The sequence below is a fragment of the Phaeoacremonium minimum genome (genome assembly GCF_000392275.1).
Source record: "Phaeoacremonium minimum UCRPA7 unplaced genomic scaffold PA7_03_scaffold_113, whole genome shotgun sequence".
NCBI classification, from domain to species: Eukaryota; Fungi; Ascomycota; class Sordariomycetes; order Togniniales; family Togniniaceae; genus Phaeoacremonium; species Phaeoacremonium minimum.
The window spans coordinates 1-102,872 of NW_006921020.1; the positions used below are offsets into that span (position 1 = coordinate 1).

Consider the following 102,872-nt stretch of genomic DNA (forward strand, 5'->3'; position numbering starts at 1 on the left):
CCGCCGCGCCGAGCAGGCCGCGCGCGACGCGGGGCCCCTCGCCCTCGAGCAGCACGACGCGGCGGCGGCGAAGCGCAAGCGCGCCGACCAGGTCAAGAAGACGATGAGCGCGCTCGGCGAGGGCGTCGACTTTGTCATCGGCGGCGAGGGCGAGACCAGGCCCAAGCCCGGCAAGGCCAGGGAGCGCCGCTGGCAGAGGGACCTGCGCCAGGGCCGCTACGGCGCCGCCCTCGACGGCGTGCTCGACCCGGCCGCCAAGGACCGCTCGCCGCTCAACGTGCTGACGCTGCTCGTCGCGCTGCGGCACCGCGGCGCCCTGCGCGACGCCCTCGAGGGCCGCGACGAGGCCACCGTCCAGCCTGTGCTGCGCTGGGTGTGCGCCCACGTCATCGACCCGCGCTACGTCTCTGTCTGCGTCGACGTTGGCCTGCACCTGCTCGACCTGTACGCCGAGTTCGTAGGCGGCTCGGCCGAGTTGGCGGATGGGTTTCGGCTGCTACGGAGGCGCGTCAGCCGGGAGGTTGAGCGCTCTCAGATTGCCTGCCAAACGGGTGGCATGGTGCAGAGTCTCATAATGAGCGGCGCTGCATAGTGGATGCTGAGGGAAGGACATTTTAGGAGACTCTGAGCATGGCTAGGGGGAAGACTACATATCAATTGCTTGCATTGCGTTGGCGTTTGGACAGGAAAAAGGGAAGGACTTGAACATACAGTATAGACGATCAATATACCACAACGGTAATTGCTTTTAGCAAGCCGTAAAAGAAAGTAGTCAGGCAGATCTAGAATTGTATCACCGTGGTGAATATCAGGGTTTGAAGTGTTACACATCTATTATTTTGGGTATCATGATACATCCATCAAGTCAGCCAAGTCGGGAGGAGTTCTACGCCTCTCTCAACGACGGCGATGTAGATGCAATACGAAAATCCAGAGACCCTGACCGAACCGCCTGTAACCGTACATGACCATGTAGAGACCTTCCCAACCAATATTATAAGTACCAGCTCCTCCATATCAAACCCTATATATAAGTACATCGAATAAGAATAGGTATCCTGAGCAAGGCCCTCATGCAGAGCAAATACATGCCTACGACGCACTTAGTAGCCTCTGTGGCCATGTCTGCGAGCCCGACCAGTGCCGATGTCGATCCTACTCATTTCCTCCATGAGCGCCCAGTCACCATCGCCCCCAGGTCCCCGACCGCCGGAGGATGGCAGCATAGGCAAGCCACCGCTCTTGGAGATGGGAATCTTCGCGGGCACTGGCGGGGCGCTGATGCTGCTATGGCTTCGCGCCCCGGGGCTGCTACCGTACATTGGCGCATGGTTCTCATTCGGATAGTCGAAGGTGCTTGCACGAGGAAGCTGCCTCGGCGGAGTGAAGTTATCTTGGTGCTGTGGTAGCGGAGCGAGTGGGCTCGAGCCACCGTTAGCCCCAGACATGACAGGCACAGAAGCGCGGTTCGCCTTTTTCTGCAGACGGTTACGCCCGGTGGGAGGTGGTGGAGACGGCTCCGGTATCTCGGCAGATATGTACTGTGCTGGCGGAGGAAGCACTGCACTTGATTGCGGCCTGTTCGCAATTCTGAGTGGTCTACGGCCGGCAGGGGGCATTGGTTGAGCTCCCGAAGGTGACGGCCGAGATGATGTGGTGGGTGCAGGTTTCTTCCCCTTAGGCTCGGGCTCCGGGGCCCATGTTTCCATTGGCAAATGATCAGAGGGATCAACCTCCTTCCCGTCATGGGTGATGATCTTGCCATTTGTCTCATTGTAGTCCGGTCGCGATACTTCCTTTGGTGCAGACGATGCCAATGTCGGATTGAGGGCATCGTATGAGTCCGGGCCAAACGGGATACCGGACAGACGCCGCCCATCGGTGGGAGGCGCAGGGCTAATAGACTTTCGGCGAATAGTGTGTTGAGCCGTCGGACTGGGACTGGGAGAGATGGCTCGTGGCTTGATGATTTGTGGTGACGGCCCCCCTGAGTATGATATGGGGCTTCGGTCGTAAGACTGCTGAGGTGTAGAAAACTGTTGCGGAGAGCCTCCGTGTCCTGGATAGTTCGGAGACATATCGCTCATCTGACGGCCTCTGGTTGGCGTGACGAGGGGCTGAGGATAACGGCGGTCCTGCCTCCTGTCCTCATTGATCCGATGTGCCACTTCCATTGACAAGGCCGGATCGACGCCTGGAACTAGCGAGGGAGGGACTGGCGGAAGAGCTGGTAGATTGTACTTAGCTGGGCCGGTGACCTGAGTATCGTCTAGTTCGCTCCGATATGACGGGTAGTTTTGAGCTGGTGGCGCACTGTGAGAGTGGTATGACACCTGAGAAGAGCTGGGGTTGGTGTTCCTCGACACCACCGATTGTTCCGACGGCTCATAGTCGTGTGAACCATGGTGTCTGTGGGAGACCATTGCCCCAGCGCCATAGCTACCAGCCGAGGCACTGTGACGTCCACTCAGATTCAAAGGTGCCGGACTAGGAACCTGGTTGTAGTCAGGTTCGTCATATTGGGGCATGCGAGATCCGCTTCTTCTGAATTGGTCCTGCACAGAGGGACTGGGCGACTCAGGTGCGTCCTCGACTGTTGGCTGCATAGCTCTGTAGTGAGAGTCATAACTTGAATCATACGAATGATGCCGTGGAGGAGATGGCTGATGCGGGTCTGAGTTCCCATAAGGAGAGTTTGATGGGGGTGAGGGTGCTGTGTCATATGCCCTATACACCGGTCTCCCGGGGTAAGCGGCTGGAACCGAGTTTCGGTGTGCCTCATTGCGCAAAACATCCTTCCTCATAGTAGGTGGCGTTGCGTGTTGCGGGGGTGCTTCGTAACCGCCCCGATATGCCATGTCTTGAGTGTTGCCGCTGTTGTTCCTACTCCTGTGTGCAGGAGGCGGTGGAGGGCGATCCTCGTCTGGCGGTGCCCAGTGAGGGTCGTCTCTCGGAGAACGGTCAAATTGGTCGGGCGGCTGACCATATTGAGCCCTTGGGTCAGGGCGCTCAGGCAGGCCACGATAATCAGGGCTATATCTCATATCATCAGGATGGAGAGGATAAGTATCATGTCCCTCGACCGACCTGTGGTGTTGAGGAGCAGAATTGCTCATGCGTAGTGGCGGTGTTGCATATGTATCGTTCTGAGGGCCTGGGGAGTAGTGATCTTGCTGTTGAGGCTGGAAATGGCGAGCCTGGGGCGGCGGCGTACCATATTCGACAGCTTGAAGAGGCGATTGCTTTGGTATGAAAGCCGTGGGAGGGTTTGGTTGGGGCCTAGGCGGTGTCTGCATATGATCCGGTGTCGCCGGTGCAGAAGCTGGGCCCCGAAAAGGATCTGAAGGAAGCGGTCGGCGCTTCACGGGCCTCTGAGAACCTGGGGCGTCCATTTCTGAGGCGACCGGCTTGGGCTTCGCGGCGGGCTTGTCAGGCTTGGGCCTTGTGTCATAGTAGGTAAGCTCAATCCTGATCTCTCCGGCATATTTGCCCTTGCAGCTCAGGTTCTGCCACAAATCGTTCTGCCCTCCGCCTGAGACGACAATATCTCTCAGATCAACCCAGGCCTCGCCGATGAGATCTGTCTTCTTATCGTCATTGAACACCGAGACCTTGAGCTGGTAATAGTCTGGAGAGTCGTGGACGGTGAAGCGGAGTTCTTGGTCCCTGTGAGACAAGTGTCAGTCGCATGTGCTACCTACTTCGTGGCCAGGTACGGTGTCCAACTTACCATCTGGGAGTCTGTCCTCCTCGGATGTCGGTGGTGGTCTTCTTTGCCTCCTTTCCGAGCCGGGCCGCACAATACGGGTCTTGCTTCCCAATTGTCTTCCTGTTAGGAAGGTTCTTTGCTCTGTCGACAATGATGACAAGGGTGCCGATCTCGGGGCCGTCGATGCTCATGTCGGAGAAGATGCCGGCTGTATGCGCGCCATTGAGCGGATGAGACTTGACTTTGGTGGCCATCATGATGGATGGCTTTTCTGTTGTCGCTGAACAGTCTGCACCATGGGCCTCTGCTGGGAGTCGAGAATAGCGGTGGTGTTGGCTGGTCGAGAGGTGGTGGTGGCTGACTGTTTACCTTGGTGCAGCCTCGCCTTTTGCTTTTGTTGACTTTCCTGGGCAACGGGCAACGAGGGGATATCCAGAGGGGCTGACTCGTCACAGATTGCCCGCCGCACACTGCACCATCGAGGCGGATAAAAGGAAAATCTAATGTATGAAGATGGTGATGATCAAGGAGACAAAAGATTGAATCTACCTACGTACGTGCGACTCGAGAAACGAGAGAGAGGAGCAGCGTTGTGTTTGTTTGTGTAAGCGAGGAGAAGGGAAGAGAAAGTGCATTGTGCTGCGGCCTTGTTTGTGTTTTCGGGTGCCCAGCTGCAGTGCAGTGCAGTGGGTGGTGCTATACCCTGCTATAGCGGCACCTGCAGCCCCAGCGCAGGACAATGGATCAATCAGCGGGCAGGTGCAGGTGGCCTGCGCTAGCTCTGCCGGCGTGGCTGGGGATCCAATTGGTCCGAGCACTGGGATGACGGTGGCTGGAGTCGCATCTCTGCCCACTGAAAACTGAAAACTGGGAGGCTGGCGGGCTCCGGTGCAGGGGTTCGAGGGCTCGAGTGCGCCGGATCAGGGATCGCTACAGGGGAGAGCTCCGCTGCTATGGTGCCCTGGCCCGCCTAGCCATTCGATTCCACTGCGGGACCCCCCACCAGCGCCTCAAACAAGACGAATAACACTGCAGCACATTGGCCAGCCTTCTTCTTTTGCATCGAATCGAATTGAGTTGCATCTACCAGTACTCTACAACTCTGCACTTCAGAAGTCGGCATCTGGCATGCCAGAGTCGCGCAGGCAATCTGAAACTGAGAATGAAGGGGTCTCTTTGTCTCTCCACCTCCGCAATGCAATGCAGTCTTTCTCTCTCAAAACCCGCATCGTCAAGTCCCGTTTGCAGCCCGATCGTCGGCTGCCAAGCAGAGCCGCTGTCGACAACGTTGACGTTTGAACCCCGCCAAAAGATCCAGAAAAACCTAAAGCGCCCTTGTCTCGGGGAGTTACACTTACATAGTACAGTACACACCAAGTCGTTGCTAAGAAAAGCTCAACTGCCCCGCAACGCCAACTTGGCTGCACCACCATGATGAGCACTTCTTCCAATGAGCATGCATGCAACGCACAGATGGAAGGAGCTGGCACGCGTAATCAGGCGTGTAAGACTCTTGATAATCCTCCCGCAGTCGTCTCAGAACTTGCCATCGTGATCGCAATCGGTAATGCGAGGAATTTACCAGCATGCAGTGCAGAGCTGCAACAATTGGCATCACCCACAGCAATGAAACAACACCCGCTTTGGTAAACTAGGGCCAGGAAATTTCCATCTCAGAAATACAATTGATGAACCTTGCCAGACATATTGCCAGTGACGGAAATCTCGAGTGTACAAAGCATTCGGATTTATTATAGGCCAATGAATTTCCAAAGCGTTGAATGACAACCACCTGCATGACAATGACTGATTTTCTTAGCCGTCTTGTGAAGTGGATCACAAATGTTCAAGTGTTCCAGGCAACCATATAAGCAGAATAGCAAATTCGTATTGGTTTCTAGTGCAACTCCTTAGTCGGAGTTAAGAGCTAAGCATCTAAACTATTCTACTCAAAATTGCAGTCCCAGTATCCATCACCCATTCGCGAATTGTGTGCATGTTTCGTTCAACACCACTAGCGAGCGGTCGATCCGAGACGCATTAAGCTTGAAACAAGCTTACTCCATCTGGTCGAGGCGTTCCTGGGCCGCCTGCTTGGCCTCATCAGACACCTTCGGGTTCTTCAACGTGCTGCGCCTCCTCGTTAGCAAGCAGTCGTCGTCAGCCCACCCGCCCATCTCCAGAAAACAGGAGGCAGACAGAAGTAGAGCCTGAGGATATCAGAAGGAACTTACGCCTTGAGTCCACCGGCAACGTTGCCGGGGTTCTTGTCACCGGAATCGGTGGAACGGGGAACTAGGTAGGTTGTTAAGCTGTAATGTGTAGAAATAGTGGTAGGCAAGATTTACCATCTCCGCCGTTGTAGTCGCTCTCGAGGACCTTCTTGGAGTGCTCCTTGGACTCGTCGGAGGTGTGAGGATTGTTGAGGTTGGCCTTGTGGCCGCCGGCAATCTGAGCATCAGTCATTTTGAAGTCTGGGACGTTGCAAAGATGGCTTTAAAAAGTGTGGATGTGTTGATAGGATATATGGTAATGTTGTTGTTGATAATGAAGAGAACTGATTGAACATCGGGCTTCAGCAGCCTTCTTATAGACATCTCTAGGCCCAATTTCACAATGTTCCGGTATCAGGCTCGAGCACATGTTGACGTCGTGGACGAAGCTGCCGAGCCTACGACTCAAGTGCATCGGCGATGAATGATGTACGATGTTGATCGTATCTAGCCCATTAAAATGATATATCATCTCCTTTCGACGATCTGCCTTGTGAGCTTCCTAGATCATTGTGCTATCGATCACTGGAATCGGCATCGTAGAGTATCAGAGTCGTGACGTCTACTATAATGGTGGTGAGAACACAATGTCAGGATCATGAGCTAGACAGCCAGTGGTGATATGTTTGGGGTTCAAGGCTTGCTCTAGCTTCGTAACATATCGTGGTGAACATGATTGCTTCTTGTTCTCAAAAACCATGGATCATGGTGATACGATGATCCACAGCAGGCGTGATAGAAGGCTCCTATCATGCGCCATTGACCAAGCCAAGTCTAAGGCATTCTAGACAACAGCAGATCTCGAAGAATGAGGCGTCTTGTCGTTCGTTTTTGTGGAGAGAAAGGCCTAACTCTGCGAAGTCGAAGGAGGAGTCGTTCCGGGGAAGGTCGAAGAGTCTGAGACACCATGCTGTCCGGGTGCTGTAGTCGAAATCGCCAGCATCATTGACTCCGAGCGCTTGGCGTTGGCTGCCTTTTCAACCATGCAATTAGCATCAACTCACTGTTGATTACTAGCACTTGCTAGAGCAACTGACCATAGATAGGCGGTTTGATAGCAGAAGAACCCTCCGCTTGGGTCTCGCTAGAGAACCGAGAAATCATTACCATGGAGAAGCAATAATGGGTCCAAACACGCCTGTGAGGCAAGACTAAGATTTCCCCACAGGTACCAACGAAACTTTGATCGTGAATCATCACAGAATGGTGATCCGATTGGGCAACCCCGGCTCAGATTGCTCGGGCCGTGAGAGGGAACTGGAGCCGCTGACGAAGAGACACGCACTAGATCCTTCACCCCTGAATTGATTAGACATTCTTGACCGTTGGTAACACTCGTTAACGGCGTCTACAACTTTCCAACGTGCGGAATTGTTCATCGAAGTTACATGCGTCGGACAGCCTGATGAATCATTCCATAAGTAGTGATGTCAACGAGCACAGACGCCAGGAGCAAAAACGATAAGGCTCCTAAGTTGGGGAGAACTTGAACCAGTCCTGTGCAACAGATGAACAGATAATGCAAAAAAGCAGAATGATCAGGCAAAGGAGAAGAATAGAGCACAACCAGTACATAGAGATACTAACTCGAGTTGGCTTCTGGCAGAGCCCCTCTCTAGATAGTCCCTGTGACTATCTGAACGGCTGCCCAGACCAGCGGGCACACAATGCCGGACAAGTCTTCTGGCCCAATGCAGTCGAACAGTCTCTTGCGGGATAGTATTGCCAACCAGGGAGATTTGACACAGCTAGTGGTCGTCGATAGTGCCTCGACCTTACCATCCATCTCGTCGTATCATGATTTCAAGCATGTCATCAGGCTTCCATGAAGCGATCAAAGCTCATAAAACGAGGCTGCAAATAAAGCTCGTGCTCCTTAAACCATGATGCCTCATCGAACCTCATTGGAACGGATACGAGATATATCATCATAGTCGAGGACTTCATATCTAAGTATCTGCTAAGGCTGGCCGGGCGAACGACATGCTGAGCAAGACTGCGCCAACGTGTCATGAGGTGTGGTGGTCTGAGGTAGCAATGGGCGATATTCGATCCAAGTCTGGCATACAGGTTGTTCCCAATGAGGCAATCCGCCAGCCATGTGGTAGCAGGCTAGTCGAACTGGTCGTTAGATGACGTGCGGCTGAAGAGTGCTAACCAGGCCAGACATCGCGGCCAGGCAGACGCTTTTCTCTCTCTTGATGTTTGAGGCTCAAGTGCATCAAAGTGCATATTGTAGCACCGACTTTTTATTGGTAGGCAGATGTATTTCATCACGTTGAAGGCATCTCTGGCGTATTATGGGCTGGTTGGCAGGGGCTAAGTGATACGCTGTCACCTCGTGGAACAGGAGACTCGCATCCGAGTGCATCATCTACATGGATGCATCATCGCGCGGGATGTCCGAGCGTAGCTGCATCAAGTGAGGCTTTGCTGCAGACAATATCGACGAGGATTGAAGAGGTTGATGTCGTCAAGAGGGCGAAGTGACGTCTCTTGAGTGACACAGGGTAAAGTAATAGTTGAGATGTATTAAGAACGACGGACCCGGCTGAAGGGTACCGGTACCTTAGTCTTAGGGACGGGAGTCATTAGGGCACTGTCGCACCAAGCTCTGCACAGACCAGCAGCATACCAGGCAGGTAAGCTCTAAGGTAAGCTGCCTTAATTAGCACCCAATCTGAAGAGCTCCCCAGGCCAGCAGATCCACATAAATCTCATAGAGCCTTAAGACAGCTTCAGGCGCTCGAGCCACATTGCTCTCAGTGCCGTGGCGGACATTACGGAGGACAGCGTACAGTACAGCACAGTCAGTGCAGCATCGCGGCTGTGTTGTCCTTTCCTCGCACCCTGAAGAGAGCCACCGAGCCACCGTATCGGGATCCGCCCCCATCGCATCGCATCGCATCGCACCATCCCGCCGTCAGATTTAGACGCCTACCGACATAGACATACATGAGAAAACGCCTCTCAACGGAGTGCCTCCACCACAAACAACCAACCTAACTTGCATCATAAGGCTGAAGGCTGCTGCAGATAAGCAGCCCTCGCACACGTTGTCCGATCTCCTGCAGCAACAACCTCGTAGCCTCTTTGCCTCGTCTACTCACTTCGCTGCGCTGTTAGGTACTCTACTGTACGCAGTACTGTACCTCTCGTGCTAGGTGGTTTAGTGTCGTGCAGCAGTCTGGTGTGGTATGGTATGTTCGCCTCGCCTGATCGATCTATTGCTCAATAGTCCAGCCAACCCAGCGCGGCTTTGACTTGGCTGGCTACCTCGCAATAGCTACCAATCCACCTGCCTACTGCATAGTACCTACTTGGCGAGAGTCAGTCACGAGAGCACGCACTTCCCTCTCGCACACACAAGCAAGGCACAGAAGATGGCCTCCGCCTCCTCAGCCGCAGAGCAGCAGCCCGGGCCGCTCAACTACATCGCAGGGTTCCTCATGGTCGGCATGGCCTGGGGCCTCACCACGCCCTTCATCCGCCGCGCCGCAAAGGACCACCGGCCCCCGCCGCACCCGCTGCTCGACTCGCCGGCCGTCCGGGCCAGCTGGCTCAGGGCCAGGGCCTACGGCGCCTTCTTCGCCGTCGTCGACCTGCTGCGGAACCCGCGCTATGCCGTCCCGCTGCTGCTGAACCTGACCGGCAGCGTGTGGTTCTTCCTGCTGATCGGCAAGGCTGGTGAGTGGTGGTTTCCTTTGCTTCTGTCCTGCTGTGTTCTGCCATGCCATGCCACGCCATGCCATGCTATGTGCGGCTCGCTCGTCATGTCGCAGCCTGCTTCACCGTCCACCAAACATGACAATGTGTCTGCCTTGGCTGGTGCTGGTGGTGTGCCGGTGCATCAAACGCCGGCGACGCACTCCGAATGGAGCCGCATACTGACACCCAAACCAAAGAGGAGATAGGGGCACATTGCTAACGAGACCGGGTCGCAGAGCTGAGCTTGACCGTGCCCATCGTGAACACGCTGGCGTTCCTGTTCACGGTCGTGGGCGAGTGGTGGGTTGAGAAGAAGGTCATTAGTCGCAGTACGCCATCCCCCTCGCCTTCCCGGCCCCATTCCTGGTGGCCCACCGGCTTGGCCGAACTGACCTCCTGATACTAGACACACTTATGGGCATGATCCTTTCGATAAGTGGCATTGCCTTGTGCGTACAGAGCAAGTCGACATGAAGAATGGCTTGTGTTACTGGAATGGGAGTTCCCACCAAGGCAGTGCGTCGTAGGGCTGTCTTGTTGTGCTATCAAGACAACTCCCATTGGCACGATTACGCTTCATAGACCATAGATGTATCAATATGTTGTATATTTTAGTATTAGTAGTATAGGAAGTATACCATACCACCGTTCATCCATCATTTCCCAGCGCTATGCAGTTCAATCCGCTCTGCTCCAGGCAGCTCGATCTATGAGTGCTTGACTCTCTCTTTCTGCTTTGGTGGTTAGATCTCGTTCTTGTTAGCATCCCAACTCCCACCCGTTTCTGCCTTGTCCCTCGCAAGGCCAAGGCGACTTGCGCATGCGCGAAGAGATTCCGCAGAAGAAAAAAACAGCGCGCATCCTGGCGCGGCACAGTAGCAATATATACAGTGAAAGGGAGGGGTGTGATATGTATAAGTGAAGTGAAGTGGAACCTCCCAAGGAGAAGGGGGCAGTGACGTAGAAGAAAAGAAAGTCCACGCTTTTATTTCCGTCCCAGTACGCCGCCGGTGTGTCTCTTGTCTGTTTCGTGTGTTTCGTGCCTATGTCTTCTTGATTTTCGATCTCTCTGTCTTTCCGTTTGGGTGGCAGTAGTAGTAGTAGTGGTGGTGTAGTGGTATCTTTAGATTCGCTCGGGAACGACGTCCCTCATTCCAATTCCATTTCCATTCCAGTTGCTCCGTAGCAAGTAGGGGGTATCCATGCGTCCGTCCTATCCAACCATCCCATCCAAAAATGTCTCCCACGCGGTGTCTCACTTCTCCCACGAGACGAAGGAGAAGAAGAAGAAGAAGACGACGAGCCAATATCTCTGTCCCGTCAATTAGTCTCCCCAGAGCAAGGAGACGGCTCGTATGCTAGTGCGAGGTTCCAGCCCTGACGTCGGTGTCTACGAGTCTCTAGCGCCTTGCGCGGACCCAGCGCTGCACGCTACGCATGCTCGGGTCCTCGGCCGTCCAGCGGCCCATTGCTCTGTCGGACGACTGCAGTTCGGAGTAGATGGCTTCATCGGTAATAGTCTGGAGCTCCTAATGCGGTTCTGTCAGTTTCGAAAGCTCTCGGAGCCGCCGTGGCGGGACCCTCCGTCGCGCGGGTTAGCGGCACTCATCATCGGAGTCTGACGAGCACTTTTTTTGGTGGTTTTGTTTTAGGGCCGGGTGAACAACAGGGAAGACGAGATGAGAAAACGAAGAGGGAGAGAGAGACAAAGAGACGAATACGCACTGCTCGTAATTGCTGGTCTATCTGCCGCAGCTGCGACTGGTTGCCAGAGTGTGGTCGGCCCCCGTTGAGGACTTGCTCCCGATAGTCAACCCATCTCTGCGCTGCCGCTTGTCGGAGGTAGATCTTTTGGGCTTCGTGCCGTCGAGCAAAGGCATCAAGCAGGACTCTTTTTGGGCGATTGTCAGTTCCACAGAAGCACTGTCGAGTTGTCAGGGGGCTTATCACGAACTGCTGCAGTTCTGCTTTTGTCTGTTCCTCCGGGCCGCCTCGTGCCTGCGGTACGCTTGTGTCCGCACCGCAGTTCAGAATGTGCTGGCCGTCAAGATTACATTGTCGTAGGGCTGCCCATCCTTCTGTGTAATAGTCGTCCATGTTTAATGGGTCTACAGGAGCGGCGGCGATGTAGTATTGTATGTTCTGGAAATCGGAGAGGACTTCTGCAACCCGTGCTGTTCTGTACTCGTTGACTGGGTTGGTGTTAGTGATGTCCAAAGGCGGTGACCACTTCGCTATTGTATATCAAACAAAGTGCATCGGGTAATACGTACGTCCATCCATGGTTTGGAAAAGTGTAAGTGAAACTAGGAAGTCGAATTCGAAATTGGAGAAGACTTATCGCAACAGACACCACCGGGAATTAGATAGGGAGTTGCGAAACGGAAAGGTCTACTGCACAAAAAGGAAAGGCCTAATTCGGCAACTGCATGACAAGGCTGGAAAGGAAAGATTGGCGGTTCTGTTGCCTCCTCGACGGGCTCATGATGGCTTCGGAACAGCGAGCCTACAACCCTTTTGTACAAGGTCGTCGCAGCCCGCGGCCGGTGGAGGATGATTAGGAGTAGGAGTAGTTGTAAGGAGGAGGGAGGAGGTTGGCCGCAAAGGAGGAAACCAGCACGAGCCTTTTTGGCATAGACAAAAGAGTCAAGTTGTCAAAGGAATGGAAGTCGTCACGGTAGAACTACCTCCAAGGTAAAGGTTCAAGTAGAGCTACGCGAATACTCGGCCGGTTGTACCCTGCCACGGCCCTAGCAGCCACCAGGACTGCAGTGGTAAGGTTGACTACATCGTCAGCTGCCACCAAGGCATGCACGCTGATGGCATGTTCTATCAAATCGGAGATATTAGCCGCGCCCTGGGCCTTTGTGGATGTTGCGAGCGGAAAGCTAGCATAACCTGGACAAGCTGGGAACCATCGATCATGATCCCATCAGTCGGCAGGGGGCCTGGCAGTGTGCATGGAGCGATGCGACAGTCCTATGGGTACGGCGACGACATGTAGGTACTGTACAAACATGAAGCTCCATATCCATCGAGGGCACTTGACTTACATACGTAGTACTATAGTACTATACCTGCCTACCTACTGCGTACGTACCCAGGTAGAACTTAGTTGCAGTGCAGCTCGCTGCAGGCACGGGGCATCTCCACCCTTGGCATTTCCTGCCCTGGGCACGTCTGTCTAGTTTGGTGGTTAGTGAGTTAGCAGACACGGCAAATGATAGCTCACGATCGGGTCATGAGAGCTCGGCTGGATGAGAGAGGGCAGAGAGGGAGAAGAGCCTCTTTGGTGGCTTGCGACGGCGCTGGGGGAAGGGGGGTGGTGGACTTGACAGGGGCACGCAATGCGGTATGGTAGCCCTGGGTAGCCCTGGGTAGCCCTGGATAGCCCTCGGTAGGCGACTTTTCAGCGGCCTCGCAGACACACTAGCTGCCCAATCCAGTAAGCAGAGGGTGCGCCGGACAAGGGTTTCCGCCAGTGGGTGGTGGAGGCAGCTTGTGTGGCTCAGCCAATAATCGCAGCCGCCTGGACGTTGCCCACGTTTTCGGCTGAGCTGAATCGATATTTTAGAACCCTCACCCGCATTAGGTTCTTCAACTTGCCTTGCGCCCTACTACGGGCCTGCCTTAGTTAGCAACGACCAGCATATTCTGTACTCCACCACCACTGGACTGGAGAAGGAAAAAAATTGAGGGCACCAACGGACGGAGGACGCAGGAGCACAGGAGCACCAGCACCAGCACCAGCAGTACCACAGCACGGGCATGGAGTAGGTAGGCTCGGTGGAGAGGCGGGAGAAAAGTCCCATGAGTCAACTGACGAACAGCATTGCGTAGAATGAGTGAGTGAGTGCCCAGGGCATCAAAGTCCCTCCAGGTCTCTCTCTCCCTCCCTCCCTCCCTCCTAGCTCCCAGGCTTACCGCAGGCTGAGCTCCTGCAGAAGCCTTACCCACTTTCATCTCATGTGCCTCAACCAGTCCCCTGGGAGCAAACAGACGTGCAGGCAGGCCCGAAAAGAGGGCCTGCATGACGCAAGGAGATTGGCATCGATCATTGCCCTGCCGGTTTCAGAGCGTACGCCATGTATTGGACCTCGTCCACCACGTCCACCTCGCCATCCCGTCGGCTTGTCTCAAATGGCTTCCTTGTCGCAATCCCAGTGGTCGCCCTATAGGAACTGGCTGTCACCTTGCCGTAGTCTCTTGTGTATCGCGACCGTTGTGGCACTCCGAGCAAGGCCATCCACTTGGATGCCGTGAAAGCTTCATTGGGCGAGCTTGGCTCATGATGATCAGCCAACGATCTGCCCTCCCCGCTGTCTCCAAATCTGTCAGGACACATAACAGTGATCACACCGTGCTTGCTTGACGGTCCGAAGCCACACCCATGGTTTCCGATGGGGTTCAGACCGTCTTCAGCCGTCAGCTAAAGCCACGGATGGCTTAGATGAATCTTCGCTTGATTGTTTCATTGGCTCCGGGTCTGGCCGGTGTTAACCCGTTCCTCTTTTGATTTCTAAAGACGATTGGTAGGATGGCTAATAACACACAAGGAGCACGAGTTGTTGGGATATTGAACCTCACCTCCCTTGTCTCTGAATACCCCAAATCATCCCCCTCGTGCCCCTTAAGATTGAGCCCCCAAGGCGCCACCAGCGAATGATGCCTCTTGGAAGCCGGTCTCTCGGACGCACCGACCACTGGCCAGCGCGACCTCTCAACATCTTCCCCCACACTAGTCCTTCTCGGCGATGGCTTGTAATCGCTCGTCGATCTCCTCCTCTGTCAACGTCCTGAAGCTAGGATCTGTACCTTCTCTGCCGTCCGCGCGCGGGCCACCCACGATACCGATTTCGATCTCGGTCTTCTTGAAGTCCATGCTGAGCACGGTGCTCAGAGTCGTGATTGCTAGCTCGACAACTTCTTCCCAAGAACCCTCTGCGTGATCCTTATTCTTGAGCTTCTTCTCGAGGTGGTTGAGCGCCTCCTGCTGCTTCGGCCCGGCAGCAGTACCCTTGTAGCCAATGTAGTAGCCCGCCGGGTCGCACTTGAAGAGTTGGGGTCCAAACTCAGAGTCGACCGATATTAAGGTTGTTGCCACGCCGTAAGGCCGCATGTACGCCTGAGCAGCACGGTCAGCATAACGGCAGCACATGCATGATCGTGGCTGTGTCATCATCTTACCTTTTGGGTGTAGACCTGGCTGATGTTGGCGAGCCGCTTGGCCAAGGCGTCACACGGCATCTCGTAACCATACTTGTACTTGAACTCAGCCGCCTCTCCCTGTGCGCGCTGGGCGAATGCGCGCGCATCTGCAATAGAGCCGGTCATGACGCAGCCAACGGACGGTGACAGCTGGAAGATGTGTGATACGGATGACGGATCGATAAGTTTATCCTGATTGTCGGGTCAGCTCTGGCCAGGGGTGCGACCCAGAGGAAGGGGTTTGCATACAGGGACCTTCTTTTGGGATAGGACGACGGCACAATCCTTGCCTCGCACACCTATTGACATGATATTGGCAGCTGTGATGGCCTTGAATGCATATTCTGTCATAAATCCCAGCTGTCAGCATGCTCAATATTGTCCCGTATCATCACAAAACCATCGTTGCCAAAGCCGACATATCGAGATGCTAGTCGGTCCGAAGCTCGAACGGAGTCCTATCTAGGGTTAGGAGAGTCCATACCGACTTGGTACAATCTTCCCTGCTCGGAGAAGATTGTGATGTGTCTGTCGAATCCTGCGCTGCCTGTTTGAGATGGATTGTTAGCTGTTGCTGCTGCATGCGCACCGGCAGCGCCGTGAGAGCTGAGCTCTGGGCGGAATGCAACGTACCCGACATCTTGGTAAGCGGCTCTGGGCGAAAATAAGCTTGTCAGTCGTCAATGAAGAAGATGGACTTATGTCCTTGGTTGATAATGCTCGGGAATGGAGTATGGTGTTGTTCGTGGAGAGGTCGTCACAAGGCAGAGGCCAGCTTCGTCGTTTGGTGATGAAGCTCCCTCAGATCGACGCGTTGCAGGAGCTTGCCTGGAGGAAGGCTGGACCTAGCTGAAGCCTGAGGCGTCAATGGCATGGTCAGTGCTTCCATTTCAAAGGCAATGCCTTATGTCAGCAGCCAGATTGCACCTACAGAGTACCACATCGCCCTTGCTGCTTATCAGTGACCATACCCCCGGCCCCGCGCTACGATAAGACCCTTTTCCTACTGTAGCAAACAAGAAAAAAAACTGAGGCGATCTCAGAATTCATTGATCGGGCTTCAATATTGCTGCATGTAAAGAGGGACTCTCCCTGTGCTCCGCCTGCCCAGCCTATTAGCACCGCCAATTGTGCCGCTCTTTTCCCACTACGTCTGAGATTCGAGAAACCAAGTTTCAGTCCCTCTTTTTCCATAAGACTTGCCTAGGATCATATAGCAAAATTGTTTGACTTCTTTTCCGCCCTCTCGAGACTTGTCTATCTGGTGGTCCGGTCTGGTCATGTCTGCCACCACCCAGGGCGCGCCAGCGCAGCGAGTCCCGGCCTGGAAACGATTGGGCCTCAAGCTCAAGGGAGCTGCATCTGATGGAAGCCCTGCGGCGCCGCAACATCCCGCTCATGCAAATCAGGTTGCGTCTCCCCAGCGGCCCAATTCCTATGCTGCACCTCCATCTAGCCTCAACAAAAGGAAACAAATCCCCTCGGCCTCCTACCCTACCCCCGACCGAGGTGCCAGCAAGAGACTCCGCAAGGACGAACCCCAGGTGACATCGTCGCCGTCATTGAGGAAGCAGAAGTCGGTCACCTTCACCGACGACACCAAACCGTCTGAGGAGCCTGCGAAGGCCAGTACAAACGTCGCAAGCGCCGAGAAGAAGAAAAAGAAGAAGGCGAAAAGGCCAAAGACAGGCAACGCCCGTACTACCCCTGTGGAAGGATTCAGTCTTGAGCCAGCATTGGCGTATCTAAGACAGTGGAGGACTTCCCGAGAGACGTGGAAGTTCAACAAGAACCACCAGACCTTGCTAATCAAATACGCCTTCGACCCCAGTTCAGTCCCCTCGGCCGACATCAGGTCGTTCTACGCATACATCCGTGACCTCAAAGGCTTCGTGAGGACGAGATTGCGCGAAACGGCCGAGGAGATCAAGAAAAAGGACATGGAGGAAGGGCCGGGGGGGTTTCCAGGCAGTGCGGAGGACAAGGCGGGCAAGCAACAGCAATACGACGAGATCCTCGGCAGACTATTGCAACAGCAGAGAGACAATGGCAGTTCGGCGAGCTTTGACGAGGTCGACTTTGTTATGCGCACGGCAGACGACGACGTGAAGCGTAGAGTGTTGAAGCGCATGCGCGCAGAAATGGTGGTCGACGAGCTGTCAGACGCTGGAGAGAGCTCAACATCAACAGGTGCAAGCACGACTGCCACTGAGTCGTCCAGTCAGGAGACCGGCGACAACGCCACTGAGAAGAGAGTTAAGCTGAACGACGGATCACAGCGAAGCATCCGTCGGAAGCGAAAGCTGCGGACTGCTGATGATGACAGCAGCTCATCAGACTCTGATTCGGAATCTGACTCTGATGAGAGCAGTAGCAGCAGTAGCAGTTCTTCTGGGGACTCGGATGATGAGATGGATATGGCGCCCGTTCAGGGCGAAGTCGAAACATCCTCTAGTAGCTCCTCATCGTCTTCCTCGGGGTCTGATGCCGAATCTGGGTCAGAGGTCGACACCGACGAGGAGGATTCCGACGCTGAAGAAAGTGAAAGCGAAAGCGACTGAATAGCCCAGGGCGCTACATGTTTACGACCAGATGTACCATTTTCATATTCACATGGGTACTATTTCATGCCACTCCAGGAGGTACTTCCATAGGATTTTGTTGGGAAAAGCATGGGATCTTAGGCTCATAGACACGAAGATTCGGATACAGTCTCGTATAGATACCATTTCACCACATCAATAATTAATGTCCAATAAATCTATGAATCTATCCAAGCAGAGCTTCATGGCTCGCACAGTTCTGTACCCAAAATGGTCCCCTTTCGCGCCTTTGAACGCCAATGCGATGTTGAATAATTCGAAAATGAGAAAAAAAAAAAAGGCCTTCCATTTTAGAGCTTCCGGTCAGAAGCCATAATGCAAATGTCCTGCTCGTCATCATCATACTGTCTGGTCTGTCATTGCCCTTTCCCCTCCCCCGTGCTCATGCCAGATTCGCCTCCAGCAGCTGCGCAACCTCCAGCACGCCGACGATCTCGCCCTTCTCCAGCACCGCAATGATCGAGTCCGCATCGCACGCGTCCTCGCCGTCCTCGCCGGACAGCTGGATGCTCTGGATCCAGTCGAGCGCGCGCTGGGGCCGCGTGCTCGAGCAGAGCGAGATGAAGTTGCGCCGCCCGACCGCCAGCCACGGCAGCTCGTCGAGGGGCCGCGCGAGCTCCGACGCGCTCAGCCGCTGCATGCGCCGCGGCGACACGACCTCCTCGTCGTGCACGCGCACCCAGCCCGTCTCCGAGGCGTACCCGGCCTTGAGCACGTCGCCCGCCGTGACCGGCCCCGGCCGCTTGCCCTTGGCCTTGGCCTTGGCGCCGCCGCCGCCGACGCAGGGGATGTCGTGCCACGACACGGCGAGCTCCTTGACTGTCTGCGGCTTCTTGAAGGCCGCGCCGATGGCGCCGCCCGGGTGGTTCTTGGCGAACACGGAGCACACGCTGGGGTGGATCTCGCGCGACGCGACGATGGCCAGGGCGTCGCCGACGGCAAGCGCCATGGTCGTCGAGGTGGTGGGCGCCGAGACGCCGAACGAGACAGTCTCGGGCTCGTGGATCGGCGCCGGCAGGAGAATGATGTCCGGGCGCTGTCTCACCAGCTCGCATGCTTCGGGCCGGGTGTGGGACGTGAGGACGATCAAGGGCAGCGACCTATCAATGTGCGGTAGGAGCGTGAGCAGCTCCGGCGTCTTGCCGGAGAAGGTGATGAACATGATCGTGTCGTGCCGGCCGATCTGGCCCAGGTCGCCGTGCAGAGCCTCGGTCGGATGAAGAAAGTTGGCGTGGATAGCCAAGCTGTTGAATGTCGCGACCAGCTTCTTCGCTATGTGGCCGGACTTGCCCACGCCGACGACAACAAGCTTCCCCCTGTCCCCCTGGTGCCGAGTGATGGCCTCTACCGCTTTGTTGAAGCCATCTCTAACAGTCCGGTCGGTTGCATAGAGGCTTGTCAGGGACTGCAGCGCCGTGGCTTCGGTACTGAGTACGTGGATAGCACCTGCCAACCTCTCATCATACTCGGGGATCTCTCCTTCTTCTTCTTCTTCTTCCAAGTCCTCGGCGGGACCTGCTTGGTCCAGATCCAAAGCCTCTATGGGTGTGCATAGCTCCGACGCCTCGGGGGTGACCGGGGATGGCGGTGATGGTGGCGGGATGGCAGGGAACTGCGCCGCTCCGAGTATATACACGGCGCTGGTCTGGACAGGACGATGATGCTCAACCATCCTGCTGGCTGGTGACCGCAGCCTCGGCGGTCTATGCTAGGTACCAAACGTGAAAGGCGCCGGAGATTTGTGGCGATCCGGAGCTTTCTGATAAGGGGGTATGTGCCGCTCGCCGCTCTTCCTAGCTGACGATGTTGCCCGGGGTGAACGACACGGGCGCGTGTAGAATGGCAAGCACTAGGAAGTGTCCTCTTCAGGTTCCCATATTGCGGGACGTCTAGAGATGGTTCAGGAGAAGAGATACTACCCGGTGGTCGGGGTGAGCCGCGTAACGATTATCGGCACCGAAGCTGGCCTAGAGGTACCTTGGGCAGATAATGATTCATAATCCAGTCTAGCACGGGAGCGGCACAGGATAAGGGACCGTAACGGGGGAAGATCCGATAGCCAATTCCAATGCTAATTCAAATCGCTCATACTTGTGAGCGACGAGATGGATGCTAATGAGGGACCAGGAGCGAGCAAGAATGGCGGCGCTGCCAAGGATGGGACTGAGGTGAAAAGCAGGGCACAGGGGCAGTTCCGAGCCTGTCTCCCTAGGTATACAGTATACTGCATAGTAGAGCAGAAGGCCGCTCGGAGGCAAGGGGAGACAGCGCCGAGGAGGACCCTGATCTGCCCAGCAGAGAAGATCCTGCCCTAAGATATCCTCTACCCGTTCATTCTCAGTAGCTGCCCTTAGTACGGGCCTTTGGGGAGATCTAAATTGATTAGATACCCGATACCCACCGCGACGGGCTAATGAGAGGGCAGCGCCCAGATAGCGTCGTCTGCACTATGTCTGGCATCATTGCGAGCTACTGCATACTGAGTAGTAGTAGGGGTCGCTTTGCGTCTTGCGTGCTGGGAACTGGGCACCCGGGTTGTTCGGCAAGAGGCACATGCTGCGCATAGTAGACTCGTCCCGTGCACATTGCCCGGGGCATCCCTCTCATTGGCGATTCAGGGTCGCAATCTGGCCAGCATGGGGATCGTGAAGTGGGTGTCATCGAATGCGGCATGTTGAATGAATCATGACTACGGATACACAGCGTAGTACGCCGTATCTCCAGTACCTAAAGGCCCGAGGGCCGGCTTACTCGCACCAAGCTACCTCAATTCCCGGAGCACCTATCATCCCGCTCCAGGGTCTTCGGATCAACCATTGAATGACTGCAGGGTCGATAGGGGAGTTGTCTATGAACCGTACTTGGGCTTTGTACAGTACCTACCTCCTACCCTCCTACCTACTACAGATTGGCAGCCTTGCATCATGTAATACTATGCAGTAAGTTCCTCATGGCCCGGAGGACCGCCGGCTCGCCCTATTGTTTCAACTCACATTATCGACTTACCAAGCATATGCCTTCTTCCCCGCCGCGACTTGGGACGATCTCATCGATCATCTGGGGGTTTGCGCTGGACATGGGTATTGTCGGAATCCTGCTGAAGAAGAGCTGAAAAGCCGTGTGTTGGCTGAGAGAGAGACACACAAGAGAGAATCCCCACTACTCCACACCTCCGAGCCGAAGGTTTCGAAACTCCGCTGCCGATTGCTATCCAGGGGCAGCAAGTAAAGAACGGTGTACTGTACATGTACTGCATCTATAGCAGTGTGGATAGTCTCAATAGACAAGGCAGATTGGGTGGAGATCCCGAACCCCCCTCCTCCATGAGCCCTAGACACAACATCATCATCATTGCTTCTTTCACAACATTTTGGCCGTGTACCGGTCCCTCTCTCCCATGTGACTGATCAATATCCCCTCCTCTGCTCCACGCGCGACAGTGGCTATTTGCGGCTTGCAGGCGGTAGTTGGCGTGGCTGAGCCTCCAAACCTGTCAGTGCTCCGGCCACTAGGAGCAGTTCGCAGTTCGCAGTCGAGGGTCTAGAACCCACAGTTCATGGCTGCCGGCGCCACCAGATTTGGGCTCTTTCTACATCCAGCACTGCCCATGCGCACAGGCCGTGTCGTGTGTATCGATCTCCCAGATGATGGTCCAAGACATAGCTGGTCCGGGACTATTTGACTGATCATCGATAGATATCCTGGGCCAGCTGAAGCATCGTCAGTCGACTGTGACGTACCTAGGGCCATGCCTTCCATCTGCGGTGGTGCCGAGCCGAGTTGAGTTGCGCGCCCTCTAATTATTGACCAGTCAACTCCCGAGATGGGTGAGCCAACTGTCAATGACATGTCGATCTCCCGAGACACATCAAGATATTCAATGATCTGAGAAGAGGTACACACGTTCGAGGTCACTTTTCAAGATTCACCAACAAGTAGCAATGTCCCAAGGACGCAGTGTCATGCATGACCAGCAATTATATTTGAGCGCGTGATACGCTACCACCACCACAAGCATTGCTTTGACCCATTTCGGCATAGGAAAAATATAGTCGTAAGTCGTAATCGTAACGTGTAAGCCGTGATCGTGATGTAGATTTCTGATATCAAAAATGCCTTTCCCACTGCTGAAGTGAAGCACTTGCTTTTCTAGTGAAGAGAAGTACAAGTCTGGAAGGACGCCTTCCGAAACCCAACCCTGATCAGAGAGCCACCAGCAGTAGAGAGAATTGTAATGAAATAACCCTCCTATCGAGCCCGTAACATTCATCAGTCCATCCAATGAGATAATCAGACAACATGAATCATCTAAACATGAGTAGACGTAAAACTAAGAAGAAATGCTGAGATGGGAAGACATGGGCCAGTCATAAAGTCATGAAGCTCAATCCGGAAACGTGTCCCTCCTTTTCCTTCTCCGTCTCCTCCGCTGGCCGTCGTCGTAGTCGTCCTCACCGTCATCATAGGCATCACGCTCGATCCGTCGCCTCCCTTCACCACCACCGCCACCATTGCCTTCCGAAGCACCGCCTTGTTGGAGAAGCCCACCGCCTAAGATATCCCTTGCCAGCCCCAGCCAGCTGCTACGCCTACCCGCCAAAACACCCTGGAGATCTTCAACAATCTTCTCGACTGCCTCGCCATCCGTGCCGGCCACGGCCCATTGGCCCCTCGCGTTCCACCCCTGTTGACCCTTGGGGCTACGGTACTCAAAGTCCCCCTGGCGCGACGTCCACTGCGGAATGCGCCTGCCACGCGCGTCAAGGGGCTTGCCCTGGGAGTCAAAACGGTCAGGAAGAACCTCAATCACTTCCTCCTCATCTTCGTCGTCGTCCGAGACGGCCGTCCGCCGACGGCGGGATACGAGTGGTCGGTCCGAAGATGGATCTGAGTTTCGTCGCCGGCGAGACCTTGTAGAGACAACTTGCCTGTCATTGGCGTCGTCATCGTCTACATCTCGGGGGGACTCTTCAGACTCTTTCGCTTGCTGCTCCCTATGAAGCTGGCGCAGCGTCCTTGACGATTGCGGCGAAAGAGGAATGAATTGGACATGAGACTCAGTGGGCTTCTCAATAACCGTATCGGAATCAGACGGAGATGGAGAGCGTGGACGGGGGACAGCCCGGCTCGAAGAAGGGTTTACACCATCTATATGAACCATGTCAGCAAAGAGTCGATAGGAGACGGGCTGGGCTAGACCGAGCGTGCTTCCTCTGCCCGAGGCGGCTATGGAGGCAAAGGAGGGGCAGCACCGAGATCAGACGCACCCTCGTCACGACGGTCGGAGCGACCGTTTAAGTTTCTCGTGGTGGCACTGGGAGGAACTTGACTCACATTATCGCCCGCAGCATGCCCACCGGTTGGCGGCGGGGGAAATCCCGTAGGCGTCTGCGGGTGACTCGGTGGAGGTCCGGGCGGCGGCGGTGGGTAGCCGGTGTAGTCGGCAGGGTGATATGGTTGATATCCTTCGTTCAGATTGGTAGTTGCAATGTTAGGATGTTGTGTAAATCCGGCACCATAAGGGGCAGCGGCAGCAGGGGGCGCCGCAGGTGCAGCAGGGGGAGGGGGATAGTAGGCACCGCCAGACGCATGAGGAGGAGAAGGCGGTCGCTGAGCATCGTAGGCATCGTCATAATCGGCGGCTGTCTCTTCCTCATAGCCTGATCCGAAACGTCAGTAAATACAGCTCATGATAGCAGGAGTGATAATTACACAGGAATGGGTTACTCACGTCTACGTTCACGGTCCCTATCTCTGCGTTCGCGGTCCCGCTCTCGATCTCGATCACGTTCACGATCACGGTCGCGCTCACGATCTCTATCGTCCCTCTCCCTAGACTCCCGCTCCCGCTCCCGCCCCTTTTTCTCCTTACTCTCGCCATACTTCTTGAGCCCAATGGCTGCAGCTCCAGCTGCCGCGGCGCCTGTTGCCAGGTCTCTGAGGCGACTTCGACTTCTCTTCTTCTTAGCTTCCTGTCTATCATTATCACTCGACACAGAAACCCTATCTCGCGAGCTCGACCGATGCCTATGCCTCCGGTGTCTCCGACCCTCCTCGGCTGCGGACTCGTACCCGTCCCTAGCCCCCGCCGCTCCGTACGCGTACTCTGGGTACGGCGGCTCTGTGTACAGGGGCTGAGCGCCGTACTCAACCAAGCCTAGCTCAGGATCAGCGGTGCCGGGATTTGGGTAAGGGGCTCGCGCGACGGACCTGCTGCGCGACCGCGACCGCCGGCGCTCTCTGTCGTAGTACTCATCTTCCTCGAGCTCGCGCTCGCGCTGGTCCTCCTTCTTGTCCTTGTGCCGGTCGTACAGCTTCTTACCCGCGGCGCCAGCCAGTCCGGCGGCCACAATCTCCGCGCCGGTTCGCAGCCGGCTGCGTGACCGCGACTTGCTGCCTCCACGAGACTTGGAGCGGAAGTGCTGCACCAGTCCGGCCACCGCAGCTGTGGCCGCTCCGGCCTTGGCGATGCTTCCGGCGCGTGATCGGCTGCGCTTTCGGCTTCGCGAACGACTTACACTGTACTCCTCGGAAGAGTACCCTCCACGGTGCCGGCTACGTCCACGGTACATCTCCTCCTTCTCGACCTTGTTCGACTGGTAGTACTTAGCAGCACCAGCCACGGCGAGAGCAGCAGCTGCAATGCCCAGGCCGGTCTTGAGTTTGGAGTGGCGCTCGGGGGAAACATGGTCTTCGTCCTCCCCAAAGCGGTCCTGGTAGGCGCTACGGGCACGCTTGACGACCTCTGTGCCCAGAGCACCAAGGGCGGCGCCAGCCAGCACCTTGCGACCCCGATGCTCCTGGAAATCACCTTCGCCGTTGCGGCGAGAGGCGGCAAGAGCGGCAATACCGGCTCCTGCCAGGGCACCTTCAGCAAGATGTAGTTTGCGATGCTCATCGGGGCTGCGGCTACGGTCCTTGCGGATGACAGTACGCTTCAGATAGTAGTCATCATCAGACATCTCGCCGTCGCTGTGACGTCGTTCACGGCGGCGGTCGCGGCGATCATAGCGCTCGACAGCGTACTCCTCCTCGACTCTCTCCCCCCTATAGGGGCCGACTTCGCGACGCTTGTAATAGTACTCATCCTCGCGGGGGTCGCGGCGGACTACTTCACGATTTTCTTCGCGAACAACAATTGGTGGTGGTGCAGGGGCCTCCTGCACGATAATTCTCTGTTCAGGGGCTCGCTGCCGGATCACAATAGGCTGCGGAGGTGGCGCAGGCTCGTAGTATTCGGTCTCCTTGCGATAGTGCTCGACTTCGCCATACGGGTCCTCGCGACGATCATCGCGGCGGTCGTCCACACGCCGCTCGACTCGGACATCCTTTTCGTACCTCACCTCCTCATCCCGATCCCAGGGGGCGTTGGACCGGCGGTCCCAGTCTCGGGCCGACAGTGGCTCACGGTCACGGTCGCGCTCGACTTCCTTGGTCCTCTCGTAAAGGACGGTCCGCGAGCGATCTCTGTCGTCTCGGGGGTCTCGGTACCGGTCTTCGTCGCCGCGGTTGCGCTCGATGACCTCCCGCGACACAAGGGTGCGAGACCGATCGCCGTCGTAGGGGTCGGACGAGTCCCGCTTGATGACCTCCCGCTCGACCACGGTGCCGCCTCTGCGGTCGCGGTCGCGGTCGTCATAGTAATAGTCGCGGTCTCGGTCGCGGTCCCGCTCACGGTCGCGCTCAATGACTTCTCGCTTGACGACGGTGGTGCTGTTGCGGGGAGGGCCAGGCTCGAAGGCTGAGCGGGGTCGCTCAGGCAGGTATTGCCGCTCCCGCTCGACCCGCCGCTCGACCTCGAGGAGATCGCCTTGGGAGCCTCGCGGGCCGCCGCTGGGACGGGCGGCCGAGTATCGCGAGCGAGTGTCGTCGTCGTAGTCGTCGTAGCGCTCGCGCTCGATGCGCTCGACTTTCTCCACCTTGTTGGGGCCTACTTTGTAGCGGCGGACGGTGCTGTACCGCTCGTCGTCAGAGGAGGGGTCGTCCCGCTCCCGCACATAGCGGGACTCTCTATAGACTTCGGGCATCGCAGGAGATGCGCACGAATACGTACGTTTAGGATGTATAGGTTGCGTACGCTCAAGAGAAAGTTTGGAAAGTGCTAACAGGAATTATAGGGTAGAAATGTCGGGAGAAATGAGTCTGAAACGTCAGGTTTGCACAAGACAGGAGAGGTTACGCAGCTTGGGAGGGAGAAGAAGCGGCTGAGCCGTAGTATATTACGGGAGAGATTATTGGGATGGCTGGGCTGGTGACAGGTCTACGGGTCCAATCTTGGGTTAGGTAGGATGGGCAGGTCAAGGACAAGGAGGAGAAGGAGGGTGAGGGAAGGCAAGGCCACCCACCGTTTTGGGTGGCAGGGCAATGACGGTATCCTACCGTGCCTACCTACCACCTAGGGACACTTACACTGCAGTGTACTATGCAGTATGATGCCTAACAACGTTAACGGGCGCCAACCGGGCACCAACTGATGGGACAACGGAAACTTGAGGAGGGGCCGTTGGGAAAGTCTCCCCAGGGTTGGGACCGTTCCTAGCGGCGGCACAAACGGCACCCAGTCAAGACGGCTTCGCTTTAGTCTGGGACTGACTTGTCAGCCCGTGAGATTACGCTCGCCGTATGTGTGTGTGACTAAGGTGAAGAGAAACGATGGAATCTGCAAGAAAGAAAAGACCCTTCACAGGTGGGGTCCGTTTTTCTGGCCTCTCTTTGGGCCTACTGTTCCTCTTCCTGATCAAGAAAGAGGCACGAATCCTGCTTCGACTACTGCTGCGATCTGATGCCAGAGTGCATGAGACATCACGACTTCCAAGGAAGTGAAGTGTTTCTTGTCACTTCGTTTAGAGTATCTGGCAGTGTGGCAGTGGAAAACGCAGCCGGCGGTGCAGTCGTATAGTGACCTGCAGTTGCGCTCTCTCGGTCTTGTGTCAGGTGTACCCTTATCACCAGATGCAGCATCTGACCCAAAAAAACTGCTGTCGACTTTGCCTCAGAGCTCAGAGCCTGCCTCCTTACGACGATCAAGTATAGGGCAGAAGAGTTGGAAGTGGAGAACCTAGCAGGCCCTACCCTTAGCAGCATGCAAGCAATATCATATGCCGAATCTCTCATCAATCCGAGAGCGACGGAAAGGCACGGGAGTGACAGTGTAGTTTGCGCCCAATCACCCTGTCATAGCAGAGACAAACAGGTAGCCCTGTGATCAGTCATCTCCCCACTTCTCGCCAGTGGAACGGCCTCGAAGGCTCTTTCAAGGCTGGGAGAGGGTGGCCTGGCGCTGACGACGAGAGGTGATGTTTCTGCTTCCAAAGGTTGCTCTACCTACTCTAGCCTCCTGTAGCTAACGGAATCAAATACGGAGGGAGAGAGAGAGACCAAAACTGCCCCTCCATTCAGCTGTGCAACCCCTCCGTCAAGAAGCTCCCTCCTCCCCTCCCCCTCAGTAAGCATCAGCCACCCCAACTGTCAGGAACAGACCGCTAGTTGGCTATTTTGTGTGGCACGGTATCGCTGTGTCTGTGTCTGTGTCTGTGACTGTGACTGTGTCTGCTTGTGCTCTCGATCGGTATCTCGAGGTTTGTCAAAGCAGGATCTCGGAGGTCTTGGCTGAAGCGCTCTTCACTCGAGATTTACACCCTGGCCAAGGTGCTGCCAGATATTTCGTCATAGCTGCTGCAACCACTGCACTGATGCCGCGAGTGGAGCCCCGTCTTAGCGCATCCAGCAACGTGAATATTGGTGGGGATGAACCCGTAGTTCTATTGCCAAGTTTTCCGCGTCTCGGTAACCTCAAACGGCCCGTAACTCAAACATCGATTTGATGGCTTGAGAACTCCGGTTCACTTCTCCAAACTCAAAACTCACATGGACGGTAAGGTTATTGCATGGCAAGCCTAGCTAAGCAGCCGGCCATGTATATTCATTGTTCAATGGGCTTCACGACTACAATGCTTTATGCCATCTGGGAGGGCTTAGAGTGCGCCAGCCACACATTTTTCGGTTTGTTGACTCTCCAGTTTGCGGATTTCAAGACAGATCAGGCCCTCCAACTCCTGCTTGAACTAGCCAACAATCTAGTATCTCAAAGGCGATCAGTCCAATAGATACTCCTTCTTTTCACTTGTCATATTGTGGTCTACTCTCATGTTGAAGGTAAAGTCGGCAGCAGTCTCGTTTCCACAATCTCCTGCCGTCCTCGCTTCTTCTTGAGCTTTCGCAGAAGAACACCATCTTAGCTCATGTTACTACGACCAGTGCACCGGTCTAGCATTTCAACATAATAATAGTCATACGGAGTAGAGATTATGCTTTTGATACATTTGCTACGATGTCAAGCTGCAACCTGGTGGTCTCGGCCACTCAATCTGTGGAGACTGTGCTGACTCGTTAAGCGGCTCACACCCTCAATGGTGAAAGCCAAGAAGAACTCTTCTACAGTACTCATCATATTATGTCCGACAAGATTACAGACCATATTACGTGATTATCGTCTCTTCATCTCGGAGTTGCTTTTCTCCTTTCCGGTGGTGGTATCGGTGTTTCCCTTCTTGATAAACTCGGGTGTGGTACCCCGAACAGCACTTAATTTGTCACAAGCCGTGACGTGTGCAAGCTACGGAGCCCCTCACCCTTACCTTCCTCAACTTAATACAGTCGCAATACCATCGCATCACTGAATCACTAAATTTATCTATGGGCAAAAAGCAGAAGGGAGACTCCACGTATTTTCTAACGGACGCACTGCTAAGGTTTTGCAGCGAACGCCTTGATGGGAATCAAACACTGGACCGTTCAAACTTCCCATTATATCTTCTCTGGCCCAGACGCCCTCTAACATCTCGACTTACACATTGCGAGAAACGGGCTTCAGATTCCATGTGACATTGATTGTTCCCAGTGAGCAGAAATTATGCTCAAAATTCTTCCACCTCTGAACTGTGTGAATTCCAGTCTAATGCAACAATTCTTCACCTCCGTGAAAACGACGAGGTTGCAAAACTGCTTCTAACGGCTCATTCTGTACAATTACCGGGGAGTAATCACGGTATTAAGGCGACATCAGCCCTCATGTCCCAAGATGACTGGCTTTGCCCTTCCCCACATTCCGCGACCTTGGTAGATCAGAGCACACAAGCATTGATCTGGCAGAAATCCTGGTAGCATTGACTGGACCTGCATTTAGCCTGCCGACCTTCAACCTCAGACTCCGGGGTCCTGACCTGTAAGTTTTGTCCGTGCAACGTTTTCATATAGACCCAAGGAGCGAGCGCCATTGAGACTGGTGGAGAGAGACATCTCCATGTATATTGGATGTTTCCTATATGTCGATCTCGGCCATCATTGGTAAATGTCTTCAGCCTCCGCTCCGCAGAGTCCTTACAGAACGACATTGAATACCCCTGAGCTAAATCACGCCTTTCTGCGAGATATTTTTCATCGTTTCGTTTCGTTGGAACATTGCATACAAGCATTATTCCCCTCTGATAGATACGCCTTAAATTTCTTCACAAGCTGATCCATCACTTGTGCATATCCACAAAAATGGGGACAAGTGCTATTCTTGTTACTGACGCTGTGGGTTCTTCCCCTGATGACGAATACAGTGACACAGCTCTTTGGTGTCAGGATTGGAGTATTGGATAAGCCTCAATTCCGTGACTTTGCCCCTTTCTCCTACGTGGATCAAATCGGTACCGCATTCATGGACATTGTTCCAGTTTGAATTACTCGTACCCATCGATTACTCACGATTTAGTGTAGGACGTGGATGCTCACGAAGCGTAAGGTTGAAACTTACTAGACCTGTCTCCTAAAGCTCCATTCTAGCGCCGGCAGTTTGATATTGTCTCGGTCACTATCCCCACATTCCGTTTCAGTGTAACTGTAGCTTGACAGTCCTTGGCAATGTAAGAGGGTCTCATCGCCGTGAGCGTAGTCCTCGGGCTTTTTCGCCATCGACAGTAGGGATCACAACAGGGAGCCACTGCTACATTCATCAATCGTTGATCCATCCGGAGAAATCCACAAACTGTGACTTCCTTGCCAATGAAAAAATCTCATGGAACGTCTACGGTTGGCGAGTAAGGGATAATGACTGGAGTCAGTTCCTCCGGACGGTGAAGGCCCGACTTTGTGACTTCATCGCCCCAGAAGATTGCGCGGTCAATATAAGTTAATATCTCTGAAGCCTTACGCAAGATTTCACTCTGCTTGCGTTGATGAAGTGACAAAGTCTATGTCTAAATCGAGAGCTATTCTATCTATAAATCTGGCCGTCCTTCAGTGAAGAGTCGTTTCTTCTTACATCTCATCACCAGTTTCTTCCGCCAAGTAAAAGCTCAACTCACAATCTTTTCCGAATTCAACATCTCGTCTCACCGACAAAATGAAGTTCTCCCTCGTTGCCCTCGCTCTTGTTGGCGCTGCCGTTGCTCTGCCCAATGGCATGGCCAAGAAGCAGGAGTCTGGCGGTACGTTATCAGATCATGATGAACATCACCTCACGCCAAGTTGAGATATTGACAAGACACAGCCCCCAGCTTCCCAGTCCCGACTCTTAGCATCCCTCATCCTACCGGCACCGCATCTCGTCCTCCTCGCCCAACTGGAGGCTTCCCAACTGGAATCCCAACTGGCACCTTTTCGATCCCCATCCCGACCGGAACCGGCAAGGGGAAGGGACGCCCAACCGGAAGCTTCTCGATCCCCTCAGGCGTCCCGACTGGCAAGGGCAAGGGCAAGGGAACCTCTAGCCCAGCCCCTGAGCCTACCTCGGACTAAGGCGGCCAATATCAATGCAGAGGCTCTAGCAGTCCCGACATTGCCTGTCTCTACTGTGGGATGATGAGTTCGATTCTTGATGTTCGCTGTTTGGTTACTTTCATTTGGCCGGGCAAAGGCACGTATCCCGCTCAGTTGCATTGGGAGAGGCTCGGAAGAGAAAATATGTAGCATGTCACGGCCTAGTTGCTTGACAGTCAGCTTCATCTTGTACATACGAAAATTTACATATACATATGGTGCTAATTGGTGTATTGATCCCGCCTATCGTGAGGCACAGCTGACGTGAAAGTGAACATTTTTAGGGCAGGGGCTTCAGTGATACAGGTCAGTACTGATGTTGATGCTCTTGGAGCTGTTGGAACTTGGTCTATTCTTCCTTTTGATATCATGCTACATCATTATAACTCCTCATGAGTATGCCCATGGTCAGCTGCTGTATCTGGCCGCCCGCTGTCCTTATGTAAATCAACGCCTACCTTGCCCCGCCACTTCTGGAAAACAGACCAGAACTCCTTCTCCATGCCCTTCTCCATCTGATCCGGTATGATCACCACGTATTCCACATATAAATCTCCGTATTCAGTCGTATGGTACACGCTGTCGCCATCCTCGTGGTACTTGGGCATGCCTTGGCCCTGAACTCTTTCGACATGACCAGGCTGCACCACTTCACCGCGCTCGCGACCCAGGCGAACGAGATGTCCGTCGAGGTGCGTCAAATTTCGGGACCAGTCACCCATCCAAGCCTCCCGCAGTGATATAACTTCCTTCCAGAACAGGTCGTTGTCTCTCCTGCGGAAGAATGCGCCGTCCACATGGTCGGGATTGTCATTCTCCATATCGGGGTCCTTCTCCACTAGCATCACGACAAGATCGCCAGCTTCATAGTCCGGACTGGCGTCGGCCTCGTTCTCATACACCAGGCGGGCACCATTTGGTGCGCCCTTGGGGATGGTAACTTGGACGGTTGTAGGCTTTCTCACGACCCTCTGCCCGCCGCAGACAGGACACTTGTGCTTGATCGTCTTGCCACGTCCGCCGCAAGCGTCGCACTGCGTCTGGATCTGCTGGAACATGCCGGGCGCGAGCTGGTGCTTCACGATACGTATGCCGTGGCCGCCGCACACGCCGCACGTCTCGACAACGCCGTCCTGCGAGCCCGTGCCCTCGCACTCCTCGCAGATCTGCTGCTTCTCCCACTGGAACTCGGTATCGCGCCCGCTGTAGAAGTCGCGAAGCGAGATGCCGATCTTGACCTCTGCATTGTGGCCCTTGCGCACCCCGTGCCCGCCGAAGTGCCCGCCACCGCCGAAGAAGCGGCTGAAGAGATCGAAGGGGTCGTGATGGCCGCCGCCACCGCCGCCCTGCTGTCGCTGCTTCAGGCCCTCGTACCCATATTGGTCGTAGATGCGGCGCGACTCGGGGTCGATCAGTGCTTCGTAAGCTTCAGACACTTCGACGAACTTGTCTTTGGCCGTTTCGTCACCCCTGAACCATTGTTAGCCCCTACTGTACATGGAACGCTCGAAAAGGGGGGTTAGATGTGAGTACGTACGGGTTCTTGTCAGGATGGTACTTCTTGCTGAGCTGTCTGTATGCAGACTTGATTTGCTTATCCGTCGCGTCCTTTTTTATGCCCAAGACCTGAATGTGTTAGGATATCATGCTTGGACTACCATATTGCTTGTACCAACCTTGTAAAAGTCTTCGGCACAGAGCACGAGCTGCAGCAGGCACAATAGGAGCAGCAGTGCTGCCCCTCGAGCGAACATCTCGACTCCCGGATCGATATCGCTTAGACAGGAGGTATTGTTCAATTTGCAATGGGGATTGGCCCCATGAGAGTCAAGAGAAGAACCAAGGGACAGGCTAGGGTAATGAACGACTCCGAGGTGGAAAACAGAGAAACAAACGTGCCTTTGTACGAGTGCTGTCAATGTGGCCACTTGCGCAGGTGGATGTGGCTTATAGAAGCTTCCTTACACTGCGAAAATACCAGCGTGTTAACTGGCCAGGGTGCGTCGCGTATCTCTTATCGCTGCTCTTTGAACCGACTTTTTTGTGGGTCACCTCCAGACCCCTTGCTCGCTGCTAGCGAGAGACTTTCAAGCGCTGCAGATGTCTTCGCCAGACGGCGTACTTATCTACTGCCCCGGCAAGCATCACAGTTCTAGCCCCCATTGGCCCGATAATTTGTCTGGTCGCACGACAGCTTCGACGTTCTGTAGCTAAGGGTAGACTCTAGACACGCAAGGCGGCGGGATCGAGACGCTGTTCGTCCGTCTACCACGTTCCCCACCGCCAAGATGAGCTCGAAGAAATATGCCTTCGTCCCCATGGACGACCCCGAGCCGGCGGTCTCGAAGAAAAAGGAGCGCAAGCACCGTTCGGAGCACCGCGAACGACGACGGGACAGGCACCGGCGCAAAGAGGACGACTTTGACGATCGCTGGGGCGACGAGGAAGCAGACCCCGAGGAGGAGGCTCGAGAAGCTGAGGAGCCAGAGTTCCGCGAGTCGGCTTCGAAACGAGTCAAGCTGTCTCATGACGATGGCGACCGTTCAGACACGCCGTTGGACGACTCGGAGAAGGAGGCTCGCCGGGACCGCGAGGAGCGTGATGCTTTCGCCAGGAGGCTGCGCGACAAGGACGACGGCAAGAGCAGCAAGAAGGTCGTCGAGGATGCCTTGGATCGGCGCCGGAAGCTGGCGGACGACTCAAAGGCGCGCGACGAAGCTTTGCCTGATCTCCGAGAACGTTCCCGACAGGACTACCTGAAGAAGCGTGAGGCAGAGCGTCTGGCTCTGCTACGGAAACAAGTTGCCGAAGAAACAGCAGAGTTGCGCAGTGGCGCTAGGCTGTCTGAGAAGGAAAAGGCCGAGTTCGCGAAGAACAGGGAGGTCCTTCGGCTCGCAGAAGAGCGGTTGAAAATTGATGATCACCGCGATGGATATTACATGCCGGAGGACTACATCACACAAAAAGGAAAGATTGATAGGAAGAAGAAGGAGGACGCACTATACAAGAGATATGTCGAAAAAGACGAGTATGGCCAGGAGAAGTTTGTCACGGAGCATGAGGAGTGGGAGCGGGAGCAGGCTTCTAAGGCGAAAGCCCAGATACAGCGAGCAGAACGCGAAGATGACGGCCAGTATGACTATGTACTAGATGAAGACCAGTATGTGAAGTGGAAGCTGGACTTCACGATGGCTGGGGAGCAGATGACCAAGGAGCAGAGATTTCTTCAGGCACAGATCGATGCTGCAGAAAAGAAGCAGCTTTCGATCCAAGAGACTAGGAAAAGCCTCCCGATTTACGCATATCGAGACGAGTTTATAGCAGCACTGGAGGAGTACCAGATTCTTGTTATCGTTGGAGAAACTGGTAGTGGAAAGACAACTCAGCTACCGCAGTATCTTCACGAAGCAGGCTACACCAAGGATGGCATGAAAGTTGGATGTACACAACCTCGAAGAGTTGCAGCAATGAGTGTTGCAGCTCGGGTGGCCGACGAAATGGACGTCAAGGTTGGCAACGAGGTTGGGTACTCGATTCGTTTCGAGGACAACACATCCGACAAAACCATTGTCGAGTACATGACTGATGGTATGCTGTTACGGAAAATGATGGTTGAACCTCATCTTTCAAGCTTCTCGGCTATCATGGTTGACGAGGCTCACGAGAGAACTGTTCATACCGACATCTTGTTGGCCCTCCTGAAGGATTTGGCACGGGAAAGATCTGATCTGAAGCTACTCATTTCATCTGCGACTATGAATGCGGCCAAATTTGCATCGTATTTCGATGACGCCCCTATCTTCAACATTCCTGGTCGTCGGTACCCTGTCGATATCTACTACACTCCTGCTCCCGAAGCCAACTACCTGGCTGCTGCTATTACAACAATTTTCCAAATCCACACTACCCAGGGCGCAGGCGATATCCTGGTCTTCCTAACTGGTCAGGATGAGATCGAGGCTGCAGAACAACAAATTACGGACACCGCACGCAAATTGGGTGGTCGGATCAAGGAGTTGATCATCTGTCCTATTTACGCCAATTTACCATCAGATCTCCAGGCTAAGATCTTCGAGCCGACACCGCCTAACGCCAGGAAGGTTGTCTTAGCCACCAATATCGCCGAAACTAGTTTGACTATTGATGGCATCGTGTATGTCATTGACCCTGGCTACGTCAAGGAGAATATTTATAATCCAGCGACAAGAATGTCAAACTTGGTTGCCGTCCCTTGTTCAAGAGCGTCTGCCAACCAACGAAGCGGCCGTGCTGGTCGTGTTGGACCCGGTAAATGTTTCCGGCTTTACACCAAGTATTCGTATATGAATGAAATGGACGAGTCCCCGACTCCAGAAATTCAACGGACTAATCTGAACAGCATTGTCCTTCAGCTCAAGTCTCTTGGTATTGACAAGCTCTTGGACTTTGACTTCATGGATCCACCCCCGACAGAAGCTCTCATTGGGGCGTTGGACCAGCTATATGCTCTCCAAGCACTCAATCACAAGGGCGAGCTCACAAAGATGGGAAGGCAAATGGCAGAGTTCCCAACCGATCCTATGCTTGCAAAAGCCGTGCTTGCCGCGGACAAGGAAGGTTGCGTAGAGGAGGTTCTGTCTATCGTTTCGATGCTGAGTGAGGCATCTGCGCTGTTCTTCCGACCGAAAGACAAGAAAATCCATGCCGACAGTGCACGGCGGCGTTTCACTGTCAAGGAAGGCGGAGACCATGTCACTCTTCTCAATGTCTGGAATCAGTGGGTGGATAGCGACTTCTCTCAGATCTGGTCCAAGGAAAATTTCCTCCAGCAGCGCTCGCTGACCCGTGCCCGCGATGTGCGTGACCAACTCGTCAAGCTCTGCGATCGGGTCGAGGTGACGATATCCACCTGCGGAGCAAGCAATTTACGTCCCATACAGCGGGCCATCACGGCTGGCTTCTTTCCCAACGCCGTGAGGATTGATAGGAGAGGTGATGGGTACCGGACAATGAAAAACAACAGCAGTGTATGGGTTCACCCGTCAAGCGTTCTAAAGGAAGTAGACCCGCCACCGAAGACCATCATCTACCACGAGCTTGTGCAAACAAGCAAAGAGTACATGAGATCATGCCTTCCTATTGAATTGAAGTGGCTGCAGGAATTAGCGCCACACTTTTACAAGAAGAAGGAAATTGAAGCTATGGAGGAGAAGAAGATGCCGAAGGCAAGATGAGCTATGATAGGCTCTGGTGTAGGTAGATGAATATCTTGGTTAATGAAAACTGTGGCAGCGCTTCGACTCTCGTATCTTCATTGTGTGCGAGCAGTGTGAGAAATTTACTACAGCTGTGGGTCTAGCACGTCCAATAACTCATAGTATTTCTGACATGACTGTGTTCGTGGATGACCTTCATTTTGTTGTCATCCCAGTCATAGATGGAGAGAGCCTCATAGGAGCTTGGATCAGCTTCAAGAATTACGGCCGGCAGAAAGCTAGGCGGTCGGGGAGCTCGCAGGCGGTGAAGGAAAGTTTGCACGCTCGCACGGACCAACCACAGATCTAGGTATATAATCCCGCCAGCTCACCCGCCTTTTGGAATTTTTCTCTTCTTTTTTCTTTAGCTCTCTTTGCCTTTTGGCTTAGATCAAGTGTAGTATCTGTTCTTTTCAGTTTAATCTCTGAAACTACTCTACGGAGTAGAATCGTGATTATCCTAATTTTTGTCTTTGGGAGGATGGTCCTCTGGGCTTGCCCACGGCCGACCTCCACTGTGTCCTCGGTATCACACTGCCTCCGAGTGACGCGAACTCTCCTTTTTCATTGCACTTCTTGGGCTTGCCCGGGATGCGAAGAAGAAGCCATAAGCTAGTGGTCAAATGCAAATGAATCTAGGTAGCTGTAAATAGTGCTTCGCTGGTGTTGTGAGGATCTCAAATGTGTGGTGCTCTCCCAGCATGATGTCCCAAAATCCCACATGTCGACATCGAGTATTCTGCGTAGACGAAGATCACAGTTGGCCCGCCTTGCTAATCCAATTGTACCTGCCAAACGTAAATGCCGGTGACTAAGTTCAGCATATCTGTATATGAGGACGCAATTGCCATAAGCTTCACCCAGCGAAAATTTCTGGCCAAAACAACTACTGCAAACGGCTGTCGTGACGAACACCTCCAATCAGCATGGCCGGGATGATCGACCCTCAGCTCTTCGAGCAGCTAAAGGCGAAGATCGATGAGGACACCAAGGCACGCGATGATCTAAGTCATATCATTCAGAAGCTCGAGCGAGATGTATCCTATGCGCAGGGACTGCTCTCCCGGGTTCATTCGACCCCACGAGCTCGTTGTGGGTAGCCTAAGTGCGACTGTGAAGGTTTGAGCTGACATGATGTAGACGGCGATTTGATCTCTCAAGTTGAGGCTGCCATCAAGGCAGAGATTGACGATGTGGTCAGCCTTCGCGATCTTGCCTCAAATTATCCTTACTACAAGTGAGTTCTCCTTATAACGGTACACTCCACGACGCAGCTGCTCAATTTTGCAGGTACAACTTCAAGTGGACAAGGGCGGTTCAAGATGCTATACTCACTGTCTTGCTTGATAGCTGGATCGGAGGCAGCCTTGACACCGGAAAGCATGGCGAGGTCGGCCGTCTGTTGACCCTGGAGGAGGTTGGAGATATTTTCAAAGGTACGGTTTGATATGATAGACCTGGGCACGACCGTGGCAATGAAGCTGACATTTCTGTGACATAGTGCCGGTGAATCTCAAGGACCGTGACGCTTTCCACATCACAATCGAGGAGTATCTGATGGCCATCACCAGTCTTACTGATGAACTCAGCCGTCTGGCTGTCAACTCCGTCACCCTTGGAGACAATGAGCTTGCTGTCAAGATCAGCAACTTCGTCAAGGACATGCATGCCGGGTTCCAGCTGCTGAACCTCAAGAACGACATCCTACGGAAGAAGGTGGACGGTGTCAAGTATGCAGTGAAGAAGGTTGAGGACGTAGTCTATGATCTATCTCTACGCAACCTCATACCACAGCCGGCATCTACATCGTGAACCCATATCAAGCCACACGCTTAGGTCTAACAAAAAGGCAAGGATCAAGTGTTATACGAGGCTTTGAGCTACTATGAGATGCCCACTGTTGTCCTGCATCGCTTTGCTGCCCACATTGTGGTATTGGCTACATTTGGGAGTCTTCGGGGAATCTAACGCATCTCCGGTGACCTCGATCTGTTTGGGCATTGGAGTGCAATGTCACATTGTATCAACTTCAGCTGCTCCAGAAGCCATTTGGTCACGAGCTTCAAGCTTGGTGATCATTGTTGGAGCTGAGTTATGGAGGCATTGCGAGTCTTACATAGATCAGTTAGCTATCTATAGAGAATCGCCTCTCCTACATGACATCTAGAATTAAATTTGTGCAGTTTGACTTCTAGAAGTCACCTCTCAAGCTACCCCGCGGTGACAGGAATGCAGCTTGTGGTCCACTAAAGGATCGCTAATTATTAAATGCAACCGGAGCTCAGGGCATGCTTTTCCCTAATTCCAGTAAGCTGCCCCACTGTAAGACGAGCTTCTGACTTCATCTTGTGGCCGACCTCGCAACTCCTGCGATGGTCTTTTTCTAACCCATTACAACTGCGGATAGAATGAAGTGCCAGGTGACTGCTACTGTGATCTGATTCATCTTCTGAAGTCAGATGTAGCATGTCCATGGCGGCGGCGGAAGTGAAGGAAAAGCCGCCGGCTGAGGCCGTCAAGAACTACAAAGGCTTCGTCGCCGGGGTCTTCTCCGGCATCGCGAAGCTCTCCGGTAAGCTCACTAGATCTCAAGCTCTCGGGTCAATTGAGTTTGCGAATACTATCTGGGACCGTAACGCTAATGTGGTGTTCCAGTCGGTCATCCCTTTGACACAATCAAGGTCCGTCTGCAGACGACCGACTCATCGCGCTTCTCCGGGCCACTGCAATGCGTCCTCCAGACAATTCGCAATGAGGGCGTGTTTGGGCTCTACAAGGGCGCCACGCCTCCGCTGGTTGGCTGGATGTTCATGGACAGCGTCATGCTTGGCAGTCTGACGGTGTATCGCCGTCTCCTGAAGGACAATCTGTTCAACCCGCCCTGGCACCCGCTCCACGACCCCAACGTGCCCCTGCCCGCCCATGGCCACGGTCTGGCGGGCATCATGGCCGGCAGCACCGTGAGCTTCATCGCCGCGCCGGTCGAGCACGTCAAGGCGCGGCTGCAGATCCAGTACGCGGCCAAGAAGAGCCAGCGGCTGTACAGCGGGCCCATCGACTGCCTGCGCAAGATCTATAGGTACCACGGCGTGAGCGGCGTCTATCACGGGCTGACGGCCACGTTGCTGTTTCGGTCTTTCTTCTTCTTCTGGTGGGGCAGCTACGACATCTTCACCCGCTGGATGAAGGAGGGCACGTCGCTCAGCGCGCCCGCCATCAACTTCTGGGCCGGGGGGCTGAGCGCCCAGGTCTTCTGGCTGACGAGCTACCCGAGCGACGTGGTCAAGCAGCGGATCATGACGGATCCGCTGGGCGGTGGTCTTAATGACGGGACACGGAAGTTCATGAGATGGAAGGACGCTGCTGTTGCTGTGTACAGGGAGTCGGGTTGGAGAGGCTATTGGAGAGGTTTCCTGCCGTGCTTCTTGCGCGCTTTCCCAGCAAACGCAGCGGCTCTGGTCGCCTTTGAAAGTGTTATGCGGTCTCTGCCCTAAGGGCTATTGTACGGGGCGCATGGTGGTGTGTAGTATAGTCATCAACATATCACATAGAAAGAGATATCCAATGTATTCACAGCATTCTCGAATCGATGGTATCAGGAAGCAGATAGCTCTATTCGGCGCCATTCTATGCTAATCCCGATCTGGTCTGACCGTTTCATGTCGCCATGCGGTCTGCCATAACATCCATCCACCTTTTTGATTATCAATGGCTTACTCGTCGTCCTCATCGGCCTCGTCGTTAACGACGTTGAAGAACTTGAGCTCGTAGACACCCTTGGAGGTGGAGACGACGCGGAGCCAATCACGGAGCTGCATCTTCTTGAGGAACTTCTTGGTCCTGCGCCCACACTGTCAGTATTTCTGTTTGGCGCAACGTCCCGTTTCGAGTGCGAATCTTACAGGTACTTGAGGTAGCGGCCAGAGAGCTCATTGTGGGCAATGATCTCGATCTTGCCGTCACCCTGCTGGGAGATGGCAATGGTGTCGCCCAGGTTACCGACACGGCCGTCGACCTTGATGCGCTCGTTCAGGAACTTCTCGAAGGCAGAGACATCGAAGATCTTGTCGCTGGCCGGCTGCGAGGCGTTGATGATGAACTGTCCGTCTGTTAGAACCCGGGCATTGCAGCAGAGGACCTGCAGCATGTTTGCTTACCTTCTTGGTCACCTTGGGGGACTTGCCCTTGGCGCCGACTTTCTTCTGTGAGGAGAATGACCTTAGCCTACTGTTTCACGCCATGATCTCTCTGGTTTCCAGCCGGCAATCTGCACGGAGAGAGAGACTGGGCCAACAGCAAAGCGGTGTCATGTACATACTATTTGAGGAGCCATTGCTTCTTGGTATTTTTGGTTGGATGAGCGCAAAGAAGTCGAATCCTGCGCGTTTGGTGGTGGTGGGTAGTATTAGAGGAGTGTCGTGAGAAGTCGAAAAAGTTTCCGCGAATTCCATGTGGGATTTGCAAAATCCACGAAAATTAGCCCTAGCCTGGTGTGGTTTGTGGTGGGGCTGACTGGCAGCTGTCAGCCAGCTGTAGGACAGCTGGTGCTGCTCGGCTGGTGCTCACTCTCAGTGCTTTCACCTATGCAAACCTCACCGAGCCTCAGAGTCCACGTAGAAAACCTGAATAATATTCAGGTGGACTAATAAGTGATGAATAAAGTCTTGCAATGAATATTTTTGTACATGTAATTTATTTGATCAGATTCAGCTCAGATCACTCTGTGCAATACACTACAAGATACACAATGAGACATAATACCATTGTAAATTCACAGTAACCAGTAAACAATTTAACACAGTAAAATGTTCTCAATCAATAGTCCTCTTTCTGATGCCTAGTAATCACCTGTAGGCATTGTACATGTGATTTCTTTCATTTTCGTAATCTCATAAGCAGGTTCTTCCTGTTGTTGTCTATGGCTCTAATGCCCTTCGTAGCTCTCTCCTAGGAGGGCCCACCTTGAAGAACATCATTGTGTTCAATATGGCGAGAATAACTTGTATGACAACCCACTTGAACCATCGACGTACTAGACCTCCTTTCCTCCTTCTGGATGTTCTCCTGCTCACAACGGCCGCCTCTGGCTCGTCCACCGGCTCCTTGTATCGCTCACACACATCAAGGAACAGCTTCGGGTCGTCCGTGATGACACCGTCTACGCCCTGCTCTATACTCCACTCCATCTGCTCTTCTTCGTTCACAGTCCACACGTAGATGGGCCTGCCCGCGGCCTTGGCGTCCTGGATGAAGCGCGTTCCGCAGCCGCCTACTAAAGCCTTCTGCAGCATGTTGAAGGAGACGTTAGGGACCTTCAGGTATTGCCTGGCGTATACGATGGAGAAGCCGATGTAGGTGATTGGGAAGCCTGGTAGGAACTTCCTGCATACTTTCATGTATTTCGCCTAGAACTCTTGTCAGCTTACGTGGGCGTATCCAAATACTCTGGCTTCTGCTTACTGTCCAACACCCTAATATCAACCTCTGACTCCATGGTCTGGAGGCTGGAACAGAAGCAATTGTTTCCGCCGTCCTTCTTAGCAGTTCAGCAGCGTCGTCGTCTCTCTGAAATACGTGTTAGTTGCCATCACCGGAGACTTTGAGGGCCCAGAACAAACCTTTATATCGAGGAGCACCCATACGTCCTCGAGTCCCGGTTGTGCGAGGTATTCTAGTAGATCGGAGAGCCGTGGCATTGGTGAATGAGGCTGCCGTACTGTCCTGACTGTGCTGAGATAGCTCCAGTCGCATTCGCTGAGCTTTGTCTTCTCGCCGAAGCAGCGTTGAAGAGTCGCATCCTGTTGGTTTCAGTTTGTCAGCCTTTGCATGCCTTCCTCCAAACATGTCTTTCTTGCAAGCTCGCAGTGTGTGAATAGCTTCGAGAAAATGCTTCTGATAACATGAAGAGGAAGCCGTATAGCATCTCATTTCGAAGCAAGGATTTTGAAGAAGGGGGGGCCGGGGGGGGAGGGGGAGGTCAGAATTCAAACACGTACGTGGGACAATACAACGACCCCGTCCCGCGACAAGTGCAGGTCCGTCTCGAGCGCAAGCGCTCCGACCGCTACAGCGCCGCGAAAGGCGCCCATCGTGTTTTCTGGATACGCAGCCTTGTAGCCGCGATGCGCGATGGCCTGCGGAAGCCTTCGCCGGTCGCTGCCCCGGCCGGCGCTGTAAGCGCTAGTAAAGGAAGCTGTGCGTCGGCGCAAAAGTGAAGTGTCAGCATTCGGATCCTCCGTGTAATTTCGCGGACTCGGGGCGGCTGTCCACCAACCGCCCTCCCGCCCGGGAATCCTTCCGGCGCATTGGGGGCTGCAAGTAGATTACATGCGTCCACTCCCCGGGCTCCGGCTCGATTTACCCTCGGGCACTAAGAAAGACGTCTGCCGGACCGCAGGCAGACTGGAGATTGACATACCTGGCGGGATGGCCATCTTGGCCTCCAGGAGCGGGAGCTTTTCGGCGGCGGACGTCATGAGAATATGGCCCTGTCGATCAGGTCGATGGTCTTCGGGACACCGCAACGATGGATTTAAGGTTAAGCAGTTGCAGTCTTGGCGCTGGGGATGGCCTCCAGAAGGACTGAGAGTGAAGTCGTTCGAGCTGCCAGAGAGGCGATTATATCACGCAGCAAATGCAAAAAGATCGACGGCACGTTTCCAAGTGTCTCCAACGTTATTCCAAAAATGGCACGATGTTTCGAAACATTGCCCGCAACTGCAAACTGCCAGGCGTGTGTTATAAGTCTGAGGCAGGCGTTAAGCAACGAGAGGGCGCCCCCGGATTTTACGGCAAGCCGCAACAGCCCTATCTCCCTCCTCCGCCGAGGTATTCAAGCTAAACTAATGGAGTTTCCTACCTACTCATGCAAAGCTGCTGCTGCTGCTTCTTCTGTCGTCACTCAGTCAGTCGGTGGGCAACTGTTTGCGCCACCGTCCGTCGGTGCTGGGTCTCCCAAACCCCCGGGGTTCAGCACCATATCCAATCGATCCGTCACGTCACGCCGTTCGTCGTGCACCCTTCCCGCGTCGACCGTTCTAGGTAAACGACTATTAGTCGTGCCTCATGCCGGCATCCGCCAGTCCCGGCGAATGATCATATATCTATCTGGGCCAGCGAGCCAGCCCAGGAAAGATCGGACACCTCGAATGTCTGACACGCGATGTCGTTTGCTATTCCGACAGTCTCGAGCCGAGAACTGGGCGCTGGGCAAAGCGGCGTCTGTGAGACATGCAGCGGAAGGCGTTTCTGCCCGTTCGAGAAGAAAGATCCAGGCCCGTTTTGCAAAACGTTGACTATGTCGTTTAGGCGCGAGCTGGCTGAGTCGGAGAGGCGCTCGGTGGCGGGGAGAGCGGTGCATCGAAGCCCCCGACACCGATGTCTTCCGGGCGAGCTCACTAATACTGATCAACCAACACAGCAGACGCTCCTCTGTTCCTCAGCCACATTACTCCTTGCGTATTCTCATGCTGCCTGACTACACTGACACACACACACATACATACATACATACTGCACACCATTCAAATGCAGACTTGACAACCTAATCGAGAAATCGGGTCCGGGGTGGCTGCTCCCCCGCGCTCCTGACCTGACTTGCGCGTGCCTCTGCAGTCTAGGCCCCGGGAGGCTGCTTTTCCGTCCCCGGAGCTGAGAGCAGTGAGGTGAGAACGCCTCTCAGCTCCTCCACCCCTCCTCTGTGCTATAGCATCTACTTGTCTGCTATTACTTTAAGCCTGTGTAACATCCATATTGGAGACAGACGATCGTGATGGACTGAATTGGAGAGGAGACACTTCAGGCTAAACTGAGAGGATGCCAGCCATCCCATCCCATCCCCGTCCTCCCCCATCGCGCAGGAGGAGCCCTGATTGATTGCGCCCTCTCAAAGTGGCAGGTAGGGCAGTGGCAGCTCGGCATACTAGATTAAAGCTATATATTCAAGCAGGTCGGCGGGATCTCGAGATTTGCTGCATATTGCCATGGCATGGAACAAGTCTCGAAGCAAGCAGCAGTAAAAGAAGAACAAATAGCAATCTAGAGAAGACTTTCTTCTCATACAGTCCGATGACACCGCTGGCGTCTAACGTTAACGGCAGTGTTGCATTGCCCTGTTTGGACAGCAGGGTCAATCACCGAAGCCACCACCACTCCACTCCGTCTGAGGAGCCGTGTACCGTAATTGCTCTCTTTCAACGGGGGGGTCTGATCGAGATCATCGCTTCAATGCATGTCTCTACCTGTCGTAAGTCATCACCGCCCGCCCAGACCCAGGCTGCGACAGACGAGGTCTCTCACGAGATCACCAGATCCGCTTTCGAATAAGGGCGGCGCCCGTAGTCGAGCTAGTCCAGGTATCTACACTACGGCACGCACGCCGCACTTCAGTAACCTGCTCGAGTGCCGCCCGCTGCTGCCGGGGAACCATCTGACCAGCGCTGCTCCTCCCGGCACACTACAGAGGTCTAGGCCTTGGGTCTGTGTTGGGGTTCAGAGGAGGACCCTGGCGCAACGTCATTTGGGGGGAGAGCATCATTCGAAGGTAATCGTAGCATTGTGCTTCATCGTTAGTCCGATCTACGATCTATCCGATGTCACTTGCACAAGAATGTATTCACTGTGAAGAGTGGGAAGAAACAGCACACACGTTGTTTTGCATCAACTTTTCAGATTCGTCGCCTATCAAAACACTCCAGCTAATTGTAGCTGATTAGACGTATTGATCTCGCGCATTTCCTCTCCTGTCCGTCCAAGGAGACTATCTAGCTAGACCAGCAGGACGCGCACGCGTAGTTAAAAGTTGAACAAAGGGAAAAAGACCGTGGTTATTAAGCAATGTTTCACTTGTCCGAACGAAGAAGCAATACAAGACAACAAAAAGCGTCAGGCCGCCCCCATCCCCGTTTTGAGAAAGAAGACCCAGTGCCGCAGCACAAATCTGAGCGACTCAGCGACACCGTAAGAATAGACGGACCCCCCTTTAACCCAATCTCCAGATATTCCGTGAACCCTGAAACCATATATACCCGCTTGATCCGTGTGGCAAGTTATACTCATTAAATAGACACCGTAAATCGTTAAAAAAATGTTCAGTCAGTCAGTCCCTGGAAGGACGATGAAATATGGACAGATTTATAGCCCGAAGTTGCCATCAAGACCGTCTAGAATGAAGCCTTCGGTAGTCGTACACGACGTCGGGAGCAGCCCGTTCCGGTAGTCCAGGCTGCTGACGCTGAGACCCAGCTCACTCGGCGCGATCTCCTCTCCTGAGCTCAGGCTCTCATCACTGAAGCTGAGAACGCTCTGTGCGGGTGCGGGATTTGAGCCGAAGTCACCAAGATTGAAGCTGGACAGGTCTATTGAGTCGGGAGACCACCCACCATAATTTGATGACGCAGACGCTGGGGTCTCGGTTATGGTGAGAGCAGGCCCGCCATAGATAGCGTCATAGACGTTGAGCTGGCCGCCGTCCATTTGACCTAGCAGTGCCTCCCAATCGGAAGCCGATACGCCGGAAACTTTCTGGTTCAATTGTGAGTATAGATGGTTGTTGGCGGCACTCGTTGCCTGCTGTAGACGAGCCTGAACTGGGGAAGATGGCTGTGAGCCTGTGGGCGTATTGCTCAAAGAGAGGTAATCTAGGTTCTGGTTTGACTTTTGTGTGGGTGCTACACGTGCTAGCATGGCAGCTTGCGACATTGAGAGTCGATGATCACGACGCTGAAGCAATGAAGCATCCGGTCGGGTGTTGTCGAAAGAGGCACGAGATCCAGAGCGACGTAGCTCCGACCTTCCAGGGTGGATGTTGGGCATTGTCATTCTTCGAATCTTCTCTTGTTGTAGAAGCAGGTCGGTTTCGCTCATGCTTGCACTTGCATGCCTTCCAAGAGGATACTGTTGACCCTTCTTGGAGAGCTGAGCAGGTGGTGAAGCTCTTTGCAGAGGCGGTGCAGCCATGCAAGTCTCGGGGCTATGTCTGGGAGGAGTAGGCAGTGATGGTTGCGCTGGTTCATCAACAGCGATGAGCATAGCAGCCACTCTCTTGAAGTCATATGTTCCAGGTGCCTTGGTCTTCTCGATGACCTTGATGACAGAGTTGGTAAGCTTCTCACTGTCCTTCATCAGCTTGCTGTCCTGCTTCAGGTCAAGGCTCTGGTAGAGCAATGACATGCCGCAAAGGATCAGTAGGTCAGACTTGTTGAGGCAGAAAGAGAATGACATGCTCCTCTCCTCAAGCAGCTCAACAATCTGGATGATATGCTTGCTCGAGTCTCCGACTGAGATGACTGCAGGAGCGGCCTTGGAACCGAGACTGGAACCAACTGCTGGACGGTAAATGAGTGTCCTAATGTAATTGTATGCAAGGGCTAGTAGTGGAGAGCGGCTGCCAGTGACATCTGTCGATGGCTTGTCTTGCTTGAAGGTGAGCTTCAAATGTTGGGGGAGGTTCTCAGACCACGCATCAAGCTCAGTTTCCAAAGCAGACATCTGCTGCAGTGAGAGCTCATGAGAGGTAGCCGCAGGATAATTCTTCTCCAGAACCTTCGCGAGAATGCGGGAGGCTCGGAAGAGGGCCAGTGCGCTTGAGAGTCGTGTATACTCGCCAGGCAGGGTTGGCTGGAATCCCTTCTCAGTCACGTACTCGTCATCCGTGTCAGAGGGGTATTCAGCATGGATGTCATCCTCCTTCAACAGTTTCGGGAGGCCAAGCATTGCAGCAGAGAAGCTAAGCGACAGGTCAGCGAGGCATATCAAAAAGATAAAGGTGACGAGCAACCTACCAGTCGAGAGTGTACAGTGTCCAGAAGACCTTCTTGCGAGTCTCAATTGTGAGAGCGCCGAAAGAAAAGCGCTTCTGGCTCTGGTGTAGACCGAGTCTATGTGACAAGCCAACAGCAATGCCCTTGTAATGTTGCAGGCGCTTGTAGTCGGCTCTGACGGTGCAGTACATGAGAGCAAGAACCAAGCATTGCAGGGTGTTCATGGTGTTGTCCATGAGGATGGTCTCAAGAGATCGTTGCCATTGTTGTTCGCAGGCAGCAATCTGATCAAGATCTGGCTTATCGCTTGAGAGAGCAGCAATACCGAACACAAGATACAGCTGCGCCAGTTTGTGATTGTTCTTTACCTTGTCAGGGTCGGCAACAAACTCCTCGTAGATCCGGAGGAAGGTCGGTTTGTGAATGACCGGGAAGAGCGGAGCCCATTCCTGGAAGTAGACATTGACACATCTGTCAGAGAAGAGTCGAGGAGGCACCCTCATAGTTTGACCAGGCGGTTTAGTCACGAGAGGATAGCAACCCTGAATGTGTAGGAAGGCTTCCGTGTTGAATTCGGAGCATGACTTTCCGCTTTCCTGCATCTTGCGCTTGAAGGCTTCTGTAGAAGTTTGTTAGTTGTCATCGCACCGAGTATACGCGTATTGTAAAAGGATACTGACCGATGAAGCCTCGACCACTTGAGGCACCCATGAAATATGAATCTGAGTTCTCGACTCCAAGCAGCAATGGTGAAGCTTGGATGCGGAATGTGTCCTCCTTCGGCTGCGAAGCAGCGTCTTTCCTGAGATCCGGCGGCGAGCCCGCAGACGATGAGCCGATGGACGGCCGGCGGTTGCCATGCATCTTGGACAGCATATCAATCTTCTCATCCTTCTCATCCAGCAGGTCCTTCAGGTCCCGGACCTCCGCTTCGAGCACGCGCACGCGCTCCTCCAGCGACTCGGTGTAGCCGCGGGGGAAGGCGCGCCTGCTGAGCTTGTCGCTGGTGCGGCACTCGAAGCCGACGTTGGCGCATTGTGAGCAGCACGGCCGGATGCCGTCGCAGCGGATCTTCTTGCTGCGGCAGCGGTCACAGGCCTGGGCGATCCGGCTCTGGGAGCTGGTGCCCACCTTGATGACCTTCATAGGCAGAATTCCAGGCATGTTGAGTGGAGATTTGTCGACTCGCGGTCGAGGGGGTTTCTTTTCCGGTGTATAAGTTCTAGAGTTGTCTTTAAAAGTCGTCTATCGGGGTTGATATGTCGACAGGAATTGACTCATGTGGCACGATGGCTCTTCAGATGGTGGGGATCGCAGCAAGACGGCCTCACCGGCTCATTTCTTGTAGATGTGGAAACCGAGACTCCTATCATAAGACGACGACGATGACGACGAAGAAGAGGAAGAAGAAGAACGGCGAGATCGAAAGGAGAAGGCGGCGAAAGTCTTTCGAAGGGGAGGGAAGTGCGGGATCGATCGGAGAGGTGGGACGAGCGGATGTTTTAAAGGACAGGCCAGGACAACCCCAGGCAAGAGGATCAACAGGGAATGTACCGTGCTGTGTAGCGTCGGTAGAGAGGGGGGTGCGGCGGTGGTGGTGGTGGTCGTTAGTTGAGTCTAGTCTAGTGTAGAATATGGAATAGATAGAGTGAAGAGAGGGAATGAATGGAGGAGGAGGATGGATGGGCGGAGGGTAAAAGGAAAGGCCGAGTGCGTGTGCGTGTGTGCGTGCGCAGTAATTGTGAATACTCTACTCAGAAAGGGAAGGAAGGATGGGGCAGGGGGGGGGGGAACCTGGAGGGTCCCCTTTGCGGAGTCGAAGAAGAAACGGCCGGTCAGCGATTGGATCAGCAGACATGGGGGCGGGTACAGCGACAAGGATACCTAGAGTATGCTGCAGCCAGTGACTTGTTAGCGAGTTGGTGAGGGCTGATTGCGAACCACGAGGGGGAATCTGGGGAGTACTGGGGAGTACTGGGGAGATCTGGTCTCGAGGTCATCCATGGATGCTGGTGTTTCTGGCACAGCCCAATCACCTCAGACTCAGTCTGCCCACATCATCCCTCTACGTACCTACACTCGAGCTACAGCGTACGTAGCCCAAACCTTCAAACACCAAAAAGGCGACACTTACTATGCAGTAGACATTATCTCACACAATACGTACCGGTACTCTCTTCACCCAAGGCCCTGCGTGCGTGCTAAGTGCCAGATGGCCCCATCGTCCCTCCATCCCCATCCCTATCTACTATGTACTATGCAGGATGTACCTCGTCCTGCCTACCGCATCTAGCCTACTGTAGAAAGTCTACTCGAGCCCTCTTGCCCTCTTGCACGCTCCTACACACCCCCGAGGGCCATCCCGGAGCGCATCTCGAGATATCCCGGGGACGCTAGCTGGCAGCCAACTGGCCCAAATCGGCGAGGGCTGCTTCAGAATGGCACCACCGGGCGAGGGCATCTTGATTCTTGAAGAATCACCATCTCCAGCAAGCCAATGGCCGCAGAGTTCCACGCCACCGGTGCTCTAGAACTCTCCAGCTTTTCTCCAGGATGGGAACCCCAGACTCTGACTCTGTCGAGACAGGCAGGACAGGCAAGACAGGCAAGGCAGACCATCACGATCATACCTTGGGTTGCGCCAGGGACCCTGGGATTCCTGGATCCCCCGCAATCGACCACGGTGAAATGGCATGATCGTGTGTCGGATGCGGCCTACCAGCATCCCCAGCATCCCCCATCAAGCCCACTCCAATTCACTCCATTGTCTGACCCGTACCCCAGACCCTGACCCTTTTTTTTTCTGTCACTTTTCCCACAGCCATGGTATTCTATCGCTGGCACGCCTGGCTGCTGTGTATCGTCAAACTGCATGCCTGTCTTACTCTGTCCTGCACACATCAATCATACATAGTAGATAGATGCAGCGTGTGGTTAAAACTACCTGTTGTAGACCAGAGACTAACTAACTGACTAACTAACAGCGCCAACAAGTGCCGGAATGCTCGGGCTAGCGCTGGTGCTGGGCCCTACTATGTCATGCTATGCCCATTCATACCTCGACCACTGACTGATCTTGATCATGTGCCATCTACATCGGTGGCTTTGCACGCTGGGCATTTCGCCTCCCTCCATATAGCGAGATGGTTCGCATGGCATCACGATGATTGGCAAGCCCGAGTTGTGGGCGAACATGCACTTGTTGCCTGCTGTTGGCCTGAGATGATGGACAAATGACATCTCGAACAGCCCGATTTGACGTCTGCCAACGCTGTCATCGCACAACCCCCCCCCTCCATGACGCTAACTATTTGGAGAAGGGCTTTGCCCATCATCTCGAAACAGTGACCCGACGAATCAAACAAGCACTGCGAAACACACACCGGTGGCTTCTTTCGGATGGAATTGATTCATGGGAATGTCTTTTTTATTGACCGTTAGCCAGGCACATATCAATAGCACGGAATGGCCGTGAATAGCAGAGACAGGTCCCCCATCTGTGGTACTATACAGCGTAGGTGACACAGACATAAATGCCCATATGTCCATCCATGCTTCGTCTCGACTCGTCTCGTCTCGGAACTCGTAGAATATCCTTCCCGCTCCCGGATCGTCACAAACCCTGCTGGGAACCCCCCTTCTTATCACCCATCCCAAATCCAAGCCTTTTTATTTCCTTCTGCCATGAATTGCGGTCTGGAAAAGCTTGAATTCGCGGTGAAGCATTTCTGTTGCTGCATGTTTGCATGCCCTCCAAACAACACACACGCACACACACACACACAGGGTCTTGTCGTCAGCCTGCTTGAAACAGCCTGTTCCTGATTTGCCTCGATCACAACGGGCCCAGCCACAGAGCTCACGATCATAGCCGGAAAGCGCGACTAATTCTGCCTCCTCTTGTTTGTCGATCGCCCACTTCCCGTTGGGGGACGAATGGAGGCGCTAGGTCTTGCTGGCTCTTTCTTTGCATGGTATAGTGTCCATTTAGCTATCTATCTATCTATCACCGAGCATGCTCCATGCACACAAGCTGGGTTAAGGGGACCATCCAGATCCTTCCCGATGAGATTAAGAGTCAGAACGAAGATCGTCATGCAAGTACGGACTCGAGGTGTCTTCGCCTCCGGACCTCTCAACAACAGACTAGAGGCGAGAAGAGCAACGACGCATGCGGGCAACTCGCTTCCTGCATGTCTGTCGAGATAATGGCCGGCCAGCAAGCAAGCAATCCCAACATTGCCCATCTCAAGCCCATCCTGAGCGCGCACGGGGGCCCGCCATCTAGTCCTGCAAAGATCCCCGCACCTTGCTGAGATGGACTTCCGGCAAAATGTCGTCGCCCCTAGGATGGGCGGAAGTCGCGGGGCCTGCGAGGTACCCCTTACCAGACAACCAGCCTAGTGCGTGCGGACCGGACACCTTTGCTGCAGAGGGGTGTGAGATAGATGATGGACTTACACGAGCTTGCTTATTTTGGTATATGCGGACAGAAATAAGCACGACGCTTTTTGGGTCCTCGAGATTGCCTTGACACGTTTCCAAGGATAGCCGGTCCGTTCTCTAGACTCCAGCAGGTTTTGAAGTAGAGCTCGAAGGCAGGCACGGCGGCAGCTCCAGATAAGAGTAAACTAGACTTGTCACTGTAAAAAAAATCCTCCGAGCTTGTGTGTGGTTTGAAGCCGCATCATGCACTGTGGCCGTCCATCTCACTTCACAGGGTACCGGCAATGAAGACAAGCACGAGGATTTTCGGCTTCTCAGCCTTGGCTGGAATTACTCGGAGACGAGAATGCAACGGGACGACGACAAGCTTGGCCTGCAGTCATCGCTGCTCAGATGAGGCACATTTGGTTTGCAAAGATCCTGGGGGGCCTCGCTCGGTGAGGCGGACCAACACTTGTCTCCACGTCCTTCCCCAAGTCTTGCGCTCCACCGCCTCGTAATGTGACTATGGAGTCCCCAGGAATTTCAAAATCTTGGGTACATTTCCCGCGATCGTCAAAAAGCTTGGGACCATTGCAGGCGAGCGTTGCGAGCCAACAAAGGGATGAACTGATTTTGCTTTCTGTTGAGCTGGGAGCTTCAGCTGAAGTCGTCCTCGGATTGGGCGCCCTCATCCCCGACTAGGTCGTTTTGGGAAATCTCCATCGATCCGAGATATGCCACCACGGTCTCATCCGCCAAAAGCTCGGATTTCTGAGTGATACACCAGTCAGCATGTTTGCCTAGCACAGTAGTCCACTGCAACGTCATCCACAATGGCTGGGCTGGTGCGCCTAGCCCATGCCCAATAAGACGCCATCTAATGCAGGAGGGACGCACAATCACGACTCGCGTTCATGACATGGATCATCCTTACCTGTTGGTCAAGTGCCTTCAGCGCATTCTCGAGGATCATGGTCTCGATTTCTCGTAGCAACAATGCGGATTCTAGACAACCTGGTCGAGGAGCCACGATAGCCGCACTTGACGATGAGTCAAGAGCTTGAGAAGAGCACAGCTGCTCCAGCTGATCCGCTAGGCGCTCCGCAAGCACGGTAGCTACCCTAAGCTTGAAGATTGCGCAGTGTGGATGCTTCTCGATGAGTGTCTCGAAGCCCTTGGCCGAATCCGTCACGTCCTCTTCCTGCCAAAACACCTTCAGTTGCCGCGATCCGTCTGTCCCCTGGAGGACCCGAAATTCCAGTCCATCTTCCTCATTGACGCACATTAGATAAGCGAATGGACTTTCCCATTGCATCCGCTCATCAGTCCCTCTCAGCTTCACGGTCGGTTGCTCGCCGAATATGTGCAATTTTGCCTGTGCAAGAGGATCATCATCCATAGGATCCAGGGGTAGCGTGAGGCCCTCTGCCGTCGATTGCGGATCAATGAATCCGTAGCTAAACAGCATCTCTGCCGCGGTCTTCGATTCGCCATAGCTGATCGTGATTTCGTCCCCCGTGGAAATCTGGTGTCCCGGCCGAAGGAGGAGGGTGGCTTCCTGTTTGGCATTCTCATCGTAGTAAGAATTGGCTTGGCTGGAGTGGTTGACCATATCCACACAGGGCACCATCGACTCTCCTGACATTGGCAGTTCTAGCACTCGAGATCGATACCAGGCATCGACGAGATACCAATCTGTAAGGTGCACTGCACCACTATCCCATAAGAGTACATCCCAGCACTCGATAGCCGACGACTTCTCTCTCATTGCATCGAACTCGTGAGTCAATGCTAGCAACTTAGCCGTCACTGCAGACTGTTGAACATCAGCCCTAAGACTAGAGACGGCATGTGCCTGATGCAAGTGAAAGACCCCCACATTGTTATTCAAAATGTAAACGTGGCATGGCTCATACCTCAAGTGATGTTCCAGTAAGCAAACTTCGTTCCTCGTCCGTCCATAACGTCGGGACAGGAACGAAGTTCGGCAGGAACTTGACATATTCCGTCCATGGATTCGACACACCAACGGGGCTCTTCACAGTTCTCGAAGACAGGACCAGCTGTACTAGTAAGAACAACAGTATGTCCCCACGTGACGACTATCTTGACATTAGCTTCATGTATAATATGGACATGATGGCGAAGGTAATACTTGATGGCCAACTGCATCCAAAAGTAACCTGAAATTCCTGTCCTCTTTGGCGTACTCTTCCACAGCTTCTGCATTCAGGACAAGCTCATGCGGCACGCTGAGAAGCGAAGGAACATCATAGGTGTCCTCCGCGGTGGTCAGGGACCGTTCAGCAAGGAGACCATAGCCTTTGCCATCGGTCTGCGTAATCTTGACATCGAAGAAGGAGACATCATTGAGGGCCAACCATGCTGGAAGCACATCGATGGGCAGCTCTGTTCGAACCATAATTTTCAGGAATTGGCCAAGGAGGAGGGAAGGGGCACTATCTTGTATGTGCCTGACAGAGGGGTTCGGCTATTTTCCTCGATGTCTCGAGAATCACCGCAATCCCGCGGTGACCGTTTTCCGAGGCGTTAGGGGCGCTGCGACCCTTAGTAAAGCGCCGGCCTACAGCGACGTGATAGCGCCGATGTGCCCCGCCAATCTAAGCTACCTTTTCGCCGTAGTGGGGTTCCCGCCACGCGGAAGGGTTGGTTCAGCATCGTGCGACAGACAAAATCTTATCGTGGATTTCGCCGGCTGCGAGCACCGGACCCCTCAGTCCAGAACACCGGTCTCCGTTGGGATATAGACAACTTGATATCCTGAGCTGGTCTTCGTTATGCCAAGAGACCCCCTGATCGGCCTTGTAGGCAAGCCCAGTGCAGGGAAGTCTAGCACCTTGAACTCCCTCACTGATGCTTCGTCAAAAGTTGGTGGGTAGACTGGCACATGCCACTTCCGTCGAGATGAACATGCCCGCTGATGCTGCGCCCTAGGAAACTTTCCGTACGTTCTCCCGGTAGCGAATGGACCATGCCAGTTACTGACAGCAATACTTCACCAGCTTCACGACCATTGACCCTCAACGAGCGATCGGCTACCTACAAATCGACTGCGCATGCGCAAGACACGGCGTCTCCGACCGATGTAAACCCAACTATGGATCGTGTGTGGGCGGACGCCGGTCCGTACCCATAGAACTTTTAGATGTGGCTGGACTCGTACCCGGCGCACATGAGGGCAAGGGGTTGGGCAACAAGTTCCTTGACGACCTGCGCCATGCGGATGCGCTCATTCATGTCGTCGACGCATCGGGAACCACAGATGCGGAAGGGAAAGTAACACGGGGGTACGACCCTTCAGTTGACATCGCCTGGCTGAGGTCCGAGATAGTGGCTTGGATCAAGGGCAACCTGTGGGAGCGCTGGGGATCCATCAAGCGGCGGCATGTGGCCGTCAAGGCGACGGCGGTCGAGACGCTGCAGGCGCAATTCTCCGGATACGGATCGACAAGCAGACTGGTGGCGCGCACACTGGACAAACTGGCCCTCAAGGAGCCACTAGAGCATTGGAGCGAGGAGACGGTCGACCGCGTGGTCAACGCCTTTACAGATGAGAAGTTCCCGACGGTGATTGCGCTCAACAAGATCGACCACCCAGACGCCGACAAGAACATCGCCAAGATCGCCAAGATGCAAGACCCGAATAGCATCGTCCTGTGCTCCGCCATCTCAGAGATCTTCCTGCGAAAACTCGCAAAACAAGGGTATATACGGTATACAGAGGGCAGCGAGTTTGTGGACACGAGGGAAGACCTAATAGCAGATGGTGATCCTGACGGCGGCGGGCTGAAAGAGCTGGATGATAAGAACAAGACAAGGATAGAGAACCTCAAGGATATGGTGCTGTACCGGTTTGGCTCTACAGGTGTCGTGCAAGTCTTGTCAAAGGCTGCCGACATCCTCGGTCTGGTCCCTGTGTTTCCTGTGAGGAACACGTCAACGTTTACTTCAGGCCAAGCAGACTCCAAGGTTGTATTCAGGGATTGCGTGCTTGTCAAGAAGAATAGCACAGTTGCAGACGTTGCGAAGAAGGTTATGGGAGATGCGCCAATAGCATATATAGAAGGAGTTGGCGGTATGAGAGTCGCAGAGGATGACCCGGTCGGAGTGGGCAAGAACGATGTAGGTATATTCTTCCCAATTTGCTTGATACCTCTACTAACAACACACAGATTTTGTCCTTTAAGGTTGGAAGAGCCTGATCATACCTATATCAACGAACTTAAAGCCGGGCTATTTCAAGCTGCGGAGCCTTTAAGTCGGCCTGACCAGACATAGACTGGCACAGCGAGTAGACTTCACCTCTCAGAATATATCGCCTTTGAGCACTTCGTGGGCGATCCAAGGATCATACCATGGGAACAGCATATTGAGATGAAAGGGAGGGGATACCTACATATAGAAGAGATGGAACTCACCAATCGCCATAAGCTTCTGCAGATGTCAACATGCCTGGCCCATCTTAGGGCATTAGTGGGCATTAGAAGAAGCACCAAATAGCCTCTGCTTGTGCTCAGCAACAATTGCTGGCGTCGAAATATCTATGGCAGCTGGTTCTTGTCAAGCAATGTTTCATGCTGCGCAGTCAATGGGCAGCGCTTCAGAAATGCGCTGGAGTCGCAAGATGTGACATCATTTTCCAGGATTAAGAGCTTTGGCAGCAGCTTGTGTCCGCCAAGAAAAACAGGGCTGATGGCGCCGATCAGTCAAACAAAGAAAATTATCACCGTTGACAATCAATTGATCACAGTAGAATCATAGATATTAGAAGACAATTGAGATGGAGAAACCTCCGGCAAGATAGTATTGGTTTTGTCGTGAAGGTAACAAGGGTATCGAATCATTAATTAGCGAGCTACCTCATCATGTTCTGACACCTGCCAAAAGCCCCTCGGAATCCAGACATGCCCTGCCACGGTACCACCAAGAGAGAAATCAATGCTGCTTAGGAAAACTTCGTGAGAAAAATAGATGCCAGGAAGCCTTCGGTCGCAGAAGTAAGAATCGGAAGAAACCGTCTAGACACAAGCATTTCGAAAACCCCAATGAGCCGTAGGAAAGTGTTCGGCCGTGAAGAAGGAAGGAGGACAGGCTGTTGTGCGGTCCACGCAGAACCGCCTTAGCTTAGCTCGAAACCGCCGACTGCCGAGAACGTCATTTCCGGCCACCGATTTCTGGTGGGCAGTACCACCTTGTCGATTGTCGCAAACAACGGTCCCAATTCAGACGTGGATTCAAGCGCCGCACGGATGGGTATCATTGGAGCTCTAATATTTGAGAATAATGTACCTGTGGTGTTTTGTTAGCAAGGGTCCGCGCAATCCGGAAGATCCGAGGCTCGGTTGCGGCCTGAGCCTGGGCCTGGGGAGAACATACAGAGCGTGGATGATACCAGGTAGGTAACCCAGAATCGTCAACAGAATGTTGATGAAGAAGTCGGCGTTGCATCCGCGCTCAAGGAAGACACCAAGAGGGGGGAGGATGACGGCAAGAATGATCTTGCAGATGTCGCTGGAACAGCAGTGTCAGTAATCATTTCTGCACTCGGGGGGATGGGCTAGCGATGTGTAAGCACCAGGCCTGCGACCGGAGAGCTTACCTGGCTGTGAAAGGCATGGTGATGGATTGTTGATGCTGTGATCTGTTGGTGTGGGTGGCGATTGGTGATGGGGTGTCTCGAGAACAAACGGAGAGGTCTTTGTTCTTTGTGATTATTGTTTAGGTGGAGATGTTTTGGGAAAGGCAAGCGGGAGAGCAGGAGGGGGATGGTTATATACGGTAGAAGAACGGGGAGAGTGAGCTGTGAGGTAAGGCAGCGCAATCCGTCCGCCAGTAAGTCAGTCAGGTCCTAGGTAGCTAGTGGGCTGTCTAGTCCAAAATGTCGACTGGGCAGTGGATCGCATGAGAGAATGAGTGGCTGAGGCGCTTCCCAGGCAGTTCTCCGTTCTGCAGGTCAACTTGTCACAAGATGGAATGGAAACCATGGCAAAGCGCACGACCCAGCTCCCAACTGCGTCATACACCTTGCCAGGATCGCATTGGCCCCTACTATGTATGTACTGTGCTGCCAGGTTTTCATTGCACAAACACAATCTCGCTCGCTTCTTCAGACCTACCTCCTGCATTCAGCCACCGTCCGCCAGCTAAATTGCTGCTAGAAGCGCCACCTCTCATGGCTCTGGCAGGGCATGGCCACGACCCTGTACCCGAGTCCTGACCGCGGTGTGCCGGGGAGGAGGGGTCAGGGATCAATTGCGATCATCACAGACAGGGGCGAGCAGCGCCGTTGGGAATTACAGGTTTGAGCAGTCTTATTCCAGCATACCTAGGTACAATCATGCATCAGTCCTTGATACAGCATCTGGGCATTGCAATTGCCCCTTGTACAGTTGTCCTCGTGCCGGATTATGATCCCACCCGGGCCACCACAGTGGTGTTTGTTACCAATACCGGAACCAGCACCGGAACCGTCAACGCACGCTGTTTTCTCAGCTGCCTGCAGACGTCACAGAGTGACGGCATTGACTGTGGCTGATGATCGCGCTAATCAGAGATTTTCTAGACTTTATTGGACAACAGCTCAAATGGGGTGTGGCGTTGTGGCGGTGTCACTTCCCCACATCGCGTTTACTCGATCCTGACGTTTATCAGCGTTGGTGCTATGTAAAGCTGCAGATGCATCTATTTTTGCCGTAACGTCCATGGTAGTCTAGATCTCAGATCAACTCGATCGGCTTAGATGCTGAAGAGAACCTCTCGCCTCCAAGTTCAAGAATGCGTTCTTAACTGTGGCTAATTCTCTGATATCACCGCAACATATCGTCATTACCCACAGCAAAAAACACGTGTATCTGATCTGAATTGTCCAGAGTACTGTGCCGACACTTCCGACTTGCCCCTGTTACGTTACCCCTGCTGCTTGGCAAACAACTCCCATGCTTGGCACCCGGGATTGCGGCAAGGCTGAAGACGTCGTAGCCGCGCTCTATCTCCCCAATCCCTAGACAAGTTAAGCCGCATGCTAGATTCTCGATGATGTAGTTAAACCTGTATCGCCAATTGATTCCCTCTGCTGAAGAGAGAAGAGGTTGGTATGGGTGGTTTATGAATATTCTTCTGTCTACCACCTATTATTGTAGATGTAATTGCTGGCTTTATTTTGATACTATTTCCATGCCAGCCACTCGTTCAAATGGAGGAGCAATATACAGCTAGCAATAGGGCATGAATTGGCAACCCATTGATGCTCAGTTCTTCTAACAGAGCCAGCGGTCCCTATTACCTTGCTCCCGAACTCGCTAGGCGGTAAACCCAGCCACTTTGAGAAAGCTACCGATGTCACTTCCTCTCAACCAGAAAGTCCAGATCAGATGATTATCAAGTCGCCCCGGACAGTCTGACTCCATGTGGCAGTCCCGGTGCTCCAGATAGTGCCTGTATGCTCTGAGCTTGCCAGGGTATATGGACCGGAGCACCCCTGGCTCTACGCCATGATACGTCGATCTGCAAAATAACCTGGATACTTCGTGAATCTCCATGATACGTCGTCCCCAATATCTATCGACTTAGAACTTCTTTCCAAATGCGAGTGTGCCTCCAATAATCCTACCAACAATGTAGCCTCCGTAAATGCCGCAGAGAATTGTCACAGGCCATTTTTGCCATTCTCGGTCCCAGTCCAAAGGGATGGGCACGGCACCCAGCCATGCACCAAGGAAACCTCCTACAAGACCGCCAAGAGTCTCATCGATCGGTGCCTTCAGACCTGCAACGGCCAGCCATGCTGATGAATCCACCCCATGAACATAAAAGAGCGGGAATAGGGTCAGAATCGCGAGATGGGCGGCACAGAGGAGGGTGTGGGGCGTATGGGTGAGGACTGGCGCGCCGAAGAGGATCATCGCGATGTATAGGAGAGGCGTAGCGAGAGTGGTGAGGATAAAGGAGAGCAGCGACGCCTATCACGTTTCACGTCAATTGAGCCCACGTCTCTCTATGAATCAAGACAGGGTAGAACAAACCACAATGATGTTCGGACCAGCCGCATCTGAACTGGCTTTCTTCTTCTCCCCTGGCCGGTGTTTCTTGACCTTCACGGACTGCACACCAGCTACAGGCAAGCAGATGAACGCGTACAGAACTTGTAGCGCACCAATGACCGGCAGGTACTTCGACATGGCCGAGACGGGGTCGGCTACGAGGCTGCTGAAAGCCGCGGTGAACATCGTGACGAGGAGCCCGGGGCTTGCAAACCGAACAGCCTGTGCAATAGGGGCTGAATTGACACGGATCGGCTGCAGCGGCGAGCTGTCGTCTGCCGGCTTCGCGGACTTGCTCGCTTTCGCGATTGAGGAGGACATTGTCACCGGATCAACCAACGGCATTGTGGACAGCTTGAACTCCTCATCTACAGCTTCGGCAGGATCAGGAGGGAAAAGGTAAAGTGCTAAGTTCGTATGTGTCGTATCATGAAGCTTCAATTTTTTGGACCCCAACTGCACGTGGCGATAAGATAAGCGCCCATTTCGGCATCTACTTGGTGAGGAGGGGAGGAGGCACGTTGCAGGCTACAGCCCAATCCAGGATGATTCCCCCGCGAATGCGCCTTTGACTTTTTCATCCCAGTGTCCAGAAATCCTCATGAGGCACTGACAAGAGTCATCGGTGTTGGCTGCTGACAGCTGTTGTAGCCAAGACCGCCGAGTGCAGCTCACGGAGGGCTGTCACTTACACGACTGTTGACTCCACCCAGCTGGAGCCGCTTACAAGGTCCAGAAGCCGTTGCATATAAGCTTGTTCACGCTCTCAGGAGCTATTCCTTGGATTTCTTTACCCAACTTACCAAGTAAACGGATGTTTGGCAGTCTTGAATAGATTCAAGAGCAGTCAGTTCACGCATCGCCTGATGTCGGCCTCGGCGTCCCGGGCGTCGTCTCGTGCTTCGTCTCCCGCTGCCTCCGTTACCAGATCTCACGTTTCCACTCGCAATCCCTCGGAAGCTTCCTCCAGGCAAGCCTCAAGAGCGCCATCGGCAACCCCGTCCAGGGCTTCCTCAAGAGCTCCTTCGGCTGCATCCTCCCGAGCATCAGGCGGTAGTCATGCCTCAGATACTCGAAACCGGAGTCGAAGCCGGAGTCGGAGTAGGAGCAGAAGTAGGAGTCGAAGTGGAAGTCGCAGCCGTAGTAACTCACCAGGGCCTGTCCCAGGACGGCGTGGCATTCCTGGACCGCCACCACCTCTCCCAATATGCCTTGCTGAAAGACGTTGTCGTCTTTGCCAGTTTGATTTAGAAGTGAATGAACTTATACGTCCAGGTATGTCGGATACTTTCCACATTTTCTCAAGGTGATGGCTAAGTACTTGTTTTAGTGATGGCTGCCGGGAAACCAACCGACGGTCTGCCTTTCAGACCTGGTTCATACTTTCTAGGCGATCGTGACACCAAGGGCCTAACAAAAAGGGCTCCAGTATGCATGTGTATGAAGAGCACCTGCTTCCGTAATGGCTTCAAGACGCCTTCTATACATGTAGACTGTCATAAAATCAATCCTTATGGCCTATCGCCTAACCTGTTATCATCTCGGGAGTATAGCTACGAGCCAACAAGTGACGAGAAACAACGTCGCAAAGACTGGCTACAACACCAGCTAACAATGAAGTTGAAAGGAGGGTCTTGGCCAAAAGATCTTCCCTATGAAATATGGGAGAGCATTGCGACTTACCTCTTGCGGGAGTTTGCAACAATCCACACCCAGGAGCAACTCTTCAAAGGAAAATGGTATGAGTCTTTTATCGACCAGGGCCAAGCACGCGAGGCATTTCTTGATTTTGAGCATGATGTGTACGGGCGTTACATCCAAGTGGATGGCATCCAGTATATACAACAACTCCGTAACTGCACACGGTCAGATTTTGACTTCGAGGACATCCACCGCATTCTCCAAATGCGCAATGGTACTGAAGAAGATAAGATTCCCATTGATGGTAAGCCACACGATCGCAATGAGGCCCAGCCAGGTGAAGTTATGATTTATGATGCTGCGCAACATTGGACCAAGCTGCAAAAGATCTATGTTGAAGAGGATCATCTCGGAATCAGACAGATATGCTTCACCACCGTAAATGGAGATTCACTTGGAGAGCCAATTGTGACTAGTCCCGGTGGTTGGTGGAGGGAGCTGCGCTTACGTGGTTTCTGCTGGTATAGGACGAGAACAGATGTAAGTTGACTGACTGATTGATGCATATTAAACTCACCCGATTTCAGGGCCTGAAACTGCGAGACATTGCCGATGTGCTTGAGGAGGGACCGCAGAGACGCTGGAAACTCAGCTGGCCTAGTCCCGGAATCACAGACCCTGTGATCGACCTCAGGACTCGCATGATAGCTCGACAAGGCCCACAAGCACTTCGAATGACCTTTTTCAGATGCAATGAAGACAACATTATTGGATACTCTGTATGCTCTGCGGGAATGGGCGTTTTATATATCCACACGCACTTCAAGGGCGAAACTGATCTCGAATTCTACAACGCGTTTGAAAATAGGCCGAATAGCGGGACCCTTGTATGGCTGTATATGCCTATTGCAAAGGGGGAACTACTCACTGAAATTGGAACTCGGAGCTTTGGAATTCCTGGGCCTCCTCATTCACTTGGGGGTCTTACAGTAGGTTCATCCTGGCAGCTAACCATCACGAGCTACTTGTTGATCTATCTTAGTTCGCCACAAGTCGCGGACGAGACATGCTCTTCGCCAAACATGAAACCCCTGATCAGCAATTAGCACTCAGAACTTATGGAAGAGTTATTACATTGCCGCCCGGGCCTACACGCGTGTATTTCAATGTCGTGGAGTCAAATCCGTGGCTGGAGCAGATCAACTTTGTAAGTGACCTCCCGCCAACTTTCCCCTTTTGCTTCAAATTATAGCCCCCCTACGGTAAAAATAAACATGGTAACTATGTCGAGTTTGCTAAGGAGTCATTAATGGACAATGTCGCAGTATCTGCATTCCTTAAGGTTATACATTGACGCTGACTGTCTTAGATGGCTGCTGGACGGATGAACATACCACGAGCGCTAGCATATCCAACTTCCCAGCTTGCACAAACTCAGCGACCAACTGACACAGGTATCCGCCTGCCATACTACTATTCGTCTTGCAGCCTTGACACCGTATTTGAAATCACCCTTTGTGAGGATCCCGATTGCCTTCAGAAGACAGTCGTGGGCATGCTCCTGGAGTACGCCGACGGGCATCACGAACGTGTTGGAATCTTCCGCTTCGACTGGGCCACTGAGACGCTGCGCGTCGAACATGCTGCGACACTGAATATCGGTGTCAAAAAGAGGGCCTGGTTTTATGTCGCGGAAGTGAAATTGGACATGACAGACCAAGACAAGGCATTGAGCCAACCGAAGAAGCCAGAACGGAAGGAAAAGGAAGATGGAGATGAAGAAGTCAAAGAAGTGACAGAAGCGGAGGAAGGAGCCGAAGGTGGAGAGGATAAAGCGAAGGATGACTTGGAGAGTACTGCGGATGTCGTAGATGTCGCACCAGACTGGCTCGACGTCCCACTTAAGGGCTTCCTCGAGTGGTGGTTCTCGTGTAGCAGCTGTAAGATCTATCACAATGGTGTGGTGGATCCGAATTTCTTCGGCGGAGAAGAGTCCAGTAGTTCTGGAAGCAGTGTTAGTTCCCAAGAGATAGTTGATTGAGCGTTTGCGTTTGCGGTTTGTAAGAATGGGCTACGATATTCACGCATATATGAATAGCGGTCGAAGGCGTACAGTGGATGTCTCTGCATTGGTTTTACTCATTTCACTTCACACTTTCACGATTCACGTATCATTCTTTCGGGAATACCTTTTGTCATGTATGAATCATTCAATAGGAATAAACGAAATGGTGCGTTTTAAATTGAAGCTAGTATACCAACTTGCCTGTGAAGAGCATGAGAATTACAGGGAGAGAGTTTAGGAAAGTTTCAAACCATGTCCATGGGAATGCGTGAGTATAATTAATGAGATCATCGATAACTGTTATAGTAGAAAGTTCTTGCTCTTAAGTTAGTCTGCTTGAGAATTAGACGAAGAGCTCGTAATTGATTCTCTATTTGCAGATTCACATAGCTTTTTTGGGGGTGGGGGAAGGTTGATGTCGGCGGCCTAGTCAATTTGGAATCATTACATGATTCTCGAGTGCTAATCTTGAAATCGGTCTCAACATATTTTTCACATCCATTTGGACTCCTTTCCATAATTAACTCCACCTATGCGATGCGATGTGCTGCGTTTTGCAATTTCCTTAAAAAAACAGTAACTATGCTCTTGATCTCCCAAAGTCATTCTCAAAAACCGTCATCAGGTAGCCCCTGTGTCCTCTCACTCAGCTTCCTCTCCTTGTTGACGTCAGCCCACCACCGGTGCGTCTCATCTTTACTCGTGCTGTTACCCTCCGCATCCAGCTCGTCCCACGGATTCGGAGTCAGAATGTAATGGATATTCTTGACCTCAGAATCTCTCCAGATGGGCGCATGAACATTCTCCCAGCGCAGTGTCTTGAGAGCATTGTACACGTACGGCAGCGGGACCCAGCGCCCGCGGAACAGCGTCGACAGCAGGCTCTGGTCGGCAAAGTCCATGCTCGCCGCGTTGCCGTCCATGTAGTCGACAATCTGCTGGAAGACCTCGGCGCTGGGGTTGACGACCTGCAGGCCGCCGTTCATAAAGCCCAGCGGGCCGACGGCCGGGTCGGCGCCCTCGGTCTGCGCGCGGTCCGGGTCCGGGTGCTGGTGCGTGAAGGCGCAGTGCGCCGGGATCCAGTCCTTGGGGTAGTGCGGCTTCTTGAGCGGGTTGCAGACGCAGGCGTGGCCGGCGGCGAAGACGCGCTTGCTGTCGGGGCCTCCCTGCGCCGCGGCGGCCGGGGCGTCGAGCTCCAGCTCCATCAGCTCGTCCATGTTGCGCAGGGCCAGCATGTCTGAGTCCAGCTGCACCACGCGGTCATACTGGGTCAGGCTGAAGGGCGTCAGCTTGCTCCAGCAGTCATAGAAGCGCGGATCGCTGCTGTAGTCCTTGTGCGACTTGGTCGGCAGCAAATACCGGATGTGCTGCGCGGGTATGCCCCGGGATGCGAGCGCCGCGAGACCTTCTGCCGGGAAGGTGTCCGTGTACAGCGCCACAAGGGGATAGGCGGATTTGACCTTTTTAAGCGAGTAGTCCAGCGTCAGAAGGCCGGACAGATACGCTGTGTTGGTGATGAGCGTGGTCCAGACTACATGCCGTTGTTAGTCATCGAGTTCACTTCACGTCGTGCCATATATGACTTGCCTTTGCTGGAGTCCACGGCCCGCTTACCATCTGCCATGGCGGTAGAAGCTTGTAATAGTTTTCACTGCCGGTGACAAAGAAGCTTGGGACTATGAATTGCGCAGCGGTGGTTTGAGGGAAGCTGTAGCTGGATCAGCAGAATCGTACTACGACATCTATGATCCCATGATCCACTGGAGGCTTAATATACGAAAAGAGCGCAGCGTAGCCGAAAGACGTTGCAAACCAGCCCCTGGGTCCGGCTAGTTGCAGGGTCTGGAACTAGGCAATCTAGCTTCCGCGATCGCCGCTGTTCCACGACTCGAGCAATCATCGCCGAATGGATGAGCACCCGAGGGATTGGCAGCGCCAATGTGCCGCATGGCGTGCGCGCTAAATCATGCAGCCTATAGATAACCAATGGCGGCTGAATTAGCCTGTGGCTATCGGGCTACACGTCGTTCCAAGATGTAGTTCAGTGTGAATAGCATCTTGGGAATAGTGTCATGATTCACATTCGATAAATCATGACCAAGTCTGCCGACAGCAATCTCTTATAAGACATAGAGATGTGAGATTTTATCAAAGCTATTTCCCACTTATCTGTCCTATTATTCAAACCGAATAATATCAGACGTACAGATTTATCAGGGCATAACACAAGGACGGAATGAATCACGGCAAGGAGTCTAAACATATGTATCCATTCAATTTCATTCTGCCATCTGTGTGGGAGGTATGCGATGCATGCTGCTATATTCAAACTCCTTGGAAATTCCTCCATCCCAAAAAATGATGTGACAATCTCGATGCCATGTCTATCGCTGTGCCCCATAGACGCCTATAGATGCAGCCTTTCAGGGGAATCAGTCATGGCCAGGTCAACAAATGAAATGCTTCGTTAAAAAAAAATCTGCCTCCTGTCCGGAGCGCTAGTAGTATATGCTGTACTGGGTAATAATGATTGCGCCTGAGACCGTGGAACTCTTACTCATTCGGTTCAGCAACCTATGTGTTTCAGGGGTTTGGCCTTCTTTGTTCATTGAGTCTAACTCCTCTTCAAAATAACTCTAGTATGAGTCGGTTCCTTCCAAGACTCATCGTCCTGGACCTGACTTGTATTTCTGTAAAGCGATTAGCCTTGACTCATCAAACATAGGAGATTGTAGTAAGCACTTACGTCTTCCATTCGTCGAATATTCTGCGGATCCAGTGCGTTCGTCGCACCCATAAGGGTCTGCCCGATAGCCTTTGTAGCTCCAATTGCAGGTCGGAAGATGATCGTCGGCGCTCTCTTCAGCACCGCCTTTGCTGCCCCCTGAGCACTCTGGCTCTCCATGACTTCTGCGGGCACCGCAATGATAGCATCTCTCGCCACGTTCAGATCTCTAGCTAGACTCGAGTACGCATGACGCAGTCCCTGCACCACGCCCGTTGGCTGGTCTGCATAGAGACTGATCTGCTTTCTCTCCTCAGGCTCCATGTCCTCCTCCTCCCAGCCTGAAGTGATAGAGGTCGGCTCGCCCTGTGGATTCTTGACAAGCAAGCCTTCGGCACCTTGCAGCACGTATTGCGTTCCCACAGCAACTTTAGCTCCAAGCTTGACAATTTCCGTGCCGGTGGTCTTAGCAAAAGCGGCGGCACCCCGTCCAATACTACGGACGATGCGACCATCGCGCTTGTACTCCCGGATAGGGATTTCGACAAGGTCTCGGAAGCCACTGCCAACATTGACAAGAGACCGGACAGGTGCCAGGCCAGCAAGAACTCCTGGAAGTTGCGTGCGTTTCACATCGGGCATCCAGATGTCATTGAGTGTCTTCCCCAGCCTGTCGAAGCCGGAAACGCCATAGATGATGGTGTGACGGAGTACCATCCGTGAGCCGTCCAAAATCAAGAAATTCATGAACTCCGTTGTATGGCCTGAACGGAGACCCGCGTAATCTACCCGCTTGGGCTTGAAGTCAAGTTGAACAGGAATTGAGTTGACTTCCGCTCTTTGAATAAACGGCACGTCGCTTGGGGAGGTATGCGCCGGAGTGCTGTCATCCTTGAACTCGAAAAATCGCGTAATGAAATCAAGTGCGTCTTGATCAACATGCAAGCGTAGAGGCAGGACAGTGACTCTTAGCACGATATCAGAAGCTGCAAGTTCTCGCACTGGTCGTGTGTTTAGGATCTCTAAATGTAGCATGCTAGTGCCCATTTCTCTCTCGCCGGCATCTTGATCGTACGTCGCGAATTTCCTCCAGGTCGAGGTTGGCACATTGTCCAAGATTTCGAAATTCCGAACACGGACATCAATAGATGCCTCTGTCTCCCCAGATTCCGGAGGGAAAGTAACAAGATCAACATTGACACCTTGGAGCTCGAAAGTGATCTTGTGTTGTCGACTTCTATTGAGTCTCAATTTCTTTGCCCTTGATCGGAAACCGCCTCCAGCACGGCTTGGCGTAGCCGTGACAGCTGTTGTGGCAATGGATTCGGTATCCGACCGCCTATCTAGCTGCTGGTTGATGGCCTGAGTGAGCTCCCTTGGATCATGATTGGCTGGGATGCCGATGTAAATCGAATTGAAAAGGAAGTCCCCAATGACTGTCTCCTCTTCCTCGAATTCTTGCTCGAAGGATTGCCTTCTATCACCACGGACACGTCTCTCATGTGCCTTAATCTCAACTTCTTGGACAGTCTTCGTAATGACATCTCTGGTTTGCTGCCAATCATAACCATCGAAAAGATGCCAGATGATGTGCATATCACGAACGCAGACTTTCAACGGGCTCTTGCGTATCTTTTTATCGTTGGAGCTGTCATACGCATTCTTGGCCGAGTTCCATCGATGAGCTGTTCCCTCAAGCACCGAGCCGGTTCCGAAGTAGTTCTCCTGGATATCTAGGTCGGATCCATCATCTTCTATTCCAGCACTACTATTGAAATTTGTCAACAAGACACCGTCATTGGTGTCTTGCGTGGTAGTCTGCTGAGATATTATGGACGAGGAAGTGGCGTCGAACAGATTCTCCGCCACTGCAGGCTCCTCTTGGTAGAACTGTGAGTCAACAGACAGGTTCGCTGGACTGTCGTCCTCAATCTCGAAGGAGTCTTCGTCACCGCCTAACTCTTGCGCAATAGCGAAGTCATTATCGAAATCATAGTCGCCTTCAGCTTTCCCAAATGCATCAGCGGTTATCGAGGCGAGTAGATCTTGGACAGGCATGACCTCGGTCTTATACTTGACTTCCTTACTAGGGGGAGTAGGCGGCTTTAGAGCATTGGCTAATGATATCAGTGTTTGAGTTGAATCGGCGCAAGTCTCCAGCACCAAGAGATCATCACGGAGTTCCACGTCAATATGCTTGTCACCGTGATCATTGCTGACAACTTGCACCACGGCCCTTGCGGAAGATATCTGGCAGATATTGACGTAGCCCTTAGAAGTAAGACTAGAGATCAGATCTGCTGGTCTCTGAGCATCAGAAGTTCTATGCCTTGGCAGATCTGATTCTTGTTTCGACTCGGCAAGGGATACGTCATCGATCAACAGAATTGAAGCCTTTTTGAGATGACCCACAGCGTTGACATTCTCATCCTTTGGCAGTGTGACATCCAGCCGGGCATCTGTTAGAACCAGCAGAAGCTTGGATGTCTGGCCGAGGGGATTAAGTCCAATGAGGCAATCTCGGAAGCCTAAATCAACGCTCGTAGGTTTACCTGAAGAGGTCTTGGCTTTCGATAGCTCTTTAGTCACTTGAGATTGCTTCCCTGTCAAAGCAGTATGTGCCTGTTCGCCCAAATTCGCGACCGAGGCTGCCAGACTAGCCTCGAAGTCCTGAGGTGTAGCATCTTCAGCGAGTCCTAATATGTCCATGACTGTAGGTACTCGGTATTCGACGTTCAAGTTGCTCATTTTCACCTTGATGACAGGCTCGATTTCGTCTCCAATCATCCGTACCATGAGTACAGGAGTCTGATTTAAAAGCCCCGTGCTGGAATAATTCGACGTACTAACCAACTCTTCAATCTTATTGCGGTTGACTGAAATTGATTGTACTCCAAATGCAATCAGCGAAGGAACCGTAATCTGCGCAAGCTCAAATTCACTTGAAAACGCATTAACCACTCCAAATCTACCGCCAATATCCACGGATAGATTGAATGTCCGAACAAGCCCGAGAGTAAGAAGGCCGGGTCGGTCATCCTCCGGGAGATACTTCGCAACAGTTCCAAGGCGCGCAACCTCTTCTGCGAGCCCTGGCAGACAATCGAGCTGTTGGAGTTTGATGAGTCGTCCGCTTACATTGTCGAATTTGATTCGCAATACGGCCCCTTTTCTCCTTTGCCGTAGAAGGGTGTCGACCATGATCTCATCGTCATTTTCATCAAACTTTCCTTTCGATGGAGTGATGAGAGCTAGAAGTCTGTCAAGATCCTTGTCTTTGGGTGTCATGAGGTACTCGAGACGGGTGTCTGTGACTTCGACGTTGATTGGTGCATCTCCTCGGTAATTTCTGCGGTACGGGCCAGATAGATTGATCTTACTGATACCTATCCCAACGCCTTCTTCTCGACTGACTAACTTGACGGCGCTGGTGTGCAAAGACACGCCACAGTCCCTCCCAGCTAGTTCGAGCTGGAAGCCACCGACTCTTAAATCAATTTTGTTTTCTGATGTAGCTGAACGGTCTTCCGGATTTATTGGTGCATCGAAACGCACACCTCGCGGTTTTGCAGGTTGTACAGGTGACTTGGGTTTTTGTGGTGCATTGGAGGTTATAGAGGAGCCCATTTGTAGGAAACTGCTTAAGCCGCCAAACCAGCTAAAGGTCTCGTCGAGTCGTTGCAAGTCCACATGTACGCGTAGTGGCAAAGTGGTCACGTTGCACCTGGTCGTTGCTTCGGACTGCGATACTTTGAATGACAGATCCGCACCGGCAGTAGGGAAAGCGTCTCTGACAGAAGCGCGCATCTGGATACGGCGATCGAAAGACAGGATGTCGCTATCAGCATACCCAAACCGAAACTTCTCGATGTCCACAGATGTGTCTTTCACACCTCCTGACTGAGTTACTGATGCACTTAGATTGTCAATTACTGTTCTCAGGAGAACGTCGGGCCCAAAATTGATATTTCCGGAACTAAATATTCGCTCAGGCGTATCGGCGACACCAGCCAATTTTTCCAAGAATAAGATTGAGATTTGCTTAGCCGAGACTTTGAGTTCGGGCATGGTCGAGGTGGATATATTGGAAGTCGCGGTCTCCTTCTCCTTTTCGCCAGTAGTGCTCTGGGGTTTCAGGCTCTCTAAAAGTTTTGAGACAACAATGCTTAAAAGAAACCCAATCGATGCTTCGAATCGAATCTCCAACGGTTCGAGGGAGACTTCGATAGACTTGTCAAGATGTTCATCTTTTATCATAGGAATACTGGGTTTCTGACCGGGACTCGTCGAGGAAGGAGCATATACAGAGAACGCCCCAGGAACATTAGGCCCAATAGACTTCCCGAGCACAGAGGCATCAGAAGTACCAGAGACCCCAGTATCAGGTTGGAAAACCTGAAGATGCTTATGAAGAGATGGGATATAAATAGATATAGACTTGAGTGAAAACACCTCTTTGACCAGTCGCGTTGGCCCCTTTGGCGTAGGTACTTCATCTTGAGGCGCTGCAGCGGCAGGCTCAGTGGACTCGACCATCGGCTCGCTCTTTTCGGGAGAGATGGGTTCGATATTCTCCTCCGGATGTTCTTCTTCGGTAGCTGTGGCGTTGATATCTGAGGGAGACTCGGGAAGTCGATCTTGACTTAGTTCCGGGAGATCAATATGAGGATCTGCTTGTGCTAACATCGGTGATGTGGCTGCACGTTTTGCCTTCGGAGAAGCATCCGGACTAGGATCCCAGCTCCCGGGCATACTGCCAGTGCGGCTTTGATCCGATGCCGCATGTGAAAACGCGCTCATATACATACTCTCAGCCTCTTCGTGACTATAGACGTGCGACAGAGTTAGGTCTTCGGCAGGAGCTGGCCCCGACCCACCACTGGAGGACGTTGACGAGCGAGAGCTTTGAAGTTGATCAGGCCGTAAAGGTGAGTCCTGCGGTTCACGGTCGCGGTACGGTAATGCCGGTTCGGATTGAGCTTCTCGTTCCATCGACTGCCATAGGGGCTCCTCGTCTCCGATCACGGCAGACTGTGCATGTGGTCCCTCGTAATGGCCCGCGAAATCTTGATATACAGATGCTCTGGGGGTAGAGAACGAAGATAGGGGTTGCTCATCTTCGTTCTCCAGGTTGGTTTCATCCATTTCGTACGGAATATTGAAAGCGTCCTCGCTATCTTGCAGTGGGTATGAGCTCTGGGATAGATCGTCCGAGTCTGCCATGGATCCACCATACATGCTCTGCGCCATGAAAGAAGGTTCTCTTGATGGCGGTTGCCTCTCAGATAAGACAGGGGAGTGAGAAGTAGAGGATGATGGTACAGAGGGCGACCTAGCCAAGGATGTGAACACATTGGCCTCAGAAATTAAAAAGGCCCGAATCTTGTTGAGGGAGACATTCCGCTTGCCCTCCTTGGGAATGATTCTAGGTGTGCCGTCCTCGGCTTGCTCCTGCAAAGTAACGCCCTCGACATCAATACTCTCGACAGCTAGCTGGAAAGTAACGAGGTCGCCGTTTGTGCTATTGGGTTCTACCGGCACCTCGATATCCAACTGAAAAGTGACGTCCCTTATCCTGAGTTGAAAGCGATCCGCGATGCCATATAGGAAGTCGGTGAGGAATGCAGGGAGCGACAGCTCCTGGCCTGTTCCATACGCCAGGCCGTCATCGCTCCCATCTTCGCTCATAGCAATCGATGCACCCAGGTCTTGCGTCTCTGCTGCAAGGGCATCCTCGAGCTCCTTCCTGTCCCTTGACGGTTGTGTCTGTAGGAAAGACTGGGCGAGATCGCCGGCATTCGGTATGATTTCGGTATCCTCAGACGAATGCTGTTTCCCCTTCTTTGCCTCGGACTTGGGCCCTTCTTGGGATGAGACTTTAAGTCTGACCTCAACGCCATCCACTTCTGCTGTGATGGCGCTGGTGTAGAAGTCCACAGGTATTGTCACTCGAAGTATAAGCACTTTGGCTTTCTCGATGGTAAAGGAGGCTGGAAGGTTCAAGACTTTCGCGAGTTTCTGCGGGCACCATGTTAGCCAACTACGTCCTTGCAATACCCAAGACGGTGACTTGACACATACCTGGACCTTCATCCCAACATCCTTGAACTCGATGACAGTGTTCCGACCCCAAGCAAGTTCGAAGTTCTCGAGGTCGAGAGCATGCTCCTCGAACAGATCCAACTTGGATAGGCCATACAGCACCAGCCGCCTGACCATGGCCGAGTTCCGGAATGACTTGAAGAACATCGCCATGGTGGGTAACCTTGTAGTGTTCGGCTCGAGTAAGGCACTTCACTCTCGGTCGGGCAACCCCGCGAGGGGGCAGGCAACCGACGATGTTCGCACGCTCGGTTCAGCGGCGATCGGAGGTTGTCGAAACGCGCGCCGTCGTGTAATGGTGCAAGCCGGAGAGGTATGCGGGGAAGCTCATGGTTAGAGAAACAGCCGATGAGGACGGAGATGGCACGGCAGGGCAGGGCACGGGTTGCCTCTTGGATCGCAGGTGGATAAGCCCAGTTGAGGGTAAAGTTAAGGTAAGGTAAGGTAAGTAAGGTAGCTATCAAGAAAGCGTATATCGCGGCTCTATCAGTGGCTGCACGCAGCCCAGAACCAATGGTGAACCGCACCTAGAAGGAGGAAGGGCGAATGCAGGAGATGGGACTGAGGAGAGAGAGGTTATTGGGTGTTCGTGTGTATTGGTAGGTAGTTGACGTGGATGGAGGCCGGCCCTGGGCCACGGGGAGGAAGACCAAGTCAAGGGTGCTTGTGACCTGAAGCAGAGCTTCGGTAGGCGGATGCAGTGGCACTGTAACTCAGTGCTACCGGTATGTTACTGGGTGGCTATGGCGGCATCGGTAAGAGTTGGTGTTATCGATAGGAGGAGAGAGGGGGGGGTTGCTGAGCTCCACTGTTCCAGCCTACCAAGGTGAGCTGCCCGCATGCGGGCAGGCATTCGGTCATTGTGCACACTGCCCAGGTGCCAACCCTCTCGCGTGACAGCCGGACAACATAACGTACGCAGTAAGGAAGGGTCTTCTTGCCTCCCTGCTGAGAATCCGATCAACTGACCAGGATGGCCTGCATCGCCTAGGGCATTCTGCATTCTGCACGGGCATGTATGGGACTATTCTACAAACACACACATCCTTAAGGCATGAACATGCACGGCCTAAGGTAAACTACCGGTAGGTCGACACAGTCATGTCGCTGTATTTACAGGGCGGTCAGGCCTGAGGCGTGCCAGAGATGCTTAACGTTATCGTTATCGCAGTCGCTACCCCTCCATGCCAGCCCTGGAGCCCTGGAGGTGGATGGATTCGGTCCAGGGCGACTTCGGGTGGTTGAAGGGTACAATTCTGGGGGGGGGGAGCCTCCACTTAGGGAGGTGTTATTACACAGTAGTCTGAGTGCTAGGCGACGTGCCTTGTTCAATGCTGGCCACTAACAATCACACTACACCTAGCTACTGCGGACCGGCACTTTATCATAGTAGTTCGATGATTTCGAGACAATCGAGGTTGCTGTGGCTTATAAGGATCCTGCCTCCGGTGAGATTCTGGATGATTTCCCGGCGAGTGCGGACGAGCTTGAGAAGGTCGAGGTGGTCTACAAGCAACTGCCAGGCTGGAAGACCTCAACTACCGGAACCAAGAACTTCGACGACTTGCCTAAGGCCGCCCAGGATTACGTCAAGTTCATCGAAGACTTCACTGGTGTTCCCGTCAGCGTGATCGGCATCGGCCCCAACCGAGAGGACACCATCTGGAGGGACGCGAAGCAGCCCTGGGACACGTAAAAAAAAAAAAAATACACGTAAGTAGATATCAGCTGCATGGCACCTACTAACCCTAGGTGTCGATGTCTGGCTAGAAAAGTCTTGCTTTGCATTGCAAATAGAACAAGACGGCTAAGCCGTTAGACAAAATCCACAAAATAGAGTTACTCTATTCGCGAATTTCAATCATCATTGTCAAGTGGTGTTTTCCAAACCTATGGTGTCTACTTTGCCTTATCATCCGAGTCGGGTCTGGAGACAGTGATGATTATCTACTCGTCCATCCAAGACCTGTTATATCCAACACACATCATAACCCCAACACAAGCCCCTGCAAGCACAATTGCACCAAATGTAGCCGCACTCAACACCAGGAAGCCAGATCCTATATGAGCATGCATGTCGGGAACACCCACATGATCCAGATGTTGCAGAATAGCCAGCCCCCGCAAGCCCAAGGACACCGGCGCAGCAGAATACACAAAAGCCACGATCCCGTACATCCACAGCCGTATCCGATCACACACCGCGGCCGAGACCTCCTCGCCCTCCTTCAAGCACGGACACCAGCCCCCCATGAACCGCGGACACCGGCACCGCAGCGCGTCCGGCCACCACCGGAACATGGCCTCCTGCACGAGCACGGCCAGCAGCGCCGACACGGCAAAGTAGTACGCCCACAGCGGCAGCTCGGTGCCGAACCTGGCGCTCGTCATCGGCGCGACCCGCTGCAACGGGGAGGCGGCCCACGCGGCGAAGAAGGCGTTGTCGCACCAGCCCGTCATCGTCTGGCGGTCGGTCGGGAGGCAGGCGTAGTCGGTGGCCGGCAGCTTGAGGCGCTGCGCGACGGCCACGAGGTCGCGCGGCAGGGTGATGGCGCCGCCGGGGGTCAGGCCGTTCATGTTGTAAATGATGCCGCTTGACTGGTCCCATGAGGCGGTGGGATATTCCCACCCGAAGGCGTTGAGGAACCAGTGTAGCGTGACGAGGTAGTTGCCGGGTGTGGACTTGTCTGCTGGGATGATGCCTTTGAACTGTGATCCTTGTTAGTTGTGTGCATGCGGTCAGTCGTTGTGAGGAGACTTACTCGAACGACCGAAATGGCAGATAGAAGAAGACCACCTGGGCCACCTGTCGCATACTCCCCATCTACCTGCATCGTGCCCGCCGCTAATGTGAAGACGACGGAGACGATGGCGAAGGCCGTGCAAAGGTATGTAATTGCCAGCAAGCAACGTCTCACGACGTTTCGCGAACGGGACGAGAGCGCCATCTTGGCAAGAGTTCCTGATTGACGAAATTTTGTTTTCGCGATGTCGTTGAAAGTGTTTCAAGTGTCTGGTTATTTCACGGGCAGTGAGACGCTTTTGAAAGGGGCATGGTCAGTAAGCGCCTCGCCCACATAGCCACAATTGTGCACCTGCTCGTGTCAGGGGGCGGAATTGCGGCTTGTGGCAATCTCGTATTCAGCTTCTGGTGACAACTCTTGATTAGAAGATGTCACCGATCAAACCTGATGAATGAAAATGTGATTTCCGTTTTCCGAAATGTCAATGCTGGCTTACTCGTGATGCTAAAAATATCAGGATCAGTGTGTTGGCGATTTATCTTGCTTGTCCTGCAATCTAAGTTGCATATCACGACCACTGCCCAATTTGGTGGGAACGATCTTCAATGTTTTATATTCGTCAATGGCGAAAGATTCCCGGCCGGTATTTTGCAAGTCCTCGACAGATATTGTTGTCTTTCCACCTAAACTCATGAGCAAGTCAAAGAGCCCATAATCTGGTCTAGGGGCCTCGAATAATCTCCAGATACTTTTATTATCTTCCACTACACAGACGAGAATGATGGTGCTCGAGCCGGGTTTCGCGAAAGTCCAGAAACCTGCTGCTGGCGTTTCAAAGTTGATTATGTTCGCAGAATATAGATTCCAGTTGAATTTCTTCAAAGGATGTCTTTCATGAAGTTCATATCCTTCGTCCTTCAACACTTGCCAGTACAGCAAAGTAACATTTTGAGGTTTAATGAAGCGAAAAGGTCCGGTTCTAGAGATAAAAACCGCCATCTTCTTCAGGGAAACTGCCCTTAGATAGGCTGTTGGAACTTCCAGGAGTGTAGGACACCATGTCCTGAAGTACATATTGTCTTCCTTGCGTAGAGGGAGCACTGCCATTCGGTGTGACTCAGAACAACACACAAACAGAACAAAGTATGCAATATCCCGGAACTGGGGGAGTGGTATACAAGGAAGCTCTACACGCAGGCCCCGACTTGTCATCGACCACGGAGCAAAAAGCTGATTTGTACGGGCTACCTGTTGCATGCGTTGCCAGACCTGAGGAGTACAAGCCGCGTAGTCCGCGAAATCTGCCGGTTGGCTTGCCAGGTCTTCCCAATCCCTACGTTGAGGGCCAAGATGATGATAGCGCCAAGTCAATAAAGTGTGATCTTCCGATTCTTTAAGAATTTCTTCTTGGAGACGGCGAAATGCACGCCGGCCCTCGCCGTATAACAAAGGCATATTGACTCCAAATAGCCCGAGGAGGCAGTATGCTTCATCTTCGATTCGACTTGTTTGTCGCTTTGCAGCCCAGCTCATCTTGAAGGAAACGCTTTGTCTCATCGCAATATTGATGTCTTTGATGCAATCCGCCGGTATCCCCGTTATATGTGCAAGATGATCAACAAGATTTGTGCTCTCAAAGCCGTCAATCCATCCAAATATATTCCAGTTTGAATCGCAGAAGATCACTTTCGAGGGAGCGAGGAGTTCCTGAAGTGTCCAGCCGCGGGTAAACCACCGACACCGTTGTAGTTTCTCTAATGCCTTATCTTCGTGTGCCATGTTTACATCTTGAACATCGTCAAGATAGACATAGCAATGTGCTGCGCCCCTATACCAACGATACATGGAGTTGATAGCCTCGCTTAGCTCAGCACTGCTAGACTTGTCGATACAACAAGTGTCCACCCATATATACTTGTAGCGATCATTGCGTGCTTTCCTCGCGAAGCCTACTATTTTCGACCAGCCAGTCTTCTGTTTGTAGTCTCTCTGTAGTTCGATGTCTTGGAAAGTGACCTCCTCATTACCCCATGTATGCGAGAGGATGGCATATGGCGGTATTTCGCTGTCAGGGAAAGTTATGAAGCGTAGTGATTTTGTTTTGAGTAGCCTCATCCTTCAGTTCAGCTGTGTCCGCGAAATGCTGCCGATTTACTCAAAGACGAAGACCAAAATGAAACAGTTGATCATTGAAATATGATCAGCCTGAGGGAAAGTTATGGAAGCAGGACTCTTCCGAAGAGGCTGAGCATAGCCAGCCCAGAGGTAGGTAAGATGCATCGCGGGGGTTATAGCCAATCACCAACAGCTGGCCATGGGAACAAGGCCCATCACTTGAGAGCACCAACCACCAAAGAAACTGGTTTATCAAGGCCCCCTCTGCCAGTTGTAGAGTGAAATGGTAATAATAATATGTGGGTATGGTAACTAGATTTCATAGTTTAAAGAGATATGAGGTGGTCGATAGAAAATAGGTTGAATTATCCTATGGTGACCATCCTGCCGTAAAGAGAGAGAAACTCCGTGGTACCTAGCTAGGTACTTGCTCAAAGCCGAACGACTGTCATAATTGAACAGTTATACCGCTCCTATCTGGGCGAAAGATATACGAACAGTAATAACTCGGAGACATTTACAATATTCTCAATGGTTTCATTCTGAGAGATTTCGATAATGACAACTTCAGTTCTGAATGAAATGTTTTGGCTGGCTTGGACAAGGAACCTTGAAATAACCCCCGCTCGATTCTCAGTCAGTCGGAACCAGCACGTGAAGCAACGAAGCCGCTATGACAGCAGCAGATTTCCCCTTTGAGAGCGCCCTTGTCTCGAAGCAGAAGCATCAGCAATAAAATGCTGCAGGGCATTGCAGCATTGCCCATTGCCTGCGTGTTAGTGTCAGTACTAGCGGCTGATTAGTGTGGCACTGCTCCGAGGCCTATTCGGGCGAGAGTTGGGGGATCGAGTCCTCCAGGGCTGTCGGATGAGCTCCAACAAATTCTCAGGCCACTCAACTCTCTCTGATCTGTTGCTCGTCCATACAGACTGCACCGTCCATACATGCACCTATCTCCCGCCCTTCATAGACGAAGGATGCTGCAGACTCCTCATTGATCACCTCCATTGTCTGCGGCCGATTGCTGATATCAAAACCCCGCGCATTTCCCTTCCCGGCTTCTGTCTGCAGTGCCAATTTGCCAGCCGAGGGAAGACGGGCGCCGTTGCATTTTACCCATTAGTTACGTCAACCTCCCAACGAACTACCGACTGTCGCTCGCTTTCCCGAAGACACCACCATCATCATCCACAATCGCCGCCTTCCGGTGCGCTTAGACCGGCCCCTTGGACGACTGCGATATCAGATTGCCTATGCCTGATGGTCTTGTTGGCATAATCCAGTCGGGCTGGCGAATCATCGAAACCGCATAACAACACGTAATTAGGGATTCTCTGTGCTGGCGCGACGATTCTTCATGGCTCTCTCGACGCCGACGAAACGATGAACTCCCTCAACATCATATCCTCCCGAGTCTCTCCCACATCTAGCCCTGCGCCATCGCGATCAAATTCAATAGGGTCGATGAGCTTCACAGTCACGTCCGAGGAGGAACGCGAACACGAGCGCGCATCCGCCTTTGCCGCCGGCGAGAAGAACGCTTACTCGGCCGAGCCGGACGACTACCACGGTGATAGTCAGGACGGCAACGTACACGGGAGGACTCTTGACGAGAGAACGCCTTTACTCCCCAGTGGCGAATCGAAGGAAATGGGTGCCCGGTCGCCAACCTGGCAACTTATCCCTAAGCGCATAGCCAACGCCTTCATCAACTCTATCCGTTGGGTACTGTCCACCTTAGCCGCCCCTGGTGTATATTTGATAGCCTGCCTGTATGACGATAATGGGCATTTCGCCCCGTTTCTACAGCTGAAGAAGCTCTTTGGCGTGTATCACGGGAACACGCGGAAGATGGCTGAAGACTACCAGGAAAATGCCGCCCTCAATGAGAAGAACGTCAACTCTTCTACCACTGGATTCCATAGTTCTGGCAACCATACCCTATCCACACGTCCATTTATATCATCGGGTTCCTCCTCATCCGGACTGTCCTCTGAGTCCGAGTCGGACATCGGCGACAAAGGGAAGGGTATTGGCCGGAGTTCAGGCCAGCGACACTCACGGACGAAGTCTCTACAAGACTCGGAAGAAATTGCTCCTGCGCGACGATCTATCAGAATAAAACTACATAATGATGAAGGACTACGGCAGCGGAAACATAGAAAGGCACAGTCTGCCAGTGCTCGGTCTGGAGGTGGCGAAGGCGCCGCAACTGGTGACATATCAGCACAACTGAAATCTCCTACGTCCCCGGTGGGAGCTTTGACAAAATATCCCAAGACACCGGCTCCGCCGAGGCCACTCATCCCTCGCCGGCAACCTTCATATATCAATCTCGAACTGAACCCAGAAACACCCCAAAAAACCCTGATCCTGGATCTGGACGAAACCCTGATTCACAGCATGTCTAAAGGTGGAAGGATGAGTACTGGACACATGGTAGAAGTGCGGCTTAGCACGACTTATGTTGCTGTTGGAGGACAGGCGTCGATTGGACCGCAACATCCCATTCTGTACTATGTACACAAGAGGCCACACTGCGATGACTTCTTGCGCAGGGTGAGTGCTTAGACAATGGAAACCTGCGACTAGTGTAAAAGCAAAGACTGACTTTTTTGAAAGGTGTCCAAATGGTACAATCTTGTTGTCTTCACAGCTTCGGTGCAGGAGTATGCCGACCCGGTCATAGACTTTCTGGAATCGGAAAGGAAATACTTCTCAGGGAGATACTACCGACAGCATTGTACTTTCCGCCATGGAGCCTTCATCAAGGACCTAAGCTCTATCGAGCCAGACTTGAGCAAAGTCATGATCCTGGATAACAGCCCGCTCAGCTACATGTTCCACCAAGGTAAGCACCTATTGCTGCAGAAATAAATCTCTATTCCCGGTGCTAACATGGACAATTAGACAATGCGATTCCGATACAGGGTTGGATCAATGATCCTACAGACAATGATCTGATGCACCTGATTCCTCTATTGGAAGGTCTACAATACGTGTCTGATGTTCGAGCTCTTCTCGCCTTACGGGGCGGCGAGGACGGCCAGCACATGGCTTGAATTGGGTGATAGAGTACAAAAGCAGATTCAACACCTTTAGCAGTAATGGATTCAGGGCGTTGAGGCGAGCCAGGGGACCGGCTTCGTGTGGTGTTCGAGCGAGCATCCAAGACTCCAGGAGTTCGAGTGTACGGCATTACTGTACGTATGTAGACTAGGATAGGGATTCGACGGGTAGAGACCGCCAGGGGGCATCTTATTGCATTTTTTCAGTCACCAAGACGTCCTCACCACGTGCCATTAGAGTCAGCTTAACGATCGCTGTCTCAGCCTAGTATTCAGTAGCAGCAAAGCGTGATGGGCCACTGCTTTCGTCGGTCCAGGGCATGATCCATGATTTGTTCAGGGCCAGATTTCATCATGGGAGAGCCGTCGAATTCCGCTGTCAGTGGGGGCTGTTGGGACGATCGATCTCTGGAGAAGCTGCTCCGATGTAGCCTGGCAGCCAGCTGCCAGGCAGCTTGATCCCCGCCGCCAAGGGCCGCTAACGCTTACTTTAACAGCTGCATTTGGGTACGTACCCACACCTGCACCTGCCCCAGCAGAATATCCCCTGCTCCTTCCCGCACGTTAGAGCAGAATAGTCCATGATGTCATGCAAGTGACGAAAGGTTGGTTTCTGGGGAAAGCTCGTCTCGTCTACTGCTCGCCCCCTCCAGCCATCTGCCCTTTCTGCCCTGCTGTCCTGCTGGCTCGGCTGGTCCAGAGAAGCCACAGCACCCATTATGTGCGTAACTGGGCCTGAAGTGGCTTAGCCCATTGCCTCATGGGTCCCTTACGTAGGTACGAGCAGGTAGCTTTCCACTGCCATTGCACCTTACGATGCAAGCACGTAACACTCGAGACATTCCGTGCTAGCATGAACTGAACCCCAACGTGCGTGACATAAAAGCCTGCCATCCCGCTTCTCCTCAAACCTTCTTCTCTTTTATTACCAACGAATCGCATCTGTGATCAATTGAAAATCAACGTCCCTCGTCTTCACCAATCTTTAAGAAGCTCTCTCATCATCACAAACAAGCACTCCCATCATTACCATGTCTCTGCACTGTGAGTTTGCGCCTCCCCATCATGACCTCATTTTCAGGTCGCGGCCCTTGTTCGCCAGCCAGCTTTTTTTTTAAAAAAAAGAAAAATTGCCTAGGCGACAGGAACGGGCAACAGAGCTGGATTCTGTCACGAAGCTTGAGAACGGAGCTGATTCACATTCATCCTGAGATTATTATACTGACTTCCTCATCTCAGATCTTCCTCCCGTCAAGCCCTCGGCTATTGCCCTCGGCACCATCTTCAACCAGTCTGCTGAGCTTGCTGGTGAGTAAACATGACACCATTCCAATGTAATTCGGTTCCAGCTACTAACAGCTCTATCAGTTCTCACCCCCCTCTTCGGCGCTACTTACCAGCGAGCCAAGTCCTCAAACACCACCGAGGAGTTCGCTCGCTCCAAGGAGGCCACCTCTGCCGCTGTCGCCTGGGGCACTACTCTTGTCGGATCCGCTCTCCAGAGCTATGGCGTTGGAGCTCTGATCAATGCCACTGGCACCCTGAGCTACAAGGGAGCTGCCTACCTCGGCGGTCTCATCTTCGCTGCTACCTCTGCTCCTGCCGTAAGTTGAGATCATTCCAACCATGTCCCCAGCACAATACTTACTCTATTTATAGTACCTCAGCCAAGTCTTCACTGAGAAGCGACCCCTCGAGGTTGTTGGCGTCAATGCCGTCGCAAAGGTCTTCGAGACTGTCGGCCTCGCCTTGTTCCTGACCTGGTGGGGCACCCGCACCAATCCCTTCGAGTAAAGGAGTTAGCTGGAATGTAAGGGAATGATACCATCTTTTTGGCCGTTTGCGGGATGGAAAGGGCTAGGACTGTGCTCAGGTTTCATTGCCGTGTATCTTATCTCAAAAGAAACCCATCCATAGGCAGAGATTAATTCAAAAGAAAATCTCGTATTGTCAGCTCCCTGCATTGTGACGGCCCGAATCTTGTGAAACCATCAAAATGTCTCAGTCTATCAGTCGGCCATGTACGCTAGCTCGTTGCAATGTCAATTTCTCTCGTCACAACAGAGGAACGCTTACTCAGTTGCTGCGAGGGAATTTTGGTCAACCATTACAATTATGCCAATCCATTTTTATGTACCCTGAATGCGAGATCTGTCCGCAAGAAGGCAGCCTACATCAAACAAGAATCCTTGAAACGCCGATCCTCACAGTTGCGCCACCGTGAAATGGTATCCTTTTATAGACCCAGAATTTAGGAAGCTCAGACATCACCGACAGAGGTGATTCCAGCAGCACTTCCGCTTCCGCCAAACCCCCGGCCCTCCCCCTTCAGGCCTTTAGTTTCTTAGCACATCCTTCATCTGCTTGGTGTACTCCTTCTGTGCCAGCTTCAGAAGCTCCTTGTAGGCCTCGGCATAGTCACCAGCATCCTCCTCGTCATCGTCCTCCTTCATCTTGGAGTCCTCGCCCGCCTTGGGCTTGCGCTCGCGGCCCTTCTCCGTCAGGAAGACAACACTGGTAGGGCGCTTCGTCTTGGCGGCGGTGCCGAGCTCCAGCCGCGAGGTGACGAACAGGTAGGGGACGTTATGCTCCTCACAGTACAGCGGCAGGTGCATAATGACCTCGTCGGGTGAGATATCGCCGGCAATGATGGCGATTCCCGGCACGGAGGACGCGCTTGAGGGCGTCTTGAGAGGGGTCTTGCGCAGGGCCTTGTTGACTTCCTTGACGCCACGCTGGAGGGCGCCGGCTTTTCGTGCTGTACGACAATGACATTAGCTATATTGTGCATTTGTGAGTAGAGATAGGTAAGAGTCGTAGACATACCCTTCTTGATCGTCTTGTAGATCTTCTTGTGGCCCTTTGCGTCGGCAATCGGCAGCGCAAAGTAGACGAGCGCAGTCTCGATCGCGGCGTTCTTGATCTCCTCAAAGTCGGAGCCGGGGTGGTCGTCCTCGGACTCGATGTCGGCGGCGGCCTTCTTGCTCTTCTTCACGATGGCGCTGGCGCTGGCGGCGTCCGCCTCGAGCTGCTCCTCGAGAGCGGTCGCAATCTTCTTCTTGAGCTTGTCGTCCTTGGCCTTCTTCTCCTTCTTGTCCTTCTTCGACTTGTGCACGCCGTCGGTCTCGGATCGGCGCTTCTCCTTCTTCTCCTTCTTGGCCTTCACCCTCTTCTCGTCGTCGGAGGCCATTGTGTGTAGAAATCAAGGCAATGTCCTACAAGAAATACTAGAAATAATATTCAAATAAAAACTAGGAGGTACAGGGGATATCAAGGTCCTCGTGTCAGGTTTTTCCTCCTAACAAAGTGCTCGCAATAATTGGGCAATGTCCTCGACCCTGTAGCTGTACAGCTAATTTTCTGCTTGAACTTTTTTTAGTAGGCGGTTTGGAGGTTGTTCCACTTCCGTGTGGGGTCTCAGGAAAGGCTAAATTCTGAGGAGAATCTGAGAAATTTTCTTGATTTTCAATCTGAGAGAAAAGTGACAACTGGGAGCGTAGCGCAGTCGGTAGTCGCGTCAGTCTCATATTTTCATATGACTTCATAATCTGAGGGTAATCTGAAGGTCGTGAGTTCGAGCCTCACCGTTCCCATTTTTTTGCCAAATTTTCTTATCTTTCCTTTTATTAACCTAAACACGAATGTCGGTTATCCCCTGGCTGTAGTAGAAATGGTTGTTGTGCCATCTGTTCCAGGAATCCTTACGAACTTGCTGTATTACGTTCCTACAGTTGCACAATCTCCTTAATAGTGTTTATAAATATCGCTGCTCTCTGCGCTGTAGACGTAGACCTCTTCGCTCTCTCAAGTCCTTTAGTCTCTGTATATGACTACATTTCTCATTACTGTTCCTTACTGCCCTGCTGTTGCTGCACACTTTGGAAGAAACTGACTAGGTCAAATGCTGCATCGTCTGTCCCGAACATATTACCAATCAAAATATCCGTATCCTTGCCTGCTTCCTTTGCACGTTCCATCATACCCACCTCAAACTCCTTCAACAATGGGTTCAATATGTTGTTAAACGATTCAATATCTTTCCCAGCCCTCCCGTATGCCTTGATGATAGCTTGCGACAACAACAGCGAGTCATACATGGCAATATTGACGCCCTCTCCGTTCGGGAGCATCAGGTGAGCCGCATCACCGACAAGTGTTATACCAGCTCTGTGATCCCAGGAGTTCCCATGTGGCAGTGTGTGTAGTGCTTTGATGTCCAGGTTCGCACCCGGGTTATCTGCCGTCTCTTCGTCGCATGCGGTGGCCACCAGCTCCTTTATCTTGTCGCCAAATGTGCCAAGCAACACGTCGTCTCCGAGCAACTTGTCTTTAGCAACCGTGGCCGGTGTGCCAACGAGGCCGAAGTTAGTGGCGTTCGCCTTGTCAGGCATTGTAAGCCATATATAGACCCGAGCAGAGTCCATTGGCCCCCTTTGTGAAATGACTGCGTGTTTGTTGCCGAGCACGGTGAATGAGCCACTGCCGATCAGCTCGGCCAGGTGGGGATACTTCTTCGTGATGTTCCTGATCGTTATTGTAATATTCTGCATGCCGGTGTAATGGGGCTCCGTGTCCGTGAGTAGCTTGCGGACTCGAGACCACGCACCGTCCGCGCCAACTACCAGATCAAATTGTTGCTTACCGTTTATACCGAAATCCAGCTCGGTTTTGTTATCACCGGAAGTCAACGTTTTGGCAGCGGAGAGGAGTCTGTGGTTCCACTTGACGCCTCCCGCTGGGATACCGCCAAGCAAGAGCTTCGTCAAGTTGTTGCGGGAAATTTCTGGACGTGTGCCTTCTCCTCCCACTGAGCAAAGAACTTTGCCATTCCTCTCTGCAACAACAAAGTCCTCACTACATTCTCCAGTGAGTGGAACAAACTGATCGTACAATCCGCATTTTTTGATGACTCCAAGCCCGGTTTCTTCATGAAGGTCAAGCATGCCAGATGGTTTAGCCAGTTCTTCCTCGGTGGGTTGCTGGCGAACTTCAAAGATAGTGAATGGGATTCGATGCTTGTTGAGCAGGAGACCCAGCGTTAATCCAGCAGGCCCTCCGCCCACAATAGCGATTCTTGGCTGTGATGACATAGTTGAAAATACTTGATGCTGAAATTTATGAGAATTAATCGAAATGTTTGGGGTGAATGCTTTCCGTGTTGATAGTAATTGTATAATTTCAGCAACTCGAGACTTACAAGTCATCGTGTGAATACAATAAGACAATTTCGCTATGAGCAGAGAGAGAAGACAATCGTACTTATAATAATAAGACCCCATGATGTAGGTTCGTAGTTTTGAGAGCCTTTCCCGAAATATATGCAGTTTGGCAAATTTTCGGGTTGGTGTCATACAGGAAACTTCGGACAATACAAAAGTGCGTAGGTCGCCCGAGCCTACTTCAGCCGAACCCGAATCGCCTACTAAGTGGCAAGACCTGAGACAAAACTAAGCGGGCTCCCGCCTTACCTTCCCAAATCTGGATTTATAAGTACAAGTTAAATAAGGAAGAACCTATGTTGAAGGAAGAAGGCCATTGTAATGATCGATGATTGTTTCAATGAATCGTCCAAAACTTCAGACTCGTGACAATTGTAATCGGGACATATAAATAAATCATGTTCACTAGTGAATTATATGATTATGTGACTATCATTTTCAATATAAACTTTGGAAGCCGATCACGCTATCAATGGCCCTTGTATAATGATTCCCGTGCCATAACGAGTAAAGCAACGCTATAATTAGGTAGTCAACACGAAAATGGTAGTAACAATCACAGACAGTAATGATGGCACACGTATTCGGGAACGGGAATGACACAGTGCTATGCTTAGTTATATCACGATCACACTGTGATCAGCCACTTTAACAACCTCGGGGTTTCCAAAATTGTCGGGGCCGAGTCAGGCCCACCAATCAGAGTTCCTATGGCCACATGAATCGGACTTCGCACCGTGCCGAGCATATCTTCCATCTCTTCCTTGGGATTAAATCGTAACCTTTTCAACAGCACATATCTGACGGAAACAAATCAGGCTTTGCGGTTATCTTTTACTTTCCTCAACTCTTCACCACAGGTTTTCCCTGATTCTGTGTGATGGCGACGATAGCATCTTGTGCAACACAGCTTCCGAGCAGACCTGCCTATTCCTGCATACGATGTGCCCAGCGTAAAGTGAAGTATGTTTATTTTTAGTGTTTTGACTCTTAAACCATTTAGCTCTTTTCAGTCAAGATGCGCTGCATGCTGTATCTGATTTTCCAGTATTCCCGTGGTCCTTCAAAGATATCAAGCCATACTGCAGGGCACCTTGCAAGATATAGTGCTGGTTTCGTACGGTTACTGATCTGCTTATGAAGGTGTGATCGTCAGACGCCTTGTAACGCATGTGTTAGACACAGCGTTGAATGCGTCTATAACCCCTCGCATCCTCCTCGAAATAGGAACAGACGCCTCAAAACTCAAGTCCTGGCCGATCAGGTGAAACAGTATGAAGCACTACTTCGAGAGAAAGGCATCGACCCAGATCTAGTACAGCACGCTCCCGACTCCGAATTACGCCATAATTCTAGCAACATAGTCAATGTGATACCGAATGAAACATCGTCGGATGACCGCCCGGCTATTGAGGTCGACGCCACGCGATCTGTCAATAGGGCACAAGTGGTACAGTTTCCAGGACGCCTAAAATTCGTCGATAAGTAAGTCAGGCTTAAGTTACACCTATATATTTGACGTTGATCTTTAAAATAGCATTTTATGGACGAGAATAGTAGAAGAGGTGAGTGTTGTGAGGTCAAGTTGACTGAGTATGGTGACATGTTCACTAATACCGTCTTCCTTCAGCTGCATGATCCTCATAATGTCTTGGAAGAGACGTCAAATAATGCGAATGACCCAGACGCTTATGATGACTATTCGGGCTTTGTTATCGATGATCAGCCTAGGCATAACAACAAGGGCGTCCATCCACCACCGCAACGCATACTCCAGCTATGGCAGATTTTTGCGGAAAATATCGATCCATTAACAAAAGTGGTCCATGTCCCTACCTTGGGACCAGCAATCGAGAAAGCGGCAAAAAATACAGGGGCAATACCAAGGGAACTTGAGGCACTGATGTTTGCTATCTATAGTGCAGCGGTCATGTCCCTAACGGATGAGGAGTCCCTACAACGCCTGAATGAGTCTCGTAGGCCCCTCCTGACACGATATATATCCGCCACCAAAAGATCATTGCATCGGGCCAATATGCTAGGAACTACTAGCCTTGTTGTTCTCCAAGCATTCATCATTCATCTTTTGACAATACGCGACATATATCAACCCCGCGCTATTTGGTCTTTGACAGGTGTGGCCCTCCGTATTGCCCAAGGCATGAGACTAGAGCGCGATGGAGTGTATCTGGGCCTATCTCCCTTCGAGACCGAGATGAGGCGACGTGTCTGGTGGCAACTCAAGATGCACGACTTTCGTACAGCTGAGCTTTGCGGCATTGGCAAATTTCAAGATCTTCACACAGGTGCCAAGTACACAAATTGGCCAACCAACGTCAACGATGATCAGCTTTATCCGGGTATGACTTCACTTACCTCCGAGTCGGGCAAGTTGACAGATACAGCCTTCGTCTCATGGAAGTGTGAGCTTCTCAATTATGTATCACACCGTGTTGCAGATCTTCACCGACAAGGAAAGACATCCAGTCCATGGGACCCTCAAAAGCTGGAGAATGACTCTGAAGAGACGGATCAATCTTTCAGAGAATTTGAAGAGCTCCTCGAAGCCAAGTACTTACGCTACTGTGACCCCTCACAGCCATTGCATCTCGTGACGATGTTGATGGCACGAAGTTCCATTAACGTCATTCGCTTTATGTCGCATCACCCGAGAAGATGGGGTAGCAGAGAGCAAACGCCACCTTCTCAGCGTCAAATGGTCTGGGACATCTGTATCAATCTTCTCGAGCAGCATAACATGCTGCAGTCCAACCCATTTCTAAGGAAATTTGCGTGGTATGCACCATACTTTCAGCAATGGCATGCTATCATTCATATTCTCGACACCGTGCGAGCCGATCCACTCAAAGCAGGTGCCGATAAAGCATGGAAACATATAGAAAACGTCTATGAGTGCAACCCGGACCTCATCTCCGATATGAGAAAACAAATTCATGTAGCGGTAGGCGGGCTTTGCTTGAAAGCATACACCAACCGTGAATCCGCGCTGCGAAACAAGAACATGAGTCTCCCGCCAATACCACGCTTCATCGCACAACTACGCCAACAACACGAGGATGCCAAAGCTAGTAGGGAAGAACGACTAGCGAATGGCGTTCATCTTCAGACTAACTATCCGTTCAGCAATGATGTAGCGAGTAATTTCATCAATGGCGCGCGGCCGAGAGCGAAGGCAGGTAATACAGTCAATAATGTTACTGGAGGTATAACTTCGCAAGCAGGTCCAGCTCTTGGCTCACAGGAGGCTTTTGTTGGCCCTCAACCAACCGAGTTTGCGTTCGGTTTTAATGATGGTCAGATCGACCACATGATCGATTTTGATTTCACTCTAGATTTCATGCTGGATCAAGATTGTGGGGACGACAGTGCTACGCATACTATTAGTTGGGACCAGTGGGATTCTTGGCTTGCAAATTCTAACATGACACATCCCTTCTCGACAGACGAGGAGTTTATTGCGGACACCTGATTCCCGCAACGTTGCTAAGGGATCGTTGTCAGGGGCAAGCTAGACTGGTCTCATTGATTGATGGCAATAAGCCCAAGGCTTTCAAATTATCTACCTAGTAGTAATCATATTCTTTTTGTTGTTCAAAGGGCAAGAAGTAGGTAATCAACAGATAGTGAACACGGCAAGCACAGCGAGCTCGCTCCTACACGAATCGCTAAAGAATTGTATACTTGGTAGCCATCACAGGCCTGGATCTCTTCCGTCTCCCGCATTCCCCCCCATTTCAGCGTCATCCATAAACCCACGACGTCGAAATACATATATGTTCTACTCATGAGAGCCAGGCTCAACAGCTGTTTGGAGGCTTTCACCGGAAGAGGTGTACTACGATGAACAAGTGCGACGAGCTACTAAACATTCAAGGGGCATATTGACTCAAATTTGTATGTGACTACTTTAAATGAATGACCAGTCAATCCCCTTCTCATCTTCCTCCTCAGACGTCCACTAGAGCCTAGATATAAAAGCCAAAGGTTCGACGCCCACGAGCCTGGCCCAACGATAGCGCAGAAGCATTGTCGCCGGCACAGGTCTCGGTCCAACACGCCGTCCCAGCGATAGCGCAGAAGCATTGTCGCTGTCGAGTGGCGAAGACCTCGAAAGACAGCGTGAAAAAACGCAGATGGGGTATCATAGAAAAATGCAAAATAACCACTGATATAAAAAAACCACTCCCGATGCCATGCGTCTATAACCTGACAACCTCCTGTTTTCCCCTCCATGTCCTGTTTTTGTAACTTTTGGTTACTCCCATGAGGCGGGCCAAAAAGCGATAGCGCAGAAGCATTGTCGCCGGCAAACCGCACTCCAGTCCAATACGCCGTTTCCCAGCGATGGCGTAACAGCACTGTCGCCGTCGAGGAAGCTGGCCTCAGTCGAACCGCCCACCTGTCGCCTGTGAGTGAATCGAAGATGATGCCTGCCCTCGGATGAAAAGCATATTAAAACGCTAAATGGGGTATATGCGTTTGTAAAATGCGAGATGATCAAATAGTGGCTTAATAGCCGGGCGAAAATCGTATATAAGTTAAGCGTTCAATGGCAGGTTGAGCTGCCCGGGCAGCGACTGCTGCTAAGAAGTGAAGTGTTTCGACCACACATCCTGGTTCGATATGTTGAACATCAAGAATCAGGCTCCTCTGATTTTGTACGCCCTTAGTAGATCCTAGTGGTGCAGGTCTACTTCCTGTTCCACCACATTCGGCCAAAGCCGCGTTGCTGGAGCTCACGACGAGCTGCGCCGTCCTGGAAATCATCAACAGAGTCGACGGCAGAACTTCCGCTACTAATGATCTTGTGACTTGGCTTATTTCCGAAAAATTTGAGCAAAACAGTCATGACGAAGCTGCTTAGAATGCTGATGCAAAGTATTCCGATCATGACTAGGTTGCTCTTCCGGTATTTGTGTGGCCCCGGTGCAGAGTCCTCTGGCCAGCCTGTGTAAAGAGCGTACGTCGTTGTCACACTGCCGAGGTTGCCGAGCCCGGAAACAAGGGCAGACGCAGCAGCAACGCCGACTTCACCATGGCGTCTTTGGAAGATCTCGTTTGTCCACGTCATGCAGATGGGGACCGTAGGGCCCAGTCCGAAGCCGATCATGAGAAGTCCACCGTATCTGGCCCACGGGTTCGACAATGCAAAGGTGACTGTCAGTAACCCTGCAATTTGGATGCAGACCGCTGCGGAGAAGAAGAAAGGGCGATAGTGATGGAATCGATCAGAAATTGGCGTGACGAGAAGGATGGCAGCGAAATCCATCTGCGTTCAAGTGTCAGTAACAAGTATGTTCCTATATTGGACACTGACTTACTAGCCAGATAGGAGCGAAAAGCAGACTGATCTGAATCCCAGTGAAGCTTGAATTGATGGAAGCAATGATGACATTGCCATAGAGTTGGGTACCGATTCCGACACCAACAACGCCAAAGTACATCAATGTTAGGGGCCATAGCCGCCAGTCAATCAGGACATAGCCAAGGTCCTTGAGTGTCCAGGGGCGAGGGTGATACACTCTCTTCAAATCGTGGTAGTGAACGATGGCATCCTCTCCCTTGAGGGCTTCAGGAGTTGCTGGAAGCCATTTCATGAATCCGCTTTTGGTCCGCTCCTGTCCCGGTACGAGTGGCCGGTCAGGCAACCACCATAGTAGGACCACACCCAGTATTACAGCCAATAGACCATAGATCATAAACATCCATTGGAATCCTACCAGCCCGCCTAACCCGTCCATCTTCTGAAAGCCAGCTGATACAAGGCCGACAACCGCTGCTGAGATCTGGGCTGCCGAAAAGTACATGCCAATGCGCTTTCCAGTTCTTGATGGGGGATAGAAGAGTGTTAGGTAGTAAGCCATACCAGGCCACATACCAGCGATCACCACTCCGAGGAGAAACCGTAGTAGTCTGCTTGCTGTCAGTATGGTCAAATCACAGCTTTAACTTCGAAAAGGTGCGTACTTGACACTCCATGCTGCCTTGACGGCGGTAAAGCAGGTACCAATGACACCGACAGCAAAGACGATGCGAGCCATCCAGACCCGGGGGCTGAGCCTGCTCATGACCAAGTTTGAGGGACAGTCGAACAGAACGTAGGCCACATAGAACAACGTCAAAGCCGTCGAAGTATCCTTGGCAGTCAGATGTAGCACACTCATCAAGTCATGGCCGGCGGATTTGTTCATAGTTTGCGCTAGGCCAATGTTTGAACGGATGGCGGAACATAAGAAGTACAGCACCCAGAAAGCTGTCAAGTTAATTAGCTGGAAGTAGCTGTATAAATGATATGTATTCTTACCTGGGATGATGCGAAGATCAAGTTTCCTGAGTTACTTAGCATGAGCTAGAGAGAGAGAGGAGTGTTCAACGCACCTGTATACGGCTTCGACCCGTTCGACAGGGTAGTCTTCTTGATCACCCAGGCCTGCCACCTGGCGTTCTGGATCATGAGAAGTAGCATTGGTCTCTGCTAGGAACTTGGCATCCCCAACTGGAGTCTCTACATCTTGGTGAGCCATACTTCGACTAAGAAGCAATGGAGGTGCGTGCTAATAGTCTTTTCAAGCTACCGAACTCGGGCTTTTTAATCGGTGATGTTGTATCCTAGAGATTGTGATACCGTCCGAAGACTGGAAGCGATGATGGAGAAAGTATGTGAAAGAAACCCCTTGAGGTAAGAGTGGAAAGTGAAGGGGATGATAATATCCAAAGAAGGGTAGTAGTAGTAGATAAGAGGAAAATTCTCAGAAACCCGAGGCCCCAGGAGGAAAGCTATTCCATTTACGTAAGGCTCTCTTAGGTTGAGCTGCTAAGGCGGTTCAACAAAACCTTCCCATCCTTTTAGCGATCATAACGCTGAAAGTTGTACTCCAACCACTTTTAGCGCACTGGGGCGCTCGTTGTTATGACATTAACCCCACTGTAGCCCCTAAATAACGCCGCACACGGATATGTCATCGAAAGAGTCATCTCTTGAAGCCGATGATAGCCCTCCTAAACTCTCGAGTGTGCACTGGATTAGTGTCGCCAATGAGGATGACAACTGTATCATGTATTTTGCATCACAGCGAAGGGAAGTCTGCTAGTTTTGTGTAGAGGTTCGGAAAAGACCTTTTATTTGAGCCTTGAGGAGTGTTTGTTTCCAATGACTTCATGCCTGTGAAAGCTCTCGAATTACAGGCAAGTTGGTTCTTGATGCCTCTATCTCGTGAAGTGTTGCTGTCTCAAAAACTCTTGCACTCCTCTGCATGTGGCAACATGCTTAAGGAGCTCACGCTTTGACCAGCTCTTCCATTCTCTCCATCCCATGTCGTCAATTATCAGCTCATGATGAGGCTTCGACACGGCATTTAATTTCTTGTTCATGAACCTACATCCCTCGCACCAGTATTCGGCATCCACGGTGCGATCAGGATGCATATGTGGAAATCTCATCGAAGGTCCGACATAGTAAACACTACTTGGGGCAACGAGCTCCTTCTGCTTGATTGAGGCATCGCCCAATTCCACCCGCCAGAGGAACTCGCGATCCTTGGCATCTAACTCATCGCGTCTCAGCACTCGAGAATCTATTCCACGCCAATCTTCACATAAGAGACCGATCCGGCGGACAAGCTCGACACTGACGACTTTTTTGCGGCGTCCAGAAGCTTTCCTGACGTGCATTGGTAGCATAGTGGGAACCATTTTCATTCTCTTCTGAGGGACCCTGTAGATGGCCTGCGCATCGTCCGCAGGCATCACGCGAAAGCGTCTGGCGCGGTGCAAGCAGTTGAGGCAGGCACGTTCACAGGTCGGAAGGAAGAGGAAAGCGCCGGATTGGTGACAACTCGCGCAATTTTCAGACTGTAAGGTAGAATAAAGGTCCTCAACGTTAAGATTTCTCGTCAGATTCGTCTTTTTTAAAACGACAAGTGTTTGAGACGCATGCTTGAAGAGGTCTCCAGCCATCGGCATTGATTCAACCAACTCTTTTGTGCGGAGTGATACAGCCCAAAGACTGCAGAGACTGGGAAGGTCGAACGCGAGCTCCTCTATCACCCGCAACAGCGTCTCATTGGGAAGCCTGTCGAGGTCTCCGGTTGAAGATAGAGGATTGCGACTCAACGTGGTGTGCTTGACGCCTGTTTCCTCGACGATATCATCCCAGCCGTCTGGTGAGCTTCGTGCCAAACGGCTCATGATTGTGTCTATTGACCATCTTTGAAGAACTGATACTACCTCTGGTATATCCGCCATTGCCGTGGCGGTGTGCTCGAATTGCGAAAATGTTAGATTTTTGTGAGGTGCGTTTGAAGGTTTTCCTTCGTAAAGAAAAGTATGGAAAAATAACTTATATCAAGACAACGAGTATGGTCTTGACAGGATAGCCTTCTGCCCCAGGATGGGTTCACACAAGTCGGCCCGTGGTTCCCGGTGAAACTCAGGATACATCGAAAACATACCCACGGTTGCAACGCACAGTCATTACGTGAAGACACAAATATGAGGCGGCGGATATTATCATAAGTGATAAACGTCTGGATGTGGAAATCACCGCGTAGTGTTCTGAGATGTGAAGCCAAGAGTAGGCAGCAACATGCTTGCTCAAACTCTACCTCAAGAAATTGGCAGATCATTTTTTGGGAGGTGCATTGTGCTTTGGATTTTTGCAGATCATGACACTTCACGAGCTTAAATGGCCTGCATTGAGTTGAACTTTACCATACCTAGACATCTAAGCTGTCAATTCTTGGGGTATTGGATCACTGGCGCCGTGTTCTTGCGGATAAGTGCAGGTACGGGAAAGGGATTTGAAGGAATGGAGATGCACAAGCCTGAGGCTGCAAGGTTGCAATTCTGGATGGAGTTTCAACCTCATATTTCGGGACACAAGATGCAGAGGTGCCTGGGTTGTGTCTCCCCTCTTTCCCCTCCAGATTAGCAACCCCATCGTCATTTCAAAAATCTTCCTGCATCGTTTGCGACAAAGACCAGCCTCTTTTCCCTTTCGTTCGATCAATTGCAACGATGAAGAGAGGGTTCGCCTGGCATTAACTGCAATGTTCATTTGAGCATCAGTGACGATTTGGCTGTTCTGCCTCGTATATGATGAAAGTCTTATCAACTGTCTTGGACCCATTATCTCTTGCTTCCTCTTCCCGTTTGCTATTGGTACCGTGTCCTCAGCTGGCCGAATCAATAACCACCAAAACATGCCATTCAATTGCTTGCGACGATGTCAGAAATGCATCGTCACGCTTGGTTGAACTGCCTGAATGGTCTCATGAGAAGGAAAATTGTCCTCTATGGCCATATCTGGTATCCAGAAGCTCACCACGAAGTCGCAAGACCTAGTTTGGCTGTATACGACAGACGGCTTCTCTTCCTACTGAGCTTCTTCACCGCAGGAGCTGTCTTCAATCACCCAATCTACTACGCGATATCGGCCATCTTGAACTAGGCGATCTTGCTATTCTCGGAGTGCACCTGACTCACCTTGGTCACCGTGTCACGCTTCCAAGTGTGCAAGTACCAGCTATTAGGCAGATTCGATAGTCGCATATTTCTAATTTTCGCTGCCAGAGGACGCCAAGACCCGGGAGAGGTTGTTGCCTTCATGTGTTGGCATGGGTGAGGATTGCTTCGCACTAGCGCAAGTTCTACCTCCAGCTTGAGCACCGACGCATATAGGGCTATTACTCAGTCACCCAGGTGTAGGATCGTTTCTGCTGCGTCTGACTGAACGCCCAATTCGAGCAAAGGCGCACAAGGCGGTTACAATGACAACAACAGAAACTGGCATTTCTGAGCTCATCAACCGCTTGCAGGCAAGAACACAGCCTGGCCGACCAGAGGACACGGCAAGTGCTTTATCTGCGTGATCTCAGCTTGAAGCCAAGTTGGGACGCATACACTCCTCTTGAAACTAGGAGGGCTTCGATCATGCTAGCGGTGACTCCATTAACAGGATGGATTTGATTTTCAAGGTTCGGTCTGATGACGCAAATGCATTTGACCATGAATCTTATTGCAATATCCCATCTCTTTTTGCATGGCGAACGGTGGAAAGCTCTGGCGGACACTTCATGGATGTCTTGTTTTATGTGAAAGGTGCCCTGACTTGTGGCAAGAGGCTCATGGTCTTGGAATTGTATGGCAAGTGCCTTGCAAGACGAAGTTCTTCAGATGGCTGGTGGTGGCCTCACGCCGCTGGAACAAGTGGCTTCAGTGGAATCTCGGAGAGGACTACACCTGGAGATGGCAGTGTAGCCTAATGGTGGTTGGTCCTAGATATTGTGACTACTGACCGGAGAGCCTAGCCGGAGCGTGTCATAATCGCGTTTGAGTGGTGTGCAACAGCGGATTTGCCTCTTTGTGGTTGGCAGCCCTGCCTGGATAGGCTGGTCTGAGCAGAGGTGAGTCACCCATCGATTGCCTGCGTTCCTTATATCCTTGCCTCGAGCCCTGCCGAGGAGCATCTCGAGTTCTCTGCCTAGTCTCGGAATTGTACTAATAGAAGCTGCAGCCGCCTCGACAGCTGCACCAGCTGTTCTTGTTATGATGGGTTAAGAAGAAAGAGAGAGACAAGACCAAAGAGCATCGACTGGCACTGGCAGACCACCCATCCACTCAGAAGTGAGTTCCCCAGCTTCCATCCAATCCAATCTGCAGGCAGACAGCAACCAGGCTTCTTCGCACCGGGGGCGAGTGGGGCGGGGCTCCAGGCCTTGGCTTTGTCATTTGCACGTGACATAGTTTTCAAGGCTTGGAGGGTGTCGGCCCTGGAAGAACCCATTGTTCCAGCCGCCGCCCATTGCCCGGCTTGTTCGGTCGCGACTTCTCGACTGATGACAAAGCCCCCTGCGTGTCCCTATTGTGGCTTAGCTTTGTTGCCTGCATTTTCGTCCACAGATTTCAGGCTCTGACATCCCATGCTGCTGCCAGGTCCAGCCTCTGAACACTCACTTTCAGCCCACTTCGCCATAAAGCTGTCGAACTTGCGTGCCTCGAGCACCCGAATTCTGTTTCCTACCTTCCAACCAAAATCCCCAGCTGTCATAGGGATCCCGAGCCTCGTCGACCCGAGTATCGAGTCCCTCACAGCCTCGTCATAACTGGTCTCCTATTACGCTTAACCCGCATATTCTACACACACCCCGCTAAGTGTCGCGCTTCGCGACCTTGGTCGACAAGATGAGCGTCTCCTACGAGCCACGGAACTTCATCCACGACGGTGCTTATGCGCCTGTCGGTGAACATGATCATACGACCGTCTCCCTCGATCGCTTTTCCGATCCAGATGTCGCCGACCTCGCTGCAGTCGCCGCTGGCACTTACACAGTGGGCGGCGACGTCACATCCCCTTTCGCCGATACCGAACCTCGACTTGATCTTGGCCCCCCAGCCCCAGTGAAGGAGGACTCTCCTTTACCTGCGCAAACCCCATCGCTTGCTCCTGCTCCGCGCATTAAGCCCATCCCAAAGCCAGACCGTCCGGTAACTAGGACAATGGACGGAAAGTTCTTCTGCAGCAACCCAAACTGCACTGAAGATGTCAGGGAGTTTCAGCGAAAATGCGAGTGGAGGTAGGATGCTTGTTTCCTAGCTGTTGTTGATAATATGCTGACTTTCATATTCTAGCAAGCACATGGACAAGCATGACCGTCCTTACAAATGCACCGCGGATGGCTGTGAGAAGCTTCCTGGATTTACGTACTCAGGCGGTCTTTTGCGACATGAGCGTGAAGTTCACGGCAAGCATGGTGGCCCGAAGAATCCACTGCATTGCCCTCACCCCAACTGCAAGCGGCATAGCGGCAAGGGCTTCTCTCGCCAGGAGAATCTGGCTGAACACCTGCGGCGTGTACATACGGGTAACGGCAACCCTTCTGGCGGCGAGGAGACCGATGATGCAGTGAGCCTTGATACGCCTGCGACTACTGGAGGAAAGCGGAAGCGGGGCGAAGGGGAGGAACTCGTGGATCTGCGAGAAGAGGTTAAGCGTGTGCGTCGTGAGAATGAGGAGCTTCGAAAGCAGGTGGACAACCAGAATCGCCAAACTACAGTCATGATGCAACAGATTCAACAACTCCGACAAGAGCAAGAAGCACTGCGCCTCGGCCCTACCGCGAATTTGCTATAGGATGGCACGACGCAGGGACAGACGACTCCGGCAGCCTATTACATCTCTCCCCCAAGGCATAATGCCTTGCCCCTCTCCAAGCAGGCCTTGACATCCGGAGCGTCTTTAGAAGGAATTACTGTTCTTCCCTCACCAACTGCGCAGGTTCGGCCCGGCACTGCCCCTCCGATGGCTGGGTCTTTTGTGCGTTCCATGCCCTGGTCCACCCATCCCCAGGAGTCTATTCCGATGGCGAATGGGCTGTTGTACTGCAACATGCCTGTGAACCCGGATGTATAAACATCAAACTTTGCAATCTTTTTCTGATTAATGGTCGAAGGCCATCGTCCATTCTCAAATACTTCTTTGTTTCCCCTGTTTTAGCTCGGAATACCCCTCTCTGCGCCTTTTCGGTGTACAGGCATAGGTACATGGTCACGATGACGATGCATGGACGAGGAGTTAGGGGCTACTGAAGCGATTGTAGCAACTTTTATTGCTTTGGATTTGAGCGGCGTTTTTGGTATGGCAATATCGCATTTGTGCATGACGGCGCACAGGGGGTTAAGGTATCCCCCCCTTTGGTTGATTCCAGATGTCTTGTCGACTGGATGAGAAATCTCCCCCACCCAAGACTTGGCCTCTAGTGCGGTTCTCGCCGCCTTGATGTTCTTACGTCTTACGATATCCTCTCATCTGCAGGCATAGGCCCAGCGAGGCGACGAAATACTTGTAATAGACTACTAGCGCATGAGCTTAGTAAATATCAAGATCACTTTGAATTACACTATGATGTGTGATCTTGTCTCGCATTGATCCTCGACAATCAGAAACACTAAGCCAGCCTAACCCAATGGCGACTGTAGAGATACGAACGACCGAGATCAATTCCTGGTGCCTAGTCCATCTCATGCAAGATGACGCCTCCTTAGAACGCCGCCGCGAGAACACGTGCATACCATTCGAGAACAACTCCCGAGTGACTTTAGATCAATCACTTTGCGGGACAAATAATAGCAAAAACAACCTGCCAAAGATGGAATACTCCACATACCCGTCCTCTCACCCCCTTCTCCTCTAGGATGGACCACGTAAGAGACAGAAGCTCCACTCTCCTTAAAAGTCCATGGGCTCATGGTTGTGCGGGTGACATCCATTAGGGTGATACCTCACCTCAAAGATGTTTGTGTTCTGGCCCGTCTCGCCGAGGATGAAGCCGAACTGGCAGCCGGTCTTCTTGCTGGTGCGCTTGCGGTACGGCTTGCGCAGCTGGCCCGTCTTGGTGCGGATGAGCGTCTCGCCGTTCTCGTCGGTCGTCTTGTAGCGGGCCTCGCCGCCGAGGGCGCAGCGGATGGCCACGCGCACGCGCTCACCCGGTTTCTGGGTGCTGCGCAGCGTCGCGCACTTGTAGCCGTGCTCCTTGGCCCACAGGTTCAGGTTGTCCAGCAGGCCCTCGAGCGGCTTCTTGGCCCCGAAGTTGGGCCGGAACTGCATCCCCGGCGGCGGGTACGCCATGTCGGGCGGCTCGCGGTCGTCGTCGTCGTCCTCCTCCTCGGACCCCTCGAGCGCAAGCTGCAGTCGCTCCTCGGCGTACGCGACCTCCTGCTGCAGCGTGTCCACGCGCGCCTGCGCCCGGTCGTTGAGCTCCTGCTGCCGGTTGAGCATGAGCTGGGTCAACTCCAGCAGCTTGGCGACATTGGACTCGAGCCGCTCGAAGCGGCGCGCGTCGATAGTAACCTGCCGCTCGCCAGCCTGTTGCTGTTGCTGCTGCGGTGTGCCCGGCAGCGGTTGCTGGCCAAGCTGCTGCATCTGATGCTGCGAAACGCGGTCCATTTTACGGACTGCGATGGTGCGCTTTCCTCGCCCTTCGATACGGGTCTCACTTCCACCTATTTGCTTCCCCACAGCACCGTTGATGTTGATCTGCCGAGATGTCTTAGCTCCATCTTCATATACATTACATATGATCTATGACTTACTCTGGAATAGAGATGAGTTTAGCGATGCTCGTCCCGCGCTCGGCAAGAGAATTGCCTCTTGTTATGTTTGCGCAAGCGATGAGAGTGAGAGGTGGTGTGAACACGAGCCGGTGCAAAATAAAATTTGCGCACGGGAGGGGAGCTGAGTGATTACTGTGGTAGGTGTATTTAGCTACGTGTACCGCTCGCGTTTCGGCGCGGGGCTAGAGGTAGCTCTCCCAAGCGCTACTGCCGCACTTTACGGCATGCTCCAGCAGGTAGGTAAGCTAATTAAATGGGACAACGTATTCTGCACAGGGTGTGCGCGAAATTACTGGTTATTGCCACACCCGAAGCTCGGAAATGACACTTCCTCCGAGGTGAATTTCTTTACTGCGTGTGACCAGATTGAACTTCATCATTTTTTGGTAGTCTATCGTCAGACAATCAATGTCTCATCCAACTAACGTCTCTTGCGGTATTATACACAGTTGATCCCTGGTATCAGTCACCATGATTAACGGCCATGCTCTGTCTTCGATGACTGCCACAACTAAGCCCCCTAAACCTCGAATATCTCTCCAAAGCCTTCACTACTTCCATGTCTTGACTCCACAAGATCCAATCTGTAACCCTCCCAGCTCTTGAGACCTCTCTTGATTTCCTTGATGCGTTCAATGCGCTTCTTAGCATCCTCCTCCTGAGCTTTGCGGAATGCCTCCTCGTCGAACTCCATGTCGTCGTCCTCAAGCAAGCCCTCGTGGTCACTTCCGTGACTGGGCCCACCACCAGCTAGGGCATTGAGTCCGCTAGTGAAGAAATCCGTAATTCCACCGCCTCCTTTCCTGAGACTTGGCGATAGCAAGCCACCGCCGAGATCAACATCTGTGAATTGGCCACTGGGACTGGTATCGTCCGGACCAACTTGCATCTCCTTTCTCCGCTCGTGCCAGATACCGCGTCTAAGATCGTGGTTCTCCGTTTCCAGCTCCCGGACCTTCTTTTCCAGCCGTAGCCGCTCTTCATTCTCAAGCTCATCCAGATGGTCGTCATCTGTGCCACCACGGTCATGGGCGTCGCTCTTGCGCAGCTTGACGACCTCGCTTCTTAGATCTGCCAGCTCCTTGTCTGCCTTCTCCTTGTCCTTTCGGAGCGTTTGCATCCTCGCGTCTTGCTCCTTGTGCAGCGTCGTCAACGTCGCAACCTTCTTCTCGAGGCCCTCCGCCTTCTTCTGTAGCTCGTCCCGCGCAGTGCCCACCTCCTCGCGCTCGCGCTCCAGCGTCCTCAGCTTCGTCTCCGCACTGACACGCTCACTGCTCTCCTTGACTGCTTTGGCCGATGTGCGCTCCAGGTTGCCCTTCAAGTCGGCTAGCTCGCGCTGCGCGAGCGCGGCGGCCTTCTCTGAGCGGGCGAGCTTCTCCTCTAGCGCGGTGACCTGCTCCGAGTCGCCAGCACCGCTCGTCGAGATGGCAAGCCGTTCCACTTGTGCGCGCAGGCGAGACATCTCCAGCTCCATGGTCTCGATGGTGTTGGATTTTGACTGAAGCTGTGCCTCGAGCTCGGAGCTGGGAGGGCTGCTCATGGAGATGGACGGCGAGGATCCATGCCGAGTCGCGCTGCTGCGGGAGACCTGTGCGTGGAGCTGCGAGTTTTGGCGTTGAAGAGCTGCAAGCTCGTTCTTCTATAGACGTGTTAGTCGCCGACTCAAAGAGATATCCGTGTTTGACCAAGTCCGTACCAGCTTCTCGACCTCAGAACCGCCGGACGCCTTGCCCTCTGCCTCCCTGAGATCGGCCAGCTCCTCTTCCATCTTCCGCCATCTCGTCTCAGCAGCGACCAGGCGCTTGACCTCCTTCTCGAGCTCTTCTATCCGCGCAACCTGCTTGCGGTAGATCTCTGGCGCAGTATCGCCCTCTGGGATCGTCAATCCCGGCGACAGAGGGCCCGGCGCGGAGATGGATCCAGCGCGGAAGGACTTGGACCTCGTCTTGGACTGTTGTGATAAAGACGGGCCGGCGGACGGCGACGCGGGCGTCGGTTCCGGCTCTGCCTCCGCCTCCTCGGGGGCATCGTTCACGGGCGGCTTTTCGTCGGCAGCAGAAGGCTCATCGGCCACTGCGCTGCTGCTCTCGGGCGTCTCGGCCTTCGCGTCGGCAGATGTGTCCTTCTTTGCGGCAGCCTGCTTGGCCTTTTGCTTCTTCATCTGCTCGACCTTCTTCCTCGCCGCAGCGAGCTTCTCCTTCTTCGCCTTTTCGTCTTCGGGCATGTTGGCGCGTTTGTGTGCAACTAATCAATGATTCTGAACAGCGGGAGCTGTATTTGACAGTTGGCAATTCAGGATGGCGCGTTCAGTTCAATGTCTGGTGAGAAAGCTTGCGGGTATGATTCCTCTGGTATGAAGGATCGCAGGGGCCAGCTTGGAAGCGTGACGAGCCTCGAAAGCATAGCTGGCATTTTAGTGCCTGTAGGTCTGGCAGGGATGGTCCGTCCAAGCCAGCCGCAGGGGCGCGCCATTGGTGAGTGCTATCAGCCCCCCAATTGTGGGATGACCGTCGCTAGCGGCAAATCCACCATGAGCTTCTCGGATTTCGTCATTGTAGCCTGTTGAGAGGCTCGCTGAGGCCACGAGACGCCTGCAGCTTTTACTGCTCTGTCACTCTCTTCAGGATGGTCGTAGCAGGGCAATTGATCACTTCATAAGCTTTGGATTCAAGGGGCACAACGCCTACAGGCCTTTTCTCGACGGAAACACCTTATCGCATCGACTGTACGGCGACCCCGCCATCGAGATACGGTGCCGACCCGAACCCCCTCCCGCCGACGCAGGTGTAGCCCTACCTATGCTACCACGAGCGAATTTCCCTCTCATCAGCTCATAATTCGAAAGCCACGATACCTCCTGATTTCTATTATCGGTTCAGATGTCCTTGCATCTTGCGGCGCTATAAACACTCTGTCTCCTCGACATCACCGTCCACCACCGGCCCAACAATGGCCAGCCTCCCCGCACAACACCCCCGCCTGGCGCTACACCTCACCGACCGCGCCCTCACCCCGATCATCTCCTCCGGCAACCCGACCACCTCCCACAGCTCGTCCTCCCAGTCCCAGTCCCAGCAGCAGAAGCAAAAGCAGCAGCAGCAGCAGCAGCAGCTCGCCGCGCTGAGCGCCCTCTCCACCACCGCCCTCACGGCCTACGACGCCGCCAAGCGCCTCGACATGGGCAGCCCCCTGCGCGTGGTCGTCGAGCACGGCCCCGTGGCCCCTACAGACGACCACGGCGATGGCGGGGGCGGCCCGCTGGTCCTGCAGAGCTTCATGTGCCCCATGAGCCTGGCGCTCGGCCCCACGGGGCGCGGGCGGCGCGGCAGCGACAGCGACGGGAGCCTCGACACGGCGGTCACGCCCACGGAAGGCGGCGGCGGCGGCGGCAGCGGCGGCGCACATACTCCGGAGGCGGGCGCAAGTGCCGTCAACGGGACATCGAGCCGCGGGGCAGAAGGCAGCTCGAGACAGGTGCTGGGCAGCGCGGTCATCGACGACGAGGATGACGAGGACGACGAAGACGACGGCGCGAACCATCCGCCCATGCTGATAGGCGTCGTGGTGGCGCCGGGCGCGGACGATGCATCGGAGGCGAGGAGGGCGGCCGGGCGGCTGGAGAGGCTGGCGCGGGTGTTTCAGACGGAGTGGGTTGCGGAGCAGAGGCGGGAAGATGACGGGATTGAGTGAGGAGCTCCAGGGTCAGGGGCATGGCGTGATGGGGGGCGTAATTCAGTACGGCTGGCTGAAGAAGACTCCGGGTGCCTGGAAACGAGAATGCAAAACTGGGGAGAAATATTACTAGGGAGGTTGCAGAGCGACAAAAGCTGCCACAGGGCTAATTCGGCCTGGCATATCTCGAAGCCGTCAAGACGACACGATAATTCGCACATGAAAAGCGCCAGGCTGCTCGTTGCAGCTGTAATCACAGAGGATAAGGCATCACAAAACGGGCAGGATGAATAATGAGCAAGGTAGTGGATCACAAGTACTTTATTTTATGATACTATTCACCCAATCCTTGAACGGACACGATCTATCTAGTTGCCCCATTCCTAAATCCGAGAAAATCGCCTTTCGGCGCATCATCAAAGCCAAATCTTTATTCCTGTTCCCCTTACAAAAGCTGCTGGAAAGCACGGTTGATCGGTGACCGGATGTTGGGGACGTTCTTCCAGAAGTCGACGGTGGCGACAGCACGCTTGGCAATGCCCTCAGGAGTGAACTCGAACTTCTGTAGTGGTTGTTAGTAAAATGTACTCGCAAATAAATTACA

The 102,872-nt window shown here is 52.8% G+C and overlaps 28 protein-coding genes across 28 annotated transcripts; 12 read left to right on the forward strand and 16 right to left on the reverse strand.

Moving 5' to 3' along the window:
* Window positions 1-103: 103 nt before the first annotated feature.
* UCRPA7_1573 (putative u3 small nucleolar rna-associated protein 15 protein) lies at window positions 104-592 on the forward strand (the record flags this gene model as incomplete). The annotated part of the gene is made up of 1 exon (XM_007914153.1): window positions 104-592. One exon carries the CDS (start codon window positions 104-106, stop codon window positions 590-592), a length of 489 nt encoding a protein of 162 aa, XP_007912344.1.
* A 2,687-nt stretch (window positions 593-3,279) lies between these two features.
* On the reverse strand, window positions 3,280-3,966 carry UCRPA7_1574 (putative c2 domain containing protein; the record flags this gene model as incomplete). The annotated part of the gene is made up of 3 exons (XM_007914154.1): window positions 3,280-3,290; window positions 3,380-3,666; window positions 3,731-3,966. 3 exons carry the CDS (start codon window positions 3,964-3,966, stop codon window positions 3,280-3,282), a joined length of 534 nt encoding a protein of 177 aa, XP_007912345.1.
* A 1,800-nt stretch (window positions 3,967-5,766) lies between these two features.
* Window positions 5,767-6,175, reverse strand: UCRPA7_1575 (putative conidiation-specific protein 6 protein; the record flags this gene model as incomplete). The annotated part of the gene is made up of 3 exons (XM_007914155.1): window positions 5,767-5,839; window positions 5,944-6,004; window positions 6,058-6,175. 3 exons carry the CDS (start codon window positions 6,173-6,175, stop codon window positions 5,767-5,769), a joined length of 252 nt encoding a protein of 83 aa, XP_007912346.1.
* Window positions 6,176-9,365: 3,190 nt separating this feature from the next.
* UCRPA7_1576 (putative integral membrane protein) lies at window positions 9,366-10,164 on the forward strand (the record flags this gene model as incomplete). Its single annotated transcript, XM_007914156.1, has 3 exons — window positions 9,366-9,669; window positions 9,927-10,019; window positions 10,097-10,164. The coding sequence occupies 3 exons, from the start codon at window positions 9,366-9,368 to the stop codon at window positions 10,162-10,164; spliced, it is 465 nt and encodes a 154-aa protein (XP_007912347.1).
* A 4,264-nt stretch (window positions 10,165-14,428) lies between these two features.
* UCRPA7_1577 (putative proteasome subunit alpha type 6 protein) lies at window positions 14,429-15,538 on the reverse strand (the record flags this gene model as incomplete). The annotated part of the gene is made up of 5 exons (XM_007914157.1): window positions 14,429-14,815; window positions 14,878-15,090; window positions 15,148-15,242; window positions 15,383-15,445; window positions 15,532-15,538. The coding sequence occupies 5 exons, from the start codon at window positions 15,536-15,538 to the stop codon at window positions 14,429-14,431; spliced, it is 765 nt and encodes a 254-aa protein (XP_007912348.1).
* A 227-nt stretch (window positions 15,539-15,765) lies between these two features.
* UCRPA7_1578 (putative proteasome subunit alpha type 6 protein) lies at window positions 15,766-17,459 on the forward strand (the record flags this gene model as incomplete). Its single annotated transcript, XM_007914158.1, has 2 exons — window positions 15,766-15,773; window positions 16,355-17,459. 2 exons carry the CDS (start codon window positions 15,766-15,768, stop codon window positions 17,457-17,459), a joined length of 1,113 nt encoding a protein of 370 aa, XP_007912349.1.
* A 424-nt stretch (window positions 17,460-17,883) lies between these two features.
* On the reverse strand, window positions 17,884-19,173 carry UCRPA7_1579 (putative sis domain-containing protein; the record flags this gene model as incomplete). Its single annotated transcript, XM_007914159.1, has 1 exon — window positions 17,884-19,173. The coding sequence occupies one exon, from the start codon at window positions 19,171-19,173 to the stop codon at window positions 17,884-17,886; it is 1,290 nt and encodes a 429-aa protein (XP_007912350.1).
* A 3,467-nt stretch (window positions 19,174-22,640) lies between these two features.
* Window positions 22,641-25,528, reverse strand: UCRPA7_1580 (hypothetical protein; the record flags this gene model as incomplete). The annotated part of the gene is made up of 3 exons (XM_007914160.1): window positions 22,641-22,649; window positions 22,836-23,161; window positions 23,233-25,528. The coding sequence occupies 3 exons, from the start codon at window positions 25,526-25,528 to the stop codon at window positions 22,641-22,643; spliced, it is 2,631 nt and encodes an 876-aa protein (XP_007912351.1).
* A 4,361-nt stretch (window positions 25,529-29,889) lies between these two features.
* Window positions 29,890-30,284, forward strand: UCRPA7_1581 (hypothetical protein; the record flags this gene model as incomplete). Its single annotated transcript, XM_007914161.1, has 2 exons — window positions 29,890-29,974; window positions 30,052-30,284. The coding sequence occupies 2 exons, from the start codon at window positions 29,890-29,892 to the stop codon at window positions 30,282-30,284; spliced, it is 318 nt and encodes a 105-aa protein (XP_007912352.1).
* Window positions 30,285-30,685: 401 nt separating this feature from the next.
* Window positions 30,686-32,059, reverse strand: UCRPA7_1582 (putative chaperone dnaj 2 protein; the record flags this gene model as incomplete). The annotated part of the gene is made up of 3 exons (XM_007914162.1): window positions 30,686-31,775; window positions 31,843-31,931; window positions 31,982-32,059. 3 exons carry the CDS (start codon window positions 32,057-32,059, stop codon window positions 30,686-30,688), a joined length of 1,257 nt encoding a protein of 418 aa, XP_007912353.1.
* Window positions 32,060-32,593: 534 nt separating this feature from the next.
* On the forward strand, window positions 32,594-35,518 carry UCRPA7_1583 (putative atp-dependent rna helicase dhx8 protein; the record flags this gene model as incomplete). Its single annotated transcript, XM_007914163.1, has 1 exon — window positions 32,594-35,518. One exon carries the CDS (start codon window positions 32,594-32,596, stop codon window positions 35,516-35,518), a length of 2,925 nt encoding a protein of 974 aa, XP_007912354.1.
* A 947-nt stretch (window positions 35,519-36,465) lies between these two features.
* UCRPA7_1584 (putative translin family protein) lies at window positions 36,466-37,351 on the forward strand (the record flags this gene model as incomplete). The annotated part of the gene is made up of 4 exons (XM_007914164.1): window positions 36,466-36,631; window positions 36,680-36,776; window positions 36,890-36,975; window positions 37,041-37,351. 4 exons carry the CDS (start codon window positions 36,466-36,468, stop codon window positions 37,349-37,351), a joined length of 660 nt encoding a protein of 219 aa, XP_007912355.1.
* A 654-nt stretch (window positions 37,352-38,005) lies between these two features.
* On the forward strand, window positions 38,006-39,033 carry UCRPA7_1585 (putative carrier protein ymc2 protein; the record flags this gene model as incomplete). Its single annotated transcript, XM_007914165.1, has 2 exons — window positions 38,006-38,111; window positions 38,195-39,033. 2 exons carry the CDS (start codon window positions 38,006-38,008, stop codon window positions 39,031-39,033), a joined length of 945 nt encoding a protein of 314 aa, XP_007912356.1.
* A 219-nt stretch (window positions 39,034-39,252) lies between these two features.
* UCRPA7_1586 (putative 60s ribosomal protein l22 protein) lies at window positions 39,253-41,235 on the reverse strand (the record flags this gene model as incomplete). The annotated part of the gene is made up of 6 exons (XM_007914166.1): window positions 39,253-39,379; window positions 39,442-39,638; window positions 39,697-39,741; window positions 40,106-40,120; window positions 40,612-40,944; window positions 41,158-41,235. The coding sequence occupies 6 exons, from the start codon at window positions 41,233-41,235 to the stop codon at window positions 39,253-39,255; spliced, it is 795 nt and encodes a 264-aa protein (XP_007912357.1).
* Window positions 41,236-44,671: 3,436 nt separating this feature from the next.
* Window positions 44,672-47,463, reverse strand: UCRPA7_1587 (putative transcriptional activator protein acu-15 protein; the record flags this gene model as incomplete). Its single annotated transcript, XM_007914167.1, has 3 exons — window positions 44,672-46,265; window positions 46,321-46,918; window positions 46,980-47,463. The coding sequence occupies 3 exons, from the start codon at window positions 47,461-47,463 to the stop codon at window positions 44,672-44,674; spliced, it is 2,676 nt and encodes an 891-aa protein (XP_007912358.1).
* A 6,138-nt stretch (window positions 47,464-53,601) lies between these two features.
* On the forward strand, window positions 53,602-54,950 carry UCRPA7_1588 (putative gtp-binding protein; the record flags this gene model as incomplete). The annotated part of the gene is made up of 4 exons (XM_007914168.1): window positions 53,602-53,623; window positions 53,683-53,692; window positions 53,751-54,870; window positions 54,921-54,950. 4 exons carry the CDS (start codon window positions 53,602-53,604, stop codon window positions 54,948-54,950), a joined length of 1,182 nt encoding a protein of 393 aa, XP_007912359.1.
* A 3,363-nt stretch (window positions 54,951-58,313) lies between these two features.
* UCRPA7_1589 (putative gpi biosynthesis protein family pig-f protein) lies at window positions 58,314-59,108 on the reverse strand (the record flags this gene model as incomplete). Its single annotated transcript, XM_007914169.1, has 2 exons — window positions 58,314-58,706; window positions 58,770-59,108. The coding sequence occupies 2 exons, from the start codon at window positions 59,106-59,108 to the stop codon at window positions 58,314-58,316; spliced, it is 732 nt and encodes a 243-aa protein (XP_007912360.1).
* Window positions 59,109-63,101: 3,993 nt separating this feature from the next.
* Window positions 63,102-64,117, reverse strand: UCRPA7_1590 (putative glycosyl transferase protein; the record flags this gene model as incomplete). The annotated part of the gene is made up of 2 exons (XM_007914170.1): window positions 63,102-64,024; window positions 64,108-64,117. The coding sequence occupies 2 exons, from the start codon at window positions 64,115-64,117 to the stop codon at window positions 63,102-63,104; spliced, it is 933 nt and encodes a 310-aa protein (XP_007912361.1).
* A 1,039-nt stretch (window positions 64,118-65,156) lies between these two features.
* UCRPA7_1591 (putative atg c terminal domain-containing protein) lies at window positions 65,157-71,467 on the reverse strand (the record flags this gene model as incomplete). Its single annotated transcript, XM_007914171.1, has 4 exons — window positions 65,157-65,183; window positions 65,240-69,438; window positions 70,027-71,236; window positions 71,300-71,467. The coding sequence occupies 4 exons, from the start codon at window positions 71,465-71,467 to the stop codon at window positions 65,157-65,159; spliced, it is 5,604 nt and encodes a 1,867-aa protein (XP_007912362.1).
* A 907-nt stretch (window positions 71,468-72,374) lies between these two features.
* Window positions 72,375-73,016, forward strand: UCRPA7_1592 (putative adenylosuccinate synthetase protein; the record flags this gene model as incomplete). The annotated part of the gene is made up of 3 exons (XM_007914172.1): window positions 72,375-72,394; window positions 72,492-72,540; window positions 72,714-73,016. The coding sequence occupies 3 exons, from the start codon at window positions 72,375-72,377 to the stop codon at window positions 73,014-73,016; spliced, it is 372 nt and encodes a 123-aa protein (XP_007912363.1).
* Window positions 73,017-73,219: 203 nt separating this feature from the next.
* Window positions 73,220-74,154, reverse strand: UCRPA7_1593 (hypothetical protein; the record flags this gene model as incomplete). The annotated part of the gene is made up of 3 exons (XM_007914173.1): window positions 73,220-73,247; window positions 73,305-74,029; window positions 74,083-74,154. 3 exons carry the CDS (start codon window positions 74,152-74,154, stop codon window positions 73,220-73,222), a joined length of 825 nt encoding a protein of 274 aa, XP_007912364.1.
* A 6,124-nt stretch (window positions 74,155-80,278) lies between these two features.
* Window positions 80,279-81,041, forward strand: UCRPA7_1594 (putative duf1761-domain-containing protein; the record flags this gene model as incomplete). The annotated part of the gene is made up of 4 exons (XM_007914174.1): window positions 80,279-80,291; window positions 80,487-80,555; window positions 80,616-80,851; window positions 80,907-81,041. 4 exons carry the CDS (start codon window positions 80,279-80,281, stop codon window positions 81,039-81,041), a joined length of 453 nt encoding a protein of 150 aa, XP_007912365.1.
* Window positions 81,042-81,583: 542 nt separating this feature from the next.
* UCRPA7_1595 (putative h aca ribonucleoprotein complex subunit 2 protein) lies at window positions 81,584-82,437 on the reverse strand (the record flags this gene model as incomplete). Its single annotated transcript, XM_007914175.1, has 2 exons — window positions 81,584-82,005; window positions 82,074-82,437. 2 exons carry the CDS (start codon window positions 82,435-82,437, stop codon window positions 81,584-81,586), a joined length of 786 nt encoding a protein of 261 aa, XP_007912366.1.
* A 652-nt stretch (window positions 82,438-83,089) lies between these two features.
* Window positions 83,090-83,671, reverse strand: UCRPA7_1596 (putative salicylate hydroxylase protein; the record flags this gene model as incomplete). Its single annotated transcript, XM_007914176.1, has 1 exon — window positions 83,090-83,671. The coding sequence occupies one exon, from the start codon at window positions 83,669-83,671 to the stop codon at window positions 83,090-83,092; it is 582 nt and encodes a 193-aa protein (XP_007912367.1).
* Window positions 83,672-89,177: 5,506 nt separating this feature from the next.
* Window positions 89,178-91,011, reverse strand: UCRPA7_1597 (putative vitamin h transporter 1 biotin symporter vht1 protein; the record flags this gene model as incomplete). Its single annotated transcript, XM_007914177.1, has 6 exons — window positions 89,178-89,756; window positions 89,809-90,068; window positions 90,366-90,400; window positions 90,455-90,740; window positions 90,792-90,817; window positions 90,866-91,011. The coding sequence occupies 6 exons, from the start codon at window positions 91,009-91,011 to the stop codon at window positions 89,178-89,180; spliced, it is 1,332 nt and encodes a 443-aa protein (XP_007912368.1).
* Window positions 91,012-95,668: 4,657 nt separating this feature from the next.
* UCRPA7_1598 (putative c2h2 transcription factor protein) lies at window positions 95,669-96,617 on the forward strand (the record flags this gene model as incomplete). Its single annotated transcript, XM_007914178.1, has 2 exons — window positions 95,669-96,060; window positions 96,116-96,617. 2 exons carry the CDS (start codon window positions 95,669-95,671, stop codon window positions 96,615-96,617), a joined length of 894 nt encoding a protein of 297 aa, XP_007912369.1.
* A 1,095-nt stretch (window positions 96,618-97,712) lies between these two features.
* UCRPA7_1599 (putative m protein repeat protein) lies at window positions 97,713-100,820 on the reverse strand (the record flags this gene model as incomplete). Its single annotated transcript, XM_007914179.1, has 3 exons — window positions 97,713-98,519; window positions 99,123-100,235; window positions 100,293-100,820. 3 exons carry the CDS (start codon window positions 100,818-100,820, stop codon window positions 97,713-97,715), a joined length of 2,448 nt encoding a protein of 815 aa, XP_007912370.1.
* Window positions 100,821-101,545: 725 nt separating this feature from the next.
* On the forward strand, window positions 101,546-102,286 carry UCRPA7_1600 (hypothetical protein; the record flags this gene model as incomplete). The annotated part of the gene is made up of 1 exon (XM_007914180.1): window positions 101,546-102,286. The coding sequence occupies one exon, from the start codon at window positions 101,546-101,548 to the stop codon at window positions 102,284-102,286; it is 741 nt and encodes a 246-aa protein (XP_007912371.1).
* Between the last annotated feature and the right edge of the window lie 586 nt (window positions 102,287-102,872).